Raw genomic sequence first — 117,595 nt, 5'->3', positions numbered from 1 at the left:
CGGAGAGGCTGATTCTGTGAAGATTCAAGGGGTAGCAGGTTGCAGTGGATAAGAAATAGGGTTGTGAGTATCCTGCACTAGATGACCCAGGAAGTTTCTTCCAACTCTGTTATTCTATTATTCTAAACCAAAGGAGAGCAACAGAGATTAACTATATTGTGCTTTTGATTTCCAGACGCCTGTTCAAGTATCATAGAAATATGTATATAGACAGATGTAGAATTGCCAGCTCTTGAAATCAAAAATCTTGGAACTTGGTCAAGGCCAAGGAGCAGAGCCCACAGAAATGGGAAAGCAGACATTTAAAAGTTTGGAGGGACTCTGTTGTTGTGGGATCTGGATCAAGCCTAACACAAAAGCTGCCTGCTGTCAGTGCAATGTGGGGAAAATGCCACACTTGGACCAGAGAGAACTGGATTTGAATCCTGCTTAGCCACAACTGGGTGTGTCTGTGAGCTTACTTCACAGGATTGTGGGAAATCTCTTATATTTAAGGAAGGGGATCAGCAGAAGAGCTCCTGATTCACAGGCAGAGGGGTCCCAGGTTCAAAAGATCTCAGGTAGGGGGAAAGAGCCCTCTGCTTTTGACCCTGGAAAACTACTGCCAGCCTGCACAGACAGCTCCAAGCAAGGCATTTATTACAAGATTTATACCACACCTTTCTGCTGTCATAAGAGCCATCAAATCAGCTAACCAATTAAAACATACATAATAAAATCGCATCTTAAAAACCAACACCATAATTATAACCAGAGCTAAAATACATAGGAAAATATAGAAACAATTAAAAATGAGCGGGAAGGAAGGATCACAGAGAATTCCAAACAAACAAAAAAGTCTTTATCCACCAGCAGAAAATGGCAACTGAAGGAACAGATGGATCTCCATCGTGAAAGAATTCCAGAGTTTGAGTTCTATCCACCCACCAGTGTGGTGTAGTGGTTAACAAGTGGCAGACTGTAATCTGGAGAACTAAATTTGATTCCCCACTCCTCCACGTGCAGCCATCTGGGTGACCATGGGCCTGTCACAGTTCTCTTAGATCTGTTCTTATAGAGCAGTTCTGTTAGAGCTCTCTCAGCCCTACCTACCTCACAGAGCGTCTGTTGTAGGGAGAGAAAGGGAAGGTGTAGCCACCCACTCCTTCAGGTAGTGAAAAGTGGGGTATAAAAAACTAGCTCCTCCTTATCCTCATCAACATCTCAGAAGACAGGCTCTCTGGAGAGGTAGCGACTCCAGACCAATGGTCTGCCTTGGTCTGTGGCAGCTCTACATAGCCATAATCTTCCTCAAATCTCAGAGAGAACAGCAAGCTGTGAATGAAGTTAACAATAAGTAACAACTGATGCCCATTGAAATTCCTGTTATTAGTTGTGCCTGCCTTTTATTGCAGGCTTCTGCAGAAACTTCCTTCTGCAGCAGGAATCCATGCTGGCAGCCGGCTGGAATCTGGCCGAGAGATCCAGCCTGGTTAGTCTTTGCAGGGCTTTGTGGCTGCAAGTGGCACCGGGTGCCCCATCTGCTCTCCACAATGCTTGAGCACCACTGCTCCCCAGGAAGGGTATCTTGCTTAATGCCAATAAGGTTTCACTTGGTTATCTTATAAAGTGACATACTTCACTATCTTCTTTCTTTCTTACTTAGTCTAAGACTGCAGTGAACTCACACACATATCTCAGTAATATTTTGATAGAATAATATATGGTACCTTTAAAAAATTATCTGATGTGGAAAGTGGGAGTCTACTTATACTGCTACAATCTTGAAAGCATCTTTATTGCCCTTGAAACCCTTGGTTGAGATGCCATGATCCCCTTGGTAACTGTAAATGAGAATATATCAGTCCCCAAATGGCAACAACTGGCATCTGGTGGCCTCCAATGCTCACTGTTGTTTTCCTAAATACTGGTGAGGCAGAAGAAGAAGAGTTGGTTTTCATACCCTGCTTTTCACTACCCAAAGGAGTCTCAAAGCAGCTTATAATCACCTTCCCTTCCTCTCCCACAACAGACACCCTGTGAGGTAGGTGAGACTAAGAAAGCTTTGACAGGACTGCTCTATGACAACAGGACTCTTAACAGGACTGTGACTAGCCCAAAGTTGGCTGCATGTGGAGGAGTGGGGGATTCAACCTGGCTCACCAGATTAGAGTCAGCCACTCTTAACCACTATCTGGCTGGTGGCCATGGTCCGTTTTGAGTTTTCAAAGGGGAATTCTGTGAGAAACTGGATTACACGCTTCACAGGATTACAAGGATTTTACACAGGCTTTCCCTAAATGCACTGTAAAATCATGGCTCTCATGGACAGCTAAACCTAACCACAAATTTTGCCATAGAAACAGTGAAAAGAAATTGGATGCTGATTCATAACTGAAACTGAACAAATAAGCAAAGGATCTGGTATATTATTTGACCATTTTTTGCCCCATCCTTCCTATATGTAGTCTTCTCAAAACAACACCAGCTGAGAGGAAATGGCTAACCAAGAGAATTCAAACTCAGGTCCCCTCCAAGTTGTAGCCCTGCACTTGAAGTACTGCATGTGACTCTTATGGATCCTCATGTTGCTACATGGAGAGTAGTTCCTCACATACACACAATCTACCATCAAATTATAGCTTGCATCCCTATCCACAAGGTTTATTGGTCATTTTATATTTTAACAAACCCCCCCCCTTGTTTCCTGGAGTTTAGAGTTATGTACATGAATTCCCTCCTCCTCTATTTTAACTTCATAACAACCTTTCAAGGTAGGCTTCCCACCATCCCTCCTTTTATGTCAGATTATGTCAGACAGGCACCAGACATTATATAACACACACTGAGTACATGGTATAATAAATAATGCTTTCTGTGGAAAGAATATGGCCTCAAACTCACCCAGGGAACTGAGATTTAATTGCAGGTCTATCATCTATCACATGTTTACCCTCTTCCCTTCCTCTTAAACTACCTATCTGAAGGGAACCACAGATGGAAAATGTGTGAAAAAGAGCTCAAAGGGTTAACTTAAGGTTACCTACTGAGATGCAGGGATGAAGGCAAATTTGAACCTGGTTAATCCATATCCCGATAATCCCCTGCTCCTAAGGATACCAGTCTCCAGGTGGGACCTGGGATCCCCTGGAATTACAGCTCATCTCCAGGTGACAGAGATCAGTTCCCCTGGATAAAGTGGCTGCTCATACACCACTGAGGTTCCTACCCCCCAACATCTCCAGGTATTTTCCAACCCAGAGTTGGCAACCCTACTTCGGGCTGTGTGCCTGCGTGTGAGAGAGAGACAAAGTCACTAAGAGAACTTCATGTCACCAGAGGAAATTTAAACCCAGTCTCCTAAAGACCCAAAATGTAACTACTTCTGGAGATGTAACCCTGCTGGAGATCTGCCTGGTTCATGCCCCGTGCGCGGGATCTGCGGGGTTGGTTTTGTGCGTGACGCGGGTCTCCTCCAAGGAGGGAAGGGCTCCTGCGCCTCAGCTCCCCTAGGGGGGAAACGAGCAGCTGGTGAGGCCCCGCGCATTTCGGGCAACGGGATGCGGCGAGCGAGGGGCCCTTTTTTCCGGGCCGGCCTTGCCTCTTGCCTTCCCTGCCACCCCCTCTTCCCTCGGAGGGCGCGCGCGGGCGGGCGGGGAGAGCGAGCCCCTCACGCGGTCCGCGACTTGCAAACTTTGCAGCCGGGACTAGCGGCCGCCGACCGCCTGGCCTTTGCGCACGTCCGCCCCGTTTCCACACGGGCTGCTGCGGGAGCGAGATAAGAAGGCAGCGCCGGGCGCCGCTCCCCTCGCGCGGCAGACGCGGGTCGGTCAGCGGGTGGGCGGCCGGACACGTGCCAGAGGGCGCCGAGAAGAGCCGCCGAAGCGGGGGTCGAAGGGAGGCCTCTGCGCTCACCTGCCGGGAGAATGGAGCTGAGCGACGAGGGAGAAAAAGACCGCCTCCTGCAAGGGCTGGAGGCCAGGTGGGCACGGCGGGGGAGGGGGCTCTCAGGCGTCCCGCAACCTGTCCCCCCGCACCCCCGCAATGCGCCTCTCGCGCCCCCCTCCCCCCCTCCAGGGCTGCGACCCGAGGCTTCCGCGCGGTTGCTCTTCCCGCCGGAGCCTCTCTCGATGCGCCCTTGGAAGCCAGTCCAACGGAGGGGCCGTGCGTTTGCCTCCCAGGCAAGGCTGCAGCGGCTTCCAGCTGCGCTGCCCCAGCTTTGGGGCCAGTTTACTCCCAAGTAAGCGCCCCTCTGCGCTAGACGACTTTCTCCTCACGTAAGTGCCTCGACTTTGAGTTGAGTTGCACCCCATGCTGCTTCTGGCACCGATTTGGGGAGCCAGGATTCTCTCCTCTCCTTCCCCCCCCACACTTTATTCTAACTAGCTGAAAGAGGGGGGGAGGGGTCTTTGCTTAGTCCTCCCCCAGCCCCTGAACTGTTGAGGGGAAGAAGACTCCCTTGCCCACTCCCCACAGTACTTTAGTAGGTAGGTAGGAAGGAAGGAAGGAAGTTCTATTTGTTTAATGGCTGCTTATCCTGCTTCTGTTAAAGGTGAAGAAACGAAATATGGCAGCAAGGGAATGGGGGAATCATCATATGTCCAAAGAGTAACGAATCTCTACTATAACTTTAATATCTGATTATTGTGAGTTTTCCGGCCTGTGTGGCTGTGGTCTGGTAGTTTTAGTCTGTGACCTTTGGCCAGTTACAGTGGCTGGCATCTTCAGAGGTAGAACAATGTAGGAGAGACAGTGGAGAATTACCAACATAATAGAGAAAAACTGGGTCCAAAACATGACAATTTTAGATGTAATAAACTTGCTTGCTATCTTATTTTGTATTCATTGATTTTGCTTGTAGTGACACACAAAATGAAACTTTCATCAGTTGTAGTCTCAATAAAGAAGACTTAGTAAGGATCATTTAGTACTAAGGAGTACATTCAGTATTCATTAGTTGTAAGTTAAATAAACTGTTGAAGATACTCAGATTACTAAATTCTGTTATCAAGTCTGTACTGGATTCCAGTTAAAGGTTGCATCAACTGTAGGATACGGCAAGATGGGAATCTCTCTGTGCCAAAGTGCGGAGTGTGTGAACAGTGGCTGGGCTTCCCCTGGAAGAATCCTGGATAAGGCAGGAATACGGTATATTAAAATCCTCTCCCACCCCCTGAGAAGTAAATAAAACACCCAGCAACTGTTCACACACACTCTACATTTCTTCCCCCATCCCACCTCTAAATACACCAGCCACAGTTCCTGGCCAAATGTCAGCGGTTAAAACGGCCATATACCCACATTGACCAGTTGACTCCAGCCAGGAAAGCCTTCAACAATTCAACTTTAATATCCTTTAACTTGAGGATCAAGGTGGCTCAAAATATGTGTGAAAGATAGACTTTCTTCCCCTGTCCCCAGCTTTATCCTCTTGAGTGGCCTGGGTCTCTCAGTGCGTTGGTGACCTTGGGTGCTCTGGGTAGACAACTTGAGTTTGGTTCAAATATATTTTATTAATTTTCCTTATTAGATTTGCTCCTGTGACACCAGTCAAAGAACTGGCAGTAAAAGACTTTGAGAAACTCTGAAGTTTTGCTGATGACATGCAGTGGTCATTCTTTTATGATAGCTGCAGCTGGCTGAAATTGTTGGGAAAAGACAGGCTTAGCCACAGGCTATCTCATTTTTATCCTGCAGCTCTTCCTGAAGTGAGCTGTTCGGCACTGTATCTTCACAACAGCCCTGTAAGAGGAGTTATGGTCTGAAAGAACAACTGGCTCAGGGATTTAAACCTTGCTCTTCCTGCTCCTAGTCTGACACACTACCCACTGTCCCAGATTACATCCCAATCTGCAAATGAAACTTTTCTTCTCAAATTCATTTCGGGCTCATGTCAGGGAACAGCCTTGTGGCTCATGGTCAGGGTCTGCCTTGACAGACTTTTGCTTTTCCTGCCCTTTCTTCATGGCATGCCACATCTGGAGCCTGCATTACTTTTTGGAAGAACCAAATAGGTTGCAGGGTCTGCACACAAAGCAGCAGGACCTCTCAGTTTATCAGACGATGGTGCACAGTTCAGAAACATTCACAGCAACTAAATAATTAGAAGAACCCTTTGGCAGGGCTGGTACATGAAAGAGTTTGGATGTCGCTTCTTGAATATTAGACGAAAGTGTGGAGCTAATGAGCCTAGCTGTGAATCTTTTGTTTTTAATGTAGTGCCACTTGTTAGAGTTTGGAAAACTTTTCCAGCTCTTAAAGAGTGTGATTAAACGGAGAGAGACCAATCAGTTACAGCCCTTTGAGTGCAAAGCATGGGATTAGCAGCCTATTTCCCTTGCAATCACCACGGCCATCACAACCACCTTTCCCATCCTTCTGGGCCTTGATTAGGTCCATGTCAAGTTTCTAGCCCACTTGATTACAAAGAGATGGCAGCCAAGTCAGTACTGAAGAAGCTACAGAAATGTTGCTGGATAAGATTTTCCATGGTCAGGAAAATCTTGTTCTCTTCATCAATAGCAGAGGGTTGGATTTCACAAAGTGTTTAATTTGCCTAATTGAGAACCAGCATGGTAGGAAAGCGTGCACAGTGTAATAGTTAAAGAGCAGTGGACTCTGGAGAACTGGGTTTGATTCCTTGCTCCTCCTCGACATGCAGCCAGTTGGGTGACCCTGGGCCAGTCACAAGTCTCTCACAGCTGTTCTTGCAGAGCATTTCTTATAGAGCTCACTCAGCACCACCTACCTCACAGGGTGTCTGTTATGGGGAGAGGAAGGCGAAGGTGTTTGTAAGCTGCTTTAGGACTGCTTTAGGTAGTGAAAAGTGGGGTATAAGAATCCAGTTCTTCTACTTTCAATTTACATAGGTTGCATCAACAGTTTTCTTGGTGCTGAATATTGGTTGAAATATTAATATGCATCATCCTGATTCTATGTGCGGTAGTTTTTTGTTTTGTTTTTTGACAGCCAGTGCAGGCCTTTCATCATGGGGATGTTCTCGTCCTTGAATAAACGTAGTGAGGTGGAGTGTGGTTATAGAGGGCACAGCTGAGGGGGAGGGCCTTGTATCTATCATTGGACATCAGTGACTAAGCAACTCCCTCTTGGCTCAGATCTTATTTAGGGATTTCGGGGAGCAGTTTCCATGGTTCAGTGCTTGGCTACGTCCCAGACCTCTCTGCCATTGAGATGGGCCTGAAAGAAAACCAGCATTGCCATTCCAAGTGGTCCTCCGGCAATGGCTACGACTGTGAAAGGGACACTGCTCGGAGGAAGCTCTACGTGGCCTCTGCAGTCTGCTTGGTCTTCATGACAGGGGAAGTTGTGGGTAAGATATTAGAGCTTGTCACACTTCACAGTTTCTCTGGGAGTATCACAAAGCTATGCACAGCTCAGAGGAGACACGGCAGCCTGCCTGGCCAGGCTTAATCCAGCAGTGTTAGGAGCATGGATTTCTAATCTGGCGAGCCGGGTTCGATTCTACGCTCCTTCTTCCATATGCAGCCAGCTGGGTGACCCTGGGCTCGCCACAGCACTGATAAAGCTGTTCTGACCAAGCAGTGATATCAGGGCTCTCTCAGCCTCACCCACCTCACAGGGTGTCTGATGTGGGGAGAGGAAAGGAAAGGTGAATGTAAGCCGCTTTGAGACTCCTTTGGGTAGAGAAAAACGACATGTAAGAACCAGCTCTTCTTCTTCTACCCTCTATCTGTGGCCTCCTTTTTCATCTTTCTTTCTGTGGGGCTCCCCGATACTATGCCATGATTCCATCCTTGACTGTGCATGTTTTCCAAGGGCATTTTAAATGAATGCACCTCCATGTGCCATGTCAAAGACCCAAGGGTGTGTGCAGGGATGACTTTATGTTTTCACTTGTGCAGTGCCCTAATTTGGAGCACTTGGGAGGAGTAGGAATGCAGGACTGTGGTGGGTGGTTGATGGAGGAAGGGGGAATAGTCTGCGTCACTCTACAAAAACATGGCCTGCTGGATTATGCTGCCCTCCTCTTGTAACAGAGTAAATGAGTCTATCTAGACATGAACATTTAGGGGAAGCCAGCATTTAAATCTGTAAGCACATTCTCAGAGGAAGCTGCCCACGCACACATACAATTCGATGCAGTCTTCCTAGGACCATACCACTTTGGAGTGCAATGGAGGAGACTTAATGTTAAATAGTGCCCTTGTTTCAAAAACTCCCTGTGCTCAGAAAACTAGCATGTCATGGAGGAGATCTCTTCCCTGATGTAGTAGCTTTCCACATTCCTACTGTTGAAAGAAAAAGTGTCTGTCAGTGGTCTATAAGCTGTCAATGGTCTATAATGCTTCTTTCCCCTTCCTGTGCCTCTCCCCAGGAGGGTACTTTGCCCACAGCTTGGCCATCATGACAGATGCCGCCCATCTGCTGACTGACTTTGCCAGCATGATGATCAGCCTCTTCTCACTCTGGGTGTCCTCTCGGCCAGCTACCAAGACCATGAACTTTGGCTGGTATCGGGCAGGTAACTTAAACATTGTATTTAGTATTGGAGGGATCAAACTTAAGGGGATCCTGCTTTCTGCAGAAATGCCATTCCGTGATATAGTTCTCGTCTCAGACTTTCTATCCCTTGCTGTTTCCCCTTCCTCCCGCACACCCCTCCCAATCCTGCCCTGAGAACCCTTGCAAATTAATCCGCAGCTGACCAAACATCCATGAATGTGTCCAGAGTCCTAATGGCTGGGACCTTCAAAGCCTGATCTGCTGGGTTGTGATCCCTGAAAGACTTAGTATTTTTTGGTGCTGCTGCTAGTGCATATGTGCAGAAAGCCAGAGATCCATACCCCTTGTGTTTTTGCACTTGTACTGATTAGAGGAGCAGGCTGTTGAAGTGAGCTCACTCTGTTGTGGAAGAGATCCCTCTTCAGCTCAAGGAGGGCTCTGCCTCTCCCTATCATGTGACTCTGGTACATAACTTGACACTGATCAGTGGGTCCCATGAGCCCACTTCCAAGCCTCAGAATTAAAGTGCTCTAATAGCAATCAGCCCAGATCTTCATATATTCAGTGGGCTTTTTGCTACAGCTCTTTCCAAACACCTAGTAATATCATTGCTGGGGTTGCAGGATCTGTCCCAAGGAGCAGCAATTAAAGGCAAGTAGCTTTTCTGCAGATGCTCTTGAGGGGATGAATATTTCATCTTCTTTTCCCTTTGTGCTACAGCCTGCCAATCCTCATAGCTGTTTCTCTGCATAGACCAATGAGATTATTCCATTTTCATGATCATTCCAGGCCTTGAAAGTTCTGCAGCAACTGAGAATGTAGCAGATCGGCTTTGCCTTTTGCACATGGATAGAAGAATATGGCTCCTGTTGATAGACCAGTGTGAAGCCATTTTGACTCCATTTAGGAGGTTGCAGGCAGCTTAGGGTGGTTAGAAGTCAGCAAACAGGCAGGCCTACAGAATGTATCAGAATGTATCAGCCAGTGTTCAGAGACTGTAAGACAAAGACATTATTGTGTAGAACACAATGAAGGTTGCAACATCTGTTTGATGTTAGCCAAAACTGTAACTATCATGGGAGTACAATATGCAGCTTGTAGACAGTATCTAAAGAAACTTGCAAGGTAAGGTGAACCAGAATGTGGGAACTGGATGTCATATGAAGAAGCTATTGTATGAGAATGGACCGACCAACCCTGCCCACTGACCAATGATTTGTGTTTTCACTCTAGTGTGATGAATGATGAATTTTCTGTAGAAGATCCACATGTAAAGATTGTTTAACCAAAAGGTGATTTGCATATGCTTGAGAAAGTAATTAGCATATTGATATAAAAACTGATGCCATATTATTTTGGGTGGACCTCTTGGCATTTTGGCTAGGGTCACCTACTGCTGTAAAAGTGTCACTCCGCTTAAACAAAATCTCCTTGTTGTGTCTTCATGAAGACATAAGTTTGCAGTCCCCTTTGGGCTTCACTTGTATAGCAAGTCAGCTTGCATTTAGAACTAGACTCTACATCTAGCTCTGTTTCAAATTCCCACTGTAGCTTGATGACCCAACTGGGATAGCACAGGCAAGCCCCATCCCAGCAGATATTGGAAGCTAAGCAAGGTCATCCCTAGGTAGCTCCTGGAAGGGTGTCCTCTAAGTGAATACCAGGATTATGTTGTGGGGCTAGGCAATGGCAAACCACCTCCAAATTTCTTGCCTGGCTGCCAGACAATCTTAGGAACTCTTGGCTATATTACACACATGCCATAAGATAAAAAATGTTGCTAGATAACTTCTGAACTCCTTGGAGCAGGTGGCAGAAGAGAATTCTTAATACATCTATCTACAGCTTCACAGTATAAATAAAAAGGTAAGCTTTACGTGGTCAAAGAGTGGGTGGGGCCATGTCTCGGATAGGTCCCACCCACCCAGGACTTTGGCCCAATCAGGAGGCACAGAATGCCTCCCAATTAGGCCAAAGTCCTGGCATCGCTGCCAGATTGCCCCTGGCTGCTGACAGGGCCACAGGTAAGTGTGGGGGGGTGTGCTCCCCCCAGTGTTGAGAAGGCCCTCTGCAGTTGTGTGTGTGGGGGTGAGGGAGTCAATTCAGTTGTATTCTAGATGTGCCTTAGCTCACTTTCATACAAATGTTAATAGAGGTTATGGGTGGCTCAAGCTCTCCCCCTTCTCCAAGTAGGGAATAGGGTTTTGGAGATTTCAAATTATAGAGAGATTTCAGGAAGGAGGTTCCTGGGGACCTCCAGGAAACACTTCTCTGACCTGACCGGATTTGACCTGGTGTGATGTGATAAAACTCCATGTGGCAAGGAAGGATGTCTCTATGGTTCTAAGTCCCACAGAGCAGATAGATCTCTTAACTGAGGTCTAGAGCAGTCAGCTATGACCATGTGCTCACCTGAAGAACTGAAGGAAGCTTCTAGGTACTGGAAACCCTGTAGAAATCTGTATCTTTCTAAACTAAAGGAGCTTGTCCTGTATTTTAACATCTGTTAGGGCATGTATAGACATAGGGACAGGGGATTTGTATGTTACTGATTTCTTTTGGAATCCCTTTCTCAACCTGGTGCTCTGCTAAAAGCATGCTTATTAAATACTTTATAACTTTGAACGCTACTATTGCTTCTTTGTACAGCATAGACCTCCACCATCTCAGACACAATATTGTAAAAGGGAGCTTCAGAAGAAGGAACACTGACAAGTGGCTATTCTGCCAAGGGTACACTGGGCAGTAAATTGTCCCTGTGGTTGCTAAGCGCTGGGCAGCAGGAGACAAAGAGCCAAGGCCTCAGACCTTGGAAGGGAAGCTGGGAGTCCTGACCTGCTCGGTAGGCAGTTCTAGACAAAGATCATGTGGTGATGGCAAATGTAACCAAGAGAAGAGCTTCTCCAAGAGTTGGGAACCCCTTGGAGTGGGCAAGGTGGAATAGGGTTTGCAGGCCAGAGCAAGTTTGTTCCCATCATCCCATCAGTTTAAGTGCTGATAGCAATCAGAGTAGACAAGTCTCACCTTGCTAGACCATTGACCTGGCTCCATATTGTGCAACTCTATATATTTGCAACTTTTCTTGACTTTTCTCCCCCTGCAGAGATTTTGGGAGCTCTGCTATCAGTGCTCTCCATCTGGGTCGTAACTGGTGTCTTGGTCTACTTGGCAGTCCAGCGGCTGCTCTCAGGGGAGTATGAGATAGAAGGAGAAGCAATGCTCATCACTTCAGCCTGCGCAGTGGCAGTGAATATAATGTACGTAGGTATTCCCTCCAAAAACTGCACAAAGTGGAGATTCTAGATGGATGGGAGGGGGTGATCTTAACAGCTGGTCTTGGAAGATGGGCTGCCTGAGATTTTAACTTGAGGACCAAGAACAGCACTAAGCAAAAGTGGAACCAACCAGATCAGGCTCTGATCAAAGGAAAAGTCCCCCTTTCCCTGCTGGCCTTTCAGTAATATTCCTCTGATGGCCTTTTTTGTGGCTGTGTCCAGATATAACTGCACTCTGTTTGCCTGCATTTACACTACATTATCTTGTGTTTGTGACAACAGTTTCAGGCATGACAGTGGGAATAGTGTTCTCCTCAAAGGTAAATTTGCTTTGTATCTTGGCTGGGTTCCACAAGTCACCTTTCTGCCCCTGGCTTCTGCAACTGTGCATTGTGGGCTTTTGGAATTTGAAGTGAGGGCATTTCTGTCTCTGGCAGTTCTACTGTCAGATTCCATGGCAAATCTCCTGGGGGGAGAAAAGGCAAACTCGGAAGTTCTGGCTAGAATCTCAGCAGCTTATTTAGAAGAGTACAAACAGCATCAATCACAGGATCAAAGACCAAGGCAATAGGCACTTATGGAGGCATATCCTCCCTATCTGTACACAATTTAGTTTCACACAGAATAGTTCTTATCATCGAAGGATAGTACAGTTTACAGCGAACACCTTAAGGCAGAAAGGAAACAGTTCAAAAAACTGAAGGCATGATAGGGAGCCAGATGGCCTGGCGTAGGGGAACAGAAGGGGCTGAGCATAGCAACTTCGGGACAAGTCCTGGTAGGGAGTTCTGGGACATGGGTCAGGCAAATTATGGCAGGATCCAGTGGCTACCTGATATTTAGGGCTCTGAAAAGATGGAGGAGTGAGGAGTGGGCAAGCACTGTTTCCCTTGCAAACATAAAATCAGAGTCCAGTAGCACCTTTAAGACCAACAAAGATTTATTCAAGGCGTGAGTTTTCGAGTGCAAGCACCCTTCGTCTTAAAGGTGCTAATGGACTCTGATTTTATTGTGCTACTTCAGATGAACATGGCTGCTCATTTGAATCTATCCTTGCAAACATCGATAGCCAAGTGGTAAAAGGTTTCTCCTCAATGCCAGGGGAGTCGAGAATCTACGTCACTTCCCTTCTGCTAACCCTTTGCTTTGATCTCCGTAGAATGGGAGTCTCTCTTCACCAGTCAGGTCCTGGGCATAGCCACCATAGCCATGGTGAGGGGCAGAATACTAGCGTTCGGGCTGCATTCATCCATGTTGTTGGGGATCTTCTGCAAAGCATCGGGGTCTTGGTGGCAGCCTACATCATCTATTTCAAGGTAAGGGCCCAGTAGTGTTTTATTTTGGGGCAGGGAAAGGCTATGGCCCCAGTGGTCATTCTATACATATTGATGTCACAGCATAAATAGCTGTTTCTTGACCGGGATAGCTCAGGCAAGCCTGATCTTGCCTTAGAAGCTAAGCAGGAATGACCCTGGCTAGTATTTGGATGGGAGTCCTCCATGGATTTGGGTGGTACATCCTCCAAGATACACTAGGGGTCATGATGTGGATGCAGGGGATGGCAAACCACCTCCAAATTTCCCTTTCCTGGCTGCCAGACAATCCTTGGATCTCCTGGCTACACTACGCATGCCATATGATAAATAAAAAAAAATAATAATGATAAGAGTTGTTTTTTATACCCTGTTTTTTACTATCAGGAGGAGTCTCAGAGCAGCTTACAATCGCCTTCCCTTCCTCTCCTTGCAACAGACACTTTGTGAGGTAGGTCGAGCTGAGAAAGCCCTGACATTGCAACTCTGCAAAAACAGCTCTATCAGGACTGTGACTACCCACAGTCACCCAGCTGGAGGAGCAGAGAATCAAACTCAGCTTTCCACTCTTCACCACTATACCAATCTGGCTTAACCACTGCACCAAGTTTCCACAATCTATCAGTGCACAATTTGTGTGCAGAAAGTCCCAGGATTAGGCCTTGGATTCTTAGAAGAGAATCAGAAGAGTTGGTCCTGTCCTGGCTTCCTGCCCTCCTCCTGATGACATTCAAATTCTTAAGGAGAACAATCATGCCCCCATGCAGCTTTCTCGTCTCCTGGCTGAACATTCCTATGTCCCTCAGCCTTTTCTCATAGGGCTTGGTCCCCAGGCCCAGGATTATCCTTGTTGTTTTCCACTGCAGCCTCTCAACCCCAGAATCTTCAGTTCTGGGATCTTGACAAGTAGAAGTTGAGAACAGGAAATTTAACTCTTTCGTCCCATGCAATTTTCTCACTAGATAACAGCTGTGCCTGAGCTGCATTACGCCTCTGAGGAATAACATATAAGGCACCTGTAAGATTTTCCTCCTAGCATTTGGGCCATAGGTCCATCTCATGATGGAGTTGATCTGTCTATAGGCAAGGGAATGACTTCAGCCATGCAATAGTTCTGTTAGTAGTCAGCAACAAGCTAGGTGTTGTACTAGGTATCATACAAGTCTTACGTTCACATCTTTGCAGCCAGAACTGAAGTATGTGGATCCCATCTGCACCTTCTTGTTTTCCATCCTTGTCCTTGGAACAACACTGAGCATTCTCCGAGAGGTGGTCCTTGTGCTAATGGAAGGTAAATCCCTGCATGAATGGGACGGGGATTACGTTGGACTATGATTCCTTCCTTGTTTATAATCAACACATAGTTTCCTTGTTCAGAATTACCTGCTGGGATTACTTAATCGAAGAGCAGAATGCTAACGTGAAGGGGATAGTTTAACCCTGGCTTTCTCTAGGGCTTTAGTGCTGGAAAAAGTCACCACCAGGCTGGCTTTATAACCCTCGGCAGAGGGAAAACTTACCTGCATTCACGACCACCCCGGTGGTGTTGGGGAGGACAGCAGCTCAGGAATGACTTTTTTTTAAATGAGAAATGTGCAGGGGAGGAAATACAGATTTTGTTCTCAGAGTGTGCATCCTGGAAGGAGACAAGTGTTTGACTGCTTTTAACACCCGCTTGGGACAGTTTGAGTATTTGGTTATGTTGTTTGGGCTGAGTGGGGCCCTTGGGGTGTTTATGAACCTGATCTATGTCGTGTTGCATGACGTTGTACAAAGGGGCTTGGTTGATTTTGATGTTTTAATATACTTGGAGACTGAGAAGGATCATATACGCCTCATGCAGGATGTTTTGCAGAATCTTGAACATAACCACCTATATGCAAAACTTTACAAGTGTGAAATTCATGAAGATCACCTGGACTTCCAGGTGGCTGGACATGGACCCAGAAAAAGTACAGGATGTATTGGGGTGAGCAGCTCCCTGAATCTGGCAGCAGCTGCAGAGTTTCTTGGGGTTCTCCAGTTTTTATCCTGACTTCCTGGCAAACTTTGCCCAAATAGCCTTCCTGCTCACAGAACAGAAAGTAATGGGGCACGGATGAGTAAACCCAGAGCTAAGTTGTAATAGAATGGTTAGTGCCAGCAGACATCTGAGGAATTGAAATGGGAATTCATGACTGATCTGATTTTTCCACCATGCCAACCCTGCAGGGCAGTTCATTGGATATGGGGGCAGTTTTGCTCCAACAGTTGGCTGTCTGGGCATTTGGTTTTTGTAAAGACCTTTCACCTAGACAGTCAATTTTGCTGGCCTACCATGAGAAAGGATATTGAGACTCATATGCAAGGCTGTTCCACCCGTATCACTGCCCAAAGTAGAAGAGTTGGTTCTTATATGCCGCTTTTTCTCTACCAGAAGGAACCTCAAAGCAGCTTCCAATCACCTTCCCTTTCCTCTCCCCACAACAGATGCCCTGTGAGGTAGGTGAGGCTGAGGGAGCCCTGAGATTACTGTTCAGTAAGAATAGTTTTATCAGTGCTATGGCGAGCCCAAGGTCACCCAGGTGGCTGCATATGGGGGAGGAGCGGGAATCAAACCTGGCTCACCACATTAGAAGTCTGTGCTCCTAGCCACTTCACTAAGGATACCTCACCACTACTCAAAGAATGTGGTGGTGGGGGAGAAAGCTGCAGGTATTGCTGCAATCCCTAGAAAGCCATACAGTATCCTGGCAGGTCATCTCTATGGACTTTATCATGGACCTGCTTCTCAGCTGTGGAAAGCTGGGCTGAATCTGCACGGAGCTTTTATTCTAACTGTAGGTTGGAATAAAATACTGAATGCGATTTCCATTTTGATTTTGGGCGATTTAAATTTTTCATCTGCAAGAAGCATGATTGGCCCAAAGTGACCCCACCTCACCCCCACGATATCCTGGAGTGGATATAACCCTCGATATTTGAAAAATCGTCATGAGAAAGCATGCAGCTGTCTACTTTCCCCAAAATAACTTGCTGCCGAGCCTCCAATGCTGTAGAAAAGCCCTGATAAGGCAGGGCGTCAGTTCGCAGTTTGCAAGGCTTCCCTTAAAGGGGAAGAAGCCCTAACTTATCTCAGCAGAAACTCCAGAAGCCCTAACTTCTCTTGGCAGAGATTTTCCTCTTGGATTTATTTCCCCTCCTCTGCTGTCTCCAATCCTCTCCTCACCCCTCCCCTCCTCCCCGTTCAAGAAAAGAAAGAGGCTCCTGCTGCACTTGGACCCCCTCCCCCTTCTGAAGTTCCCTAATCAAGTGCAGAACACTTTTCTGTTTCAATGGGTGGGGGGTAGAGGAAGACCCGAGTTCAAATCAATCTGCAGGATCCACAATAAACAAAGTGAGTGCAGAATCAGCCCTGGTCATCTGGGTTGTGGTAGATTTTTTCCCCCTGAAACAGGCTCACTTTGTGCCTTGCACATTACTCCCTGTGGCCCAACATTTTCAGATTGCACAGGGCCCCAGTTAAAGCTGTGTCCAGCAGAAGGGTCCAGTTCATTGTGAAGTTCTGGTGGGAGCTTTTGAAGCTTATGGGAATGGAGCAAGCATGAAGTTCTGGTTACCATCTTGAGACCAATGGCCAGACCAAACAAGTAAATCAGGTTCTAGAGCAACACTTGCACTGCTTCATTAATTACCAGCAGGATGACAGGACTCAATTGCACGTATAATAATGCTGGGAGTTCACTCAGCATGCCCGGACAGACTTTCTCTGGGGTGACGGGGGGTGGGGGAGTCAAAACCACTCTGTTTGCTCTTTCCTTTTTATAGATTGTTCTGTTTTCTGTCTATGCAATTGATATGTAATTGATTACTGTGATAATTCACACCTAAGACTCCCAAGGTAGAGGGCTAGCTTATTGTGGGGGACTCTCCACTCTTCTAACAAGACCTTGAAGTGTGGTTATCTCTCTCTGGCGAACAGAAGATCATCTTGGGCTCTTCACACTCAAATGGACTAGCAAGGGTAGCAAAGGGGACTGGGAATTAAAATGAGCAGTGGTCACCTGACGTCAGTTTTAGCAAGGATTATGGGATGTGAGCATTGTTGTACTTTACACCAGTGATCTGCAACCTTTTACAGGCTGTGGACCAGCGGCAGCAGGGAGGGCGATTGTGCGGCCACGCATGCGCTCATGCACGACTGAAAACATGCATGTGCGGCACTTCCGCATGCACGAAAGCATTGTGCATGTGCGGCCCTGCTTCCCTCTCCCCCCTCCCAAAGTAAGAAGCTTGCCAGGCCGCAAGCTTGCGGCCTGGGAAGTTTCTTACTGCGGGGGGGGGGGGAGGGAGCCGCGGCCCGGTGGTTGGGGACCACCGCTTTACACTACAGAAACTTTCTTGCAAATGGAGTTTTCTTATTGAAAACATATAATAAGAAATAAGATGTTTTCTTATTGAAAACATCAGCTGAACCCTCAACTCTCTGTCCCTGGCCTCCAGAAGTCAGTTTAGTTTACAAGTTTCTAACATGCTTTCTGGAAGATGTACAGGCTCACTTTTTGGAGAAACTCCAAGGAAAGAAAGAAAAAATAATTTCCAAAAGCTGAGAACCAAGTCAACAACTGAGAATGTATGATTTAAACCAGGGGTAGTCAACCTGTGGGCCTCCATATGTTCATGAACTACAATTCCCATGAGCCCCTGCCAGCAAACACTGGCAGGGGCTCATGGAAATTGTAGTCCATGAACATCTGGAGGACCGCAGGTTGATTACCCCTGATTTAAACAACAAGGGAAATGGGCAGGTCGTCTTGATGTCTTGCAAGACAACTTGGTGTAGTGGTTAGGAATGCGGACATCTAATCTGAGGTGGAGTGAACTTTTCCCCCCAGGCTGTTGGCAAGCCTAGTTTCCTTTGGATGCAAAATTCAGAGGGCAATAAAGTAGAGTGGGATTTCATCTGAGAAACGGCACCGGCACCCGTGGGGAAACTATTTGATCAAACGAACCTGTTTTTGCTTGAGGAAACAGAAGCTGGTTGGACTGTGGAGCTCCCTCTAGTGTCCCCCACTCAAGTTGCTGGCATCTAACTGGCATCTCTCTTCTAATTTTTCTGCAGGCACACCTAAGGGTGTGGATTTTAATGAAGTGAAAACAATTCTGCTATCAATCAGTGGTGTGAAAGCCCTTCACAGCCTCCACATCTGGGCCCTAACTGTGTCTCAGCCAGTCTTGTCAGTTCACATTGCAATCAGTAAGTTGCATCTCCAAGGTGTGCGTTTGGGTTTTACTTGGTGTAGCTGTCATGACCCCCTTCAAGGATCGCTGCCTTGTTGTGGCAAGGGGGCTTGCGTAGTTCAGTGAAGCTATGAGCTATACCATGCAGGGCCACCCAAGACGGACAGGTCATAGCTGAGAGCTCTGACAAAAGGTGATCCACTGGAGAAGGAAATGGCAAACCACTCCAGTATCTTTGCCATGAAAACTCTATGGACAGTTCCAATAGGCATAACGATATGACGCCGGAAGATGAGCCCCTCAGGTCGGAAGGTGTCCAATATGCTACTGGGGATGAGCAGACGGCTAGTACAAGTAGCGCCAGAATGAATGAAGCGACTGGGCCAAAGCCGAAAGGACGCTCAGTTGTGGAAGTAACTGGTGGCAAAAAGACAGTCCGATGCTGTAAAGATTTTTATTCCATAGGAACCTGGAACGTCAGATCCATGAATCAAGGTAAGCTGGACGTGGTCAAACAAGAAATGACAAGACTGAACATCGACATTTTAGGAATCAGTGAACTAAAATGGACAGGAATGGGTGAATTTAATTCAGATGACCATCAGGTATACTACTGTGGACAAGAATCTCGCAGAAGAAATGGAGTAGCCTTCATAATCAATAAGAGAGTAGGAAAAGCAGTCTTGGGATACAATCCCCAAAATGACAGAATGATCTCAGTTCGAATCCAAGGCAAACCATTCAACATCACAGTGATCCAGGTCTACGCCCCAACCACTGCTGCTGAAGAGGATGAAGTTGATCAGTTCTATGAAGCCCTACAACACCTTCTAGAAGCAACACCAAAAAATGATGTGCTTATCATCATGGGGGATTGGAATGCTAAAGTAGGAAGCCAAAAGATAACCGGGATAACAGGCAAGTTTGGCCTTGGAGTACAAAATGAAGCAGGGCACAGGCTGGTAGAATTTTGTCAAGAGAATACAATGGTCATAGCAAACACTCTTTTCCAACAACCCAAGAGACGACTCTACACATGGACATCACCAGACGGTCAACACAGAAATCAGATTGACTATGTGCTCTGCAGCCAAAGATGGAAAAGTTCTATCCAGTCAATAAAAACAAGACCAGGAGCTGATTGTGGTTCAGATCATGAGCTTCTTGTTGCAAAATTTAGGCTTAAATTGAAGAAAGTAGGGAAAAGCACTAGGCCACTCAGGTATGAACTAAATCATATCCCCGACGAATACACAGTAGAGGTGACAAATAGATTTAAGGAATTAGATCTGATAGACAGAGTGCCTGAAGAACTATGGACGGAGGTTCGCAACATTGTACAAGATGTAGCAACTAAAACCATCCCAAAGAAAAAGAAGTGCAAGAAATCAAAATGGCTGTCTGAGGAAGCTTTACAAATAGCTAAGGAGAGAAGGGAAGTGAAAAGCAAGGGAGAAAGAGAAAGATACACCCAATTGAATGCAGAATTCCAGAGAAAAGCTAGAAGAGATAAGAATGCCTTCTTAAATGAACAGTGCAAACAAATAGAAGAAAGCAATAAAATGGGGAGGACCAGAGATCTTTTCAAGAAAATTGGAGATATGAAGAGAACGTTTCATGCAAAGTTGGGTATGATAAGGGACCAAAATGGTAGAGACCTCACAGAAGCAGAAGAGATTAAACAAAGGTGGCAAAATTATACAGAACAACTATACAAGAGCGAGCTTAACATCCCTGATGACCACGGTGGGGTAGTTACTGACCTGGAGCCAGACATCCTGGAATGTGAAGTCAAATGGGCCTTAGGAAGTCTGAGCAACAATAAAGCTAGTGGTGGTGACAGCATTCCAGTTGAACTATTCAAAATCTTAAAGGACAATGCAGTAAAAGTGCTACACTCAATATGCCAGCAAATTTGGAAAACTCAACAATGGCCACAGGATTGGAAAAGGTCAGTTTACATTCCAATCCCAAAGAAGGGCAATGCCAAAGAATGTTCAAACTACCGCACCATTGCACTAATTTCTCATGCTAGCAAAGTTATGCTCAAAATCCTACAAGCTAGGCTCCAGCAATATGTGGCCCGAGAACTTCCAGAAGTACAGGCAGGATTTCGAAGAGGCAGAGGAACTAGAGATCAAATTGCCAACATACGCTGGATCATGGAGAAAGCTAGGGAGTACCAGAAGAACGTCTACTTCTGCTTCATTGACTATGCTAAAGCCTTTGATTGTGTGGAGCACAACAAATTGTGGCAAGTTCTTAAAGAGATGGGAATACCAGAGCATCTTATTTGTCTCTTGAGAAATTTATATGCAGGCCAAGAAGCAACAGTGAGAACTGAACATGGAATCACTGACTGGTTCAAAATTGAGAAAGGAGTTCGGCAAGGCTGTATACTGTCGCCTTGCCTATTTAACTTATATGCAGAGCACATCATGAGAAATGCGGGATTAGAGGAGTCACAAATTGGGATCAAGATTGCAGGGAGAAATATCAACAACCTCAGATATGCAGATGATACCACTCTAATGGCAGAAAGTGAAGAGGAACTAAAGAGCCTGTTGATGCGGGTGAAGGAGGAGAGTGCAAAAGTTGGCTTGAAACTCAACATCAAGAAAACAAAGATCATGGCATCCGGCCCTCTCAATTCCTGGCAAATAGATGGGGAAGAAATGGAGATAGTGACAGATTTTATTTTCCTGGGCTCCAAGATCACTGCAGATGGAGACTGCAGCAAAGAAATTAAAAGACGCTTGCTCCTGGGGAGGAAAGCTATGGCAAATCTAGACAGCATCCTAAAAAGCAGAGACATCACCCTGCCAACAAAAGTGCGTTTAGTCAAGGCTATGGTATTCCCAGTTGCAATGTATGGCTGCGAAAGTTGGACCATAAGGAAGGCCGAGCGTCAAAGAATTGAGGCTTTTGAACTCTGGTGCTGGAGAAGACTCTTGCGAGTCCCTTGGACTGCAAGGCGAACAAACCGGTCAGTCCTAGAGGAGATCAACCCTGACTGCTCTTTAGAAGGCCAGATCCTGAAGATGAAACTCAAATACTTTGGCCACCTCATGAGAAGGAAGGACTCCCTGGAGAAGAGCCTAATGCTGGGAGCGATCGAGGGCAAAAGAAGAAGGGGACGACAGAGAATGAGGTGGCTGGATGGAGTCACTGAAGCAGTAGGTGCAAACTTAAATGGACTCCGGGGAATGGTAGAGGACAGGAAGGCCTGGAGGATCATTGTCCATGGGGTCGCGATGGGTCGGACACGACTTCGCACATAACAAGCTGTCATGATCGTTGGCTTGGGTCTTCGGGAAGGGCTGGGTAAGCACAGATGGTATCCACAGCTGGAAGAGTCAGGCACCTGTCCACAGTTATTGGAAGGGCCCACCAAGCTGATCCTGGGGCCTAGAGCAAAAATAGAGGAGCTCAAAATTGTGTATCACCATCTTCTAAAATGTTGTGTTTCCCAAATTCTGTTCTGGGCCCAGAAAATTGGTCATGCTAGGAAGCAGCATGGTGATAAGACAGCCAATGTAGTGTAGTGGTTAGAGAGTCAGACTAGAATCTGGGAGACCCAGATTCTGTGAGGTTTCTGCAGATTGCCTCAATAACAAATCCTTGACAAAAAAAGATAGATTTATTGAAAGTTAAGTAAGTAAACCTAATCAATACGCTGCCAAGACTAGTTTGTATAGAAAGGAAACCAGGCTAATATCCCAGTGCCCACACCCATCCCCCTGGAACTTTTGGTAGGAGAACTTCAAAAGACTAAATCGCAGAGAACTGTCAGAATCAACAGGTTCTCCCAAGGACAGTTGTGCTGTCCAGCTCAGGGCATTTCCCAGATAAATGAGGGTTGGTGTGCCAACAGACAGGAAAGAGTGCTCACACCCAAAGGCAATAAAAAATGTAAAAACACATTTCAAACAAATAATAAAACTAAGAGCTAAGGCTACATTCCCCATTAACTACAAGATATATGGCAGAAAAGAGCAGATTCTGACAGATTCAAATCCCCATTCTACCATGGACGTTGGCTGAGTGACATTTGGCCAGTCGCTCCCTTTCAGCCTGACCTACCCCACATGGTTGCTGTCAGGTAAAAAGTTGAAGGAAAAGCCCTCTGCCTTGAAGTGTCCCTGGAGCCTAGCCCTACTCTTTCAGGCACCATGCCGAAGCATTTCTTTTTACTCTAGTTTTTAGGTGGGTGGGTGATCTTTGTTTCCATAATCTGCTTCTAACCTGCTGTCTGTTGCAAGGATAATTTCAGCTGCCAAATGTTTAATGGTTCATGGCTGCAAGCATGTTTCTGATTCAGAGCTTTATTCAGGGCTGTTTTATAAATGGGGATTAATTTCAGTGCTTTTTAAAATGAAGTGTATATTTTGTAAGTCACCTTGAGCAGGTCTCTAAAGAGGAGGGTTATCATTATTTTGAATAAATAGCCCGCCCGCCCCCAATTTTGGGTGTGGGGCAACAATCACATTTCGCCTCCAGGGGTGGCTGGCTGTGAATGAGAAGAAGGAAAATATGGCTTTGCTATGACCCATCAGATGCTCAACTGTGTATCCTGTGTCGTCTCTATCTTCCTTTTTCTTCCACTTCCCAGATGAGGACGCGGAGGCCCAGGCCATCTTGAAGGAAGCCAGTTCCCAGCTGCAGGAGGCCTTCAACTTTCACACCACTACCATCCAGATAGAGAACTACTCTGAGGACATGAACGATTGTCAGGAATGCCAGAGCCCCTTGGACTGACTGGTGCCCCCCCAGGGAGAGTTGCTAAGCAACCCTGACTGAATGGCCTTGTCTAAATGCTACCTCAGACTTGCTATTGCTGTGACTTTAAAATTCCGTAGTCTTCTAGGCTAGTTGTGGCCCTAGAGCATTTGGGGGGGGGAGGGGGGTTGTGCTGAAAGGATGTTTGAGACTTGAGCAACGTGATTGAGCAAAGTGATTGTTTCCCACTGAATTCTGTATTTTAAGGACCAAAAATTGTCTTTTGTTGTTGTTTGCCCTTTTCCTCCTGCTGTCTTTCTTCATACTGTTCAGAAAATGTAATTTTTAAATGGTCTGCAATTAAAACAGAGGAATCTGTTGGTCTGTGTTGACTTTGCTGTGGCTTTGACCTCATTCTCATCGTCATTTTAAACCAGTTGTCTGTGGCCGACCTGATTCCATGCAAAGGAGTTTATGAGCCATATCTGGCTTTTCCTCCCCACTGGAGTTTGTTTTCATAGCTGTTTTCCTACGTCTTCCTTTTTGCACTTTCTGTCTGCTCAGAAATTATATTGATTCCAGAGTTCTTGGTCTTTCAGTGCTCTCCAAGGCAATACTTTCCAGCCTGTAAGTCTCTATTGAAAAATGGGTCATGAAGCCTGTGGAAGTGGGTCTCAGGCTTCTTGCATTTTAATTGCTTTGTGCCTGCTCAGGTAATTCATGTATATGTGGGGTTTAAGTGGGTCACCAGCATACTAAGTAAATTCAGCTTGCGGGTCACCGTACCCCCAAAGGCTGGAGGCCACTGGTCTACGTTTGTCTCTCTCCCTCCCCCTCTCCCCCCTCCCCATCCTGTTCCTATGATGGTCATATGCCCTGCTGAGTTTACAGATCAGTGGTTTGCTGAAAGCACAGTGGTAGCCCTGGCTGGGTTTACTTTTCCTGGTCAGTTTGGCATCCTTATAACTCGCTGCAGCTAAAGCCAAATGAAGTGGTTTTGGACTGTGTTTGCATCTTCAGAAAAAGTGGTCAGCATGGCAAGTCACTAATGGGTCAGGCTATGATCTGGCAGATGCAGGTTCAAATCCCTGTTGTGCCATGGAAACTTGCTGGGTGACCATGGACCAGTCCCAGTCCCTGCCTAAGCTACCTCACAGGGTAGTTGTGAAAACGGAATAGGAGAATGCTGAGGGATGCTTTGGGTTAGGGGGGGTTTACAGACCACTGTAAACGAGGTAGATAAATTGTAGTGTTGGGAATCTAGGCCACAGTTGGACCACTAGAGGGCGTCAGAGGCTTTGTTATCTGGTAATTGAGGTCTTGTGAAAATTCTTCTACGGGCTGACATTTCTGCACGTTCTGTTGTCAGATGAGGGTTGGAATATGCTATTTAGAATAAGCCATGGCTCCATTTGGTCGCATTCTGATATGCCTAGCTGTGAGCAATCTTTCCCTGTGGTATGTCCTGATGAGTAGGGTTCAGTGCCAGAGTTTCTGCCTCCTTGGTTAAGGGCGGGGGAAGAGATTTTCTTCCACTTAGACAACAGTTCTTGTATTAGTTTGCAACAGTTCTGCGTGTACCGTCTGATCAGTCACACCTCTGTAAGGTGGTGGTGCAATATAATAAACTGTGGAGCAGTGGCTTGCCAAATTGTACATTATGTGAGAGATCTGCACATAATCTTCAATATAAGTACTGTTATTTATTTCCTTCATAGTCCCCCTTTTTTCATGGAGACTGACAAAAGCTGGGAGTTTTGTACCCTGCTTTCTGCTACCAGAAGGAGTTGAGTCTCAAAGTGGTTTACAATTGCCCACCCTTCCTTTCCCCACAACAGACACTTTATGAGGTAGCTGGGGCTGAGAGAGCTAGCCCAAGATCAACCAGCTGGCTGTGTGTGGAAGAGCGGGAAATAAAATCTGGCTCTCAAGATTACAGGCCACCAGTCTTAACCCCTACACCATGCTGGCTGTCAGGGCAGATTACAGAATTGGGAAAAATGTGGCAGCATGCATGGCTCTTTGTATTATTCCCATAAGAATCCTGTGAGTTAGGTAAGGCAGCGAGAGGACACCTGTAGCTGTCCCAAGACCACCCAACAATCTTAATGACCGAATGGGGACTTGAACCTGGGTTGTCTTAATCCTACTTTCTATTCATATCAACATGCTGGCCCTAGATTCCTTTCTTCAGTGTGCCAACATGGCAGATTTTCTGGAATCTCTTCTTTTGATCTGCATCTTGTGATACAGATAATATCTGGGTGCTTTCAACAAAGGCTCAGAGGAACTCATTGGCAAGACTCTGGGATGGTCGTTTTCCTTCATGGCCTGCATGCAGAAAAGGCATAGATATGCATAGCCGTCCATCCTCATGAGGTGACAGGCATGCTGAATCCCAGAGAGGTCAGGAAGTCACACAGCTGCCTGAGGCAGCATCATGTGAAAAGCGGCCTCCCATCAGCAGGGCCTTTGCAAGCACCAGCAAATAGCTGGGGTAGGATTCTGGCTGCCATCTGGCCCTCCTGAAGAAAGCCCTGGAGAAGAGAAGGTCGGGCAGAAGCAGGATTGCTGGCTGAGGCAATGGTGTCCCTCAGTTTGAGACAGCAACACACCCAGATTGAGGCAGGGTAGGTTTGTGCTGGGGTTTGGGGGCAAAGCTTTGCTGGGTCTGACTCATTTACGCAGCAGTCCCCCAAGCTGCAATTGTTTGTTTCTATGTCCCTGGGAGGGATCTGAAGCTGTGTCAACACTCCTGAGTGGAAATGGCCTCTTGGCACATGTAGCGTCTGTTCTTCTTGAAACTAGACTGAAGGGAAGGCAGCTTCTGGGTCACATGCCCATTTTGGCTTGGCAACAGGTTCAAAATAAAAGGAAGCCTGGTGTTGCACAACTCGCATCTTGAGTGGGGGAATGTGTTGCCACACAAGAGGAGAACAAGCGGCCGTCAGCTTTACGTCAACGGTTGTCAACCAGCCTGCCCGCAGGAAACCTTCTTGCGGTCATAGGAAACCCTTGACTTTCTGTTGCAGATGATCCTGGAATGTCTTTTAGGCCCCCCATGATTCATACAGAGCATTGGTCAGTGGGCGGCAGGCACGGTCCTCACTGTCATCCCGAAGAGCCAAAGGAATCTGTGCCTGTCCATGGAGGGTGGCTGGGTGGGTGTTGCATTGTTTCCTAGTGGAAGTCATGTTGTTTCTCAGGCAGTCTTCTGAGAGCTGCCTGAAAGCCACTAGTTTAGAAGGCTTTATAAAAACTACAATTGTGGTGCTTCCCTTGGTATTCAGTGGTGCAGTTAGGCCATGCCAGACCCTGGACTAAACATTATTTAGTCTCTCCCGTACTCAGATGATACTGTATATAGTTCACATGCACCTGAGGTCAGAAGCAAACCCTTTTAAACTGCGTTTTTGATTGCACTGCATTGATTTATGAAGACCACGTGCCACTTTAGGTCCCTTTAAAGTAGAAACATGGCTGATAAATACTAGCAGAATTTCCCTCCTCATTATTGTCCATTTTTCCTATGTAAACTGTTTTGAGACCTTCTTGTTAAAAAGCCCTCAATGGATGTTATAAACAACTAATAAACTGGGTTACAACTTTGTGCAAAGTTGGTGGTTCTTAGTAAAATGACAGCAACTCAGAGGAGACAGAGAGGCATTTGGGGTCAGAAAAGGAATCAGTCTGCCCATCAATCCACAGCAGTAAAGCCCAGGATAGATGAGAATCCATGCCAGTAATGTACTTTAATCTGTGGATTTATGGCCTCATCCATTTTGCTGTGGAGAGAGGGCGTGCAAGCTATTCTGCTTCCTTCCCCCTGCAAGGAAGGGCAGTTTCTGCTTTATGGACAACAGAGCCCAGTTGCCTTGCAGGAGTGATCGATTTTATTGCAAGATCTGTGGTGAGGTTGCTTGGGGGGAAAAGCCGTTATTTATGTCACAGTTGTCAGCGCTCTATTGATGGTGTGGCAGATTTCCCCAGCCTGTTTGTGGAATGATTGCTTGAGACTCCGGTTGGTTGAAGAGTAATTTTTGACCCTCCTGGGCAACCCCAATTGGCTGTCATTTCTCAGAAGGATCTAAAGCTGTTCTGAGATGACTCTGCCGCTGTGGCTCTCATTGCAATCTCCCACTTGGGTCTGTGGGAAGTGCATTTGTGTAGGAGAGACAATGGGTATGCTCCCCCCTCACCCCCCCCCCAAGTTTTATTCAAGGTGTAACTTTTCATGTGCACAGCACAGGACCACATATATGAGTAGAGAGTGGGTCATGGATTAGTACATAGCATAATGAAGATGTTTACCAGATACAAAGGCCTTACAGAAATGGCCAGATAGTCATCTGACAGAAATGATGATTTTATGAACTTAGGCAGATTGAGAGTGGGTGGACAGGAAGGGATGTGCCAGTGTCTCTTGTGGCCCTTCTTTGCATACCCAGGGAATTGCTAATTGCTGCTGAGGGATGGTAGGTGAATTTCCTCCAGGCCAGGCTGGATTCTGGAGATTTCTGTTGTGTGAGGGGAATCACTGGCATGAAATTTGGTTCCCTGTGGGAAGGGTAGGTAGTTATGAGTTCCTGCATTGTGCAGGGGGTTGGGCTAGATGACCCTGGGGGTCCCTTCCAATTCTGATTCTATAAGGAGCTGAGTTTATGAACCCATTCGTTTGGGTTCAACTCTAGGAGAGAAACATAGTAAAGGAAATAAAAATGTCAAGATTAAAGCTAAATGAATACATGCATTCCCACATGAAAGCTTATAGCCTTGAATGAAGCATAGTTGTCTTAATGATGCCACTGGACTCAAATTTTCTTCTTCTGCTTCAGCCTAACACAATAATGCACTCCAGTTTATCTTTCTGGTGAGCAATTAGGCAAGTTATAGTTAAAATTAATAGACAGCCCCCTATTTCTGCATTCTTTCAAGCAATGCTTTTTAGGAAGCAATGGACTGTTGTAAGTGACTGAAAAGAAAATTTCCTATTATTTAGATGAGCTGTTCATCAAATCCTGCTTCCCACAGGGGTCAGCTAGATGCTCTGGAAGGGCTACAGATCAGGGGCCAAAGGGAAGAGGAAGGAGCCACATTTTTATGTTTCTAAAATGGGGTTCCATTTATTAACTTTGTTTAAAATGACTACAGAATCATAGAGTTGGAAGGGACATCCAGGGTCACCTAGTCCAATCCCCTGCACCAATGCAGGAACTCACCACTACCTGCCCATCCACTTACAATCTGCCTAAGTTCATAAAATCAGCATTTCTGTCAGATGGCTATCTAGCCTCGGCTTAAAAACTTCCAAAGAAGGAGAACTACAAGATGGATATGAATAGATTTGGATCTTTCACATGATTTAATATCTGTTCTTAAGAACTTAATATAGCCTTAATGCAGGCTTTTTCAACTAGGGTTTTATGAAACATTGGTGTTTCTTGGCAGCCCTGGAAGGGTTTCCCAAATGGGTGGGATTTAATATATATTTTTAAATTTGTTAAGCATTTCTTGGGTGATATTACCATGTATGTTCATGTCAACTTGCCTTTGCCTCCCCAAACAGCCAATGATGGGCCTGGAGGGGGTGGGAAGGGGAGGAGCCCCAGGTGGGTGTGTATGCAGCTATGGTGCCCAATTGTATTCTGCGTGATTGTGCCACTTCTGCAGGGGTTTCTCAAATGTTGCAGGGCTTTCTCAATGGTAAAAAAAGTTGAAAAAGACTGGCTTAATGTCACGTTTTATACTGCAAATGCATGTAATTTTGAAAACTTTGGTAAGCTTGTAAAATTGAAGATTTCATCCCTTCCCTTTTAGTGGACCAAGCTTCACTCTGTTTTTATCCTCCAGCAATGGATATTAAAAAGTTTCGTGTCCTTGGCCATCAGAGTTGCATGTCCTTTGACTTCATTATCCTGGCTCACAGCCTTCAATGGATCTTTACTCTCTGCTGATTTGTCTAATTCAGTCTTTCTCAACTTTTTTACCATTGAGAAACCCCTGAAACATTCTTCAGCCTTCGAGAAGCCCCAGAAGTGGGGCGATTGTGCAGAATATGTTTGGGAAGCAGAGCTATATACATGCCCACCTGGGGCCCCTCCCTTTTCCACCCCCTCCTAGCCTATCATTGGCTATTTTGGGAAGTTGACAGGAAGGCCTTGCCTTAAGGAAAACACAACTCATGGCACTTGGAAGGTTTTCCCTTCTAACACAGAAGGGAGGGACCATGTTAATTTGGTTCAATGGTGAGGTCTCAGAGCAGCTTTTTCAGCCCTTTCACAATGGAGGAACTCCCGAAATACTTTTCAGGCTTCAGGGAATCCAGAAGTGGTGACATGACCCTTCACAGAAGTAGGTGTGGAGGTAAAATGCAGGAGCCAGCCAATTAATCAATGAATCATTTACTGTTTCCATAGTGAGGAAAGAGACTAGGCCTGTAGAGCAACCGGGGAAGTGGGTCCAGTGATGTCAGTGGCCATACAACCTGGGAAAGGCCGCATAACCCTTGCCTCAAAGTATTAGTATGGGAGGGTCCTTATGGTCTCTGCCTCCACTGCTACTAGAAGACAAGCTGATTTTTGATCTGGAACGCATCTTCTGGCATGCCCCCTGGGACGGAAATGGATAAGGACATGATGTCTGTAGCCCTGATCCCAGGGAGCGTGCCAGAAGATGTGGGGAGGCTGTCAGCAGAGGAGGCTGAGGCGCCAGCCCCGAAGTAAGTGGAGGCAGGGCTCCTAAAGCCAGCTAGGACTAGTGTGCAACCTGCATGAAAGCTGCAGGGTGAGGCGCCACCTGTGACGCAGGCTGGGGCTGCTGTGTGACCCATGAGGCGCCAACCCTGAAGTACACAGGTGCCACTATGCCGCCACAGCAACACACTCCTCTTTATGTATTTGCTTCTCTTCTTAATGAAACTGTTTTATTCTTTAAGTAGCCGGTGCTTGGATCTCTTTGCATATTTAAACTCTGCTAACACATTACAGGGCAATCAATAGTGTGTCTGTGTGTGTGTGTTTGGGGGGGGGGTGCTAGCACTGGCGTGTACAAACCTGTCTCTTGGGACAGAAACATGATCTGCAGAAACCATGAAGCTTCTGGAGATGGCATAGTGGTTACAGTGACAGCCTGGATTCTGGAAGACCTGGGTTTGAATAACCCCTCTGCCATGGGTGTTCGTGGACTGTTCACGCACTCTCAGCTTAGCCTACTTGCACAGGGTTGTTTTAAGGATCAAACAGAAAGCGCTGAAAGCCACTTTGGGGTCCCCAATGGGAAGTAAATAAAATAAGAAATCCAGCTACGTCATCCTGCCTCACAAAAGCCCTGCCTCCAGCAAGGAAGGAACTGAAGAGAAACTAGAATGAGGTCACCTTACATTGCCCAATGTGGGTAGCTGTCACTTGGCAAAGTGTCTCTCTCCCTTTGTCTGCTTGAGTAAAGAACTTCCTACAGCCAAACATCAGAGAATGACAATTGTCTCTCTGCTAAAGCAACAGAATGCTGATGGAAATGGTGTACTCCTTTGTTCAGGGTAGGAGTTTCCAGTGGGGGGGGGCTCATTGGGGATGCCAGTCTCCAGGTGGGACCTCAGGATCCCCTGAAATTATAGTTCATCTCCAGGCATCAGAGATCAGTTCCCCTGGAGAAATGGCTGCTTGGGAGGGTGGACTCCAGAGCTTTACACTTCACTGCCCCAATCCCACCCCCTCTTGGCTCCACCCTCAAACTATCCAGGTATTTCCCAACCCAGAGTTGCCAACCTAGGTTCTTGTGCTCTTAACTAATGGTGTGGTATGCCCAAATTTCAAAGCATCCCTAGCCATCCCTGTTGGCTGGGAAATGCTTCACCTTTGGAATTCCAGCCTGGCAAGCAGTTCCTTAAGACCAGCCTTTTTGATAGCACCTCTAACCCTCTGAGCATGTACAGAATATTATTCACCTGTCCCTGATTCTCTCCCAACATTCCTCCAAGAAGCTCAGAGCTATGCCCATGGTTCTCCCCCTCTCATTTCTCCCTGAGTGGTAGATTAGGGGGAGAGAGCCTGACCGATGCAAGATCTCTCCGTGGATTTTATGGCCGAGGGGGGAATGGGAGTGAATTTAGAACCATGAATTTAGAATTTAGAACCACTGCACTCTATCGCCATGTCCTCTAAAAGGTTACCTTATAAATAGTCCTTTGCTCCTTCTGGCTGCTTTGACTGACAGCCGCTCTGTGAGGTCTCAAGCAGAGAAATTATTATTCCTGCTACCTGAGATCTAGTGGAGTCAGGGATTGAAACCTGTTGACCTTCTGCATTTAAACCACAGTCCCAAAGGCGCTGGGTCAATGACCCTCTGCAGAGTGGTCCGAGGGAGGTAATTCTTTCTTAAAATATGCAATTGCTAGGAAACAAGGAAGCCACAAAGTAAACAGGGATCCCACGAGCTTTTCCCCGGCTAAAACCTTTCCTGGCAACCAGTCGGAAGGAGGACACCACACAATGTGTCAATAGTCAAAAGAATGGGATTCAGGACAGCAGCCCCTGCCTGTGGCACAGGACAAAGGGACTGGTGAATGAGAGGAGACCCAAGCATCTTTAAAAAAAAACCAAGCAAAGAGAGATGACATTTCCTGCAAACCTTTACTTGTACTGGTAAAACCCAATGACTGAAAATTCAACTGGCATCTCCATAGGTTACCAGCGGAATGAGTTTGCACCTCTCAGAATCCAGCATCGGCAGCCCCCTGCTAAGGAATGCAGCCTGCAGTCTCACGAAACAACCGCATCACTTCCTCTGCAAGAGACCAAAATCCAAGTAGCCTCATCCAGCTGTGTGGGCTGTTTGTCTCCAGTAGGGGGCGGGCTGCTTCTGCCCTGGCTCCTCCACCAGGTTCCCCTGCCCTCGGGTTAGTCTCTCTCCAAATACCGGTATTTTTTGCGCAACACCGACACCTGGTCTTTGAAGAGCACGGGGTCCAGGCGGAACTGAGAACGCACCAAAGGCATGTAGCCGAACCAGGCAGCAAACCGGTTCACACATTCCTGGCGCTGGGAGAAACGCAGGTTCCCGTTGGAAGGAGGAGCACTCTTCGAGAGCTGCGGAGACATAAAAGAAGGCCAGGGGCAGAGAAAGACTTCAGAGGTTTGGCGAGTGCAAACAGAAAACTGTAGGAATCATCCCACCACTCAGATAAGCACATAATAGTTGCAGAACCAGCCACCTTCCTCTCCTCTCCACCACCAGAATGGGGGCATGGAAATATATGATGTTAACCACCCCGAGACTGTGACTAGATAGGGGCAGACCATAAATCGAATTAATAATAAAAAAATAATAATAATCTCTTTGGTAAATTTCCCCCCCAAAGGCTAAGAGGGGCCCCAGGGCAGAGGTTAAAAATGTCTCAGATATAGGCCTGGCTGAGCAGGCCTTATTGCAATGCAAGCCGACCAGTCAGTCCAAATTCAGCCTCTTGTATCAAATCATTGGGAGGAGGGTCAACTTAGCTGCCTGGGAGCTGCATGTAGAGAGCTGCATGTTCCTGTGCTATGAGGGTAACATCTGATCAAGACCCCATGGAAACAAGGAGCCCTCCTCGATCTGCCCTTTATTCCCTTCATTGACCAGTCTGGGCTCAGTACCTGCGGCGAGGGAATGTCTCTGTGCTGCTTCTTTTGGGTCACTTTGATGGGAGGTAGTTTTGTGACAGCTGAAACCAGGAAGTTCATCAGTATGTCTTCGCAGTTGGTGATCTGATCAATGAAGTTCCTTATTGTTGCAGGCAAGTAATTGGTAAAGAGGCTGTGATAATACCTAGGGATGAAAGGGGCAGGGGAAGGAGAAGAGAAATGTCATTATTAACACTGGGTTCAGGCCTTTAACACTGGGTTTATTATTAACACTGGGTTCATTATTAACACTGGGAGTGCCCTTCACGCACATTAAATAAAGCACTTCCAATGCCCTTTGCAACTGGATTTTACTGTGTGAAATGACAAAACACACTTGCAAACAGCTGCTGAAGTGGATTGAAACTGCATTATTCAGCACAGCCTCTTCCAACTATTTGAGCCCCTAAAATAACTTTTCAGGATTCGAGAAGTCCCAACATGATGTCAACTGGCCATACCTCTCTGCCACGCCACGCCTCTCAGTTGCATGTCACCGGAAGTGACATCACTCCCTGCGTTAACAGGCTGGTTTGAGGGTGCGGGGGAGGGGACAGGATGTGCCTTAAGGTAGGCATGCAGGCTTCACCTCCTCCCAAGCAAGTTAATGAGGAGAGAACTCATGCTTGGGAGGGGAGCTGGGGAGCAAGGAAAGCCTCTGGTTCCCTAGCTTGTGCCAGACTCCATTAAGGTGGGAGGGAAAATGCCGTGGACCCCTGGTTGGGAATCACAGCAAATGCTGGCAGGGGCTCATGGGAATTGTAGTCCATGGACATCTGGAGGACCACAGGTTGACTACCCCTGCTCTATACGTCCCCCAGTTTTAGGTTTCCCTTTCCTTGTGTCTCTCATTTTGGGGGTGGGGGGCAATAGGCTCGCATCTTGACAGCCAACCCATCCCCGAGGAAGGGCACCTGTGGTAGAAAGCAGCCGCAGTGAGGACCATGGAGAACTCATTAGTCCACTTGGAGGTGTAACTCCATTGGTTCCTGCTGGCATCCCAGAAGTGGCTGCGCATGGGGAAGCCAACGATCCGGTCCGGGAAGCTTCTCCACACCATAAAGGCAAAATCAACCTGGAGAATTGCGGAGGTTGTGGGGAAAACACAAGACACACCAAGCATTAAAGAAAGCAGAGTTATAAACCATGATCCCTATTCTGATAGACTTACTGGCTGAAATCTTAAGAACACTTCTGCAGGAGAAAATTCCTTAGGATTGCTTCCTTAAGAAGTCACCCAGGGCTCCACTTTATGTTCCGTTTTTCTGCTTTTCTTCTGCAAATGCGGCCTCTGGGACTACTTTTATCCAGGAAGGAAGTGGCACAGGGAAGGAGAGAGGGCATCTGAAACCCTTTCTGCCTTGGGAAAAAGCTACCCTTGATAAAAGTTGCACAGGAGTCCCTTTTTCAGGGAGAAAACAGTCAAAGAAGAAGAAAAAGAGCTGGGTTTCTTGCCTTTTACTACCCAAAGGATTCCCCAAGTGGCTTGCAATTATTCACCCTTCTCCCCACAAGAGACACCTTGTGAGGTAGGTGAGGCTGAGAGAGCTTTGAGAGACTTGTGACTGGCCCAAGGTCACCCAACTGGAGGAGAACTGGGGAACCAAACCCGGCTCTCCAGGTTAGAGGCCACCGCTCTTAAGCACAACACCATCCTGGCTCCATCACTCAGGGCAAAGGGTTGTGGCCTGAGCTTCTTGATTATCTTTCCACACCCATGGCGTTTTTTTTTAAAGCAGAGCAGCATGCAAAGGGGTATTCTGTCAATTTGTTTTTTGAAGCAGGACGACTGCTGGAAGACTATCCTTCTCGGTTCCCCCCCCCCCAATCAAAATGCAGGCTGAGACAAACGCAGGACCTATTGCCTTCTGATGTGACCTCTCAGGTGTACCATTTGCCTTGCCAGTTCTCAGGAAGAGCCGGCACACCTGTACAAAAATACCCTTTGCCCCACCCCAAGCGCGTTACTCATCCAAGGCTTTTGTGAGAAAGGGACCTCTCCCCCACTGTTCTCCTCCACTCCCTATCGCAATTAAATGCCAGAGCATCAAGTCACAAGCCCAGGGCCGCTCTGCCCGCCTGGCGTCAGGATCCCTTTGCCTGGGGGGCAATGCTGGGCTGGGCTCATCAGGGCTTGCGGTTCAGCACCACGGTGCAGCCGCCCTGTGAGAAATAAGCCTGGGAGTGGAGTGACCCAGGAAGCCAAAGATGAACGGGTGGGATTGTGCCTCTGAGCTGCCCAGCGTAGCTCAGTGCTGTTCGTTTATTTATCGTACAGCGTGCGTAGGGTGGCCGGGAGATTCGAGGGTTGTCTGGCAGCCAGGCGCAAAGGGCATTTGGAGATGGTTTGCCAGTTCCTGCCCCCCACATCATGACCCCTAGTGCTCCTTGGAGGAGCTCCATCCAAATCTTTGGAGGTTTCCCATCCAATTACGTAGCCAGGATCACCCCTGCTTAGCTTCTGAGATCTGATGGGAATTGGGCTCACCCGGGCTAACAGCTCGGCGATTGTGTGCATGAAGCCCAGCTGAACGAGGGCTTACAAGAAACTCAGGGCTCTCTCAGCCCCACCTACCTCTCAGGGTGCCTTTTGCGGGGAGAGGAAGGGAAGGTGACCTGGGCCAGTCACAATTCTCTCAGAGCTCTCTCAGCCCCACCTACCTCTTAGGGGGCCTTTTGTGAGGAGAGGAAGGTGATTGTAAGCTGCTTTGAGACATACAAGGCCTGTTGGGTGACCTGGGCCAGTCACAGTTCTCTCAGAGCTCTCTCAGACCCACCTAGTTCTCAGGGTGCCTTTTGCGGGGAGAGGAAGGGAAGGTGATTGCAAGCTGCTTTGAGACACACAAGGCCTGTTGGGTGACCTGAGCCAGTCACAGTTCTCTCAGAGCTCTCTCAGCCCCACCTACCTCTCAGGGTGCCTTTTGTGGGGAAGGTGATTGTAAGGTGCTTTGAGACACACAAGGCCTGTTGAGTGACCTGAGCCAGTCAGAGCTCTCTCAGCCCCACCTACCTCACAGGGACATCTGCTATTGGGAGAGGAAAGGTAAGAGATTGTAGGCCACTTTGAGACTTATTTGGGTAGTAAGCAGCGGACTACAAAAAACTAGCTCTTCTTCTGCTTCTTCATAATTGCTCTCCCTTGCCTTGTGGTGAAAGAGGTTATCTGAGAACTGCGTCCACACTTCCCCCCTCCCAAGATGGCAGCTCTGGCTCGGATATAGTGAACATCTCTGTGTGGGGGGTATGAGAAGGTCAAGAGCCTCAGGTCAACGCCTCACCTCGCCAGTTGAAAGGCTGGTGTGTTCATCTAGGCTTAGCACCGCATCGGTCCCAATAGCTGAGTAAGGCAAAAACCGTTCGCTGACCTTTAAAGAAGAGTGAAGAAAAGAGATCCATGAATGGGCAGACCAGAAAAATAGCTTTATCCTCAGTATCACATTTTCTCTTTGACAGGCAAATCCATCATCCCAGTACACAAAGGTGAATGGAGCCTCAGGAAATGGATCTTTTCCTGCCCTCTCTAGAAATCAGGTCTATTGGCGAGCTGCCCCACAATAACTTGAGCTGCAGTCCACAATATGCAGAATGTAGATTCCCAAGAATTTTAATTTTTCCTGTTTTTAAATGGCTGCTTCTAGCTCCCATTAGGACCGTCAACCTCCCGGAGGAGCCTGGAGATCTCCCAAAAATACAGCTGACCTCCGACAGCAGAGATCAGCTCCCCTGGCTGCTTGGGAGGGTGGAGTTTATGGCATTATAACCTGCTGAGCTCACTTCCCAAAGCCCCCCCCCCCCCCCCAATCTCCGGGAATTTCCCAACCTGAAACTGGCAACCCTAGTCCCCTATGGCTGCGGAGATGCACTTTAAGGAAATGCTTGGAGAGAATGCCACTGGCCCATCAAAGTTTGCTCACACTGCCAGCAGCTCTTTAGGGTTTCTCCACCCAAACCGACCCCATTGCCCACTTACTTTGCTACTGGCATGGATGATGGTCAACGGGACAGCGGTCTGTGGCCATTTGGTGCTCAAGGGCGGTGGTTTCTCACAGCTCCACAGAACCACAATCTTTATAAACAATACAATAAAAAAAGAAGGGGGAAAAAACCAAAGTAATCCAAAATGACCAGGAAGCCTCAAAGCAAGGACAACAGTTAGGAAAAGAAGAAGAGCTGGCTTTTACCTGAAGAAGCTGTAAAATGGCTTACAATCACTTCCCTTTCCTCTCCCCACAGCACACACCCTGTGAGGTAGGTAGGACTGAGAGAGCTCTAAGAGAACCTTGGTCTTAAACCTTGACTCTGACTAGCCCTTCCTGGCAACTAACCCACCTTCTATATTGTAATGCAGCCTTCTGCACCCTGCTTGCCCCTGGAGGAGGCCCTGAAATAAGTTTTCAGGCTTTGAGGAGCCCCAGAAATGATGTCAGCTGGCCACACCTCTCTGTATACCCCCCACCCCTCCGAAGTGACATCATCACCCGGATTAAGAGGTAGGCTCAAGGAGGACTGGGACGGAGGGCAGAGTCAGGAAGGTGTTTAAGCTGAGAGTAGGTCTGCAGGCTCTGGCCCCCTCCCAGGACCAGAAACCACAAGAGAACTCATGCTCGGGAGGGGGAGCGGTGGAAGTGGCCAGTTCCCTAGCTGGTGGCATTAAGGCAGGAGGGGAAAGGCTGTAGACCCTCTCCAGAGCTCCTGCAGACCTCTGGTTGGAAGTCCCTGTTGTAACAGTGGAAGAAGTTTTGTTTCACCGTACCTGATGAAGTGTGCATGCACACAAAAGCTTATGCCTTGAATAAAAACATGTTAGTCTTCAAGGTGACCCTGGACTCAAATGTTGTTAGTCTGGGAAAGTTTTCCAAGGCTCAGCCTGCTCCTGCCCCTTTAACCATGATGAGGCCTGCGCCAATCCCCTGGTGACGCTCTGAGTGGTGGGCACCTAACTATTATCCCCAGCAAGTTGCAGCCGATCAAAGAGCTGGGAAGGGGCAGCTGGCAATGTTCCATGCCACCGAAGGGGTTGTACGTGTTTGCGAGGGTGTATTTGAGTCGAAAGGAGGGTGGGTACGCCTCTGGCATGTACCCGTCTCGCCAAGCCAAGCCCTCCTTCCCAGCTGCAAGTTCAAATAAGCCATCTGCCCTCTAGCCTCGGTTTTAATCAAGGTGGCTTCAGAGTCGCCAGGGGCTCAACCCCCTCATCTGTGGTTGTTCTGAAATTATACTTTTGTACTTTAATTGGCTACAATTAATGCAGCGAGGAGATTTAAATTTTTAAAAGTGTCGACGTCAGAATTACAGGCTTTTGATCAGAGACTCTGAGGACGGCTAATCTTTTACATTTCCTTTAAAGACATTTCAGCAACCGTTCTCGTTCCTTGGCCTTTGGCTGCTCAAAATCGCCAGTGCAATCCTAAACAGTGTTAGGCCACCATAAAAGCCCTTTGCCAGGGTGTTAATCGATGACAAGGGAAATGAGTTGGGGAGGAATGCTACTCAGAAGTAGGTCCCATCTTAGCCAGTGGGGTTCACTCCCAGGGAAAGTGTTTTTAGGATTGCACAGTTACAGAGGGTATCAAGCCACTCTACAACTCCCTGAGCAGAATACGTGACTACTTGGAAAGAAATATCACTCAGTTTAATGGGACTTTCTCCCAAACAAGGAGCGCCTAGGCCCTGATCCAGTTCAACTTGCTGTGATTAAGTTTCAGCATGAAGTCTGGCCCTAGGAGCCCTTTCCTGGGAGTAAGCACCATTGAATAAAGCAGGGCTAGCTTGCAAGAAGGCCTGGAACTTTGCTTCCAGTGTAGAGTTCGCCAGCCTAGGGCTCCTGGAGCTGCTGCCTGCAGAATGTCTGGCCGCTTGCTTGTCTTATTGTAATTTGGGGGTTTTATGGGGTTTCAATTGTCTTTTAACGTTTTATGCTTTGAACCGCTACGGGTCCTTAGGAAGAGCAGTGGTATATAAATCAAAAAATAAATACATAAATAAATAAGTTTCACTGAACCCAAAGGAGCGCACGTACATAAGTGCTGTCAACTCACAGCCAGATTGTGGTGACCCAGCAAGGGGATTTCATGGCCTTCCTCGGTGGTCTCCAACCCAAGTACGGACTGAAAGGGGCTTACTTATCAAAAAGCAGGCCCAGGACATCACAACCAGCTGTTGCTAGATCAGGGCAAGCATACTTGTCTTATCTTCTGACTGCTACGTGCTGCTTTATTTTTAAAAAACACTTAATTTTTCTAAGGGAAGAAGCACATGATGTTTCTTTTTTCTCTGTGGGTTTAAGTTCCCCATTTCAGATATACCATCCTCAGGAGCTAGAAACAGAAACCAGGAGGACTAGAATGTCTCTTGGTGGAAAATTTGTAATGGCTTTCACTTGATGTGTCCTTTTCCCCACAAAGAACACACATTTCTGCATCACAAGGATGGGGGGGAAAGCACAAGCTGTATCAACGCTCCCTTCTCCACTAGTATCTCCATTCCACTCCCGGGTGACCACTTGCAGCCTAGCCTACCTCAAAGGACTGTTGTGAGGATAAACGGGAGGTGGTCATAGAATCGTAGAATAATAGAGTTGGAAGGGATCTCCTGGGTCATCTAGTCCAACCCCCTGCACTATGCAGGACACTTACAACCCTATCGCTCCTCCACTGTAACCTGCCACCACTGTAACCGGCCAGAGGCGGAAGAGGGCAGGGCTGTGATCTCCTCGAACGGCTCCGGGGGGGGGGGGGGAGAGGGAAATTTCTCAACCGGCGCAAACCTGATATTCCCTGGCAACACGCTATTCAAGGGGGCACCCCGCACTGGCATTTGCGCTGCCTGCTGGGAAGGCAGTGGTGTGGGTTTTCCCAACTCTCTGCGTTTTTCCGAGGGCTTCCTCTTTACTCCCACACCTGACATCAGGGTCCTCGTGCAGGTTACACCATCCCGGGTTGTCCCTGCAATAAACCCATGAGCGGCTGCGCAAACAACAGGAACAAGGGGGAAGCAAAGCTCCACAGGCCTTCTTGCAGGCTAGCCCCGTTTTATTCAGTGGCGCTTACTGCCAGGAAAAGGGCTCCTAGGGTGGCTGCCTGCATCAGCTTCTCTCAACCACGTCTGCTGCACTGCCTGTTGGTTGCTATTCCAGAGCTAAGTCTGCTTACTTGGGAGCAAGCACGGCTGATATGAGTGAGGCCAGCTTCCGAGACAAGGCGGCTAGGATCCACGGTGCAAGAGCGGCCTTCTTAGCGTCCATGCAGCTGGCATGCCTAGGCCAACCTCTTGCTGCACTTTTGAAAGCATGGGTGGGCCGGGACAGGTGTGGCTCCCTGGCGGGATCTTCCAGCAGCTCAGCATCGCTGACAGCCCTTGCCCCGAAGTCAGAGGGCGAAGGGAGCACCTGCTGGCCGTACCGAGACTTCTAGCCCACCCAGATGCCGCCTCAAGGCTGCCGACCACTCAGGGCTTGCATCGAGGCACTCGAATGGGTGACTACCGGGGAGGTGGGAAAGAGCTCACTTAGGGGCGTGCAGAGAGCACTGCTCAATAGTGCTGAAATACAGAGAGAGACAGGAGGAGCTGTGGGAGACGTGGCCATGGTCGTGTGGACTGTAGGGGCAGACAGCTGGCAGCCCAAGGGCTCTCTCTCTCTCTCTCCCAGGGGAGCCTCAGAGCTTTGGGTGACTCCTAGAGTGCTACTCTGATACAATGACGTCACTTTGGGATTGGCCCCGGAAGTGACATTGCACAAGGGCAAAGAACTTATCCCTCTCTGCAAAACTCTCCTGCTGAACTGCCAGTTAGTGACCCACCTTCACTCCATGGCAAGCAACAAAGGAGGTTTGGGCAACATCTCGGTTCTGTGTGAGGTCTCTGAACTGAGCCAGAGGCTCTTTCTAGTAACAAAACAACTATTGTTGGGTCATTACATATGTTCTGTGGTTGGCCACCAATGCCTGAGGCTACCTTCTCTTGAGCCAGGGTCTGATTCCCCACACCTCCTCCCCATGCAGCCGGTCACCATTCTGTCAGAGCTCCTGCAGCCCCACCTCCCTCACAGGGTGTCTGTTGTGGGGAGAGGAAGGGAAGGCGATTGAAAGCCGCTTTGAGACTCCTTCGGATAGGGAAAAGCAGGGTACAAAAGCACAGCTCTTCTTCTTTAGCAACATCCCAGAAACATGCAAAATAGGTCTCTGTCTCCGCCTATTTATTATCATTTATTACATGGTGTGTGTGTGTGTGTAGTGGAGCCAGGAGATCTTACGAGTATCCGTCAGCCAGGCAAGGGAGGTTTGGAGGTGGTTTGCCATTGCTTCCCTCCACCCTAGTGTTCCTTGGAGGTCTCCCATCCAAATACTGACTGCGGCTGACCCTGCTTAGCTTCGGAAACCTGACATGCCTGGGCTCTCTCTCTCTCTCCCGGATGAGAGGTAACAGAGGGCATACCAGCAATCAGCCCCTGAAGCTTTCCACACCCAGCCGAGGAGGGGGAGAAAGCATCTGGGCTCAACCACAGCCGCCTGAGCCAATAACGAATGTAATGCACTGAAAAGCCATTTGCAGAAGGGAGGGAGGGGGGGTATTTTCACCAGGTGTTGCTTTTTGCACCCAGTTTCCACCTTCCTTTACCTGAGCACAGTAGGAAGATCTGGATACCACTTGAATGAGCTTGAGGATGGGCTGCGAGAGAGAAACGACCGGTGAAACTGCCCGTATGAGAGCCGTAAACTGGCTGGAAGGGCTCGATCCTGCGTCGGAGAGAGATGGCATTAGTCCGGGGTGCACCAACCGCAAAGAGGGAGCAGAATTTGTGCGGGAGGGAGAGGGGAGAGGAGAGGAAGGAGGGATTCCTGTACCCTGCTGCAGGTAGTAGAACGGAAAATCGCCAAGGAGGGTGGAGTATTCAGGCAGTGCCAGCAGCCCGCCCGGCAAGGTGTTCCAGAAGAACCTCGGGCGGGACACCTGATGAAATATCCGATCTTTAATGATCTAGCAGAGAGAAAGAAAGTTGTCATCACATACCAGCAATCAGCCCCTGAAGCTCTTCACACCCAGCAGAGGAGGGGCAGAAAGCATCTGGGCTCAACCACAGCCGCCTGAGCAAAGAAGACCGACGGGGCCAAATTAGATTTGGGGATCCATAATCCAGATGCCCCGTGGGTTTGGTGTGAAAGCGGCTGTGTGGTGGGGAGAACTGGATCAGGGCTAAAGGGAGGAGGGGTGAACTCTGTCCTCCCCACTGCTGTTTTTCTGTATTAGCACTCCCCCCTCCAAACACTGTTAATTGATTCAAGGGACAAACATCTCAGAGCAGGGGTGGCCAAACTGTGGCCCTCCAGATGTCCATGGTCTATGCTGGCAGGGGCTCACGGCATGGACATCTGGAGAGCCACAGTATGGCCACCCACAGGGGTAGTCAAACTGCAGCCCTCCAGATGTCCATGGACTACATATCCCATGAGAAATCATGGGAATTGTAGTCCATGGACATCTGGAGGGCCACAGTTTGACCACCTCTGCATGTCAGACCAGGATCTGGGAGATGCAAATTCAAATCCCCCACTCTGCCATGGAAATTTGCCAGGTGACCCTGGTGCAAGTCACACCCTGTTGGCCTAACCTAGCTCACATGGTTGCTGGGAGGATAACATGAAGGAGAAGAGAACGAGGAGAAAGATGCAAGCTGCCTTGGGGCGAGAGGCAGGGGGTCAACCAAGTAAATATATAAATATTATTTGCCTGTTTTTTAAAACTCAGCCTTTTGTAGACTGACTTAATTAGTTTAAACTAGGAACGTGGAATGGAGAGGCCCGATGTAAAGGCCTGGATCTGACTGATGTCTCCCCTCTCCCACGCAACAGCTGCTTTTAAAACATGAAAAGAAGAAATACCAGAATTCTGGGGGATTCCGACCACAGAGTTCTCCACTGCTGGCTTTCTCAACCAGGTTTCCTGAATCCCTGGGGTTTCTTACAGCCCTGGGTTTCCCAAATGGGTGGGAGGTAATTGTTTTTTAATATATTTCAAAAATTCGTCAGACATTTATCGGGTGATATGACCATATAAAGTCATGTCAACCTATCCCCCCTCCCAAAATGGCCAGTGACGTGCCTGGAGGGGGTGAGAAGGAGAGGGGCCCCAAGTGGCCATGTACACAGCTATGCTTCCCAGCCACATCCTGCACAATCACCCGCCTTCTGGGGTTTCTCGAAGCCTGATGAATGTTGCAGGGGTTTCTCAATGGTAAAGAAGTTGAAAGAGGCTGCTCCGCTGTTTCATTGACTTGGTGCTCACTGGTTCTGGGGTGGCCAAGTCTGAACTCCGCTATCAAAACTCACTGGGTGACTATGGGGCACTTAACTCTTGTGTGGTCTAGCCTACTTCACAGCGCTGTTGTTGAGATAAAATGAGAGAAAGGAAGCGAGTGTGTCCTCTTTAAGCCCCTTGGCAACTGAGAAAGGATCAAATCTATCTCTAAGTTTATATTTCCTAGGCCTTGGTAAGGGGAGGAAAAGGGAATGCGTACTGCCCAGAAGACAGACAGGTTGGGGGGGGGGGGGAGGCTCCACAGCCACCTGCTTCTTCTTCTGCATCATCACCTTTGTCATGAGTCTGATTTCTGTGCCCTCTGGCTTTTGCGGCCTACTGGCAGGGGAGCTTTTGAAAGCCTTCAGCAGGCAGAGATCTTCCTGGGTGGGTGGGGAATGTAGTTTGCAGCAGGGCTCCAATTCTCTGAGGGTTTGCAAGCCAAGCCGTTCCCTGGGGAGGGAGGATCTCTGCCTGTGCCCCTGTAATTAGCTACTGCAGGGACTCTTTGAAGGCTCAGGTGTTCAGGTTTGGATAAACAGCTGTAAGCATCAGGTGTTCCTGGGGGCCCTCCTGACTTCTCCCATTCTACTGCAACAAACGCTTGGAAACCAGCCAGCATGTTCCCTGACCTTTTTTCCCCGTTCCTACTGTGCCACAGTTCTACAAGATACAGACCCACGCCTCTCCCAAATGTCCACAGGGGGCCAAATTTAGCAAAATGAAGTGTGGGAGAGGCTGCTGAGGATGCCAAATCAAAAGTGCTGTGTCGGCACACACAAAATCCAGAATATGAAACAGAGTCCATGCAACACCTTTTCTTAGGGCCAGCCACGTGTGCAAGCTTTCAAGCTTATCAGAGTTCTTACTCAGGCTGGATGTTACAAAAAAATTGAATGGGGTGGGAGGAAGCAGTTTTTCTGATCATAAGTGAGGTGCCAGCCTCCAATTGGTGGCTGGAGATCTTCTGAGATTACAACTGATCTCCAGGCAACAGAGATCACTTCCCCAGGAGAACCACTGTGGAAGGGGGACTCTATGGCATTGTACCCTGTTAAGGTTCATGTCCTCCCGAAACCCCGCCCTCTCCAGGCTCCAACCCTAAAATCTCCAGGTTTGTCCTAGCCTGGACCTGGCAAGATGGTCAAGAAGTTAGGACTCCGATCTTGTCAACCAGTCAGGTTAGAGGCTGACAGGGTCACAGTTACATTGCTACAGGTGTCAGATTAACACCTGCATTCTGGGTCATAAATGGAACCTCCATGTTCAGAGGCAGTATGCCCCTGCACTGGATGTGGAATTGGAAGCACAGGAGGGCTTTTGCTTTCCTGCCTAGCCTGAAGGCTTCCCAGAAGCATCTGGCTGATCTCTGTTGAAAGCAGAAGAGTTGCTTTTTTGTACCCCACTTTTTACTACCTGATGGAGTCTCAAAGCGGCTTCCTCTCCCCACAACAGACACCCTGTGAGGTAAGTGGGGCTGAGAGAGCTCTAAGAGACCTGTCACTGGCCCAAGGTCACCCAGCTGGCTGCATGTGGAAGACGAGTGGGGAATCAAACACCGTTCTCCAGATTAGAGGCCGCTGCTCTTGACCACCACGCCAAGCTGGCTCACAGGAACAGGATTGCAGACTAGACACACTTTTGGCTCAGTCCAACTTGGCTCTGCTTATGCTTTCAAGGACCGCATGATGGAGACCTTCCAGGGCTGCATTCAGCTACCTTTGGAGGAGGACACAAGAATGCCACTGGAAGCTGCTGCAGGTCACCCGACTTTTCATTTCCGGGAACCGTTTCTGGGTTTGCTACAGACACTAGACGATACAATAACCATGCATCTCTTCTAAGCTAGCCTGCATCCATGGCCCTTGGAGAGAGACATTTTTCTTATTCTTTTAAATTTAAGGGAAAGGTGAGGGTCTGTAGCTCCGATGGTTCTTAAAAAACCACAAAACCAATTAATGGAGGAAGGGTCCTATTTGGTGTCAAAGAAGTGTAAATATTTCCAGGTAGGTCACAGAGTGGTGGTGAGGAGGGGTCCCAAACTCACTGGGTGACCTTGGGCCAATCATATACTCCCAGCCTTACCTACCCCATAAGTTTGTTATGAGGATACAATGGAGGAGAGGAGACTGACGCTGGAACCTGCTTTGGTCATCGTTGGGAAGAAAGGCGAGATATAAATGCTGTAAGTAAATAAACCACGGCTCACTTATGAGCTTCCCAGGGGACCCGTAGAAGACAGCCAGGCAGACCAGATGGGTCATCTCCTTCATTCGGAAAGTGGTTTTTCGGCATTGAAACTGATCTGTTTGAAATCCTCTAGTGGGAAGAGAGTGGCACTTCTCAAGCAGTCCATTTCCTTCCTCTCCCAGGCCATTCCTCAAAGCAGCCAACCCCCCTCCCTGAAATATTGGGAATGACATATTGATTTAGATTGTGTAAGGGCAGTAGACAAGCAGGTCCTTGGCCCTCTGACCTTCCCCCTTGACACTCAGGGCAGAGACAGTCAAATGGGACGCCTATTGGCCTGTCTAGCCAATTGACCATCGTGAAATGCTGCATACTGAACTGTTTATTTATTCACTTGATTTATATCCTGACTTCTTCCCCAGACAGGGATGCCAGCCTCCAGGTGGGTCCTGGGGATCCCTGAGAATTACAACTCATCTCTACACTACAGAGATCAGTTCCTCAGGGGGAAATGGATGCTTTGGAGGGTGGACTCTGTAGCATTGCGGGGCTGCCTCTGAAAAGGCCCTCTCTTATTTACTCGCCCCACAAGCTTTTTTGATTGATGGGACAGTCATGAGGGCCCCTTCCTGATGTGATATCACACCTCTCTAGGAATTGCTGACTTCATACCTCTCTCAGGAATCTCTGTGGCATAACTAAGGAGTTTTCAGCAATTCCTAGAGAGGAATAACATAGGCTTTTTACCCTGGGAGTCTGGCAACCCAATTGTTAACAGCTTCCTCTATGCATGTTCCACTGTTTCCAAGAACATTAACCGATCTGGCACAGCAGAACAGCCATTTTGGCAATTCAATGTAATTCCCCCCAACCCTAATCTCCCAATCCCTGTTAGTCTTCCAGCACTCAAGAAAAACCAATGAGGTTTCTTGTAGAAACGTGGTCTGGACAAAAAGTGTTTTTCCCTAATGAATGTTTATTTATTTGGAAGATTCCTGTACTATCTCTCCAAGGAGTTTTTCTTAGCTGCCAGTGGGGGATGGAGGGGTGCTCATTTCGGGAGGGGGGGGGAGCTCCACAAATTAACACAACATTCTGATGTGACGTCATCACATTAGCAACATTGTGAGGCGACGCTCTGGCTTTAGGGCAAACATTCTATGGTAGATTCAGCTTCTAACCACAAAGTTTTGCCCCAAAACCAAAGCATCATCCCACCACCTCCCTGTCACCAGCATCACTTCCAGGTGATGTCAGAACATGGCCACTTTGGAAAGTTGAACTCGGTGGGATTATGCCCCACTGAAGTCCCTGTTCCCTAAATGCCGTCCTCCTCAGCCTCATTGCAATACATGCACTAATAAGGAAACACACCATTGAAAATTTGGAAGACAGCCAATGACTGATAACTAGACATCTTCTTTCATCAAGTGACTCCGATGCTTTACAGCTCTTACTTTGGAGCTTTTATTGGTTGCTGTACATATTTTCTATATGTTAAGAACTGGGGTGTGTTAAAACCAGACCTTTGAAGAAAGCTCTATAAGAGCCAAAACGCATTGGTCTATTGGTTTGCATAGTACATAGCATACTGGTTTGCAATAGCCTATGGGCTGGATATATGTTTTTAATTTTAATTTTAAAAATTGTGCATAATTTTAGCAAGAAGACAGACATTCAACCTTTGAAGGTCCTAACTGTTATCAGTTGAGTTTTTATGGTTCCAGTTCTATTCCCCCCCCCCTTTTTTTTTTTAAATTTCCCAATCCAGACCTGGCAATCCTAGTTGCAGGGGGTAGTTTTGACCTTTTGGTCACGGAGACAGACGCAATCCACCCGACAGAGACTGGCAGCAGCAGCAGCAGGACCATCTGGCGCCTGGGGTGAGGACTTGTTGACAGATCCACTCCTTTGTCTTAAAATAAATTGGAATTCTTTTCTTTTAAACTGCCTCTGCGCAACTTAGCATACTGCCTTGGTGCCCACATTGTTGGAAATATAAGTAAATACAACAGTACTTTACAAAATCTTAGGCAGTCAGGGCCACACACTGGTGGCTGTGGTTGGCTTTATCTGATCAGGCTGGGTGCAGCTGGCCAGCATCAGTGGTCCCAGCTGAAAGCATGGGGAGTGGGCCGCAGGACTGGGACCTAGATGCACTGTGCCCAAATCTGCCTCTTGTTAGTCGTGGAGTCCCCTTATCGGCAGGACGGCAGGATATGAGTATTTTAATCAGTTAATTCATCCATCACGTTTCTATCAGTGGAGCTCTGGGAGATATCCCTGGTTCTCCCGTCCTCTGTTTTTTTTATCCTTACAACGTGCAATGAACTTCAAGGCTGAGTGGGTATTTGTATGCAGATTTCTCCAGGCCTAGTCTGACACTTCAAGGTCACACAGAATCTTCAAGTAAATAAATCTCCTTTGCCCCAGTAGCAAGGAACTAGTCTTCCTTACTGACCATACTCTGTGCCTTGTGGCTAGCCTGCCACCCCTTAATGTCTTTGTTTGGCCAGCAACAATACCAGGAGAGAATCTTCCCCAGTCCCTGCTGGGAACAAGCAGAAACTCAACATTTTGTTTTAGACAAAGACCGGGCCTTTCTGGCAGGAGCGCATTCCCAGAACTTTTCGTGGTTTACCTCAAGCGTGGTTTGCACAATCTTCTCCACAGATGAGAAATACGCTTCCCATAAGAACTGTGTTTGTTGCTGGAAGGCCAAGATCTTGTCGTTGGGGAGGCATCGGACAGTAGACGGGATCTAGAAAAGTGAGGAAGAGAAGAGAGCCTTATGACTAATAGAAACTAACTAGACAATTCAAGCCTAGAGCGAAGGGCAGCTCCCACCCAACAAACGACAATTGACCAAATTGTGAAGACAATGAGTAAAAGCTGAATTCGTATGATCCTTATGCTGAACGTCTGAGCAACTGGGAGCTGCCATATTTTAGGGAAATGCTTCTTTTGCACAATATATTTGCTCAAGCTGTTGGCCAGAGCAATGTGATTGATCTACAGCAGGGGTGGCCAAACAGTAGCTCTCCAGATGTCTATGAAAGACACTACAGTTAACATGGTGCTGGCAGGGGCTTATGGGAATTGCAGTCCATGGACATCTGTAGAGCCACAGTTTGGCCACCCCTGGTCTATAGCGTTGCCTGGGAATATTCACACAGGCTAAGTGCCGTTGAATTCCTGTGAGTTCAATTTGAGTACAAAGGAGTCCAATGCCATGTTAGTATGTAGGTAGCTGTTACAAGTCGTCAAGAGTGGAAACATAAACAAGGCAAAAAATCCAGCGGCACCTACAGCAGCGTAATGGCTGGGAGGACAACCTGCTCCACCAATTGGCAGCTAAAGGATAAAATGAAGAAAGAAGAGGTAGCTGACAACGTGAACTCTGGAGGCTGAAGACCAGCCTGTTTAAAATTGAGCAGATAGCACTAGGAGCTTGGATAGTTACTGGCCATTAGCCAGGAGCTGATAAGGCAGAGAGAGGCCAGTGAAGCCTGTCCCTTTGCAAACACTGGCAGAAACAAAGAGATAAAGAATTCAAGGGGCAACCTCTGTCAATAACTATTTGTTAACTGGAAAATCTTATGCTGTTTTTGATATAAGATCCTGCACGGTGTCGAAGTTAGGCTGTTGGACAAGGATCTGGGAGACAGAGGTTCAAGTTCTCCACTCTGCCATGGAAGATTGCTAGGTGACCTTTGGCCAGTCACACACTCTTGGCCTAACCTACCTTGCAGGGCTGTTGTGAGGATAAAATGAATGAAAGGAAAACCAGGCCACCTGCTTTGGGTCCCCCACTGAAGAGAAAGGTGGGGTGTAATTGAATTAAATAAATATAGAAGTAACAGAACCAACACTGAAACCATCCCTGATTCAAGCACCTGAAACTAAGGCCCATTCCGCACACATAGAATAATGCACTTTCAGTGTGCTTTGGCAGCTGGATTTTCCTGTGTGGAACACTTCAAAAGTGCATTGAAAATGTATTATCTATTGTGTGCAGAATAGGCCTAAGTGGAGGGGGTGAATAAGTTAGCATTTTCTGATTTGATCTCTTGAAGACAGAAGACATCAAGAAATGTAAGTTATCTTTTTTTTCCATTGTTTTGGTTTTTTATTTTAACTGGAAATGTTACAACTATTATTGTAAGCCGCTTTGAACTACAAGGAAAAGTGGGATATAACTGTTTTTTTATTGTCTATGAGGCGCTTACAGAAAGATGAAAAGAAATTTAAGTTATCTTTATCCCCTCTCTGAAGCCATTTGTTTATTTGTTTATTTATTTATCTATACCGCCACTTTCTTTGCAGCTCTGGGCGGTTTACATTGAAACATTCTATAACTTACATGGAACTTTGGGGTTTGTTGAAGCTTTGATCACAGAAACTGATCCATGAATAGGAGATTGGATGATACTGGATTGTGGAGTTTGGGTTCTGTTTTGGAAATAAATTTACAGTACGATACTAAACAGAGATATTTCCAAATCCATAAAGCCACTGTGATGAGCAAGCTTACAAGGACGTCACGTAACTCTGTTTAGGACTGCACTCTTAATGAATGAACTTACAGATATTGGCATCACGTGTACGTAGAGGATTAGAATCTCTATTTTAAACCGTTAGCAGTCAACAGGGTGCATTGAAACCACTGATGACAATTGCTATCTCTACTGCACAAAAAAGAGCAACTCATTCTAAATGTGTGAACTGCACAGCGAATTCCATTTTCAAGTACAATGGCCCACGTCTTAATATTGACAATATCAAACTGCAGATATCAAAAGGCTTTAACACTGCACTAAATTATTCCAAGGCTAATATAAAACCTGCCTCATCACTTATATTATGTCCCCTGGTTCTAGTATTTTGCAACCCCCCTCCAAAAAACAAGAACATTTATTTTCCCTTCTCTCTAAATCAGGGGTAGTCAACCTGTGGTCCCATGGACTACAATTCCCATGAGTCCCTGCCAGCATTTGGGAATTGTAGTCCATGAACATCTGGAGGACCACAGCTTGACTACCCCTGCTCTAAAGTACAAATATTCTTAACCTTTCATCAATTGATGTCTATGAGATTTCTGGATTTCCAGTTTTTTAGACATAATGATTCTCACTGTCACAATTACATTAATCACCAGATCTCCTTTTTCTGCTCTGTATCAGATCCTGGGCTACTCTAGTAGGAATAATGAAACTGGAAAATCATGACATGGGATTTGAGTTGTAGTGTTACTTCCATTCCACACATATTGGATGATGCACTTTAGGAGTAGATTTTCCTGTTTTGCACAAGAAAAGCCAGCTGCAAAAGCACACGGAAAGTGCATTACTCCACATGTGCGGAAGAAAAGGAAGCCCATTCTTGTCAGATCTTGGAAGCTAAGGAGAGCCAATCCTGGATAGTATTTGGAACATTAAGAGTCATGACACAGAGGCAGGCAATGGCAAACCACCTCTGAACATCCCTTGCCTGACAATCCTCGGCTCTCCTGGCTACTCTGCCACATGCCATACGATACAGAGTTACTGCAGCTTCTTTAGGGGGGAAAAGTCATGTAATAGAACTATCTTTTCTTAAGCAAGTTCCTAGCTTGCAAACTGGACCACAAGAGAAGTTAAATCACATCATGGGCTAGTTGGACTAAAATAACTGCTCCTGTGAACTGGGCATGCTTGCCTGCGCAAGGCTCCCCTGCTGCCTTTTCAGATGCAACCTGCTATCAAAGCAACGCTTCATCCCAGGGCTGTGATGAGATCATGGTGATGCCGGCCGTATAGTAACGCTACAGTTCTCTCCATGAATAGGCCAGCTCCCCACGGAGGACTGGCCATGCAATGCCATCTTGTACCAGACGCCTGGGCTCTGGCCTGCCCTCATCACACAGCACGGGCTTTGTTACCTGCAAAAGGAGCCTCTCATCCCCTACAATGGCCGATTTACTCCAGTCGATCACCTCCGAGAACGGCAGCTCCCAGCCGTTGCTGAGCAGCACAGGGATGCAGGCGGCCTGGATCAATGAGAGACAGATGGGGAGGGGAGATGATGGAGCGAGAGGAAAGAGAACCACATCAGCGGTGGCAGCCTTGGGGTTTGGAGATCCGGTCAGATGGGGAAAGGAGGATGTTTGGTTGTGCCATGGCTCGACAACGTCTGCAGATGATTTGTACCCTATCTGAAGTTTCCGGTGCTCTTACGGCTGCTTTGGTCAGGCATGCGAGCTAGGGTTGCCTCTGGGCTGCCGGCTGGGGGTGGGGGGACCATTCCAAGAGCTCCTCAATGTGCTAATGTCACCAGGAAGTGAGGGTGGCATGTTGGACACATGGAGGGGGAGACACTCTGTTCGGGGGCAGAACCCTGTGGTAGAATTTGCTTGAAACCATAGAATTTTTATACTCTACCCTCAGGAGTCTCAAAGCAGCTTGTAATTGCTTTCACCAACAACAGGGCACAGAGACCAAGACATCCCCCTGATGTTGCCTCCTGGCCTGGAATTCAGAGGCTGACTACCTCTGAATATGGAGGTTCCCCACGGCAGGCAGCCATCTATCCTCCATGAATCTAACTCATCCCCCTCGAAAGCTGGCTCATCCTGTGGCCATCACTACATCCTCTAGCAGCAAATGCCACATTTTAATCACTCTCTGTGTAAAGAAGAATTTCCTTTTGTCTGTCCTGAATCTACTGCCCATCAATTTCACTGGATTTCGTGGAGTTCCAGTATTTTGGGTGAAGGAGAGAAACCTTCTCTTTGCCAGTTCTCTCCATCCTGTGCTTAAGCCTCTCATCGTGTCCTCCCTTAGTCATCGTCTCTGTTCTAAACTGAAAAGCCACGGGCTCTTCAGCCTCTCCTCATTGGGAAGGTGCTTCAGCCCCCTAATCATCTTGGCTGCCCCTCTCAGTACTTTTCCTAGCTCCACAATGGCCTTTTGAAGATATGGGGACCAGAACTGTACACAGAACTCCAAATGAGGCTGCACCATAGATCTATGCAGGGGTATTACAATATCAGCCGTTTTATTCTCAATCCCTTTCTGCATAATCCCTGACATGGACTCTGACTTGACACTACTGCAGCACACTGGATTGACACTTCCTTTGAGCTGTCCGCTATGCCCCCAAGGTCTTGTTTACTCTCAGCCTCAGCAAGTTCAGACCCCACTAACTTTAGAAGAACTCTCAGACTTACCCACTTTAAAGAACAAAGTTTGAAACCCACGGCACCTTTAAGACCAACTCAGTTTTATTCAAGGTATAAACTTTTGTGTGCAACATGAAAGGCCTGAAAGGTGCCCTTAGATGCCAACTGTTTCCTGCCGCTTCAGCCCACCATGGCCAGTCACCTGAATCTACTTAGTTGTCATGCAGCTGAAATGGACTAGAAGGGAATGATTTAAGCTATTTGGGTCACCAGGACTGTTTACGCACTGGGAACTTCACTGCCCCAGCTCCCGTGCAGGAGAACAAATTGGGGGCGGATGAGGTGCACCGGGCCAAATGCTCCCCCATGTGGGTGCAGGAAAAGGTGGGGCAACCTGCCACGACTAAAACTCCAGCCTGCAGCCCAGCATGAAACCTCCAGTGCATGAATGGTCCATGTGGAGAAAAGAAAGGGTATAATTGAAGTAAATAAAACAAAATAGACATGGCTCTGGGTGATATGTCAACTGGGTATCTTACATAGGATTTTTTAAAATTTCCACAAGGGGGGAGCCCCTTTTGGAGCCAGCAAGGGCCCATGACTCAGTGGGAGAACACCTGTTTTGGCATACAGAGGGACCTGGATTTATTCCCCAGCATCTCTAGTTGAAAAGCTTAAGTAGGAGATGACCTTGAATCTCGGAGAGCAGCTGCCAGTCAGAGTAGAAAAGACTGACCTTGAAGGACCAAGGGTCTTTTTCAGAGAAGGGCAGCTTCCTGTCTATGTCTTTCCCTGTGGACCAAACAGAACCCAAGGTGACAATGACACTGGGAGAATAGCATGGAGAGAAAGGGTTATACCGCCCCCAGGTTTTTAACAGCCTCTGTCTAGATCAGGGGTAGTCAACCTGTAGTCCTCCAGATGTTCATGGACTACAATTCCCATGAGCCCCTGCCAGCCCCTGCTGGCAGGGGCTCATGGGAATTGTAGTGCATGGACATCTGGAGGACCACAGGTTGACTACCCCTGATCTAGATCTCCTCCCCCCACTTAGGGACTAATGACTGATTACCAAACAGCACCTCTTGTTTGGCCTAGCAAAAACACACCCTTCAGATACCTGCAAGGCTTCCAGGAACCGGAAGGATCCCAAACGTCTCCCTCGGGGAATGATGCAGAAAGTAGAGTTGTGCAGGAGCTCCTGGTAATCAAATCTGGGAATAAAAGACACAAGCCTCATTGCAGCACACGTTGACTCCAGGCCCTCGCCGTTGGCTCCCATCCCCTCCTGATCTGCGAATGTCAGGGTCTGCTTTCATGGGCGAACCTGATAGCCTCCTGCCTCCTCGGTGCTATTCTGACAGCACTCCACTGGATGAGAAGACCGGTCATGGCAGACGCAATGGCCTCAAGCAACCCCTTGCCTGTGGCTACTGAGCTTCCCTTGCAATGTGGATGAGTACAGAGCAGGAGGCATGTCATAGCTCAGGGGTAGTCAACCTGTGGTCCTCCAGATGTCCATGGACTACAATTTCCATGAGCCCCTGCCAGCAAATGCTGGCAGGGGCTCATGGGAATTGTAGTCTATAGACATCTGGAGGACCACAGGTTGACTACCCCTGTCATAGTTCACAGGGCCAAGTGCTGGCAAAACTCAAGCAAAAGCTAGTCAGGCAAAGTAGACCACCTGCCCCAGTGTCAAGGGCAGGCTATCTCAATCAGGGTTTCGTGAAACCCTGGGGTTTCTTGACAGCCCTGGAAGGATCTCCCAAATAGCCAAGAGTTAATTCATTGTTATACATTTTTTAATTTTGTTAAACATGTATTAGGTTATACAACCATATGGGGTCATGTCGATCCCTCCCTCCCAAAATGGCCAATGATGGCCAATGATGGCCCTCCCAATGATGGTCCTGGAAGAGGTGGGGAGGGGCCCTGGGTGGACGTACACAGCTGTGCTTCCCAACCACATTGTGCACAATTGGGCCACTTCTGGGGTTTCTCGAAGGCTGAAGAATGTTTCAGGGGTTTCTCAATGGTAAAAAAGTTGAAAAAAGCTGCTCTAGGTGGACTGCCGCTGGATGGTGGCCCCAGCAAGTTTTTCCTGGTCTGCTGCTGTGGGAATGATGGGTCCATCCACTAAACACACACACTCAATCACTGAGCAGAGTAACTGCAGCCTGGTAGTCCGTCCACATCCCCAACCTGCATTGTGTTTCCTGGTCATGCTGCAATGTGATAGGAGTCCCCCAGGGGGTGCCCGTGGGTGCCAGGGTGCTGCCAACACCTTTAGTTTGGCCTAACAAAAACACACCCTTCAGGAACCTTCAACGCTTCTAGGAACTGGAAGGATGCCAAAGGTCTCCCTTGGAGAATCATTCTGGTGCCCAACCAATGTTTCTAGAAAGTGAGGATGTTTGCCCATCAGGGTTTCTGACTAGCCACCGGACAGCTGATTGGCTGTGCAAATTGGGGGGTGGGGATTGCTTTGGCAGGAGCTGCCACCACAGCAAAAATCCTCACTGCAGGACTGGAAGTCTGCTGTGTGTAAGCAAAAAAAAAAAAAAAAACCACCAAAAACTTTGAATTAATATATTCATTTGAAAAGGCATCCTGTCAAGCAGAGCTTCTGCATGAAATGTTGAGGAGTTACTGTTGGTTATGCATAACCGTGTTCCCTGATGTTTTGCGGTCGGCTTCCTCTCCTGCAGCAGCCTTTTGTGAAAGCCCCCGCCACCCTCCGTCAGAATTCCAAAGGGGTTCATACGTCTCGTTTCATTACTGTCCAGGGCCAGCAATATATAAGTATAAAACACATATGGTAAAAATTTTAAAAATTAACAGTTACAAATGGAAATACAGCAACACAGGATGCACACGTACAAAACTAATAATGGCAAACTTAGAATTCAATATTGTTCATGCTCCCCTAATCCTGGATGCAAGCCATCCAAATCTAACCACTTTGAAAGTTGGTCTCTGAATTCCTATCTGAAAGAATAATTTTCAGTAAACTCTCCCTATACCTTCCCGTAAGGGGCAAAGTTGTAGAGATTAGGAGAAATTCTTGGATGTTTGTATATGATTTGCCATCCATAATGACATGATCAAGGTCTCTATATCTTCAGCAGAACTTGGGCAGATACGTTAATCATAGGATATTTTTTATACATGCCTTCTAGAACAGCTGAAGATGGCAAGGCATCACAGGGTGATAGTTCCTTGGTGGGCAGGCAGACAGAAAGAGAGGCATTTGAGCTGCCAGCTGCAGCAGATCTAAACACTGTGCCACAGGAGCAGCAACCTGGACACTACAGCAGTGTGTTCAAGGGTGCAAGGAAGCCAGGAAGTAAAACAGCTTTTTATTACAACTTTATCTCATTGGAAACTTCCCACTAAAAAAGTGGGTATGCAGGATAATTGGGCGACTCAGCTTGGAGTGACAAGACAGGAAGAACAAGCTGTATTTCTTAAATCAAAGCCACTATAAAGGTTGGATAATCCAGCAGTAATGCAACTCTCCCCAAATTGTGCAGAAGGTGGATTGGTGTTCCCATGCAGTGTGGATGTAGCTAAACGTGGTGGAGTCCCTAGATCTTCCTTGCTCTGGCCTCAACCAAAGACCTGGTGGAAGAGCCCTGTCTTGCAGGCCCTGGAGAACCTAGAAAGTTCCTGCAGGGCCCTCAGCTCTCTGGGAGCTCATTCCACCAGGTCAGAGTCTGGTGTCCCGGTCAAGGCCAGGCGTACTTCCCTTGGGCCAGGAACCACCACAAGGCCCTGGGGGGGAGCATAAGGCGATAGGCAGTCCGGTAGATATGTGGGTCCCAGACCGGCCAGGCCCTTAAGGTTAAAACCAAAACCTTGAACTTGATTCGGGCCGTGACTAGCAACCAATGCAACTACCTCAGCACTGGCTAAGGGCCATCCAAGTTGTTCTCTCAAGGCCCCTTCCAGCTGTATTTTGTACCAGCTGTAATTTCCAGGTCAAGGACAAGGAAAGGCCCATGTAGAGCAAGTTACAGAAGTCAGCCCTGGAGGTGACCGTCACGAGGATCACCGCGGCTAGATGTTCTGAGGCCAGATAGGGCGCTAGTAGCCTCCCCTGGCAACAGTGGAAAAACGCTAGGTGGGCTACTTTCATGACCTGCGCCTCCATTGAAATTCCTGGCAAAAGGCAAGACTTATTATTCTTGCCTGAATAATATGTAGATGGATAGGGGAGGCCATAAATAGTTAGGTAGGTGGGAACTTTGGCTTCAACCAAAACCCTGGCAGAAGAGCTCCATCTTGCAGGCTCTGCAGAACTGTGCCAGCTCCGGCAGGGCCCAGCTGTACTCCAGGAGCTCATTCCACCAGGTAGGGGCCCGGAGGGAGAATGCTTATTATGGCTGCCAGCCTCCAGGTGTGCCTGGGAGGTCTCCCGGAATTACAATTGATCTCCAAACTACAAATATTAATTTCCTTGGAGAAAATGGCTGCTTGGGAAGATGGGCTCCACGGCATTATACCCCATCACCCTCACCCCCCCTCCCCAAGCTCCACCCTTAAATCTCAAGGGATTTCCCAACACAGTGAAGCTGTGGTGGGTTGAGTTCCAGTGATAAGCCCCTGTGGCTTTCCAGCTCTTGCACGGAATCGTGAGATGCACACAGCTATGGTCCCAAGAGCCATAAGCCAGGGGCTTTGGGAATAGGTGGAGCGTGCACAACATGTGCAGCATTATGCACCAAGTTCAGATCCTGTGCGTGAAAAAACCAATTCACCCGTAAGTTGGAACTCAAGTTGCAACCCAGTTTTTTTTAATGCAAACAAACAGACAAAAGCATTTCCTTTTTTGCCCTGAAACATTAAATAGACAGAGCCCCCACGAGAACAAACAGTTTCACCCAGGCATGCACAGTCAGCACATTCGAGTGCATTTTTTTTCCAAAAGATAACACTCCTCACAAAACCGATAAAAATTGCCCTGTTAGGTGTGCTAGCTCAGGCTGAAATGAAGTGCGTGATCCAAGGTTTTATTTCCACCCCAGAGTCTGATTTATTATTACATGTCTCCCACAGTGACTTCAAACAAAAACAATCTTTGCATTAAAAACATGCTGGCTCAAAAAAACCACACACACATACAAAGGAGTCAGGTTATCTACTAAACACAGAGCTTGAAAGAATACTGCCAGGACCAATTCCTGTTAAAAATCCAGCAATGTTGCTGAATCCCCAGTGCTGAACCTGAATATTTATCTGACAAAACTTCTATATCGCTATGCAGACGCGGCTTTCAAAGTGGTTCATAAGCCATTTCTAAGCTTTACAACGGCACCATACCAGGTGGAGCCGAGCAACTAAGCTTAGATCACCCCAATATGTGAAGTAGCCATGTTGCATGAACAGTAATAATGTGCATGTTTACCATGCACATACAGCTCTGGCATGCACAAACTAAACCCTGGATTTTGCCCGGGCCATGCATGATTGGTAAATAAGTACATTGTCCTTCTCACAAAACATGGCAACCGCATGCATCGTGAGGACCTATTCCCAGTATGCAAAACAGAGGGGCTCCCAGTACATGGAACTGCAAAGTCTAAGAAGGGCAACAAACAGAAGAGCTGTTTTTTATGCCTTGCTTTTCACTACCTGAAGGAGTCTCAAAGTGGCTCACAAGCACCTTTCCGTTCCTCTCCCCACAACAGCCACCCTGTGAGGTAGGTGGAGCTGAGAGAGTTCTAACAGAACAGCTCAGCGAGAACAGCCCAATGATTTGCCCAAGGTCACCCAGCTGGCTGCACATGGAGGAGCAGGGAATCAGATCCGTTTCTCCAGATTAGAGGGCACCGCTCTTTAACTGCTACACCACACTGGATCTGTAATGGAACCATAAACGGTGTAGCCAATTTATATATTTGATTTCAATTTTACCCCATCTGTCTCCCCAGTGAGGACTCAAAGGTGCTTGCATTATTCTCCTCTCCTCCATTTTAACTTCACAACACTCCTGTGAAGGCTGAGAGCATGGGCCCTGCCATGTCGTGGCCTTTTCAAGAGCTACCCACTGAGAGGACCAGGGTTCCCGGGACTTCCCTTCCTGCATTGCCATTCTGTTGTGGACCAGACAAGTCCAGGAAGACACAGGGGGCTCCTCTGAGAAAGAGGCAGCCAGTAGACATGACACAAGCCCACAGCCAGTGGCAGAGGCACTGCAGAAGGAGACAGTATCTAAGGGACCAGAGATAGATCCTCAGCCAAGTACCAGCACATTGGCACATTGTGCTGATCTGCTAGTCAGCTCACCTCCCCTATCTGCCTGCTGTGTTTCTGCAATCAGGACTTATTGTAATGCCTCGCCTTACGTCTGTGTCTCTTGCTACTTCTTGCTAGTTACCTGCTTATTGCACTTGTGCACAGCTGGGGAATAACAATTTGCCAAATGACTGCCTCACCCTCTCCTGGAACTCCTTTTAAAATAGCATGTTTAAGAGGTGGAGGTCTATATGATAGAGAGGACAGCTACCAGCATTAAAAGTTATAAAACACTGATTAAAAAGAAAATTCCCACAGGTATATTCTCAGTACAGCAACAGATTGAGCAAGGGATCCCAAAGTAAAAGTGTAAAAACCAGTTCCTCTGTCCTCACTCTGTATCTGCCCTACCTGATGTTTTTCTAAGATAGGTTTCTTAACTTAATAATTAAAGGTAAAGGTATCCCCCGTGCAAGCACCGAGTCATGTCTGACCCTTGGGGTGACGCCCTCTAGCGTTTTCCTGGCAGACTCAATACGGGGTGATTTGCCAGTGCCTTCCCCAGTCATTACCATTTTACCCCCCAGCAAGTTGGGTAATTTTACTGACCTCAGAAGGATGGAAGGCTGAGTCAACCTGGGATCGAACTCCCAGCCTCATGGTCAGAGCTTCAGACAGCATGTTGGCTGCCTTACCACCCTGCGCCACATGAAGCTCTACTTATCAATGACAGTGGTTCTAAAAGAGGGGCCTATTAACTTGTTCAGTGCTGCAATCCCTCGGATGGCAATAGCTTCAGCAGCAGCTCAGGCAAAAGACCTTCTTCCTCTAAGAAGGAATCAGCACCAAGGAGACTTCCACTATGTGCCAAGGAGTTTTATTCTCTCTGAATGTCCACCCACTGGGCTGTGCAAGGCAGATCAAAGAAGCTTTTCCTAAAGTCTCCAGGTGAAGACTTTTTCTATGATTTTCACCCTCCCAAACTCTGTTCCCTGCTAGATATCACCTTTCCAGCTGGAGGGGGGAGGGGAGGGAGTTACCTGCATTTCCATGTTTAAATGATGTACACCCCCTTGAGCCAGCTCACTGGGAGGGCAGTACAGAAATTAAATACAATTTAAAAATAAAATGAAAATATCACTGGAGCAGTATGAGAAGGCAGGATCCTGGAGAAACAGCCTTCATGTTCCTGAGATAATGCACAAACTGGCCTTAGATAGAAGAGAGAAATGGGGCATATTGGATGGAAGGGGCAGATCTCATAAAAAGACGGTCAAGTCAGTGCTGCCAGCATTCAGGTGTGTCCGGAGTTCTGGAACTACATGTGATCTCCAGACTACAGACATCAGTTTCCCTGGAGGAAACGGCAGTTTAGGAAGATGGACTCTATGGTATTAAATCCTGGCTGAGCTCCTTCCCCTCCTCATACTCCTTAGGCACTATCCCCAAATCTCCAGGAATTTGTAAAGGCAGAGTTGGCAACCCTGAGCACTGTCTATGAATTTTTAAAAAACAACAAAGTTATAACATGGACAGGATGTGAGGAGGGGGGCCTCTAGGTTGGGGAATGTCCTGCAACCCCAAAGCACTTGAGCCAACCCACAGCCAACCCCTCTGTCAGGGTCACATTATGACTTTCCTCGGCCCTAGGCACTTTTGCCTTGGTGAGCCCCTCCCACCATAATATTTTGATAATTATTTTTTATTTCATGTTTTAGGCCAAATTGAATAGATTTTGGTGGGCCCTAAAACATTTCAGTTTTTTTTCTGATGTGAGGGGGGGGACCATTTTCTTCAACCCTAAAAGTTCTATTTTTTCTTCTTCTGGTTTTAAAATAATTTTTTTTGTTTTGGGGGGCCCTAAAAGTATCAGGGGCCCTAGGCATTGTGCCTAATGGAAAAGTCAGCCCTGTTCAATAATCCAAACTGCTCTTTTTACACAGGGAGAAACACAGACACAAATCTCCCTTAGTTGGCAGTGGGGGGGGAGGGGTCGGTCACCTCTTCCAAGTTCTGATGGATGCCTGAACAAAGTCCCTGGGGAACCATCTCCTAACAAGTAGGGTCTCCTGAAGAAGAAACATCCACAGTCATTAAGGAACATTAGAATGCTTTTGTCACAGGCCAGGGCTCCATTCCCTTTAGGCCAAAACCATTCTCGGCTGAGGATGAGGCAGCAATCTCACAACAATCCATTACCCCAGTCTTGACTTCAGGGGGTAGGCCATCAAGATCTTTTATGGTGCAATGGCCCCTACTTGGCTTTTTAGAAAAACAAAAACACTCTATAGTGTGAGGGTTGTTAAAATATAGGAGCAAAATAACTATCTTCTACAGTACTTGTTCTGTGCTAATACTTTCTGTTAGATCTGTGGGTTTGGAGAGATCAGGACACTGGGGGTTCATTTCAGCTCTTTATTGTGACCCCAGCAGGACTGTACAAGAACCAAAACTGAACCAAAGAAACCCACAACCAACCCTAACTTATATACAAAAGTCCCACAACAGATCCAGCAGATGGGATCTACCTGTGCACTGGTCAATTTTAGTGCGTGTTTATAATTCTGCCTCAGACCTCAAGCGTGGTCTACAGACACAACCTTTCCCCATTAAAGATGCCAGCTTCCAGGTGGGACCTGCAGATCACCTGGAATTACAGTTCAGGTTACAGAAACTGGTTCCCTGGAAAAAATGGCTGCTTTGGAGGGTGGACTCTCCAACATTGTACTCCACTGAGGCTCCTGCCCTCCCTCAGCTCCATCCCCAAATCTCCAGGTGTTTTTCAACCCGGCTCTGGCAACCTCCCCCTCCCCCTCCATCCCCTGCTGGTGGCTGGGGGTACCTGGCAACCCTATTTCCAAGAAAGGTCAGCAGCTGCATGGTGTGAAATAGTGGGCATACACCGGGCACACACAACGGCTTGACATGACTAGTGCCCCAGTGCAAAATCCCAGAGTGGCAGCCTTATGTTTTCCATAACACAACAACACACCACTTTCTCTGTACCATCAGCCCTGAATGGGTTGAGTGTACAAAGATGGGGAGAAGCACCTTTAGATTTTCCGCTTCAGTCTTGGGCCAGTTCGGCCTGCAAACATATCTGCAAGGAGTAACTGCTCTTTGCTAATTTTGTACAGGCCCTCAGTTGGCATTCCAATCCCCCCCCCCCCCCCGTGCAGGATCACAGAAGCTTGGGCCTTGAGCTTTCATCAACCCTTTGGTCCAGAAAAACAAAGGAGACAAGACTCAAGGTATGACAGTCTGTATCAACAGACCTTTCCTGGGACACAAACAGGTCTATCAAGAAAGTTCCCAGTCCCTATGGTTCTGGCCATGTTTTGATGTTTGGAAGTCTGGAACCTGGCAGCAAGCCTCCCCCCCCCCCCCTTATTTTGAGCAGTCTGTCCTCTGAGCATCAACTCCCGAGGATGAAAGAGACCTCTGTGCAGGCTCCTCCATGAGAGGTACATTCTCTGCTGCCGTGCCTGAAACCACAGTGGAAAATCCAATATTTACGTTCATCTTGGACACACCATCTTGTGTTTCGACTTTGTGCTCCACCAATGAGTGGCAAAGCGGGGCAGAGAGAACAAAGGAGGCAGTGTGGGCACAGATTGGCGTGGAATGGTGCTTTTGGCATTCGGGAAGGAGATTAGTTCCCCCTCCTGCACGAAACATCAGAGCGTCAAGCTGAAAGGATTGTACAGTTGCAAAATCCTCTTGACCACCCCACTCAGCCACACCTTAGAGAGGAATAGGGGAGCTAAAAGCTACCAGGCTGCAATCTCATGATATAATGCAAACCTTACTTGCTGGTAGAAAAGACTTCATGTTTCATTTTAGCGGCGAACCTGACGGCATTTAGCAGAGACCAAGTTCTGACATCCAGATTCTAGGGTTGCCTACTCTGCTTCAGATTCCAGCTTTACCAAGATTTGTGGGGTGTTATCAAACACATGAGCCTCCTGTGGCGCAGGGTGGTATGGCAGCCAACATGCTGTCTGAAGCTCTGACCATGAGGCTGGGAGTTCGATCCTAGCAGCCGGCTCAAGGTTGACTCAGCCTTCCATCCTTCTGAGGTCAGTAAAATTACCCAACTTGCTGGGGGGTAAAACGGTAATGACTGGGGAAGGCACTAGCAAACCACCCCGTATTGAGTCTGCCATGAAAACGCTAGAGGGCGTCACCCCAAGGGTCAAACATGACTCAGTGCTTGCACAGGAGATACCTTTACCTTTATAAAACACATTTATCTGCACTCAGAGTATGCAGCTGGCACAAGGCCATCCAGAAAGCTTCCTTGGCAGACTATGGATCTAGGCCTAGGCCGATACTCAGAATAACCATTCTGTAATGCCAGCTCTCACCCTGGATACTTGATGCATCCATTTGGGTGTGATTTTAGTAGGATACGCTAGTCTTGTGAATGCCTTTGCCTTCAACGACCACTTTACTCATCCAACTTCAGTCCTTTGTTGGAAAAATGTCCTGTGTCTTTACACCCCAGGAGGTACAAGGTTGGTTCACCATTCTGATCTCAAACCTGGGCATGGAGGATCTTCTGCAGTTGCCAACCCTGCCACGGCCCTGTTTGACTCACCCCAGAAAGCAGCAGGGAACCAGCTCTTCTTGGCCTGCCTGATGATGTATTGCTTGTGGAGTGGTTCCTTTGTGTTTTTTTCTTTGAGCTGCTCGCAGGCTTTCCAAGCCAAGTAAAAAGGAGTTTAAATCTTTGTTCTCTTCAGAGTCTTGTGGTGGAGGAATGACCTGTTAAGTTTTGGTTCCGCACAGACCACCAGTTCTGGGAGACATCTGGGTATGTTGTGAGATGTGAGCGACGTCAAGAGTTGCCAACTTACAAGGGGGGAAAAATGACCTTACTCTTCTGCTTTGAACAGCACCCTGATATGAACAAAGCATTGCCAGGCCAAGGATATTGCACCCCCAAGCCCCCCCCCCCTCCTCACCCTGCTGCACCACAGGAAGTAAGGAAGGCAAGACCTGCCCTCTTCACCCGCTCCCCTACTCCTTGTCAGGCAAGGTAAGGAGGAAAAGAGCTGGGCTGGCCCAACCTGCCCTTTCTCTGCTTGCTCCCCCCTGCACAACCCTACAGAGAAAGAGAAGGAGAGAGCAAGCTCCTTGCCTGCTGTCCAGGGAGGATGGGGGCACCTCCTGGGACAGACCCCAGCACGGCAGGCAGCCAAGCATGTGTGGGGAACACGTTTGGTTGGCACACCCTTCACCACTGGCGCCCTAGGCCAAGGACCACCTAGTGGGCAGGCCGCTCCTGAACTCCAGACACTGGAAAAATTGTCAAGTGTACATGATTCCCTCCAACTAAGACCAAGGAGTCCTGCATTTAAATCCCCATTGACTGTGCAGCTTCTTGGGTGGCCCAATCTCTGTCTGTCTGTCTGTCTGTCTGTCTCTCTGTCTGCGTCTCAGCCTAACCTCGTTTCAAGGATCCTTGTGAGCACAAAATGGATGAGGTATTCCCCCTGTCAGAAAAGCAGGATAAGAATGTCCCAGGCGCAGAGATGTTAGGTTCAGTTGTACCATGCAGTGCTGCCTTAAAGGTAAAGGTAAAGGTATCCCCTGTGCAAGCACCGAGTCATGTCTGACCCTTGGGGTGACGCCCTCTAGCGTTTTCATGGCAGACTCAATACGGGGTGGTTTGCCAGTGCCTTCCCCAGTCATTACCGTTTACCCCCCAGCAAGCTGGGTACTCATTTTACCGACCTCAGAAGGATGGAAGGCTGAGTCAACCTTGAGCCGGCTGCTGGGATTGAACTCCCAGCCTTATGGGCAAAGCTTTCAGACGGCTGCCTTACCACTCTGCGCCACAAGAGGCTCTGCCTTAAGAGCCAGCAAATTTGGCAGCTCAAGAGTCTATACAGCACTGGCATAATAGTCCTGCCTGATCCAAGACAGCAGCAAGGGTGTGCCAGCCAAGGAGATGCCTCCTGAGCTATATATAACATCATTCCTTAGACTCCAGCATACTGGCATTGTGGAATGCCTTTTCCCCCAAAACACAGAGCATTACGCCAATAAGTATGTATCTTTACTGTGAATGAATGTCTCTCACCAACAGCATGTGAAACAGAAGGGTTTTCTGCAAGGGAACAAATTTCCCCCCAATGCTGATACATAAGTCTTTGGCCTAATTCAGGGCTTCGTCCAACTTTGTGTAAAGGTGGTGCTAAAACCAGTAGCTGAGCCGGCTCCCTTTCCAGGCTTCTGCTGCACGGAAAGAAAGGGACCTGCATTCTTCCCCAGTTGTCACAGATCCCAAGGAGACTGCCACCAGGATGTAGGCTGCCGTCTGTTTGTACAACCCTAAAATGCAAACACAAAACTCCAACAGTGGAAGGTACAGAACCTCCACCTGGGCTGTATGGGGAGGTCAAGGAGACAGGTTCTGCTCAGACACAGAGCAAATACAGCACAGAGCCCCACTGCGCCTCAGGGAATCCTGGGGTGGCCAGGAGTGGAATGTGGTATCTTGCACAGCTCCGCATGTGGCTCTCCAGAGGTCCCTGGACTAAAACTACCATGAGCCCCTGCCAGCATGGTGATGGCAATGGCTCATGGTAACTGTAGTCCATGGACATCTGGAGAGCCGCTGTTTGGCCTCTCCTACTGTAATACAAGGCTTGAGTGCCCGCCCACAGAGGAGGGTAAAACTTCCCACACTGCTGGGTGGAAATGAAGGCATGCTTGCCCCCATTCTCCTGTCAAGAGCCATTGTTGAGAATTCTGCAGTGTGGCGGAATGCATGTGCTCGGCCTTCTATGTCCTTTGCAGTCTTCAAAGCCAACCTCACTATGTGTTGTAAAAAACAAAAAATCATCATTGTGTGGCATCAAGTTGAAGCCAGCTCCTAGCGACCCCAGGGGTTTCAAGGCAACAGGTAAGCTTGGAGTGGGGGGTGGTTGGCCATCTCCTTCCTCTGCGTAGCGACCCCTGTCTTCCTTGGTGGTCCCCCAGCTGTGGCTGGCCCTGCTTAGCCTCCAAGTTCTCAGGAGAGCATGATGGACACAGCCGCTTGTTAAACAAATTATTCAAACCGCTTGTTAAAAAATACACAAGGAGAAAAAATATTAATTACTGCAGGCTCTTGCGTCTCATCGCATTGGCCTTCTGAAAGATATTTTGAAATCTTAGCAAACATGTATTCTTTGGTTTTAAAAATACACCAGGAAAATATATGTATGCTAAGCATTCCAAATCTGTTTCAGAGGCCAGACTGGCTGAAATACGAGGTGTCCTGGGGAATGGAACTGTTCCCATATGGAAGGTTTTTTTCCACCTCAGTTTCCAGACAGATGTACTTTTTCTGAACTTCCATCCATCACCATGTGGTACTTGTACAGTTTCCAGGTTTTCCTTGCCCTCAATACACTCTTCCTCACAGCTACTTCTTCGGAAAGAATAAATCCAAACTCATTAGTGGCACCTTCTCTGGAAGGAATGGTGTGCATTTTCCTCCTCTGCAAACCCCCCTCCCCTCTATAAGAAGAGCTGGGGGCTTTGTACCCCACTTTTTGCTGAGAGAGCTCTGAAGGACCTGTGACTGGCCCAAGGACACCCAGCTGGTTTCATGTGGCATTGAGGCCGCCGCTCTTAACCACGACACCAGACTGGCACTATTTGCCCAGCATTTTTTCTCCCGCCGTGCCACTGGAGGGCTTTTCCACGTTTTTTAAAGGAGCAGTAATTCCTGCAGTGCTGCAACCATCTATTGCTGTATGCATATCCAGATTTGATAGAATCATTCTAGAGCCAGTGTGGCATAGTGGTTAAGAGCAGTGGACTCTAATCTGGAGAACCGGCTTTGATTCCACACTGCTCCACAAGAAGCCTTCTGGGTGACCTCGGGCCAGTCACTGTTCTCTCACAACCCACTCAGCCCGGCTGCCCTCACAAGGTGCCTCTTATGGGGAGGGGAAGGGAAGGCGATTGTAAGCCACTGTGAGACTGCTTAGATCAGTGGCTCTCAACCGGGGGAGGGGGTCTGGACCCCTGTGGGGGTTGAATGACCCTTTCACAGGGGTCGCAGCAGGGCGAACAGCAGGGGGGGGGGGCGCTGCCACTGCTGCTACTCTTCCTGCAGGCACCCATGATCAGTCGCCAACTGCTCCAGCAGTGCCTCCAGCACAGCACAGTACAGTCTCCTGCCAGGCTCCCCAGGTGGCAACACACCTTGGAGGGATAAGAGGCAGAACTGAACTGAGAAAGCTCGGGGGGAAACCAATCTATATACAACCATGAACAATGGATCTTCACACCATTGGTCAGTTTCACTTTGATTTCTGTGAAAGAACACTGGAATAATTTTATGGTTGGGGGTCACTATATTAAAGGGCATTGGGAAGATTGAAAACCACTGGCTTAGGATATAAAAACTTACTCCTCTAGAGCAGGTTTAGTCAACCTGTGGTCCTCCAGATGTTCATGGACTACAATTCATGAATTGTCCATAGACATCTGGAGGAACACAGGTTGGCTACCCCTGCTCTAGAGCACATGTATGGGGGAAAAACTAGGAACCATGCTCCTAAGAGCCAATGTAGTTTTGCTATGAGGCATGCATGGAAGGGATAAACTGGGGGGGATGGAGAAAAGTATGCAGAAAACTCCCCATGTGGAAGTTCTCTCACCAGTCTTTGAGCTAATGTGGGGAATCCTCACTGTGTGGAAACATCCTCCATTCTCAAGCATACAGGGCCCCAATTCTGATTACAACTAGTGTGTGCGTGTGCGGGTGGAGGGGAGTTTACCTGAAATGTGTAGCATCCTGTTCTTTTACACAATAATTTCAATCTACTCCAATCCCACCATCCTTCCCAGAGGGCTCCCAGAGCAGCCAAACATGTTCTCCTCTTCTCCCTTTTATCCTTGTCAGGTAGGATACTGGGCCAGTGGCCCAGGTCACCCAGCAAGTTTCCACGGCAGAAATGGGGTTTCAGAGCTGATCTCCCATATCCTAGCCCCACACAAACTACTATACCACACTGGCCTTTTTGAGTTTTGCGTGGCTCCAGCTTCCATTCAGAAAATGGTGTACTTTATAAGGTCAGAAGTCTGGGAAAGACAAAGCAAAGGATTCATGGAGTTGCTGTTCCCTGGGAGGTTTGAGCCTGGAAGTGGGAACATTGGCTTATATCCGTGGTTGGCAAAAGGAGTTCATAATATCTCCAGTTGTGGCTATCCAAAACCAACAACCCGCAAGAGGTTACAGTGAACTACAGTGAATCACTGGGCCATGCCTGCCCCAAGAATCTGCTCCAGGAAAAGATATCCCCGTACTTAGCTGCGTCTTTCTGTTATTTATGCCGCACTCTGGGCATTGTGCAGGCAGCCACAACAGTGCTGAGCAAGCATGCAGCTCTGACCTCTGGAGTGGAATGTGGTATCTTGCACAGCTCCGCTTTCAACAAAACCGGCCTTTCTGGGCTATACTGGGGCAGAGGAGACTGGGACTAAGGCACAAACAAAGAATGCAACAGCTTTGAGGGGGGGGGTTAAAAGGTGGCTAGATGAAAAGGGGTGCAACACTCTCAGTACAGAAAATGGGCATGTTGTGTGAGGGACAATATGGTGTAGTGGTTACAGTGCTAGACTAGGATCCAGGTTCAAATCCTCACTCAAGACTTCTACTTTTCAGTTAATTGTTTTTTTTTGGGGGGGGGTACAATTTTAGGGCCTAGGAGTGCTTTATCAAGAAAAAGAAATCCCGGGTGGGGGACGGTAAGAAAGAAGATTACCCTTTGCTTCTCTGCCATTTTCTCAAAGGAAGAAAGCCTTTACTTCTACTGGGGAAAACTTACAGCTACAAATATTTTTCCCCTAAGTGGAGGTAAAAGCAACTCAGGGTGGCTTTTCCAGTGAGAAAACAATGGGAAAGGAAGGGTTAGGTTCTCTTCCCTCCTCCCCATTTTCCTCCTTGCTAAAACAAACCCAGGGCTACGTTTGTTCAAGAAGGAAAAATAGCTGAATGTAACCCCCCCCCTCCCACACACACACACACAAGATCCTGTAATGGGTATCTGAGCGACACTTCCTTGACCCAGCCAGTCTCTCAGCCTAACCCACTTCACAGAACTGTTGTGCTAAAATGGAGGGGAGTAGACACTTGTTTGCTACCCTGAGCTCTTAGAGGAAGGGTGGAATCCAAATGCAATGGTACAGGGGTCCACTGAGTGGAGGTACAGAGAGGAAGTGAGAGGGGAAGCCAAAAGGGGTTCCCAGCAGAAAAGCATGAATTAATCAAAGAGGTCAAGAACAAAGCCAGGAGAGCTTTAAACGTGAAGGCAGCAGTTTGTGTACACTGTGTGCGGATGATTGTGCTGTCAAGTTGCAACCAACTTCTGCTGACCCAGCACGGGGCTTCCAAGGCAAGCAAGAAGAAGCAGAGATCGGTTGCCATTGCCTTCCTCTGCAGACCTTTCCTTGGTAGTCTCTCATCCAAGTACCAACACCGCAAGAGCTGACAAGAGTGAAATATTCTGTGACCCCTTCCTTCCCTTGCCTATGCCCCAAGTGTCCCAATTTTTATGCCTTGGTGATATGTTGCAGGCGCTGTCCTTTTTCAGAGTGCCATTTCCACTCCCCACTCTCAAGAAGTTGATTCTCTGAGCAGAGAAGATACACAACCATGCGCCACTCGCCTGGCCATTTTATACACATTGCAGCTGCAGAGGCAGCTTCTGAACTGTGGCAAGCTTTTAGCAGGAAATTGTGCCTGTCTAATATATATTTAACTGAAAGAACAAAGAGTGTCTTGGTTTTTCGATCGTTAGGAAAGAAGACTGCGGAATAGCAAATGAAATGCTGCCTGCAAGGGACAGAACGAAGCTTTAAGCAATGGAAGGCTTGGGCAAAAATCTTTGGTTTAGAGACTGGGGCACATCTCTGTGCATGTGTTAAGTGCCATCTAGGAGCAGTCGATGTGGTAATCCTTTCAGTGAAGTTTGGGGAGGGGGTAAAAGAATTAGGGATGCCCATTCACAAATGAAACCCATTTCTCCCCATGGTTTGAGTCCAGTGGCACCTATACACCGACAACATTTTATTCAACTTTTTTGTGTGCCAGTTCTGAAGATGTGTGCTTATACACAAAAGCTTATATCTCAAAACTTTGGTGGTTTGAAAGTTGCCACTGGACTCAGACTTTGTTCTGCTGCTTCAGACCAACAAGGCGACCCACGTGAATCTGTCCCCAAGGATTGCTACTTTCTGTAGAAAATCCCCTTGAGTGTATCATCACGCAGAGTCAGCCACGGAGTGAAGAGACCACAATTCAAAATCTTTACTTGGCCACGTAGCTTGCTGGGTGATCTTAAGCCAATCACCACCTCTCATTCTCACCTACCTCCAAGGGTTGTTCTGAGGGTGATTCAGGGTGGTGGTAGTGGTGAAATATTTGCCACCCTGAGTTTCTTGGAGAACAAAAGGGTGGCAGGTTACAGTAGATGAGCGATTGGGATGTGGGTGTCCTGCATAGTACAGGGGGTTGGACTAGATGACCCATGAGGTCCCTTCCAACTCTATGTTTCTATGATTCTAAAAGGGAGAAGAATGTCATGGACAGATAGTGGAGAAGCTAAAGGAGCCAAAACCAGCTGGGAACAGAAAGGCTGGCATTCAGTAACCCATTCTGCTGGAATCCTTGTTGCACTTCCAGTTAAACGCCCAGACACAATGGTTCTGGAATTTGATCGAAAACTTCCCCGTTAACTTTATAGATCACATAAAAATGCCTCTACAACCATGCAGTAATAATTAAGATTGTCAACTAATATTATTTCCACAGTGGAACAAAATTGCTCCCCAGATACAAAAGGGCTCTTTATCTGTCCTTAGACAGAACCGATTTTTTAAAGCTGTCATTTCAGCAAGAGGAGAAACTAGGCTGTTTTCAGACTTTTCCTCTCTTTAACAGGTCAAGGCTGACAAAGGTTTCACTGTTAAGCAAAGTCTGTCCCCCAAAGCAGGTCGCCCCTGTTGCCAAAACGTAGCCCCACCTCCACTCGCCTCAGCAGCAGCCGACAACTGCCCCAGCCAATCCAGGCACTGGATTTGTTCAAGAAAATGTCACACTAGAACTTCATCCATGAAGAATTTGTTAGCGCTGGGTTTGGGGCAGCACCTCCTAACACCGCCCATGATTTACCCATAGAACTCAGTGTCACAAGATGTGCTGGAGGCCTAGTAGCTGCAATAGCTTTTCTTTCAGTAGAAAAGGATTAGGCAAATTCATGCTAGACTGAATCCATCTAATTGTGGTAGAGAAATGGAGCCTTCACGTTCAGAGGCAGTGTAGCCCTGAAGAAGAGTTGGTTTTTATACCCCACTTTTCACCTCCCAAAGGAGTCTGAAAATGGTGGCTTACAATCGCCTTTCCTTCCTCTCCCCACAACAGAAATCCTGTGAGGTGGGGCTGAGAGAGCTCTGACAGGATTGCTCTGTGAGAACAGCCGAAACAGGACTGCGACTGGCCCAAGGACGCCCAGCTGGCTGCATGTGCATCTGAATGCTGAGATGTTGCTGAATTGCAAGTGCTGGACAGCTGTGCCTCTCAAGCCTTGTCCATGAGCTTCCCAGAGCCATCTGGACCAACACCATTTAACACAAAATGCTGAGCCCGAGGGAAGCTTGCCTGTACCAGAAGTAGGGGTACCAACTCAGGGTTGGGGAATTCTGGAAGATTTGGGCATAGACTAGGGATGCCAGCCTCCAGGTGGGGACATGGAGATCCCCTGGAGTTACAGCTCATCTTCAGATTACAGAGATCAATTCCTCTGGACAAAATGGCTGCTTGGGAGGGCGGACTCTATGACCCTGCACCCCACTGGGATCTCACCCCAGATTCCACTCTAGGGTTGCTGGGTCCTCCAGATCCAGGATGGGAAACTCCTGAAAAAGTGGAAACTGGAGTGGGCAGGGACCTCAATAGGGCACAATGCCCGAGCCTCCAAAGCATTTCCATCATCTGGAGATCAGTCATAATTTCATGAGATTTCCTGGCATCATCTGGAAGTTGGCAACTCTGCCCAAAATTGTTCTCCTCTTACATTCTTATCTAACTTAAAATGTATACAGATTGAAGGTTTCTTCTTTTTTCCAGATCTGTCTGCCCCACAGTGAAAACGTACCATGTGCCTCACAAGTCAGAGAAACAGCATGGGGGGGGGGGGTGAGCTGAAATCTCCTCTCTTTTAACACTGTGGTCCCAAACTAGATTGTGTTCGTACGTAACTTTGAAGCATGGGCCTTCAGAAGGTGTCACCCTGTCTCAATGAAAATGTAAAGCATAATTCGGCCCGAAGGTGAGAGTTTTACTATTTGAGCTAACCAACAGTACACTCTGACTAATGTCAAAGAATAACTAGTAAGGTAACAGCAGACAAATTGTGTCAAATGGTTTCTGGAAAACAAGCTACAGCCAATGTTGTTTTATTGCTTTCTGCACTTAGAAGCAAGTGGGAAGAAGGGACATGTGTCCCATAATACATCTGCAGCTTTGAGCAAGGACAGAGGCTTTTACATTACAAATGTCCACTCAAGCACTCCTTTAACATCCCTGTGTGGTCAGGATGCGTACCCGCAAGTGAATTATTCATATTGATAAGGTCATTTGATCATGATGAAAACTTGGGGCTCTCCTCTCAGTGATGGTGGACAACAAACGTTTTAACAGCTACAAGAAAAGCAAAGAGGAAGTCTGAGGAGAAAGAGGCACTCCAGTTCTCAACTACATTGTGGGAAATGAGGCAGAACCGTTCTGTGTTCTCTTCTCCAGCCACATCTCACAAGAGAACTCAGATGAGAAAGATACACATTGACAGAAGGGGGGGGGCTGGGTAGCGGAAAGTACCATCGAGTCACAAATAATTTATGGGGAGGGTTTTCAAGGCAAGAGACTATACAGAGGCGGTCTGTCACTGCCCACCTCTACAGAGCAACCTTTACTGGTGGTCTTCACTGGTGGTCTCCCATACAGGTACCAACTTCAAATATGCAAGATCTGTAAAAAGGTAAAAGGTAAAAGTATCCCCTGTGCAAGCACCGGGTCATGTCTGACCCTTGGGGTGACGCCCTCCAGCGTTTTCATGGAAGACTCAATACGGGGTAGTTTGCCAGTGCCTTCCCCAGTCATTACCGTTTACCCCCCAGCAAGTAGTGTACATAATTCAGAAGGATATGAAGAATATCCTGCAGGGGGCATCAGAGGAGATGTGTATTTAGCATAGTTAGAATAGGAACTTCCTGCTATTTCTCAAAAAGTCTCCTGCTACGTCCGGATTGGGTCATTTGGAGACTTCTTGCTCCTTTGAGGACACTTCCTTCCTGCTTGCCAACAGAACAGAAGAATGAGCACAGACAACCGACTATAGGTTCTCTCTCCTCTCTCTTTCTATACGTAGTTATTTCTCTGCTTAATAAAACTATTTTATTCTTTTAAGCAGCCTGGTGCTTTGATCCTCTTCACATCTTTAAATTCTGCCAACCCCAACTAGGCGAACCCTGCTTAGCTGCCTAGATCTGATGAGACTGGAACAGCCTGGATCACCCTGGTCAAGGCATGGGACCGGGTACATGAGCTAAAAAGCTTAGATCAGAGGCTTGCTCCTGCACACACCCTTCCCTGCTCTGAACACACTCGGCTTGACCTTCTTGGATGTTGCTGAGCAGGGCAATTGGGTTCAGCTGTCAGTTTGCAGCAACTCTCACTGTGGCATGTCCCAGTATCAAGCCGCTGCTGACAGATGCCTCATACTTAAAAGCTCATACTTAAGGGGAGAGGCCTTGGCTGAGCAGCAAAACACCTGCTTGGCTCAGTCCCTGATATCTCCAGTTCAAAGGATCAGGTAATGTGGAAGACCTTGATTTGAAACCCAGGAGAGCTGCTTCCAATCGGAACAGACCATAATGACCTTGATGGTCAAGTTTGACTAAATGCCTGTATAATATTGTACAGTGAGCACTTGATCTTTTTCCATTCATGCACTGCGTAATTACCATGTTACATTTGACACATGTACAGCTGAACATGTAATTTGAAGCCAAATAACCCAGGAACCGGTCTCCAGTTTCATTTGCAAAGTGAATGTGTCTTGGCTCTTTCTTACAGACATGTATCTGCTCGTCCATTCACTGTAATATGTGGACAGGGCAGTTCTCTTTATGGAGTGAGGTGAATTAAGGTTAGAGCATCTGCTTTGTGTGCAGAAAGGCCCAAATACAATCCCTGGCATCTCCAGTTAAAGGATCAGGCAGTAGGTGATGTGAAACATCATTACTTCGGATCCCGGTCAACTGCTGCCATTCAGGTTGCCAGCTCTGGGTTGGGAAATAGCCTAGAGACTTTAGGGGTGGAGCTATGAGTAGATGGGATTTGGGCTGGGGAAGGACCACAGTGGAGTATAAGGCTATGGAGTCCACCCTCCTAAGTAGCCATTTCCCCCAGGGGAACTGATGTCACCTGGAGATGAGCTATAATTATAGGGGATCCCCAGGCCCCACCTGGAGCCTGGCATTCCCAGCTGCCATTCAGAATAGGCAATACTGATTTTAACAGCCAATGAGTCTGAGAATAAGGAAATCGTTTTACAGGTGGGTAGTCAAGCACTTTTTGCAAGAATACCGCAAGCCTACTCCACACATAAGTGCCTTCTGCTCAGTTAATTGAAGTTCATGAAGCTCTGTACTGTCCTCTCTGACCAGCCATGGATCTCAGGCAAAGAATGCCTTTCCCAGCTCCTGTTATCTGAGAATATTCTAGGAAACTCAGACTGGGATTGTCAGCATCCAGAGTTGGGTCTTTCACTGGCAATCTTTGGCAAGACTAAAACTAGCCCATGGCTTGAGGCTGTTTAACCTCTAGTTTATGCAGGAGCAGGCAGCGAATGTGCCATCTAAAAGTGTGGGAGGGATATTACAACAGCCTGTGAAGCAAAAACTCAAAACGAAAATCTTCCCTGTAAATAGAATGCCAAATACATCAAGGAGAGAGGTTAAAATCCTTCTCTTTGCAGGATTTTTTCAAACACAAGCCTTAAATTGGACAGTCCCATGAGGACTGTACTATGTTCTATTTCTATGCATTACAATCAGTCCATCATTTCTGCTCAGTTAATGTTGAGGGGTTCTGGCTCAGGGTAGAGAACTGTGGGCTGTCATTCCATGATTTTTGAAAGGGACTACTGCAGTTTTTAGAAAATGCCGCCACTGAGGACTCTTGGAGCGTTTTTCACCCAGAAAATGGGCCTGAAGAGAAAAGTTTAAGAAACTATCTACAGACTCAATTGCTTAAAAAAACAAGAAATATTTAAGGATGAATTATTTAATTTTTTCTTTATTACATTTGTATATAGCCCTCCCCTAAGGCTCAGGGTGATTCACAATGAATGTAACAGAACAATACATTAAACTGACTGATTATAATATATAAAGATAACAATAGTAATAACAATAAGAGAATAACATTTTAACAGTGAACAATCTAACAGGCCCATGGTTGGTCAGATCTGTCACATGGGTGCAAAGGAGGGAGGATTGGACACCCTGTAGATGTTGTTTGGTTTTGGTTAACCTCAACCGAATGCCTGGTGGAGGAGCTTCCTTTTGCAGGCCCTGCGGAACTGTTTTAGTTCCATCAGGGTCCTGATCTCCTCTGGGAGCTCGTTCCAACAGGTGGAAGCCAGGCCAGAAAAGGCTCTGGCCCTAACTGAGGTCAAGCAAACTTCCTTGGGGCCAGGGATTACTATTCAGTTGGAGGTGGCAGAGCGCAGGGCTCTTTGAGGGGTGTAGGCAGAGAGGCAGTCCTTCAGGTACATTGGATCCTTGAAGGTAATTACCAAGACCTTAAGCCTGAACCAGAATGTGACTGGTAGCCAGAGCAGCTGTTGGACAGGTCAGATATGGGACCTCTATGATGTTTCTGTGAGGACCCTGGCCATCACATTCTGGACCAATTGCAATTTCCAAATCAAAGTTAAGGATAGGCCTGCATAAAGCGAGTTGCAGAAGTCTAGCCTGGAGGTGACTGTCACGTGGCTAAGTATTCCGGGGCCAAGTAGGGTGCTAGTAGTTTGGCTTGGCGAAGGTGGTAGAAGGCCAGCCGTGCTACTCTTGTGACCTAGGCCTCTATGGAGAGGGAAGCATCCCAGATTCCTGGAGCCACTGAGAGTTACACTCTGTCCAGGTTGGGCAGACATGCTTCCTCACTTGGACCCTTCCTGCCCAGCCACAGGACTTCCGTCTTTGAAGGACTGAGCTCCAGACCACTCTGCTTGAGCCACCTTGTCACTGCTTCCAGGCAGCTGGCTAATGCTTCTGGGGGAGAATCAGGGCAGTCATCCATTTTTAAAACCAATATAAAGGTTGCCACCCAATAATTTATTGAAATTTTCTATTACTTTTAACAATAAAGACAGAAAAACAATAAACAACTTTGCAAATGATATTCAGAAAAACAAATACATTATCTTTGGGGATATTAAAAAGCTATCGGGAAGAAGTAATCAAAAAGGACGTTGACTGTTTATGAATTCCCAAAGCAGCTTTTGGTCTTCATCAGACCGTTAGCTGAGTAACCAATATAAGTTTTGGAAATGCTTTATGCTTTTTTCAAAGGGAAGGATTTAAATCAAGGCAGATGGGAGCTGCTGGTTTGGATATTCTTTATTGAACATCAACATCTTCCTGAACTGGGTCTGAGTGGATTCAAATGGCTGACAACCTCTGACAAAATCATGGCCCCTGTCCTGCCTTTTGGGGAGATTTGCTGTGTTCAAATTTCATCAGCCTGCCTCCTCAGCCAGCAAATGTCTGAGTTGCAGCTATTCTATAATTAGTACGTCCCACAGCCATGCTGAGATTCAACGTTCGTAAATATTTCAGCAAAGAAACAGTGACAGTCAGTTTACGAATGCATTGTTTTAGAACCGTTTTGTGCAGAACTGGCAATTTTCAGAGGAAAAAGATAGAGCACGCAGAGAAAAGTCTCCAGAAATATGTTAACGTTGGGCAGGGAGTGGGGAGATGCTAATGCATGGTGTGAAACTGAGATTGCTACATATATAGGAGAGTCACAGAAATGTCACTGGGAATAATGCACACTGTCCTTTTGTCCACAGCTATTCTTGGTTTTCCTTGTCCACTTTTTGCAGTGGTCCAATCCAGGGCTGTCTTAATGCAAGGACATGCTGGGCAGCTGCCTGGGTGACCCTTGAGCATAGAGACCCCATGCTAATCTACATATGCATTGATTGTGATACACCAACGGACAAACCGTATACCTTGCTTTTTAATGTTTAAACACTGATTTGGTTGGAAGTACTGATAAATGTAAATTCAATTTCATCGGTCATTTATGTTTTAATTCCTGTGAGTGGTTGTGTATGTAAGGCTCCAGTGCGCTTCTTTTCCCGGGAGCCTATGATGCTGTTAAGACAGCCTTGGTCCAATTTCCTTTTTGCCTCAATTCAGTGTTATTAACCCCTATACAACAGACTTTCACATACGGTTTTCTGGATGTAAGGAGGCAATACCCAAACATCTGAACTAGAGTTTCCTGCTTTGAGGTTCTGACCTTCTGCAACAAGGCATACATGGCCTTACAAATCTCCGTCTGGTGAAAACCAGACCAGATGGACTTCCCTAAGCATTTTCGAGTCATGTTGGGTTAAGCAAGTTTAAACTGGCTCTTGCAGATTATAGGGTCTTTCGCTGCTACTTTACAATATTGGTGTCTCTTCCTCTGTGGGTGTAATCCAGAGAAAGACAGAAATTGAGACAAACTATTTCTAAAGTTTGAGTCCAGTGGCACCTTGAAGGTCAACAACGTTTTATACGTGGTATAAGCTTTCGTTGATCTCAAAAGTGCCACTGGACTCAAACTTTATTCTGCTGCTTCATACCAAGATGACTATTCTGCAGCCAGCAGTTAGCACCTGGTGGAAGACTGAAAAAGCAGGGAACATGGGAAGGCCTTGTTGCTCAATAGTGCGATAGCATTACTGAGGTAAGCCAGGAAGCCATACCTATCTAGGATTCAACATAAACTCTTCTTCCCCCACTGCATTCTCCACCCCCACCAGCCTACCAAGCAGTGCGGTTCTACTTCAACCTTGTTCAACCATGGAGGAGCCCCTGAAATAATTTTTCAGGATTTGAGGCAAGGATTCCCAACCAGTGTTTCAGGGAGCCCCGGGGCTACACAAGAGCTCCCAGAGGTTATGCAGCCTTTCCCAGAAGTTTGGATGGCCACTGACATCAATGGATGTCACTGGAGCCCACTTCTCCTGTTGCTCTACAGGCCTGGTCTCCTTCTCCACAATGGAAATGGTAAATGATCGATCGATCGATTGGCGTCTTACTTCCACACCCACTTTCAGCATTTCCCAAGTCCCCTGAAGGCTGAAAAACATTTCAGGGCTGGCCAAACTGCGGCTCTTCATATGTCCATGGGCTACAATTTCCATGAGCCCCTGCCAGCTGTTCATGTCCATGGACATCTAGAGAGCCACAGTCTGGCCACCCCTGCTCTAAGATCAAAAGGCTAGAAAGGACTGCAATAAGGACTAGCCAAATGGTTTGAGGCCTTCCTCCATCCTGCCCTGTAAACTGTAGTTGCCCAAACAGAGAGAATGGTTTCCCCGTCAACTGAACTGGTATAAGGGCAGGAAAAGGAAGGGCTCTCTCTTTTTGTCCTCAGTTCCCTGTTTTTAAGAAATACTCCTGGAGTTCTTTTTACTGGCAGTTCCCCCTGACACAGTCAGGTTGCACCCGTGACAGGGTCCCATCCATCAAGTACAACGAACGAATTGGCCAGGTCAGCGAATCCCACCTGCCACGTTTCCACTTTGCTTCAATGACAACATAAAAAATAATACCATTTCCCCAACATTAAGCTTCATCCCCTTCAGCAGTCTCTGATGCTTGGAGATGGGTGTTTGCTTGTGTGGTCATTAGCATTTAATTCAGAGAAGAGCCATAATGGTGTCCCTGGGAAATAGAAGCCCGAAAATAGAGGAAGATGCTTTCTACTGAATCAGGCCATCGAGCTGTGGGTCGCAAGGGCCTTCGAACCAGAGATGACAACATTTAGCCTTGGGTCCTAAGCCATGTGCTTTAGATCTGAGGTCAGAACTCTCCACGCTTGGTAGGGGTGCTGCGAATTCTCTGTTGGAAATCACGCTCACAAAACTACAGTTTCCAGAGTTCTCTGAGAATGATCTTTAAACTAGTTTTATTGAATAATCATACCAATTATGCTGTGGCAAGGTCCATCCCCGAGTATGGTCTGTAGGGATCCAGTTATATTCTTTAAACTAACAATGTCTGGGACTAGCCAATAGCTCAGTTCACACTACTGGAGACTTCCACAAGTGAAAGGGGGTGCATGTTGCAAGTTTCATTTCTGGAGTACACTGGCTCTCCTAAAGGCACAAACAATCATTTCCTCTCCAAAATTAGCCCTTCCACGTATAGACTTGAAGTCCCTCCTCCTTTATCCTGCATTTTCCGAAAACCGGCTTATGGTGACTTTAATTTTACCCTGAGTCTCAACTCGCCGTTTTTGAGTGCTGAAATCCTAAATTTGTTTTTCTTTCCCTTCCCCATCGCCATTTTGGATCATCCATGTCATAATGTTTATGCCTATCTGCTTCTGCCTCCACCAGTCTCTATTTCCCGATATGCCCACCAGTATTTCTTAAAATAATTTCTGTCACAATACAATGCCATTTATAACACTAATAACACTGTTACCGAATTTTAAGGGTGACTAAAACTATGTTGCTGCCTTAACATGCATGTACACAAAAAATAAAAATAAAAGTGAGTGATGCATCATGGGAGGTGGAGTCCTTTCAAAGAAACTGTGGAAACCATGCAACGGGGGAAAAAGCCCTACTGTGGGACTTGCGCAAAATCGCAGTTTTCCATTGGAAACCGACACAAAGAAAAAAGTAAGTCCATATTGTGGAAAAGGTTTCTAGGCAGACCTCCAATCCCCGCCCCCAACACCATTCAGTGAATCCACTCCAATGCCTGGAAGGAAGATCTGGGAACCCCTGTTATGCCACCTTAAGTTAGGAACTTAAGAAGAAACTTAAGAAGAGCCCTGCTGGATCAGACCAGAGGTCTACCTAGTCCAGAATCCCATCACATACTGTGGCCAAGTAGTTGCTATGAGGAGCCAACAACAGGGCATATAGACCAAGGCTTTCCCTTGATGGTGATTCCTGGTAGTAATATTCAGAGATTTACTGCCTCTGAAGGTGGAGGCTCCTTTGAGTCAGCATGACGCATAGCAACTAATAGACTTGTCCTTCATGAATCTTCTTTTACTGTCTATGCCTGGGGCCACCACCACACCCAGAGGCAGCAACGGCCACGTCTTAATCATTCACTGCGAAAAGAATTTCCTTTTGCTCGTCCCAATATTGGAAGAAAGGTTGAACATAAAAGGAATTAATAAATGGCAGGGAAAATATATGTGAACAAACAGGAGTCCTGTTGCACCCTAAAGCCTAACACAATTTTATTCCAATACAAAGGCTTCATAAAGTTAAGCCCGCTTCTTCAGAGTCAGTTGGGCAGGCCATACTTCCCATCACGGAGAGGGACCACCCACCACTTAGCTGTGTTCCCTGCTGGTGCTCCCAGGATGGAAGGGGGGGACGGAGGGGGTCCATGCCAGCACATGACATCACTTTCGGTAAAAATCCAGATGTGATCTTATAACATTGGGGGTAACACACTAGATCCACCCAAACATATAAGAGTTTGGGGCACATCCTAGAGTGTCACCTTCAGCAAAGATGTCACTTCTGTTTTTTCACTGGAGTGATATTGGATGGTAGTGTGACACCAATACATGTCTGCCCGCCCCCCATTTCCTCTGGGGGGGGAGGGTTCACCAACCGCAGCTGTCAATCCTAGATGCAGGAAGAGGAAGAGGAGATGGTTCTTATATGCCACTTTTCTCTACCCGAAGGAGGTTCAAAGCGGCTTACATTCACCTTCCCTTTCCTCTCCCCACAACAGACACCCTGTGAGGTGGGTGAGGCTGAGAGAGCGCTGATATCACTGCCCGGTCAGAACAGTTTTATCAGTGCTGTGGCTAGCCCAAGGTCACCCAGCTGGCTGCATGTGGGGGAGCGCAGAATTGAACCCGGCAAGCCAGATTAGAAGTCCGCACTCCTAACCACTACACCAAACTGGCTCTCTCTATGCAGATAATTTGGGCACAATGCTAAGCAAGCCAACTCAGAAATGTCCCGTTTTATTCAGTGAGGCTTACTCCCAGGAAAATGGTCTTAGGACTGCAGTCTTCATGGAGGAGGTAGGGAGGAAAGAACAAAAAACAGCGCTACCTGGACCCACTATACAGTAACACTGAGATTGGACTACTGTAATTAGGGTTACCAGGTCTAGTAACCAGGAGAAAACCCAGGGGAGAACATGGGAGGAACTAAGCTATGGTGTGATATCACGGCCAGGGAAAACCTTGCAGTGACCTAACACTTTTATAAGAACCACTGAAAATGCTATGGTTTTAATGCCAATGACCAAGGAGCTTGGCAACCCTAATCGTAAGGGCTTGCCCTTGAAGTTAACTCGGATCTCCAATTGGCACAGACTGCCACAGCTCAGTTACTACTTTATTATTATTATATTTCTTTATATTTACAGACTGCCCTCTCTGCCGTAGTGGACTCAGTGGGAGCACCCAGTTTGCAGTCACTCCACTGGTGACCTATCATAGAATCATAGAGTTGGAAGGGGCCATACAGGCCATCTAGTCCAACCCCCTGCTCAACGCAGGATCAGCCCTAAGCATCCTAAAACATCCAAGAAAAGTGTGTATCCAACCTTTGCTTGAAGACTGCCAGTGAGGGGGAGCTCACCACCTCCTTAGGCAGCCTATTCCACTGCTGAACTACTCTGACTGTGAAATTTTTTTTTCCTGATATCTAGCCTATATCGTTGTACTTGAAGTTTAAACCCATTACTGCGTGTCCTCTCCTCTGCAGCCAACAGAAACAGCATCCTGCCCTCCTCCAAGTGACAACCTTTCAAATACTTAAAGAGGGCTATCATGCCCCCTCTCAACCTCCTTTTCTCCAGGCTGAACATTCCCAAGTCCCTCAACCTATCTTCATAGGGCTTGGTCCCTTGGCCCCAGATCATCCTCATCGCTCTCCTCTGTACCCTTTCAATTTTATCTACGTCCTTCTTGAAGTGAGGCCTCCAGAACTGCACACAGTACTCCAAGTGTGGTCTGACCAGTGCCGTATACAATGGGACTATGACATCTTGTGATTTTGATGTGATGCCTCTGTTGATACAGCCCAAAATGGCATTTGCCTTTTTTACTGCTGCATCACACTGCCTGCTCATGTTTAGTTTACAATCTACAAGTACCCCAAGATCTCGTTCACACACAGTGTTACCTAGAAGAGTATCCCCCAGACAAGCGTATCTATCAGCTACCACTGGTAATGCAGGGTACTGACCATCACATGCAAGGTACCTCATGACCTTGGATCCTCATATCTAGAAAACTACCTCTCCTCCTATGCTCCAGCACAACAGCTCCATTCCTACAAGCAGGGCCTCCTGTGGGCACACCCTAAAAATGGGCAAGGTCAACTACTGCCTATTCTGTGGTGGTTCCCACCTCGTGGAATGGCTGACGTGGGGAGGTGGGGCAGGCTCACATGCTTCTGTTTTTCCACAAACTATGTAGAACAGAATTGTTCAGGAGGGTATTTTCATAAAGGTAACAGAGCTATGGTTCTGGAAGTTGCTTTTTACAAAGAACAAGACTGTTTGCTGTATGTATTGTTCTGCTCCCACCTCATTGTCTTGTACTTATGTAATACCTTTCTCCGTATTGCTTAACATACCATATGCAATACTTTGTTTTGCATTCCTGTGATCCGAGTACAATTGCATCGCTATTAGATGTCACATCCGATTGATCGCAATGACTCACACTGCGCAATTCTCCTTCAGTCTCATTGAGAACGGCAGACTATAACTACAGTAAGCAAGCAGATAAATAAACATGACCATTTGCCCTTCTGGAATGTAATTCTGTAAAACGTACATCTAATAAAAAATCCAGAGACAATTCACTGATTGTGCTAAAGCAGGGGTAGTCAAACAGCGGCCCTCCAGATGTCCATGGACTACAATTCCCAGGGGCCCCTGCCAGCGAATGCTGGCAGGGGCCCCTGGGAATTGTAGTCCATGGACATCTGGAGGGCCGCAGTTTGACTACCCCTGTGCTAAAGGTTTATTATCATCAGCAAGGAGTCCCAGATGTTGCTGAAACAGAGAACTGTCCTGGATATTCTGCCCAGGAGGGGCTCATCAATTTGTTTCTCTGTCTTTCAGCAATCTGAAGTTCCTGGCTTTTCAGACTCAGAGTACCTTTATTGGCATAAAATTGCAAAGCATAAAACTTTTAATCCGCTCAACTCTTTGGACTCCCCACCCTCCAAGTCTCAAGAAGCAAGTAAGCACCAAGAAGCATTTCCACAGGAAATGTTTACTGTTTGCCACTACCACTCTACCAGCTCCCGCTGGTCAGATAATGCTAAGTGTTAATGCAGAAGGTGTTCAAATGTCCAGGATGTAGATTCTGTAAAGGTAATATTATACTACACAGGAAGAGATCATAAAGGGCTGAAGGAAAAGAAGCATAAGGAATTGCATCTGTCCTCCCTCTCACTCCCCTCCAATGCCCCAGAAGGATAAAAGATATTAACATGGGGAATCAAGAAAGAGCCATCTAAAAAATATTTCATTCTTGACCAACTGGCCAGTTTCCCTTTAATCAGCACTGGCTTTGACCCTGCTTACAGATTAGTGGCTCTTGATTCAATCCACCCTGGTTTCTTGCAGAATGCTCTGCCTGGATCTTGAAGCAAATCTATTGGAAGTGATGTTTTCATTAAAAGCCATATGGCAGCTCTTTCACTAGGATGCTGATTTCTGCAGGTGGTCAGACAGAAGGTAGGCCAATCTGGCTGGTTTATCTTTCCAAGGAACCTGCTGCCAGAGAAGGAATATGCATGGCTGCATCTGCAACAGAGATGCGCTTAGGGGATGGAGGGCACACTGGGAACTCTTCAGAAATAACTCTCCCCTCACCCAACAATTCCAGCGCATCCTCTCCTGATCCTCAGTTGTTTGCTACAGCCACTCACTAATTACAGCAAGGGTGGCTGAGGCCCAGCCAGGCGGCAGCGAGGCTGTTTGGAGCAGGAGGCCTTCCTGCCCCCCCCTTACCTAGGCAGCCACCACCGAGGCCTGGCCAGGCGGAGGTCAGCCTGTTCAGACCAGAAGGCCTTTGTGGCCCCCCTCCACCCAGGCAACCACTGCCAAGGCACTGGCCTTCCTCCCTCCTGCCCAGCCACCCCACTTGGTTGGCTCACCTGACTGCTAGCTCTACCTGTGGGTGGAAGGAAGGGGCAAAGGTGGTTGTAGGCAGGGCGTCCCCTACCTAATTGGTTTTCCGGGAGGAGTGACATCCCAGAGGCCCAATCAGGTAGAGAGTGCATTGTGAACACACGTATAAGGAATTATTATGTAGAACGCACGTACTGGGAATTATTATGTGGAATGATTCCGATTTTTGCCGTCAAGTTGAAGCCAATTTATGGCAACCCAATAGGGTTTTCAAGGTAAGAAATGTTCAAAGGTGGTTTGCCATTGCTTGCTTCTGTATAGCAATCCTGGACTTCCTTGGTGGACCTCCCATCCAAGTATTAACCAGGGCCAATCCTGCCTAGCTTTCAGGATCTGGCAAGAATAGGCTAGCCTGGGTGATCCAGACCCAAGCCCTTCAGGGGTAGCTGTAAAGGAGAAACCCACTCCCCAAGTACCTGGTTCCAGTAACCAATAGATCGCTAGAATGACCCTAGCAAGTGGCTGGAGGGCTAGGAGTGGAGACATGGGGCAGGGGGGTGATGTCAATGATGCCACCAACATCTCTACATCATATCCATGATAACAAGATAATCATAGAGCTTCTGGCAATTCCTAGAGCCACTCTATGACACTTCCAGAAGTAACATAATGACACTTATACCCAGAAGTAACATAATGACTTTGGAAATTTTGTTGTTTTTTATTCCTGCCACCACCACTCCAAGCCATAGCAAGACACCTGGCAAGCCTATTGGTTGAACTGCTCTCAGTGTTTCTGCCAAAATCTGTCCTCCTATAACATATGCTAATTAGACCTAGTTTTCCCTGCAGTGTAACGGAGACGAAAGTCTCTGCCCTCTTCTGAGGAAAACAACATATGGTTTTAAAGGCCAGAAGTGGGCTCGACACTCTGGCAGGTTTTGACCCTCTTTGCAAACATGTTCTTTCAAAACTGATCGGGCCCTTTGCTGGGACTTGATACCTGTTCTCTTCCTCCTCCACCACCCTCATTACAGCCGTCTTCACAGGCCCTCAATAAGCTGACTGACAAAATCACATGGACTGTTCTATCAAATGATGTTGCAATGCAATTTCTGAGGTGCTGACAGATGCCTGCCAACGAAATCACACTGACTGTGGTAAACTCAGCAATTTTGTTTACAGGCATCTGTGATATCACCATGTAATGTCATTCAATATAGCAATCCAGGTGAACTCTCCAGGTTCTAAGCTGTCATGAGGTGCAGGTCAACCAAAGTATAACTAAATAGGATACACAATAGCTAATAAAGGAAGAAGAAATCTGAAGCAGAAGACCATTAACATCAGTAAAGATTGTCATATGGTAGAACATATTTAGAAGGGCAAGACAAATAATGAAGAAGAAAAATTATGACAGACGGGGCGATAAAAGAGTGCCAAACAAAATAAACATTTAGTAAGTAAAGAATTGTTTCAGTAAGTTCTTTGGTAGCATTAAATATACTCACTAAGAAGCATGAACTTAGTATTTTTGCATGGGTTAAAGACAAAATCCACCTGTTTATGCACACAGTCACAGACAAGGTGGGATCTGTGATAAACAGAGTTATCTGTAGCCAGCTAACACATGAAAAACTTTACAAGTTACAGAAGCACTTATTCTACTGACAGTTTTGTGATGACATTTATCCAATATATTTGGATCCCACCCCCTCAAATAACAATTCCCACAGTGGCTTTCAAGCTACAATTCATAATAAGACATTTTAAAACTATGAACTGGATCCTATCAGCTTTTCCACCCAGATATTGTCAAATTCTCCTTCTCACTGCAGCTCCTGTCCTAAATAGCTTTTGTCCACATGGTTCCTACAATCTCCCCCATAGTCTCCAAATGGTCAAGCAGGGGCTTTTCTTTCCCCCTTTCCTAAGAACAAAAGCTGATAGGATCCAACCCAATAAAGTAAAAGAAAAAACACACCTGATACAACTATGTACCATTATCCACAAACTCATCATCAAACAAAAAACACCAAAGGAGGAAAAAGTCAACCATCATGTAGCTGTGAAGCTCAACAGCAAACCTCTCTAGCATAGACTTGTCTTACGAGGCTGCAACAAAATGCCATTTAGAAGATGCTCTCTGTATTGCCTCCGGGAAGCCATTCCGCACCACAAACATATCGCGGCCTCGCTGCTCTGACAAGACCATCATTCATCTCCTCTTTGCCATGATGATGAATGTAATCTTCTCTCAGGCCTCTCATGCAACGATACCCAGATATGAAAAATGCACCGCTTGGGCCTAATGTACTGGCATATGAATCGGGATGCAGATGCTTTTATTAATGAGTTCATCTATTTTTTCTCTGCATTCCTGCAGCACCATGGCAAACATTCTCTCACACCGCTATCAATCTGTGTATCTCTCCTGAGGCCCAGAAGGGATCACATTCCCATGGCAGGATAGAGGTTCTGGACATTTTCAGGACCAAGGGATGTTTCTAGAATAAATGGGGACAGAATCTCTCCAGATTTCTTGGCCAGGCAGTAAACATCAGTAAAGGTGTAGTATGACAGAACATGTTAGAAGCACAGCATATCACGATAGAAAAGTGATTTTTTAATGTACGACATTATGATGAATGCTTAGGCGAAACTCAAATCCTGGCAAGACATTAGCATCAAAGGAATTAACATTCAATATTACCTATTAGTTTCAAGATTAAAGAAGAGCAGCATGGAAGAGAGAACTTTAAGAGAGATGACTGAGTTCCAATAACTGATTACCAAACAAAAAGATCATTATAATGGATATATAAGTTATTACTTTAGGAAGAAACCAAAGAAGAACAAGTTTAAAATGGATGATTAAAGGGAGCAGAACTTTAGAAAGTAAATACTTATAAATCAATGGGAACAGCTATGGAAAAAAGTTTGTAGCCAGTCAGGTGTTAGGAGAAAATTGGTACAAAATGTTTTTCAGGTGATATAATAATCCAAAGGACATTGGAAAAGTAGACAAAATTATAAAAGAAAACATTGGAAGTGTTAAGATATAGATAGACCCTTTTATCACATATGGTGAACATGTAAAAAGGAAAAATTACACTGGAACAAAGTTCATAGGAAAATGCAGAATATTAAAATTTAAATTCCCTATGGAAACTAAGAATGTGTTATTAGGAATACTGCCAAATAAATTACCCACAGTTTTAGAAAACAAAAATAAATATATGGTAAAAGCAGCTAGAATCATCAACACAGTAAAATGGAAATGAGATGTATGTCCAAGTTTAGAAGAATGGGAAAATAAGCTAGTTGACTATGCAGTAATGGCAAAAGTAACTTATCTGAGAAACAGATCAATTTCAAAATTCAAGGAGAGATGGGATGTTTATTATGCAAGCATATTTATTATGCAAGTAGGAATAGATTCTTAACAAAAATATCCTTATTTTCAATATGAGATAAATAACAGATTCTGTTTTTAAACTGGGTATATTGGAAGTTGTGGAAAAATGTAGAAAAGAAATACAGAATATGTAGTAATGATGAAATTAATAATATAGCTGTAAACATATTAGTTGCGACATTAGAAATTTAAATTCAAAATCTGAAGTAAGAAATATTGTATTTCAAAGAGAATGATTTGAGGATTGTAATGAAGAGGAAATTGGGGGAAAAACTCAATTCCTGAACTATATTTGATAGTCTATAACAATTTTGAATATATATGATTAGATATACTGCCCATGCTTCTTTCTTTCAGTTCCTGTTATACTGCTATCTTGTTTTCTAAAATAAGATATTTATTTTAAAAAATGAGCAAGACCAATAAAGTAGAAAAATCATGACAGACAATAAGAGTACCAAACAAAATAAATGTTTTGGTATTTGCTTCACCCTTTTCATTAGTTGCCCTGAACTACTAACAAAGATGAAACATGGTTGATAAACGTGGACACCCATTTACGCCTTTTAAAGCTTAATCAAAAGACAGCCACTGAGTCATCATGCAGGAAGAAGCTATGCAATCTGAAAGATTACATTACAGGAGACACCCAGAACAAAGGCATTCAAAGCAGCCCTGTCTGCCAAGGTCATTCTTGTCTACTTGAGATCCGGCATGACCTACTAGTCAGAGTGTCAGACTAGGATCTGTGAGACCCAGGTTCAAATCTCCACTGCCATAGAAGCTTGTTGGGTGACTCTGGGCCAGTCACACGAACCCAGCCTCACCTACCTCACAAGGACTACAAAAACTGTATGTATGTATGTGTGTATGTATGTATGTACGCATGTATGTATGTATGTATTTATTTATATGCCACTGCTCTCAAATGTCTTGCAGCGGTTTACAGAATTCATAAAAACAACAAAATCCCATAAAACCCATTAAAACATAATTAAAACACAATATCATGATGGCAGATAATAAATATATAACCCACTCCCCTCCCCCCCCATTCGGCAAGGGTCTATCACTCTCTATCTGGGAGCGAGGGCCTTAGTTGGTTTCAGCTAGAGATCCACAGCTGACAGCGCCAGGAGCCGCTATGGCCTCAACCATATGCCTGGCGGAAGAGCTCTGTCTTGCAAGCCCTGCGGAAAGCTGACAAATCCTGCAGGGCCCGTAGCTCTTCCGGGAGCTCGTTCCACCAGGTTGGGAGCAGAGCTGAAAAAGCCCTGGCCCTCGTTGAGGCCAGGCGTATGTCCCGGGTGGCCCTCATACTAAGGGTCACCTCATACACAGAGTTGTCTTTCTACCATCTTTCTACCAGCTCCCTCTCTCAACCCCTCTCCCTCTCTCACGCACACACAACTCCTCCATCCTGCCACACAAACTGCTTTTTAGGAACTGGAAAGAGTTCCCCCAGGAACGAGTGCCTTCCTTATAATGAATAAAGAGGAAGCAGAGATCAAAGCAAAAGTTGGAATCCAGCAAGTGGTCCTCCCGCCCGTTCAAAATCCACACAGCAGTGATCAGTTTGATTCCCAGGAAAGTAATTACAGAATAGGAGAGGCTCCCTTGATGCAACAGGATTGAGGACCTGTTTAATAACGCAGCAGACAGGCGGCAGGCACCTATGCATGTCCCGGTAGCTTCATCATGAGGAGGATTTTTGTTTAATGTCATTTTTGCCTTGCCTTTAATTAACTTCTGAGAGCATGAGGGAGCCCAAAATAGTTAGAGGCATAGTGGCATACCTGCTGACGTACCTCCTCTGAGGGATACACGCAGCCTGCCAGAGGGCACGGAAGACAAGACTGCTCTTCACTGCCCTTCTCAACAAGCGGTCAGGCCATCTGCAGGAGGGCTGGGCAAGAGACATGCTTAGGGATGCCAGCCTCCAGGTGGGACCTGGGGATCCCCCAGAATTACAGCTCATCTCCAGACTACAGAGATCAGATCCCCTGGAGAAAATGGATGCTTTGGAAGGTGGAGTCTGTGGCACGCTTATGTGGCTTGTGGTCCGCACACATGCTCAATGAACGATGTACATGCCCAGTTACTAACAGAACATGCATATCGCCCTTCTTCATTCTTGCAGTCCACAAGCTGCATAAGTATGAAGGTCCCCTTCCTAACAATCACAGTGTGAAGATGCCCCAGTTGGACAGCACTGTGGGGCCCCTGGAACCATGGAGCACATAGCACATGCTACTGCACTACCAGGATAATCCAATTTTGGAACTGGCAACCCACCTCCTCCATCCCCCACCAGTTTGTCTCCCCTGGGATGAACATACAAAGGGTCTTGATGGGTCAAAGCAAGTCTTGACTTCCCACAGTCGGTGCCATGGAAGGCCTACAAGAAGGACATGGAGCCCAAGCCTGCCCTTGTTGCAGCCCTACAACAACTGGCACTCAGCAGCGTATTGTGGCCAGACAAGGAGGCTACATTTAGCCCTAAAAAAAGATGTTAATGTTTGTACAAAATTTATATATGCTAATTTACATTCACAGCTGCAAAACTGAACATCATGACTGCCATTTCAATTGGAATCCACCTCCCTGTAGAACCAGCTTTGTTTGCTGTGCCATAGGGAATATTTCAGTGTCCCTTTCCTCTCCCTTCTCCTTCGTTCCTTCACCCCAAAAAGTCTGAGTAGCTGAGAAGCCCTTCTTCAAACGGCAAATGGGCATTGAGAGCCAGCATGGTGTAGTGGTAAGGAGCAGTGGATTCTAGTCTGGAGAACCAGGTTTGATTCCCCAATCCTCCTCCACAGGAAGCCAGCTGCGTGGCCTTAGGCTATCCACAGTAGAGCTGTTTTTGCAAAACAGTTTTCCCTGAGCTTTCTCAGCCTCACCCACATCACAGGGTGTCTGTTGTGAGAAAGGAATCGAAGCCAATCGTAAGCCATTTTGAAACTCCTTTGGGTAGTGAATAACAAGGTATAAAACCCGACTCTTCTTCTAAATAGCTTTGGGGTCCTCTGTAGGCACCCAGGAATTGAGCCAGCTCCCAAGTGCTTCTCAGCTGATTTTACTGGACAAAGGGCAAACTTGGATATTTCAGAGGGCAGGCCCTCACAGAGTTTTGGATGCAGGCGTGAGTGTCATCCAGTGCACTGAGGTCACTTCCAGTTCACACCGGACATGACATTGCAATTCTGGAGGTTAGCAGATAGGTCTCTGCCCCCTAAATTCTCCTGTTGGTTGCTGACAACTCCAGGGTCAAAAGGTTTAGTGCCACAATTCTTTATGCAGCAAAGCTTTGAAGAGAGGTAGACATTATGCAGGATCAGAGCAAAGGTTCAACTAATCCTTGGGAGGTCCAAGGAAGCCTTTGCCCAGTGACTCACTGACAGGCTTCACCTAGCACCACTTAAATCCTGGCACACTTGTTGAGCATTCTTCACACAATGGTTACAAAGGGCTTCAAAATCAGGGCTTGAATCATCTTATCTACCCACCTCTCCCCTGACATACAACCTTGTAAAAAGTTCTGGGGAACTCTAAGCCTTGCATACTGGTGTTATTTTGATTGGTCTTAAAGCATGGCCTTTGTTTGGGGGGGTTTGCTTTGAGCCAACACCTCTACCTGCTCCCAAGCTTCCAAGCTCCCTCTCAACCTGCAGAAACCTGGAAACAAGGTTATCTCCCTGTTATGGAAAGCTTCACTAGCTCATTTCTACCCAAGGTTTTTTGCCCCTCTTGATCTGGCAACCTAGAATCATAGAATAATAGAGCTGGGTCCTCCTGAGTTATCTAGTCCAACCCCCTGCACTATGCTGGACACTCACAACCCGATCACTCATCCACTGTAACCTGCCACTCCCTTGAGCCTTCACAGAATCAGCCTCTCCATCAGATGGCTATCTAGCCCCTGTTTAAAAATTTCCAAAGATGGAGAACCCACTACCTCCCAAGGAAGCCTCTTCCTCTGACAAACTGCCCTGTCCGGAACTTCTTCCAGATGTTTAGACGGAATTTCTTTTGAATTAATTTGATCCCCTTGGTTCCGGTCTGTCCCTCCAGGGCAAGAGAGAACAACTCTGCTCCATTCTTTACATGGCAGCCTTTTAAATACTCAAAGATGGTTATCAGATCTCCTTTTAGTCGTCTCCTCTCCAGGCTAAACAGACCAAGCTGCCCCAACCTTTCCTCCTATGCCTTGGTCTCAAAACCCCTCACCATCTTTGTTGCCCTCCTCTGGACATGCTCCAGTTTGTCTCCATCCCTCTTCAACTGTGGTGCCCATAACTGAACACAGTACTCCAAGTGAAGCAGAACTAGAGCAGAGTAACCTGAAGCACTACATAAATGTATAAATCTTGGAAGGCAAGTTCAGTTTCCCCCCTCAGTTCCTTGTGCCGGTGACCTCAGTGACTGTCCTCTTGCTTTAATGGCCACATGCCAGTCGGTATTCCCAAGCCCATCAGCCACTGAGGGCTTGCCTTTAGTTGCTAAGAAGCCAGGGCACCTCGTAACCTCTCTTCAGCCCGCTGGGCCGTTCATGATGCTGAGGCACTGCAGATCCAGGCAACAGAATCAACAGCTCTGACAACTCACACACACACATACAGAGGGCAAGATGAATTGGTCTCTCTCTCTCGCTCACTCTTTCTCTCCTGTACTGACAGATCTGTTATCTTCTTTGGCTGGTTTCACAGTTCCCAGGAGAGCCAGGAAGCAAGGCTCACTCTGCAATTAACTGAGGAAAGGAGAGATTTGGGGGGGGGGGGGTGTTTCTGGGAGGATAAGGCTGAGGGCTGCTTCCCAAAAACAAATGATTTTGACCAAAGGGCCTTTACGTCAAGGTTTTCCCTAAGAAGCAGTGTAGAAATACACAAGTGTCTTTTGGGGAATCCAAAGGTGTAAAGCTCCTTTCAGGAAATTCTTCCAAGACACCTCTCCCTAACATCTGTATAACCTCCTTTACATAATACTAATTTCTTCTCCACCCTTCTCGTTAGATATCCTCTCATAGGGTTGCCAACTCCAGGTTGAGAAATGGAGATTGGACAGCTGGAGCCTGGGGATAGCAGGGTTTGGGGAAGAGCCTCAGCAGGGTATAAAGCCACAGAATTCACTCTGCAAGGTAGCCATTTTCTCCAGGAGAATAGATATCTGCAGTCTGGAAGAGAGTCGGGGAAATCTCTAGGCCCCACCAGGAGGTTGGCAACCCTGGTCTCAAACCACTTCCAATCCCAACTAGAATTCCTGATCCACACATATAAGACAGCAGAGACCACAGGAAGGAGAGTGGACTGCACTATTCAAACTGGAAGGGGACACACTTCATCTTTGGATGTTCCTTGGTATAAATCACTCCCTGTAAATACAAACCCAGCATAAAATAGAGGTTTCTCTCACCTCTCTTTGCTTGCTGTGTTGGTTGTTTTTATTTATTATTATTATTACTATTATTATTTATCATGAGGACAGGAAGGGAAAGGTGTTTGTAAGCCAATTGGGGTCTCCTTCAGGTAGTGAAAGGCGGGTATAAAAAAATAGCTCCTCTATTTGCCAGCAAGTTTTTTTAAATGGTGCCCAACAAGGTGCTTTCGCATTCCCTCTTTATCCCTTTTCAAGTCCCCTTCACAATCTCTCTTTCCCCCTCTTCCCCTTGGCACTTCCCACATCCTTCCTTCCTTCCTTGCCCCATACGTTTCTCTATATATTATATATTATATTAATATTCCGCCCTCCCACTGTGGCTCAGGGTGGTTTACAGTGAAGTTAGTGACACAGTACAGAAAACATCATGATTTTTGAACACATAACTTTTACTAACTGTGTAACTTGTAATGGTAGAACATTTAAGAGTTAACAGTAGAACATTGTGTTTTAGACTCAATTAACAGCATTATTGTTGACTGCACTGTGGTTCGGCTCTTCATCTGCAGGATGCCGTTGGTGGTGGGAGGGGCCCCTGGGACTCTGGTTGGTGGAGTTGGTTCATTGGCCTCGACTGAAGCTCCATTTTGCAGGCCCTGCTGAATTGTTTCAATTCTGGCAGGGCCCTGATCTCTTCTAGGAGCTCATTCCACAAAGTGGGGGCCAAGTCAAAGAAAGCTCTGGCCTCGGTCAAGGCCAGGTGAGTTTCCATGAGGCCAGAGATCACCAGCTTGTTGGTGTTTACAGAGCATAGTACTCTCTGGGGGGCATAGCTCAACAGGCAGTCCCTTGAATACTTAGGGCCCAGACAGTGCATGGCCTTGAAGGTAATTACCAGACCTTAAGCCTGATCTGGTATTCAACTGGTAACTAGTATAGCTGTTGGAGTATAGGCTGAATGTGGGCCCTCCAAGGTATTCCCATGAGAACCCTGGCTGCTGCATTCTGCACCAGTTGTAATTTCCGGATCAAGGATAAGGGTAGGCCTGTGTAGAACGAGTTGCAGAAATCCAGCCTAGAGGCAACCATCGCCTAGATCACTGTGGCTAGGTGTTCTAGGGCCAGGTAGGTCACTAGTCGCCTGGCTTGGCGTAGGTCACTGCTTCCAGACGTCTGGCTACTAAGTATGGGGTGAATCAGGGTGGCCATCCACCAGGAGGAAGAGCTGGGTGACACCGGCACATTACACCCCAGTACATATGAAATATCTTAGCCTAAACCAGACCTTTGATCTATCAAGGTCAGTCTTGTCTATTCCAACTGGCAGCAGCTCTCCAGGGTCTCAGATGAGGAGATTTTCACATCACCTGCTACAGCATCCTTTTAACTGGAGATTGGACCTGAGACGTTCTGCATAGAAAACTGATATTTCTACTGCAGAGCCATAACCCTTTCCCTTAACAAGACTATACAAAACAGCCTTGTATTGAATATGTCAAGGTCAGCCTTGTCTACTATTACTGGCAGTGCTTTCTGCAGGGTCTCAGGTAAAGGTACCTTGAAAGTCACTTCCTTACCTGATCCTTTTAACTGGAGATGCTGTACTTCCAGGGGATTCTCAGACCCCCACCTGGAGGTTGGCATCCCTAAACCTCAGTGGATACAATGCTACAGAGTCACCCCTCCAAAGCAGCCATTTTTGCCTGGGGAGCTGATCTTTATAGTCTGGAGATGAGCAGCAATTCCAGGATATCTCCAGGCTCCACCTGGAGGTTGGCTGTCCCTGGTCTGAACATATTCCTTGAGGTCCGGAAGTGGGGCCTCAAAAGTGTGTAATGCCCTCTTAGCCACCTAGCACCCCCTGACCTATTTCAGGTCAAGAAAACATTGAAAAGAGGAGGAAAGGTTGCCAGATTGGTGTAGTTTCATGTTCTGGAATTCCATACTACCTAGGTGTGCATAAACCTGACTAGGGTCAAGACTGCTATACACAGAGAGACCTCCTTTTAGGGTTGCCAGCTTCAAAGTGAGGCACTAAGCCTACACCAAACCATGAGCTGTGCCGAGGCCTTTGCAGCCCAGTGGTTGGGGACCACTGTTCTAAGGGGCCACAGTGAAAGAAGCATGTGGGCACATATTATATCAACAGTAAAAAAATGGAGACAGAAGGAACAGAGCAGACACCTGTGTACAGTGACTACCCCATGTGCATTAGGGCAGGGGGACATTTCGGTGTCTGTGGCCTAATCCACACAAGAAGGGATATGAGGTTGAATGCAGAACTGGGAGGAATTCGATGCCGTGTAATCTCCCCCTAAGAAGAATCTCCAGTCTGATTTTCTCTTCACATATCTTAAGACATGGCTCTGGAAAGCTCATAGTAACCACTATGCCACAATTCCCAAAGGTCAGTCCTCTCCCACACTCAACTAACATGGCAAACCGCAGGTTCTTGACACCCATCTCTCCACACCCACACCCTCATTTGTCACCACACCACCACAACCCCCCACAGAACACACATATTCAACCTCATGCCGTTACAAACTGGACAACCCTTCCCCTTCCTCTTCCCAATGCCAAGCACTCTCTATCTGAATCACTCTTTTCTGCTACCCCCTGCTACCACCCCTTGCTACCACCCCATTGTATCAGCTACAACGGGCTTTAATTCTAGTTTACATTATATTTTCAAGATCATAGCAGACAGCAAAATAAAATGAGAGGATATGTCACATGTATTCAACATTAATCTTGTAAAAAAAAAAAACCTCAGTTTCCAAAGGGGAAAATACAGACTCTGTGTTTAACAAATCTTGACATAAAATAAGAGGGAGGGGGACTATTGATTTGAAGTGGTTCATTTGTCTCCAACCAGCTCATCCAATGGCCTTTTTATAAACCAATCAAAGACTCAAAAGTCTCTGTTCAAATTCAGTCTTGAGGTTTGAATGGGGGCCACCTGTTCATACTGAAAACACTCACATGAGATACAGAGACAGAAGATTTCAGTGTATTTCAGATTAATTTCCTTGGCTGTTCAAACAAGTTCAAACCGGGGATATGGGATTGCCAACCTCCATGGGATCTCCTGGGATTACAACTGATCTCCAGGCAACAATAATCCCTTCACATGAAGAAAAGGGTCCCTTAGGAATGTAGACTCTGTGGCAGCCCTTCTCAACTCTTTTATTGTTGAGAAACCTCTGAAATGTTTTTCAGGCTTTGAGAAACCCCTGAAGTGGCACAACTCTGCAGAATATGGTTGGGAAACATAAATGTGTACATATCCACCTGGGAACCCCCCTTTCCCATCCCCTCCAGGCACATCATTGGCCATTTTGGGAGCAGGGAGCAGGTCAACATCAGCATATATGGTCATATCACCCAATAAATGTTTAGCAAATTTTAAAAATATATAAAACCTTAATTAACTCCCACACACTCGGGGAAACCCTTCTAGGGTTTCACAGAACCCTGGTTGGCAAAGCCTGTTCTATGGCATTATACCCCACTGAATTCCCTCCCCTCTCAGGCTCCATCCTTAAAACCTACAGGTATTTCCCAACTCAGAGCTGGCAATCCCATGGGGATGGGATGCTAGACAAGATAATGGGGTTTTATGGTCCTAGTATGACCATAATTAAATCATCCGTCTGTTGTTTCTGAATTCTGCTTAAAATGGGACAGGATTTTATTTGGAATAAGGGAAACAGCTTTATTCCAAATTCCATCAGAGGTCCATGTAGATGAGGGCCATCTACTGGGACTCTTAAGGATCTTGTGCAGAGCAAGGTCTACTCCGGAAGCTTTAAGGGAAGGCCCTGGATTCAATCTGGAATCTTTTGCACCACAGCAGCCCCCACAGGCATCTCAAGCACTTGAACTGCTCCTTCTCAAACCTTTCACTCTCCTCTGTAGCACGGCCATTTATGTATGTATTTAAAATAAAATATTACAGCTTCTTCTACCCCTAAGTGACTCACATGGGTCCTATGAAAACACTTTAAAATTACAAGAAAAAAACATCTACATCATACGCCTTGCAACAGCCGTATTCTGTATGTTATTTTACTTGTTTCATTCCATTTATAGTCCGCCTTTCTCCCCAATGGAGACCCAAAGAAGCTGACATCATTCACTCCTCCACTTGATTCCTACAACAGCAATGTGAGGTAGGTTCAGCTGAAAGTGTGGGTGAATGGCTCAAGTCCATCCAATAAGCTTCCATGGCAGAATCAGGATCTGATTTTGAGCGTCCCACCGGAGTGGCCAAACTATGGCTCTCCAGATGTTCATGGACGATAATTCCCATAAGCACCTGCCAAGTAGCTATGCTGGCAGGGGCTCATGGGAATTGTAGTCCAAGAACATCTCAAGAGCCACAGTTTGGCCACCCCTACACCACAGTGACTAAAAATGGATCAACAAAATTGTACCTCAATAAGCTCTTGGACAAGATCATTATAAAGGAGTCAACATACTAAATGAAAAGGAACTGCAGGATCAAAAATAATCATAAACATTCTAGGCAAATATATAATTAAGGTTTGTTTTCAGCTGTTATTTCAAGATATTAAGAGCATACATTAAAAATTTTAAAGGCGCCCCAGTGTTCCCACTGGAGTAGTGGACACAAAGGAATTGGAACTTTCGTTTAGATTTGCAACACTCCCCAGATTTCCCCTGGAACAGAATGTTTTCTCCTACACCCAGTTCACACACTCAGCTAGCAGTTGTCAGACACTGAGCCATCAAAATCACATCCATGTGTGAACTGGTCCTTTAAAGAGTTGACTTTATTTCAAGGTTAAGATTAATAAAATATTTATTACTTAAAAATAAACCACCACCAAAGCATGATCCACTGAGGCTATAAAACTGGTGAAAAATAACCTGCAGCTGAGGATTTTTTAAAAAGGAGGGGGGGCAGCTTTGACTAGATCTGATCTTTTTAATGCCAAGCTTGCAGGAAATCCCCCTGAATTTCCAGACATTGTAATTTTCCATCAGAAAAACAGAGCAAAGATTTATAGGGTGAGAGACACAGAGGAATGATCACAGAAATTATTCCTCAACCGTCACGTGATGTCAAATGAAGAATCTAATTCTGTAAACCAGTCCATGCTTGCTGGTTTCAGCAAACTTGGAAAAGTCATCAAAAACAAAGCAGATTCTCCCCATGTTGGGTTGTTCCAAACTCCTAGCTTTCCCAACTCAGCCTATGCCTTGTGGGGATATTTCATTCTGCACAAAGGCATTTTATGCTTTACCCCAGGAGTCTGAAAACTATAGCTCTAGAGCCAAAGGTGATACTTAAAAAAAAGAAAGATAATTAAACATTTAACAGACAGTCTATTGAAAGGGGTAGTTGAGATGCTAGAATATTCAAGTCTGTAAATAGAATGGCAAGCAAAGATTTTTATGGGGATGAAGGTCTTAAGTCACTCTACAAAAAGGGAAAGCATAGAGGACAACAGCTGCCAAGAATTATGGTGCTCCTTAGTTTATTATTTACTGAGAGACCTTGAGTGAGCCACTGCCTAATACAGGACTGGCAACAATCAGGATTTGGGCTGTAAAGACTTTATGGATTATTAATCAGCATGTTAATTATCAGCAATGTTAAGATGTGTATTTTCATTTATACAAATGGTCCTTCTTATACTGACTCTTCATTAATCTCTTGCTCTGAATTTGGACAGCATTTGGCTCTTTAACTGTGAAAGGCCGCTGACCCTGCTTTAGCCAGGATGGGGTGGGCTGCATACCTAAAGAATGCAGTCCAGAATTCATTTTTATAGATGCACGCATTTCTCAAAGACATTAGATGTTTGTCCTGGGCTTCTAGAAACATAAAGTTGTCAAAAGCAAGCATGGGCTCAGAGCAGCTCACCAAAAATGCAGCTTCCGCTAATAGAGCCATCCTTAAGCCCAAATGTATTTCTTTAATTGCATCTTTTAAAACCCATAATATATCACTAATATTTTTCAGGGAGGTTCTCTGGTTTCACAATCATACAGAGCTGGAAGAGAGCACAGAGGGCCATCCAGTCCAGCCCCCCAACTTCTCCCAGGGGCTTCAAAATCACACACTCCTGATAGGTGCTCATTTAGTCTCCTCCTAAAAACTTCCAACAAAGGAGACTCCCCCACCCTCCGAGGCTGCATATTCCATCTACAAACAGCCCTCACCATCAGAAAATGCTTTCTAATATTTAAGTGCTGAGGGCTGTTCATAGATTAAATATGTTGCTTCAGTGGAGTCTCCTTCGTTGGAATTTTTGGGAAATTTGCATTACTGATTTCATAAAATCCATTTACATTGGAGATACAATGTGTAGTTTTTTATGTGCACACAGCCAAGTGACAGCCAGCGTAATGCTGTGGTTAAGAGTGTCAGCTTCTATCTGTAGATTCAAATGGGTAGCCGTGTTGGTCTAAGGTAAAATCAGAGTTCAGTAGCACCTTTAAGACCAACAAAGATTTATTCAAGACATGAGCACTCAAAAGCTCACACCCTGAATAAATCTTTGTTGGTCTTAAAGGGGCTACTGGACTCTGATTTTACTGAGCTTCTATCTGGTGAACTGGGTTTGAATCCCTACTCCTCCACATGCAGCCAACTGGGTCCCCACAGAGCAATTCTGCCAGAGTTCTCTCAGACCCACCTACATCACAGGGTGGCTGTTGTGGGGAGACTAAGGAAAGGGAAGTTTAATCTGCTTTTAGACTCCGGGTACTAAACAGTGGGGTATAAAAATCAACCCTTCTTTGTTGTCAAGTCTTGAATCCTTTCTTCAGCTGGAGGGACCTTCCTCTGACTTAAACAACTGATCCTCAAATTGGGGAAAGTCTCCTTAAGTTGGAGGCAGGCTTCCAGCTTGGCCTTATTGAGTGATGGGATGCGTGAAAATATCTGATGAACAAAACATCAGAAAATGTGCATATCTTACACAGAAAAAAGCTTAAAGGAAAAGAGACGGTGTAAAAAAGAAAAGAAAAACAGGTTGATTTGTGCAAGGAAGAAGCTGCTTTCTGGGAAAAGATGTTGAGAGCACACATCTTTCATGCCCTTACTAGAACAAGCAAAATACACAAACAGCATGAGTGTTTGCTGCGCTAAGAGGTCCTAGGGCCCAAATTTAAAAACTGCCACATCCAATTTGATAGCCCTTACAAGCCTACAGGAACTGGTGGTAGCTACTTATCAGTGAGAAAGAAGCATCCTTCCTGCACATGGTTAGAGGCCCCTCTCTTACTGACCCTTTCCACAATCGAGCCCTTGCACTGGAAAATAGTTAAATCCTAGCATTGATTCAAATTAAGCCCTAAACATCTGGGGGAAGCAAAAATGATATTCAAGTAGGGTTACATAGATTCCGCAGACATGTCACTACTTGAGGGTCATACTGTATCTTAATGACAAGACTTTCAAGCTATCCCAGCTTGTAAGCTTCTGGGACTTATTGCTTTTATTGGCTGATTCCTCTATCTTGTTCACTGACAAACACGTCTCAGCCTAAACTTTTTTGCTACAAAGAACTCCTAGAAAATGAGCCAGCCCAGGATATTTTGGTGCCCAAGGTGGAAAATCAAAATAACACTCCCACACTCTAATTAAGACCCAGAACAATTGATAGCTAGTATTCCCAAGCTCTACCTCCACTGAAGAACATGCTCTTGGACACCTCATACTGAGAAGGCTTGGGAAGAATGTCCCAGTTGATATATCCCCTAGATCACATCCTCCCACCCTGCCAGCCTCAATCCCACCTCTGGAGGTGGCCATCTCACCTTATCCCAAAGCAAGGCCAGCTATAAACAGGAAAAGCATCCCACTTACTCATCATATTCTGTGTTATCCTTGTCGCACCTGTGGTCCTTGTGCTTCTCCCAGTCTTTGCCGTGCTTGCACGTGGTCAGTGAAATTATATCCTTTCCATTGTGGATATGGTGCAGTGCATTCCTGGTGTCAGAGCCGATGCCGGTCAGGTACCTTTTCCCTTTGAAAACCAAAAGATACTTTTTCTTTGGCGGGAGAGAGGCTTTATGCAGCCAGCCTCTCTCCCCTCCTTTCTGGGGATGGTCCTTTGAAAACAAAGGGATGGAAATGTCAAAGCCTGGGCGGAAGTTCTCGATATAAAAGCTCGCTTTGGCGAGGATAGCCTGGCCAATGTCGAAGCCCAGATCTTCCGTATAGTTAGGCCAGGTGCCAGAATAAAGATTAAAGATCAGGTGGTTCCGGCCATCATTCCACAGAGGGAAGCGTTGGATTTTTTCATTGATGTTGTGCACATATTGGATCGAGAGATGGTCCCGATCGAGCGTGTCGGTATTCAGGACAAAGAGGCAGGCTTCTTTGGGATTGGGCGTGTAATATTGTGACTCTTCGAGAGAGGCGATGATTTTGAGGTAACTTTCTGACACAGGGTCCCCGCTTTCCGATGGGTAGACAAAAACTTTGAACCCATGCTCCCTGCACTTGGAAAAATCAAAGCAGGTCTCCATGCGGCACCTGCTGTACTTGTAGACATTGCGTCTCAACTCTCGCCGAGCTTTGGGGGACTGGTCATAGTGGTCCCCGCTGTCCCTCTGGAGCTCTTCAGGATCCGCAAAGCTCTTCAAGAGAAACCCATCCGTCCAGTGGGGCCAGCTCCTTGGGGCCCCGGATTTCTTGATGAAGGCAAGGCGTCTCAGCTGGTCTCCCCCAAAGAAGAAAAGCAGAAGCCACGTGGCAAAGAAAGTCATAAAAATGTATTTTTTCCTGGCCGGCATAGGGTCACGCAGAACCCAAACTCCTTAGCTGAAGAAGGATGCCAGCATGGTCCAGTCCATAGGTCCTGAAAGTGAGTTCACTCAAGCAGACTTCAAATTCAGAATCAAACCTGCTGGAGATGAGCAGAAGCCAGGCTTCCTAAGGGGAGAAGTGTGTCCATCTGTCTTTGGAAGTCATTTCTTACAGGGTCCCGGAAGACATCAGTAACCTTTCTAATTCCTCCCCCATCCTGCGATGCACAAACCAACCCCAGGCACTCCTGTGTTTTTTTAAGTTCTGCTCTTTGATAGGAGTTTTACTGGCAATGTTTCTTACGGGAACATCACTCTCCCCCCCCCTTTGGAGGTGGATTTTGTTACCTTGATGTTGCTCACTGCTGGCAAAGGGCACGGCAAAACAAGGTTTGTGTCCACTTATTCACAGTGAGCCTGGATTAATTTTCCTCCTGCAACTTCCTGATACGTTGGTTGTTGTTGTTGTTTTTAATCCCCGACGAGGCTGTCCGATTTATCCTCTCTTTTAGATTAAATCGCATTCTGTAGCATTTTATCAGCTCCTGTGCCCTGATTTGCGTGTGTGTGTCGTGTGTGCATGGTGTTTAAATTCTGATTTGTTCCAGTCCTGGCCTGGCCCCTTGCCACACACCTCTGGGGGGCAGCTCCACTTTCCTCCCCTCAGCAAAGGCAGCTCTTTCTAAGCTGGGGCCTTACTGGCCTCTTGCCCCACAGATGCCAGAGTCAACCCCAAAGGCGCACCTCACCCCCACAGGACTCACAAGAGGACCCCCGGGCCGCCCCGCTCTTCTCTCCGGCTGCTTGGATCCCCCCAGCTGCTTTTCAGGTGTCCAGCCGAGGAAAGGGCAGGAGGGGGAGAGGGGGGCTCGTCCCGTGACTTTCCCCACCCTCACCCGCTCTCTTTCCCAGCTGCTCAACCTGCTCAGCTTCCTCCGCGGAGATCTTGGGGGAACTAAGCCGAGTCCAGCTAGATTAATCGCCGCCTTTTTCTTCTTCTTCTTGATCTCCTTTAGAGCGGCTGCTTGTTCTCTCGCCTTTCAATCCCCGCTGGAAGTTATTGCTCCGACCGCGCTCGATCCACCTGCCGCTCCCTCTCTCCTCCGGAGGCGGGATGTCAGACGAACGGGATCCGCCGCTCTTCTCCTCCCGGCCGAGCCGGTCCTTCCACTCCGGGGCGCGGGGAGCCCATCGGCGCCCAAGAGCGAGCCCCAACCAAGCCTGCGGGCGAGCCTGCGCCGGGCTCCCCAGTGCAGCTCTGCGCGCCTCTTGCCCGGCTGCTTAGCCCGTGCCTCATGCCGGGCTCTCCGCCGCTTGCCGGCTTGCCAGGAGCCCGGCCATCGCCACCGCGCTTCTCTCTCGCAGGGGATCTCCCAGCCTCGCCCCCGCCGCCTCCCAGCCAGCATCTGCCGCTTCCACACGGCGTTGCAAGCCCACCTCCACCACATTCCAGCCCGGCCTCGCCCCCCGCGCTGCCGATTGGCCCTCCGCTGCCTCCAAAGGCGCGGCGGCGGCGGCGGCTCAATAACCCTTTCCTGGCCGAAGGACCCAGGGAAAGGGCGAGAGTAGCTTCCTGCGGGAGTGTTTCTTTTTCTTTTTCCTGGCTGCTGTCCAAGGATTCGGTGGGGCTGCCCCAGAGAGGCCTGGCCGGCCCTCATGGGCCGATCGCATGGAATTTCCCCCATGGAGAGGGTGTCTGGTTGTGGGGTGCGCAGCGTTTGAAGCTGAAAAGGAGCAGAGCACCAGGCTGCTCGAAAGAATAAGAAACAACTTTGGATAGAAAGAGGAGAGAGAGAGACCAAAGGGTCTGTCTAACTGTTGTTCTGCAATCATTCGGTTCCTTCCGGAGGCAACCAAGGAGGAAATATGCTCAAGGAGTAGGAAGTCTCCAAAGACCCAATCAGGACACAGAGGGGATTATTTGGAAAATATGAGGAAGTTCCTAATCTAACTATGATAGCAGCACGTCCCCCTATGCCCTTGGCAGGACATTCCCCCTATTCTGTTCAGTCATCCACACTACATATTTTGCTGTGCCCACACAGAGGGGTTGTGTGGAAGAGGGATATGTACTCATTTCCCAACGTGGTTTAAAATAGTGCTGTGATTTTGGAATCTTGAGGAACTGTCTCACCTAGTGCCCTAAACTTATCCTAACGTTGTGTCGGTATAGAAAGTTATGTTCAAATGTACTGGTTTTATTCATTTATTGAAAAAGATGTCGAACATTTCTGAAGGGCTAAAGGTGACCATTTTGCAGCCATTTCTGTATTTCCTAGAAAAGGTAATAAGAAAACATTTCTTATCTAGGGGAGAGATATAAATATTTACAATCAGAAATGATGAAAGCCAGTTGCTAGGGTTAGTTCAAGATACATTTGCATATTTACTTGAATGTATTTATATGCTCGCCCCTTCCCTGAGCATCACGTAAACCAAGATGGGTAACAACAATCTAAAAATAATTGGATAAACATCAAAATAAGATTTAGAATTAATCTGAACACTTCTGACATTCCTCTTGTCTTGACTGCTTCCAAAGTTCTGAAGAATAATTCTGAAATCATGCAGGGGAAGATAAGAGCTCACACATCCTTCTTCTGGGAGTCTGTCCTAGAGGCCTGGGACCAGGCTTGCCAATCTTCAGGTGGTGGCTGGAGATCTCCTGGGATTACAATCTTCAGGTGACAGATCCATGGTTGTTGGGCATTATAACCCATTGAAATCCCTCCCCTTCCCAAATCCCATCCTCCCCAGGGTCCACCCCCAAATCTCCAGCGATTTCCTAATCCAGAGCTGGCAACCCTACTTGGGACTGCCTTGAAAGGCCAGTAGCCTGGCACAGTTACACATCATCCACTTCCAAAACCCTAAGGGCTGTCTAGTGAAAGAAGACAAATACTTGGTCTGCTCCTACAAGCAAGACTGAAGCCACTGGCCTTAAGTTTAGAAGGTGGGAAATTTCAGTTGAACGTTAGGAAGAACTTCTTAATGGCAAGAGCAATTGGACAATGGCCTTGGGGGGGGGGGAGGGGGTTACTAGAAGTCTCCACCCAGAGCCTGACTGAGATGCTCTTGCATTGGGCTATTTGTTTCACTTATGCCCCACCTTTATTCCCCAATGGAGTACCTGAAGTGGCTTGCATTATTAAAATATACATGGAGTGGAGAAGGTGGCCAGATATCCTGGGCCAGCCTCAGGCCGGTGGGGACTCCTCAGAAGGAAGACCTGAGCAGTGAGAATTCATCTCAGGTAGAATTCCAGCAGGCTGAGACAGAAGGGTGAGTTGCTCTAAACCAGGGTTACTGGCAGGGCCTCATGGGAATTGTAGTCCATGGACATCTGAAGAGCCACAACTTGGCCACCCCTGCAAGTCTAGGCAGATTCTGAGTGGGTGGGCAGGAAGGGATATGCCGTTTGTTGTCTCTTGTGGCCCTTCCTTACATACCCAGGGAATTGCTAATTGTCACTGTGGGATGGAAGGTGAATTTCCTCCAGGCCAGGCTGGATTTTGGAGATTTTGGGTGTGAGGAGGATCACTTGGGCATGAAATTGGGGTCACCGTGGGTGGGCAGGTAGTTGTGAGTTCCTGTATTGTGCAGGGGGTTGGACTAGATGACCCTGGAGGTACCTTCCAACACTGTGATTCTATGATTCACAGTTGGAAGTGCCTGCAGAAGCAGCTCAGGCTTGCAGCCCTCACCAGCCATCCAGCCAGGGACCAGCTGAAGATCCTCAGCCTGTCAGCTCACCAGAGACACCTGCAGAACAGCTGTAGAAGGGAGCTGCAGACTAGAACACACACAGTGCAGTTATTGGCCCAAAGGTGCCTGCTTGAGATGGATGAGTCTTCTCAGGATGAGAGCTAGCATCTGCGTGAAGAATTATTTAAGGGCTGCTGGGACTGCAGACAGATGTGGATGCAACTGTGCATGGTGCTTGCTGCTACTCCCCTTGCTTGACTCCTAGAACAGTTGACCTTGGATTGCTTTTGGGCTTTCTCTGTTTTCCTCCTAACCAGCTCTGCTCTGATCAGCCAGCTACTCCTGCTATAACCTGATATCTCTGGACTACAGCCTGAGCTGGCACAACAGAGAGTTTTTTTTCATCCATCTCCTAAATAATAGCACTTAGGGGTACCTAGGGAAGTCGATGGACAAAAATAAATACTTCTTTCCTCAACAAATGATTAAACTGTGGGATTCATGGCCAATGGACAAAGGGATGCCCATGGAAAGGTGTGGCTTTAGAAGGCAATTAGACAAATTGATGGTCTACTAGGCTTGGGGAATGAAGGGAACCCCCATACACAAAGACAGCGAACCTTGGAATACCAGGGCTAGGTGGGGGAAGCCTCGGCTTCTCTGCCCTAGTTGCCTTCCAGAGCAACTGGTTGGCCACGGTGTGAAAAAGGATGCGGGACTAAACGAACCGCTTGTCTGATCCAGCAGGGCTCTTACGGTATCGAGTTGTCTCCCTCAAATAGAAACGGGTATTATCCAAAATTCCTAATTAGAACAGTTTTTGGTATCCAGTAGGCTGTGTGTAGAAGTAAATGCTGTAATTAATATTAACAACAGTCCCAAACTCATAGGAAACACCTTATACCTAGAAGTCAGTTTAGATTTCAGCTTTCCTTTGTCTATTACTCTTTCTGTCCACAGGCAGCAGAATTCAGTGGCAAAATCCTGTTATAAGGACCCAGTTATACTGACATCTACCAGCTATGAAATCTCTTTATTGGACCTAACGTAATGTGTGTGTGGGGGGGGGGATCATAACGCATGTGGCAGCCGATGCAATCTTTGCAAATAAAGCTCTCATAAAAATGAGTGATCCCAGGAGTGTGATTAAGAACTAAGAGCTTCCCAAATGCTAACAGCTTTGTTGTTTGAGATGATGAAAAGAACCCTGTCCTCATAAAAAATAAAGACTATGCCATTCGTCACTGTACCCAAAAGAACTGTGAGGTTTTCTGGATCATAACAGCCCTTTGGGGTCAGACCAAGGATCTGTTGAGTTCAAGGTCCTCTTTCTGATACTGGCCAACCAGATGCTCAGAACATAGGAGACAGTAAGGCAACAGAAGTAAGAATTTCCCTGCCCTCAGCAACTGATGCTCAAAGGTATACTGCCTCCAACAATGGAGGTTCCATCTAGCCATAATTAATTAATTGTATTGCCTTAAAGTTTCTGCTTACTGCATTTTCCACCAAGGGTAGAGGATCCACTCTGCACACAGTCCACGGCCACTTTCCACTATGCCCCCAAGATAGCAGGGCTGGGCAGGATCTGCTAGAGGGCTGCATGCAGCATTCCTAACAATCTGTAGCTAAAGAAGGCTGATTCATTGAGTCAGGTCCAAGTCACAAAGAGAGGGTTCCCCCCACCCAATTTATCCTTTCCACTAATGCTATTCTCCTAATTAAAAGTGAAGCCCCTTGGATAGGATACAAGAGTCTGTCATTCTCCCCCACCATCAGTGCTTGGGAGGAGGGATTTCTTTTGGGAAAACAACACAAGGGGGAAGGCTCAAAAACCCCGCCAACCCTGATACAAGTTGGGGGCCCTGAAGTTGCTTTTTAAGCAACTTTTTTATCACCACTCGGTGACATCTGAATGCCCCCCCACCCCCTCTACCTGAGCTTGGGAAATAAACTAAATTAGAACTACTATTCTGTTCCCAGGTTCTTTGGAAGTATCAACATAGCATTCTTAATGGGAATTCGGCTTTAACTCCACAGGGCTTTCAAATTGTATGTAACAGTCTTAAATATTAGCCACCCTGAGACTGTTGCCAGAGGGGGCTGGCCTAAAAGTCTAATAATATATTATATATTATATATTATATATTATATATTATATATTATATATTATATATTATATATTATATATTATATATTATATATTATATATTATATATTATATATTATATATTATATATTATATATTATATATTATATATTATATATTATATATTATATATTATATATTATATATTATATATAAATATCCAGTCATGGATCTCTTATGCAACCAGTAGTTCAGCCTTCAGATGAAGCAGGCCAGTTCTGACCCAGAGGGGATCTATGGATGTCCGATTCCTATGAGTTAGGGTTGACAGCTCTGGCTGGTGAATCCCTAGAGACTCTAGAGGAGGAGCTGGGAGTGGGCGGGACCTCAGTGGAATATAAGGCTAAGGATAAAAGCTGCCATTTGCCCCAAGGGAACTGATCGCTGATGAGCTATAATTCCAGAGGGTCTCCAGGTCCCACCTGGGGATTGGCATCCCTCCTTTGAGTAGAGTCGATTGTATGAAGAATCTATCTACTAAGTAAGACCACCAGCCAGGGTCTTAGGCAGAGAAGAGAGCTTTCCCAATGCCTGCTACCTGGGAACTGCAAAAGATCGGACCTAAAGACCTTTTACGGACACAGCAGGTGTCACTTCCTAATTTCATTTTCTAAACCGGCCACTGCTGAGGGCACCTTCAGTCCTCTTCTCTTCCAGAGGTTCATAGCAATTGACTTCCCTAAGATGCTTCTTGCCTGAGGACTGTTACGAGGATTGTTTAGGCTGCCAAATGTTTTATGCTTCGAGGTTTTTATGTGCTTTTAAGCCGTTGGATTTTATGGGCTATTTTTTTAACAGTTGTTAATTGTAATGATTTTATGTTTCCGGTGGTGAGCTGCCTCGAGCAGGTCTTTGAAGAGGCAACATGGAAATATTTAAAATAAATATGTAAATCTAATAACAGCCAAAAACATCCAAGAGACCTCTATGCCAGAGATTTGAACTTGGGTCTCCCACATCTTAGTCAAACTGGCTGCTTTAACTTGAGTAGAGATGGATATTATTTATTTGCTTCATTTATACCCTGCTTTCTCCCCAAGAGGAACCCTAAGTGGCTTACAACATTCTTCCCTTCTCCGTTTGATCCTCACAACACAACCCTGTGAGGTGGTGTGTGACTGACCCAAGGTCACCCAGCAAGCTGACCCAAGGTCTCCCAGATGCCCTCTTTGTCTTAAAACAGAGCTGGCAGTGTTGGAATACCCTAAATCAGGGGTAGTCAAACTGCGGCCCTCCAGATGTCCATGGACTGCAATTCCCAGGAGCCCCTGCCAGCAAACGCTGGCAGTGGCTCCTGGGAATTGTAGTCCATGGACATCTGGAGGGCCGCAGTTTGACTACCCCTGCCCTAAATCCTAGATACTCCTGTGTCAATTAGCCTGGCTGGCTCAAAATATGTGGTATAGTTGTAACACCGATACTAAGGTTTGTGTAAGCCCTTTCCTACATGGTGCCTCAGCTAGATTAGTTCCTATATGGGGGGGGGGGGGCTGCCATCCACAGAACAAATTATTGTGTCCTTGCGAGGTTTAGGTCTCAGGGAACATCACACACACCCTGTTCCTTCCTCCCTCTCTGCTTCTTGGTGGCCCAATAAATATGTAAAAAGCTACACAAGCTGATTTAATCAAGAACAGAGAGGAGACGGAGCCACTCTGGGATTGGCTGAGGATGGGGGGGGGGGAGGGTGCTTCTACGCAAAAGTGAGATGAGACCTTGGACCAAGCTGTAACATTTTCAATCATCCCCCCCACCCGCCCTCCACATGCACTAAACTCATTTCATTCTGCCGTTTTTTATGGCTATGGGGATGATCTATGGAGACACCACTGTTACCTCAGTGTGTGCCAGCCACATAAATATTTTCAGCCAAAGGAAAGGAAAGTGGATTACCCTCTGTCCTGGGAAAGAAATGACAGCAGCAGAGGAGACGGAGATGTGGGGCCCAGAGGGATCTCCGTGCCCTAGCCGTTCTCCTTTGCCTCCTATGCCCCCCTCCATATTTCCTCACTGAAGATGATGCCTGCTAGGGTAGCCAGAGGAAATGCATATCCTTGATATTTTGATTCCCCACTCCTCTGCATGCAGCCAGCTGGGTGACCTTGGGTTGGTCACAGTTCTAGCAGGGCTCTCTCAACCTCAGAGGGTATCTGTTGTGGGGAGCAGAAGGGAAGGCAATTGTATGTCACTTTGAAACTGTGGAAACTGGGGCATAAAAACCAGCTCTTCTTCCTCTCCCTTCACAATGTAAAAAAGAAAATGCCATGGTGGAGATTATTAGGAAGGAAATTGAAAATAAATATCATAACACCTCTGTATAAATCTATGGTGCAGCCTCATTTGGAATCCTTCATAGAGTTCTGGTCACCGCATCTCAAAAAAGATATTATAGCATTGGAAAAAGTGCAGAAAAGGCCAACTAAAATCACTAAGAGGGTGGAATACAAGAGATTCAAGGTCTTTAACACGGAGAAATGAAGACTGAGGGGGTGTCATGACAGAGGATTACAAAATTATTCTTCAGATAGAGAAGGAAGAGAAAGAAATACTTTTCTTCCTTTCATGCAATGCAAGAACTCATGAGCACTCAATGAAATTAACGAGCAGTAGGTTTGGAAAAGAGAAAAAGAAGACTTGCTTCACTCAAAGAGGAATTAACAGCTGGAATTCACTGCCACATGATGTCGTGGTGGCTACAAACATAGGCAGTAAGTAGGTGGACTACTGTAGCCTGGGTCAGGGATGCTCTGTATCCTTGGTGCTTGGGGAGAGCTGCTGGGGTTCTGGCCCGGCTGGTGAACCTCCTGATGGAACCTGGGTTTGGGGCACGGTGTGACAGAGTGTTGGGCTGGATGAGTCTCTGGCCTGATCCAACGCGACTTCTCTTATGTATAACTCAACCTTTTTTTGGTGATTTTTTTCCCGGAAAGCAAAAAGTCACAATGCACACAGCAATTTGTTTATTTACAAAAAATAATTCAGCAGCTTTCCAAGTGTTTCAAGGCGGCAAAGATAAAAGCAATTGATGTGACATTCTAAATAATACAGCAGCTACATAACGCTTCAAACGCAGAAGAGACACTAATAGGGCGGGAGCCAGGAAACATCCGCTTTGGTTTCTTTTATTGAAGCAAAAAGGCTGCATGACCACAAGCCCTTTCTCCAGAGTTAAATTTGCAGAGCAATCTTAGGCAGAAGGTGCCTGAAATCAATGGGCATAGAAGCAGGCTTGCTAACCACCAGGGGGTAGCTGGAGGTTTCTCACTATTTCAACTCATCTCCAGGCAACAAAGATCAATTCACCCAACCTGGAGCTGGCAACCTGACACAGAAGGGCATACCTCTGTTTAGGATTGTACTGGTAAGGCTTGTTATGAGCTTGTCCAGAGGAAGGCTACGAAGATGGTGAGGGGTTTGGAGACCAAGTCGTATGAGGAAAGGTTGAGGAATTTTGGTTTGTTTAGCCTGGCGAGAAGATGACTAAGAGGTAACATGATAACCATCTTCAAATACTTGAGGGGCTGTCATATAGAAGATGGAGCAGAGTTGTTTTCTGTTGCCCCAGAGGGTCGGACAAGAACCAGTGGGTTAAAATTAATGCAAAAGAATTTTCAGCTAAACATCCGGAGGATGTTCCTGACAGAGCAGTTCCTCAGTGGAATAGGCTTCCTCAGGAGGTGGTGAGTTCTCCTTCTTTGGGAATTTTTAAGCCGAGGCTAGATAGTCATCTGACAGAAATGCTGATTTTATGAACTTAGGCAGATTGTGAGTGGGCGGGCAGGAAGGGATGTGCCAGTGTTTGTTTCGTGTGGCCCTTACTTGCATACCTAGGGAATTGCTGATTGTCACTATAGGATGGTAGGTGCATTTCCTCCAGGCCAGCCTGGATACTGGAGATTTTTGGTGAGGAGGGATCACTTGGGCATGAAACTGGGGTGACTGTGGGTAGACAGGTAGTTGTGAGTTCCTGCATTGTGCAAGGAACAATGATCCTGGAGATCCCTTCCAACTCTGTGATTCTATGAAAATATGAGAATTGTCCTAAAATAACAGGTTCTTCACCAAGAATGACTGGGGAGAGGGTGATTTCTGCAAAATATTTCCTGCTGCAATATAGTTTAATTGCAGTAAATGAAGGTCTTTAACTGCAGAACATATATACATACAGTATTTTAAGGTGCACTGGAGAAAAAGGCAGGGTCCAAAACATTAAGTTTAGCAAAATCTTTGGTCCCAAATAATGGTCTTTGCCATGTATGTGTTTGATTTAGGGATGCCATTTGTGTGTTCTTGCTTGCTTGTTTATGCTTGAGAGGGCGTCTGTGCCTTAAGAGCTTCTTGAAAGGAGGACTTTCAGTGTAAGAGGCATCCCCATTATTTGTTCCAAGAAAAAGCATCAGTTTCTGAGTTATGCCATGCAACTCTGAAAGCTGCAGGAGCCATGCCAGGGAAAAAGTTGGCAGCCCACCTCAGCAACAATGGCTGCATTCTAGAGGTGCCAGCTTCTTAGAATCATAGCATCATGGAATCATAGAGGCCGTCCAGGGCCATCTAGTCCAGCCCCCTGCACAATGTAGGAACTCACAACTACCTGCCCACCCAGAGTGACCCTAATTTCATGCCCAAGTGATCCCCAACCCCACCCAAAATCTCCAGAATCCAGCCTGGGCTGGAGAAAATACACCTACCATCCCACCTACCATCTGGAGGGGGGGGGGGCACCTGCCTTTCTGTTGTGCTCTGAACAGCAACTTGATCTGTGTAAACTAGCTGGTGAAGCTGATCACAGCATGGGTCAACAATCGTCACCTGCTCTTGTCTGTAGCTAAAGCCACTCGTAAAAGGCACAGGCACCGGGGCTTGTTGAAATACCAACAACGTGATGGCCTTCACTGCGAGACCTGGGAATGAATTCATGAGCCTGGAAATCTTTTGTAGTTGGGAGCGCTGACAGGCACGCTGGCAGAGTTACACCCTTGTACGTCCACTGACTTCAATAGACTTAGAGGATAACTCTGCTTAGGGCTACAGGGCAAATGTTCTTTAATTGCAGATCTTCTGTGACTGCAGGCACATTCTTTAATGATGATTAGAAAGCCTTTATTTAATAGCTTCTGTGTGCTGCTGTCTTGCTCACGCCCTTCTAAAGATGCACACAAATTTTTGGCTAACAGGCATGCGTTTATATTAACAGTGCCATTTTTTCCCCCCTGTGGCATACAGATTCAGTTTCCAGACCGTGTTCTCGGTTTCCTCAGAAGCTTATTAGGGATCCCTTGGTTAGAAGATCGATAACAGCAGACAAGCTTCCCCCAGAGACAGCATGAATAATGGCCCCTGTTACCAGTCCATCTATGCAGCCTGCAGTGGGGAATACTGGCTGTTTTGGACAGTATTTCCCCATTTTCAAAATGACAACAGACTCTTTAAATGTATTTCTGGTGAGATAAGAAAAAGGTAAGTGAGCTATCAGATGGGAAGCCAGTGAAGGAATAGGGAAGGGGGGAAATAGGGGGGGTTTACAGTGCAAGGGGAAAGGGCAGCACCCACCACTCACCTCACGCTCACATTTTGGGTGGTAGAGGAAGAGAACAAACAAGGGGGTAAGGGCAAGGGGGTAGGCTGCAGACTTGGAGCTAGGGTTGCCAACTCTGGGTTAGGAAATATCTAGAGCAGGGGTAGTCAAACTGCAGCCCTCCAGATGTCCATGGACTACAATTCCCAGGAGCCCCTGCCAGCGAACGCTGGCAGGGGCTCCTGGGAATTGTAGTCCATGGACATCTGGAGGACCGCAGTTTGACTACGCCTGAATGAGTGGGATTTGGGGTGGGGAGGGGCCTCAGTGGAGTCTAATGCTGTGGAGTCTACTTTGCATAGCCTCCATTTTCTTCAGGTGAATTGATCTCTTTAGCCTGGAGATGAACTATAATTTCAGGGGATCCCCAGGTCCCGCCTGGGAACTGGCATCCCTTTTTTGGGGGGAAGGGCCCATCTGGGGGCACCTTGGCCAAGAACCCCTTAAAACGTGGACTTGGCCCCGATTTCAAACTAGCATTAGCGCTGCTGGACACATCTTCTTTCCCCAGATTCATTTCAAAGCACTCGCTTGTGGTTTTCTGTTTGCCTTCTGCATTTTCCCTCCCTCAACCCACCATTTACAGCTCATGCTACATTTAGACCTCAGCCAAGCTCCCACAGTCCTTTGCCTTCCACCACTGTCAAGGCTATCATTAAAGATCTGGAGTCACTGACAACCCCAGGAGGTAGCAAGACCGCATGGGGCCTGAAAGGGGTCTAGGGTAGTGAAGTGAATGGCAGGCAGAAAAACCCAGGATGTGTTACAAACACTAAAATGCCATGTCAGTGGAATTGCTCCTTGAGTGGAAAAAGGATGACCTCCCATGGCAGAAAAGGCAAATACTTTTGGATCTTGTCTTTCACCCTCATTGTTTGAGAAGAGAGTTTTCTGAAGAATTTGATCTGAGCAATTTCTGCCTTTGCTGAGACTTTGGAAGAGACACTGTTATCCATCAGGGCAAGCAGAATAAATGCCAGAAATCTAACCAAAAGTGATCTGGCAATGGAAGTGGGGAAAGTAGGGGTGTGCAAAGAAAATATTTTGACCCCAGCTTCAGATGTATATGACCTCAAAAATATTGGTATTCCCAATATCCCACAATTCCAAATACAGATATGGTACACCGATTCAGGTTTTTTTCAAGTATCCACGTTTTTCAGGTCTGTTATTTTGGGTCCCTATGGGGAAACTTTCCAGGTGACTGGGAGGATGATTTTAAAGATATAGGCACAATGGGTTTAAACTTCAAGTACAACGATATAGGCTAGATATCAGGGGGGGGGGAAATTTCACAGTCAGAGTAGTTCAGCAGTGGAATAGGCTGCCTAAGGAGGTGGTGAACTCCCCCTTACTGGCAGTCTTCAAACAAAGGTTGGATACACACTATTCTTGGATGCTTTAGGATGCTTAGGGGCTGATCCTGCGTAGAGCAGGGGGTTGGACTAGATGGCCTGAATGGCCCCTTCCAACTCTATAATTCTATTATTCTAATAATTACAGCAGAGATGCTGGTCCCTGTCCCCAAGTCTTCAAGCAGATTGGACTATTATTTCCTGTGCAAGGAAGCTGCTTCCAGAGAAAAGGCCATGCCTGCAAGCAGCAACCACTGGTCAAATGTCTGCCATGGAAAAACTAGCAACAAGCCCGACATAACCTTTGTTAAACTCACTAATCCCAGCAGAACCACAAACCAAACAGAATTAAAGTCAAACCACAAAATCTCTCCAGTTTCTACTGGAGGTGTGTGGGGGAGGACACTTTTGCAAGCCTAGCAGAACCCAGTGCCACTGTGCAAATTCAACAGTTCTAGTGTCAAACTATTTCAGAACAAATCCAAGCACTGAGCAGCAACACTGTAAAAACTGCAAAGGGGACACAAAGCAGCTTTGGCAAAGAAGGGGGAAACTCTTCAAACTGAGAAGCACACAAGGAGCCTGGAAAGCCTATAGAAACCTCCTGAGAGTCACAAAAATGGGGAGGGGGGATCAGGCCCCAGAGACTGCAAATGCTGACTTCTAATCTGCCCAATAAATTCTGAATATTTCTGGGATTTTTCAGTTTCAAAATAAAATTCCAGGATCTATTTGGGATGCACGCTATACCCCCCAAATACTGATATTTTTCCGGCATATTTTTGGCTTAGATATATCCAAATGCCCACCACTAAGGGAAAATATGTTTAAAGCTTTCACCCCACAGTCTCATTTTCCTGATCTCTTCAGAGCTAAGGTTTTCTCTATGCAGTCAACCCCAAGGGAGGAAACTGCAGTTCCAAGGGTCTGTTTGAAATTGAGGGAAAGACTTTCCCTTCTTCTGTGCCATGGTCCTGCTTTTTCTGTTGCTCCTGTTGATGCATGGAAAATATTATTGGTGATCTGATCATGGAGTTGCCAGTCATTTGGTAAAAGTGACAAACTAATGACCATAGAGTTCTTTTAGAACTAAGGAGTCAAACAATATTTAGAGAAAGGGCTCAACAAAGATCACCGGGAGTCCCATTTGTGTAACCAAAAGTATAAAGTTTAGCTTTACTGACTATCAGTGTGTTGGATTAATAATCCATAACATTTCCAGAACCCAAACCCTGGTTGTTGTAAGGCCTTTATTGGGAATCAGCCCCCATTATATCTCACAATATGTCATAAATTTCCCCAGAAGCACCTTGCAAGACTGCCCTAGTGCACTGACATAAATCTGCACATGATTTGCACTTGGATTCCTGGCAACAGTTAACCTCTGTCATTTCCATTTCTGTACAACATCTCAAAGAAGCCTTTTAATTGCTTAAAAACATCTTTGCCAGACATTCACTATACATGCAGGCTATTCCGGAATCCCACCTACCCCTCCAATAGACCTTACCTTAAAGATTTCATTTTTTTTTAAGAGCCGTATTTGCTTCCATACTGGAATATATTTGACTCTGGAGCCATAGGTTGCTTGCTTCTATATTACAGCATCTTCAAATGGATTAAAAGGCAGATGCCTTTTAAATTTAATACATTTTTTGGGAATGGGTTCTGAATGAATTAAAATGTGGCTGAGCTTTTGGGGTAATCCAAGAATGCTTCTGGCCCGTATTTTTCACTCTCAGCTTCCAGCAGCGGATGGGTTCTTTGCTCTGAGGTATCCTGCTGAAAACTTTTCTAGACTTCCCGTTTCATTAAAGCTACAAGATCCCGAGGAGATCTTTCACAGTTTCTTCAACGGCAGGGGTGTTTTCTTTGTATGTGAAGATATTTTGTGAACAGAGCACTGCCCATTCCATTCTGCACACCCGGGATAATGCACTCTCAGTGCATTTTTCTGTTTCACACAGGAAAATCCAGCTGCAAAAGCACATAGGCAATGCACTATCCAACGTGTTCAGAATGGCAAAAGCCAGGTTTTTAGCACATGGTCTCAACAAGCTTGGGAATTTTGAAGTGCTGTTTTTACTTCATTGTGGCACCTTCCCTCACCCCCTTCAGCCTGTTGACAAAGTTACAATATGCATAGAGGAGTAAAGCACCAGGCTGCTTAAAAGAATAAAATTGCTTTTTTACTAAGAGAAACAACTTTCAATCGCAAAAGGAGAGAGAGAAGTAGTCCTAACAGTCTGTCTGTTCTGTTAATTCAGTCTGCTCACTTTATTCTGGAGGCAGGCAGGGAGGAAGTGTGTTGAAAGGAGCAGGAAATCTCCAAATGAGCCAATCAGAACACAGCAAGAGATTATTTGAAAAACAGCCTCACAGAGAACGAGGAGGGGAAAGTAAATCCAAGAGGCAAATCTCTGCTGAGAGAAGTGTGGGCTTTTGAAGAGCTGTCACTTTAAAACAGATCCCAAAATGAGGGCAAAAATAAGTTGCAAGGGAATGGCAACTGGGAACCCGGAAGTCTTTGAACTGATGCCCTGACCAATCAGCACCAGACTGCTTTGCTATGTCAGCCTCAGAGGCGCTGGGGAGGAAGTTAATCCAGCAAAATGTGGAGATCTACACTTAATAGTGGGGCTCTCAGAGTGGATTCCTCAAATATAGTGAATCATATCCGCTCCTGGATATCATGGGGGAAAGTTAGGGTGAGTGTGGATCAATCATAGGTATTGCAGAGGGAGATTTAAAATGCTAAATATCGAAATGGAAATTGAATAAAATATAGATGACTTTTTTTAATTTGGGGTCACTGGGGATAAAAAGTTCAGTGCAGATTTTACCCTGGACTGTTTCCACATGGAGACCATTGTCTGTGTATAGCCATGAATGCAGAGACATTCACTGTGTCAACAGAGAGCCCACATAGTTTTTCCCCTTATAGCTTCACAATGAAAATTGTTAAAGAGGTACATTTTGTAAAGAAGTGAAACCTAAGAATTGGTCTTTTGATACACTATTATCTCATCAGTGATGACAAGAGGACTGAGTGTCACAATTTGCCTTCCAGCAGTAATATTCCCATCCAGTGCTTTATATTTCTCCATAGAAGTAAATGGAAGCCATCGATGTTATTGGGAGAAATGAAGCAGTGACCTTTGGGAAACCATTTGTGCTGAAGCTTAACCCTGCCCCGAGTCACTCAGAGTCACACCTGCTCCTATTTGTGCAGCCCTATCTGTTCCCTGACCTAGCCCCAACTCCA

At 46.8% G+C, this 117,595-nt stretch overlaps 2 protein-coding genes across 3 annotated transcripts; one reads left to right on the top strand and one right to left on the bottom strand.

The window, feature by feature from the left end:
- Positions 1–3,530: 3,530 nt before the first annotated feature.
- On the top strand, positions 3,531–23,382 carry SLC30A2 (solute carrier family 30 member 2). 2 transcript variants are annotated; one of them, XM_077337665.1, is made up of 8 exons: positions 3,534–3,961; positions 7,095–7,309; positions 8,336–8,482; positions 11,567–11,720; positions 12,898–13,054; positions 14,237–14,342; positions 18,153–18,287; positions 22,884–23,382. In XM_077337665.1, the coding sequence occupies exons 1-8, from the start codon at positions 3,906–3,908 to the stop codon at positions 23,027–23,029; spliced, it is 1,116 nt and encodes a 371-aa protein (XP_077193780.1). In that variant the 5' UTR covers positions 3,534–3,905; the 3' UTR covers positions 23,030–23,382. The 2 variants fall into 2 exon arrangements, with proteins under 2 accessions (XP_077193781.1, XP_077193780.1); XM_077337666.1 differs by lacking the exon at positions 8,336–8,482 and having other exon boundaries at positions 3,531–3,961.
- An 8,221-nt stretch (positions 23,383–31,603) lies between these two features.
- EXTL1 (exostosin like glycosyltransferase 1) lies at positions 31,604–102,972 on the bottom strand. Its single transcript, XM_077337664.1, has 11 exons — positions 100,603–102,972; positions 53,409–53,502; positions 51,050–51,157; positions 47,771–47,890; positions 41,490–41,622; positions 41,263–41,381; positions 36,617–36,712; positions 35,925–36,011; positions 33,561–33,721; positions 32,620–32,791; positions 31,604–32,073 (listed from the first exon to the last, which is right to left on the bottom strand). The coding sequence occupies exons 1-11, from the start codon at positions 101,532–101,534 to the stop codon at positions 31,885–31,887; spliced, it is 2,211 nt and encodes a 736-aa protein (XP_077193779.1). The 5' UTR covers positions 101,535–102,972; the 3' UTR covers positions 31,604–31,884.
- Between the last annotated feature and the right edge of the window lie 14,623 nt (positions 102,973–117,595).

This window comes from Paroedura picta, chromosome 5 (genome assembly GCF_049243985.1).
Source record: "Paroedura picta isolate Pp20150507F chromosome 5, Ppicta_v3.0, whole genome shotgun sequence".
NCBI lineage: Eukaryota > Metazoa > Chordata > Lepidosauria > Squamata > Gekkonidae > Paroedura > Paroedura picta.
Note: the sequence above shows the minus strand (reverse complement) of the source record. Positions and strands in the feature narration are given on the sequence as shown.

Coding starts and splice junctions, on each gene's coding strand:
- EXTL1 (XM_077337664.1), bottom strand. CDS start 101,534: ATGCCGGCCAGGAAAAAATACATTTTTATGACTTTCTTTGCCACGTGG. Junction 53,503..100,602: donor GATAACACAGAATATGATGA/GTAAGTGGGATG, acceptor TTTTATTCCCAG/ATTTGATTACCAGGAGCTCC. Junction 41,623..47,770: donor TTGTGCAAACCACGCTTGAG/GTAAACCACGAA, acceptor TCTCTCTGCTAG/ATCATTAAAGATCGGATATT.
- SLC30A2 (XM_077337665.1), top strand. CDS start 3,906: ATGGAGCTGAGCGACGAGGGAGAAAAAGACCGCCTCCTGCAAGGGCTG. Junction 8,483..11,566: donor CTTTGGCTGGTATCGGGCAG/GTAACTTAAACA, acceptor CTCCCCCTGCAG/AGATTTTGGGAGCTCTGCTA. Junction 14,343..18,152: donor GGTCCTTGTGCTAATGGAAG/GTAAATCCCTGC, acceptor ATTTTTCTGCAG/GCACACCTAAGGGTGTGGAT.